Source organism: Ornithorhynchus anatinus, chromosome 19, assembly GCF_004115215.2.
Source record: "Ornithorhynchus anatinus isolate Pmale09 chromosome 19, mOrnAna1.pri.v4, whole genome shotgun sequence".
NCBI lineage: Eukaryota > Metazoa > Chordata > Mammalia > Monotremata > Ornithorhynchidae > Ornithorhynchus > Ornithorhynchus anatinus.
Genome location: NC_041746.1, coordinates 3,072,795 through 3,215,631, shown reverse-complemented (window position 1 = coordinate 3,215,631; position 142,837 = coordinate 3,072,795). Strand labels below are relative to the sequence as shown.

At 50.2% G+C, this 142,837-nt stretch overlaps 1 protein-coding gene and 1 long non-coding RNA gene across 8 annotated transcripts; one reads left to right on the top strand and one right to left on the bottom strand.

Moving 5' to 3' along the window:
• Window positions 1-19,210: 19,210 nt before the first annotated feature.
• LOC120638999 lies at window positions 19,211-20,660 on the bottom strand. The gene is made up of 2 exons (XR_005661080.1): window positions 20,277-20,660; window positions 19,211-19,399 (listed from the first exon to the last, which is right to left on the bottom strand). It is a non-coding gene; the product is annotated as an uncharacterized LOC120638999 (long non-coding RNA).
• A 38,916-nt stretch (window positions 20,661-59,576) lies between these two features.
• Window positions 59,577-130,335, top strand: PLD5 (phospholipase D family member 5). Of its 7 annotated transcripts, XM_039914820.1 has the most exons (10): window positions 59,577-59,901; window positions 80,050-80,186; window positions 89,250-89,418; window positions 91,727-91,841; window positions 101,826-101,953; window positions 119,815-120,012; window positions 122,858-122,997; window positions 123,916-124,084; window positions 128,115-128,229; window positions 129,450-130,335. In XM_039914820.1, the coding sequence occupies exons 1-10, from the start codon at window positions 59,899-59,901 to the stop codon at window positions 129,686-129,688; spliced, it is 1,413 nt and encodes a 470-aa protein (XP_039770754.1). In that variant the 5' UTR covers window positions 59,577-59,898; the 3' UTR covers window positions 129,689-130,335. The 7 variants fall into 7 exon arrangements, with proteins under 7 accessions (XP_039770754.1, XP_007670623.1, XP_028903398.1 ...); XM_007672433.4 differs by lacking the exon at window positions 59,577-59,901 and having other exon boundaries at window positions 80,056-80,193; XM_029047564.2 differs by lacking the exons at window positions 59,577-59,901; window positions 80,050-80,186 and adding an exon at window positions 87,692-87,760.
• Window positions 130,336-142,837: the final 12,502 nt, after the last annotated feature.

Sequence of the window (142,837 nt, the reverse complement as noted above, 5' to 3'; positions counted from 1 at the left end):
AGTCACTTCACTTCTCTGTGCCTCAGTTACCTCATCTGTAAAATGGGGATTAACTGTGAGCCTCACGTAGGACAACCTGACTACCCTGTATCTACCCCAGCACTTAGAACAGTGCTCTGCACATAGTAAGCGCTTAACAAATGCCAACATTATTATTATTATTATTAAAACGGGGATTAAGACTGTGAGCCCGAGGACTATTTTTTGTAATAGCATCTGGCACAGTACTAAACGCTGGTGTGAAATAAGCTGATCAGGTTGGACACAGTCCCTGTCCCACACAGGGCTCCTAGTCTTAACCCCCATTTGACAGATGAGGGAACCGAAGCCCAGAGAAGCGAAGTGACTTATCCAAGGTCACACAGCAGACAAGTGGCAGAGCCTGGATTAGAACCCAAATCCTTCTGACTCTCAGGCGCGGGCTCTATCCCCTAGGCCACACTGCTTCCTAATTTCCGATCACCTTACGCCTCGTTTTGCATAGATCCACAAGCCCAGTGTTCTCCTCATAAGCCCAAGGGGAACCTAATATGACCGACTGAAACAGCTACAAGCAAAACCACAGCCTCTAAACTCTTAAAAACTAGCCGGTGTCCAAGAAGGCCAACGGTTTGCACTTGGGCGAAAATAGAGGGAAAGAATAAACGTCTCCAAGGCAGACTAATGAACTCGACTGCCTAGGGCTTAAAGAAGTAGAGCAGAAAAGGAAGAAAGAGTAATTTATTTGATTTGATGAATACTTGCAATAAAGTTTAATGTGCACTGCGAGTAATTAGAGGCTGCCTTCATAATAAGTGATATTCATTGCCTCTGAATGAGTGATTTGAAAGTGGAAAATTCTCAGTAACACCACGAGTACGAGCTTAGGCAGCGGCCAAATTCGGGCTCAGGACGTGGCTTAAAAAATGTCAAAATGGGATGAAATGAGGGCTGGGACCTAGGGCCTGGACTCTTTTCTCCCCCCAACGGAAGTCACTAATGCGTGGTCGTTAAGCTGGTGAGAGAGGCAGGCTGGATTAATGGATGGACAGAGATCAGGGGTTGGAGGTTTGTAGAAGGCCTGTAGTCTGCCAAATCCCATGCTCCCTCACTGTGTCACCCTAGGCAAGTCTCAGCCTTTAATCCCTCCCTCTCTCTCCCTCTCCCTCTCCCTCTCTCTCTCTCTCTCTCTTGCCCTCTCTTTCTCTCTCTCCCTCTTTCCATTTTTCTCTCCATTCCTCTCCCTCTCTCTTTCCATTTCTCTCTCCCTCTCCTTCCCTCCCTTCTCTCTCTCTCTCTCTCCCCCTTCCTCCCTCCCTTAAAAATTATTAACAGTGATTATGGTACTTACTATGTGTCAAGCACTGTTCTAAACACTGGGCTAGTTACAAGCTTATCCGGTTGGACAGAGTCCCTGTCCCACATGTCGCTCACAGTGTTAATCCCCATTTAACAGATGATGTAACTGAGGCCCAGAGAAGCGAAGTGACTTGCCCAAGGTCACACAGCAGACATGTGGCGAAGCCAGGATCGAAAGCCAGGTCCCTCTGACTCCCAGGCTCTACAGAGCTGAGATTAGAACCCGGGTTCCCTGGCTCCCAGCTCTTTCCAGTGGCTCCTTAATAAATACCACCTGGGAGAACGGGAAAACTGCCATGATGTCATGCCATTGGGCAGGGAGCTGCTGAGAGAAGCTTCTGGGGATGGCAAAATCATCCATGCTATCAGTGGAGAGGAATTAGGGGCAGGCTAGAAGTTCTACTTTTCCCTTCCACCCCTTCACATGTTTTTGAAATGCAAAAAATGCATCTGACTCCATCGGGCTCTGGGCAAATGCCTGAATTTGGAGTTTTCTAAGTCTGAATGTCACCTCCAACCACCCCTACAACCCTCACGCCCCATTAAAATTTCCCTGCTTAAAAGCCCCAGCCAAATGTTCGCAGAGCACTATTTCTTGTAAATAGCACTTTCCTACAGAGCCATAAAATGAATCTGTCCTGCTGGAAAATGTTATAAATAGGTGCTGCTTGGTCTGATCAGAGCAACCCTTGGAGGAGAGGTTCACACAGGAGAGAAGAAAATTGCTAACACCGGCTCCGGTTCACCAATGGACTGTAAACTCGTCGTGGACAGGGAACATGCCTACCAAGTCTGTTGCATTGTAATAATAATGATAATGGCATTTGTTAAGCGCTTTCTATGTGCAAAACACTGTTCTTTTGTACTCTCCCAAGCCCTTAGTACAGTTCTCTTCTCACAGTGAGTGCCCAGTAAATACCACTGATGATGGATTGATATCCACTGGATGGTCTCCCCTTCTAGACTGTGACTCTCTAGACTTCTAGAGAGTGTGTCTACCATACCCACGATTTTATTCTCTCCCAAGCATCTAGTACAGTTCTCGGCTCCCAGTAATCAATCAAACATGGATTGAGTGCTTACTGTGGGCAGAGTACTGTACTAAACACTTGGGAGAGTATAATAGAATAGAGATGGTAGACAGACTCCCTGCTCACAAGGAATGTAGTAGGAGTATTTATAATAATAAAACTGGTCAATTAATCCCTGGTTCATTAAAGGAAGAAGGGCCTTAAAAAGAGAATGCTAAGGAACAAAATTATCTCCCCAAATCTGCCTCGAATCATTCACCTAAAACACCAGGGAGACTGGCAAAATGTACAACTCGTTGTCCAAGACCCCTGTCCTCAAAGAAATCCCATGATTTAGAGGTGTTTTTCTAATAATTCTCTGCTAGATTGTAAACTCCCTGAATGCAGGGATCCTATCTTCCAACCCTATTGTACTCTCCCAAGCACTCAGCACAGTGTTCTGCACACAATAGACTGTAAGCTTCTGGAGTGTAGGGCTCATGTTCTTTTTTATTATTATTATTATTACTGTACTTAAGTGCTTACTATGTGCCAAGCACTGTTCTAAGCATTGGGTTAGATATAAGTTAATGAGGTTGGACACAATACCTGATGGGGCTCACAGTCTTAATCTCCATTTTACAGATGAGGTAACTGAGGCAGAGAGAAGTGAAATGACTTGCCCAAAGTCACACAGCAGACATGGGGCAAAGCCAGGACTAGAGGTCAGGTCCTGCTGACTTCCAGGCCTGGGTTGTGGCCACGCTGCTTCTCAGTTCTATAGCTCATTTTCTTGTTTCCCCAAAGTATGGGTCATTTAGACTCTTGACTGCAGTGTACTGTGGTGGCCTCCTGACATTTCTGAAAAGAGGAACAGAGGGGAAGTTGCAGCTCATAATTGAATATTCAGATCTAAATCTTAGCCTGTCTCCACATCTGGAGAAAGAGTTTACAATACATTCCCTGAGCTACCTCCTTTTCCACTCACAAGTCAACAGAGAACTCCGGGAAAGAATCTGTTTAACTCTCCTACATTTAATATTTAATTTCATTTGCAAGATGTAAACTACTATTTATACAGAAGCCCCGCGGGGCTTGGACAATGTCTTCTTGTGTATTTTATGGAGTGCATAGCAAACTAGCATTCGGTAAATGTGAAATAGGCAAAGCTACGTTTTTTTCTACAAATTAGGTCTGAAACTCTCAAGCTTCTGAATCTCAACTGACTGATGTCTGGAGGCTGGAAGATTTCTTAATAATGTTAGTCAGGGGTTTGATTTTTCTCCTTCTATTGGATGCTCCTAAGCGCCTGGGAAAGTGCTCTGCTTCACACTAGGTGCTTGGTCAGTGTTGATGAAGAAGGTGATAATACAAAATGGTGGAGGCCCTGGTCAGCTTTTGGGAGATGATCAGATAGCAGCCTGTCGGGAAGCAGCATGGAGTAGTGGATAGAGCATGGACCTGGCAGTCAGAAGGTCATGGATTCTAATCCTGACTCTGTCACATGTCTGCTGCGTGGCCTTGGGCAAGTCACCTCACTTCTGTTTCCTCATCTGTAAATAGGGATTAAGACTATGAGCCCAGTGTGGGACAAGGGACTCTGTCCAATCCAATTTCCTTGTATGCACCCCAGCACTTAGTATAGTGCCTGGCACATAGTAAGCGCTTAACAAATACCGTAGTTATTAGGGCAGCTTCTCCCTCCATCTTCTTCTACCTTAGAGATTCCCCCCCAACCCCGCCACCCCTCTGACCCCACTTTTGAGGAGAGTAGCAACCTGTTACCCAGCAACATGCTCTGTCCTTTCCTGGCCTTTCTCATTTGCTCTTCCTGGAAAGAGAAGAAATGCAAGGTTTTGGGGTTGGGAGGAGGGTCTGGATGTGCAGGCTAGGTAATAATGTTGGTATTTGTTAAGCGCTTACTATGTGCTGAGCACTGTTCTAAATTCTGGGGTAGATTCAGGGTCATCAGGTTGTCCCACGTGAGGCTCACAGTCTTCATCCCCATTTTACAGATGAGGTCACTGGGGCACAGAGAAGTTAAGTGACTTGCCCATAGTCACACAGCTGACAAGTGGCAGATCCGGGATTCGAACCCATAACCTCTGACTCCCAAGCCCGTGCTCTTTCCACTGAGCCACGCTGCTTCTCTGTAAGAAAGAGCTGCAGACTGCTCTTTCTATTCTTTTTCACTCTCTTCCCTATCCCCCCCACCCTTTTTCCCTACTCCCTCCCCCCTCCCATTTTTTCTACTCCCTACCCCTCCCTCTGACTTTCCCTTTTTCTCTATTCTTTCCCCCTAACTCTCTCTCTCCCTTTCTCTACTCCTTCCCCTCAATCCCCGTTCTCCTTTTCTCTATCTCCCTTCCTCTCGAGCTCTCTTCTCCTTTCCACTCTCTCCCTCTCCCTTTTTCTCAACTTCCACCCTTCATTTCCTCTCTCTCATTTTCTCTACTTCTCCTCCCTCTTTTCTTTATGCCCTCCCTTAAGCTTTCTCTCCCTTTTTCTCTCCTTCCTCGCCTCCTCCCTCTCTCCCCTTTTCTCAACTTCTACCCCTCACTCCCTCTCTCCCTTTTTCTCTACTTCTCTTCCCTTCCTCCCTCCTCTTTTCTCTATGCCCTCCCCCGAGCTCTCTAACTTTTTCTCTACTCATCCATCCCCTTTTCTCAAATTCCACCCCTCATTCCCTCCCTCCCTCCCTCCCTTTTTCTCTGCTCTATCCATTCATTCCATCAATCATATTTATTAAGCTCTTACTGTGTGTGAAGCACTGTATTAAGTGCCTGGGAGAGTGCAATATAACAATGAGCAGACACATTCTCTACCCACATGGAGTTTAGAGTCTACTAGTTCCCTCCTCTGTAAAATGGGGATTAACTGTGAGCCTCACGTGGGACAACCTGATTACCCTGTATCTATCCCAGCGCTTAGAACAGTGCTCTGAACATAGTAAGCGCTTAACAAATACCCACATTATTATTACTTCTCCTCATTCCCTCCTTTTGTCTCTACATCCTCCCCCTCAAGCTCTCTCTTTACCTTTTTCTCTACTCCTTCTCCCTCCCTCCCTCCTTTCCTTTTTCTCTGCTCCTTCTCTCCCTCTGTTTTCTCCCTCTTTCTCTACTCCTTCCCCTTCCCTTCCTGTCTCCTTTTGTTCTCTACTCCCTGCCCCTCACTCCCTTCTCTTGGGCATAAAAGGTAATAGAGAATTTGGTTTTCAGCCTCCCTAAACCCTGAAATCTATTTAAAAATTACCTTGCAGCAGGCTCGAGGCTTTTAAAATGGGTGTGTCCCTCTAAATCACAGCTCTGCCACTCTACCTTCAAGCACAAACTCTCCTGGGTTCCCAAAGTGGCAGCAGGAAATGAATAAACAACAAATAAATATTCCCAGGCTGCTCAGCAAGATGGGAACTCAAAACAAATAAAAGAGCATCAGGTGGGTAGTATTTGAAATCTGTCTATTTAACCCTTTTCCCCCTAAAGTATCTGCAGAGGGGAACTTGGTAGAAACAGAAAGAGGGAGAGAAAAACATAGCCACCTCCACACCCTTGCTATCAGTGACTGGGGGGAGGAAAGATTTGCTGATGCAGAATGTGTTGTGTGGCCACCATCTTGCCTGCCCTTACCTTCCAAATTCCACCAACGGACTCAAGGTTTAATTGAATTATTTCCCCTTGAGGCTTTGGGTCATGACCCAAGTTTGGCCTGAAAACCTAGTCAGGTTTGACTTTTATCTGAAGTCTGCTCAGCTCGGCTGGTGGGCTTGGTGAGCTCGAGTCATCATTTCCCACTCTTCGCGAGCAACGGGGGTGACAGCCTCCAAAGTGGTTTTAGCTGGAATTCCAGCCTCGCTCCCCCTGGGGCTCTCAGAAGATGGAGGGGGTCCACTTGGGGCTGAAAACGTCCAAATTGGCAGCTCTCCAACCTGTTAATAATTGTGGTATTTGTTAAGCACTTACTGTGCGTCAGGCACTGTACTAAACGCTAGAGTGGATGCAAGGAAATCAGGTTGGACACATGGGGCTCACATGGGGCTCACAGTCTTAATCCTCGTTTTATAGATGAGGGAACTGGGGTACAGAGAAGTTGAGGGACTGGTCCAAGGTCACGCAGCCGACAACTGGCCGCAGGATTAGAACTCATCCCCTGAATCCCAGGCCCGTGCTCTTTTCACTAGAGAATGCTGCTTCTCTGGATTTCAGAGTGAGATTTCTTTGGAATGGGATCCTGCAGGAGCAGAAGTGGTGGACATTTTCAATTTTTTGAAATTTTCTCAGAGGAAAAATCTGAGAGCCAGACTGCGGCCAAGCCAACATCTTTCAAATTTCATCGATCATAGCTGCATACTGGGAAACTGTGGAGAACTGCCTTCATATTTCAAAAGTAATGCGATATGCTAAAATTCGATTCATCCCCCGTGCCTGCTAACTCAGAGTTATGTGCCAGTGGTCAGGGGCAAAGGTATTTTGAGGTTTGGCTTTTATGGCTGAATTGTTCATTATTTTGGATTTATTCCTTCCTTGAAATCAGGGACCCAAGGAATCCATAAGGAAGAGGAGGCCTGAGATAAAAATCCGATAAAATTTCCTCCAAGTTACTGGCCATAGGGGTCCATAGCTCTAACAAATTACCAACTCAGATCTGGGGTGAAGCTTGGGAAATGGAAACCGCACTAATCAATCAGTAGTATTTCCTGTGCTCCTATTTATTGCAGAGCACTGTACTAAGCACTTGGGAGAATGCAATAGAATTAGTAATCCTGTTCCCTTTTTTAAAAAATGGCATTTGTTAAGCGGTTACTAGGTGCCAGGCACTGTTCTAAACACTGGGGTAGATACAAGGCAGTAAGGTTGGACACAGTCCCGGTCTCACCTGGGGCTCACAGTCTTAAACCCCATTTTACAACTGAGGTAACTGAAGCCCAGAGAAGTGAAGTGACTTGCACAAGGTCACACAGCAGGCAAGTGGCGGAGCCAAGATTAGAGCCCACATCCTTCTGACTCCCAGACCCGTGCTCTATCCACTAGGCAATACCGCTTCTGCCTTCAAGGAGCACAGAGTTTTGTGAGGGTTGGGGTGGAAGGTAGACATAAAAATAATTTCCAGGTTGAAAGAAGTAGAAATGTGGTTATGTATGAATCGGTGCTTGGCAACAAATGGCAGGTTTTAAGGACAACAGACTGGGAATCCTTTGAACTCCGTCTTAGCTAAGCTACTGTTTTCTTTCCTCCACCCCCTTCTCACTCAGTCCATTATGCATTCTCCTCATTCCCTGGCCGCTAGCTGTGCAGAGGAGAGATTCTCTAGTCAAAAACTTTTCACGGCATCAAACCCACGAGAGGAATGTTTTGATTTCTCAAGGCAGGCTGATGTGACATCTGGCCCTTTCAGTCTTAGGTATTAGGTATTCTCATCACATCATGGCATAAGGAACGAGCCAGGGACCAGAGCAATGTTGTGCAAAGACAGACGTGGCAGCTAATGAGAGATGAACCTGTAGACTGTAAGCTCCATGTAGACAGGGATCAAATCTATCCACTCTGTTGCATCGTACTTGCATATTGTAAAATGTACTAAATCAACTGGCATACCTCGATCTCATCTATCTCGCAGCCGACCTCTCTCCCACGTCCTCCCGCTGGCCTGCAATGCCTTCCTTCATCAGATCTGACAGGCAATTTCTCTCCCCACCTTCAAAGCCTAATTGAGGACATATCTCCTCCAAGAGGTCTTCCTTGACTAGAGAAGCAGTGTGGCTCAGTGGATAGGCCACAGGCCTGGAAGTCAGAAAGTCATGGGTTCTAATCCCGGCTCTGCCACGTGTCTGCTGTTTAACCTTGGCCAAGTCACTTCGCTTCTGTGGGTCTCAGTTACCTCATCTGTAATAGGGGGGTTAAGAATGTGAGTCCTACGTGGGACAGGGACTGTGTCCAATCTGACTTTATCTACCTTAGTGCTTAGAACAGTGCTTGGCACATAGTAAGCACTTAACAAATATCATAATTATTTTTATTATTTCCTCTTCTCCTACTCCCTTCTGTTTCACCCTGATCTGCTATCTTTATTCACACCTCCCTCAGGCCCACAGCAGTTACGCACCTATCCGTAATATATGTATTTATATTATTGACTGTCTTCCCCTCTAGACTTTAAGCTTGTTTGGGGCAGGGAATGTGTCTACCAACTCTGTTACATTGTATTCTCCCAAATGCTTAGTACAGTGCTGCAACCAGTAAGTGCTCAGTAAATACTATTGATTGGTTGATTGATCAGCCAAAAAGCAGTGTGGTATAAACACAAAAACACACAGTTATCAGTTATGTTTTCCTTCTCTTTAGATGTTCTGCATGGTAAAGTAAAATAAGAAGCACAAGGGAAGAAATTCAATCTTCTAGAAAATTCACAGGAGAAATCCAAGCTCTGATTGTTTGCTCAAGTAAACAGCCCTGCGAGCTTATATTTTCGCGAGTGCAAGAGGAGGCAAATCTCCTGAGGAAATTAAGATCCAACACCACTGCCAAACCGTATAAGGCCATGCTTGTTTCTTGAAAATTATTTGATACTGAAAAATTCCTCTTTTGTACTTCATATTTATGGAGCAAACTTTAGTAGTGAGCAGTTCTTGGTGCAAGAAGGTAGATGGGAGAATCACTCTACAATAATGAATATTCACTACTCCAGCAGGAAGATGATGGGCAGGAGCAGAGAGTCAGAAAGGTGCTGAACAAGGCACTAACGCTATTATCAACTCCTCCGCCCGGAATTCTTGGTCCTGAAGTTTTCGTGACTGGACTGCGGCTTACCTGTTTTTTTCAGTTGGAGACTCTTTTTTCAGGGACCACAGGTTTTCTAGGAAAGAGCAATGCCTAAACACCAGTAACACAAGGCTAATTTGTCTTAGAAAAGTATCTTTAAGAAAGCGCAGATCTTAGGGAGGAAGAAGTTGGAAGTGGGTAGCTTAAAAAGAAAAAAGAAAACTATAGAAATCCTGCGTGGCTGACAAGGTTAAACAGGCCTAAACACCAGTAACACAAGGCTAATTTGTTTTAGAAAAGTATCTTTAAGAAAGCGCAGATCTTAGGGAGGAAGAAGTTGGAAGTGGGTAGCTTAAAAAGAAAAAAGAAAACTATAGAAATCCTGCGTGGCTGACAAGGTTAAACAGGCCTCCAGAAGTAAAAAAAAGAAAAGTCATTCTTGAATCAATCAGTGGCATTTATTGAGTGCTTAGTGTGTGCAGGGCATTGTACTAAGCATTTGGGTGGGTACAATACAGCCAAGTTGGTAGACAGTTTCCCTGAACACGACAATCAAGAAAAGTATGAGTAGAAAGCTCTTCTATGGGAGATCGGAAAAGCCATAAAGACTAGCATTCATTCATTCAATCGTATTTATTGAGCACTTACTGTGTGCAGAGCACTGTACTAAGTGCTTGGGAAATACAATTCAGCAATAAAGAGGGACAATCCCTGCCCACACCGGGTTTACAGTCTAGCAGGTTTGGTACCAAAGGAAAACTAGGTGGATCAACAAGGAGTTTGAAAAACACCATTCAAAAGATGCCTAAGCTAATCATAAGAGATGCCTCAATTATATCAAAAGCAGAAAGCCAACTAGGAAAATGGGCAAAACCACTCGATAAAGGGAGCTCTCACCTATGAAAAAGAAGTAGCCAAAAAGCCACTTCATTCTTTAATTCAGTCTACTGAGGCAAATTTTAGACAGATTCCCCACACCTTATATGTGCTTGGTAGAAGCCAGGTCTGGAAATACTGGAGTAAATTATAACGACTCTACATTGTAGCTTAGATTAAATTGATAAATTAATTGGCTAAGAGGGACTGGATGGGACTCACCTGAGCTGTGGAACTTTGAAGGGGGAAGTTGCAGAACTTTTGGGAGGACTATGCAGCCTATCATTACAAAAGGCCTTGGAACCAGAAGGCTGGGAGATTGCCAGGGAAACTTCCATTTATCAAAAGAATTCCACCAGCCAGCCTAGGATTTATAGACCTAGGCTTTCATTTCTTTACCTAATAAATTATTAAAATTTAGAGACTGAAAACTTCATGAAGGCAGGGAGCAAGGACACTAATTCTACTGTACTCATCCAAGTTCTTAGTGTGGTGCCCTGATCCCAGTTGACACTCAGAATATTACGGATTGATGGATTGAAAACACAACCTGCTGGAGGAAAATTTCCTGCAGCTCCGGTGGCTATGATCGTTTCAATCTCTAAAACACCCTTGTCAAAAAAGCTTCTTAAGAAAATGAGAAATCATGGAATTGGAAGGACTGATCTGTCATAGGTAGGATACTGATTTAAAGACAGGAAATGAATCAATCGTATTTGAGTGCTTACTGTGTGCAGAGCACAAGTTTAAGTGCTTGGGAGAGTACAGTATAACAGTACAACACAGTTGGGAGACACATTCCCTGCCCACAGTGAGATTACAGTCTAGAGGAAGAGGAATAAGCAGCCAGCCTTCATGATGGGAAGTTTAAGTAACGGATTCCATCAGAGACTGATGCCAAGTCTGGCTTTGCAGAACGTAAAAGCATGGACCTGGGATTCAGTCTAGAGGGGAGATAGAACTGGTATTGAATCCTCAATTTAACAGATAAGGAAACTGAGACACGAAGAAATGAAATGACTTGCCCAGTGTCACAAAGCAGACAAGTGGCAGGGTTGGAATTAGACCCCGGATCCTCCGACACCCAGGCCTGTGCTCTTTCCACTAGATCATGCTTCTCCACTAGCCCATGCTTAACAAATGTCATAATTATCATCATCATTATTATTACAATATGACAGAGTCAGTAGACATGTTTCCTGCCCATGTGGAACTCAGGTCTTCTAAAACTAAGCTCCTTGTGACAGGAAAGCCCAAAGCTATTTGCGGACAAACAGAATTTTATACCCAGTCAAATATAACAAGAAACACACTATTGCACCCCATTATTTTCACATACACAACCACTCTCCCACATGGTGATACAGTCGAAGTCACACACACACACTCAGACTCTCTCTCTCTCACAAAGTGTTAAACATATGCAAACTCAGCCCCTCCTGCTAAATCACCTTCTGCTACAACACTGAGATTCCTCGGCTCAGATATGAGAGAATTGTATGTCCTTTAGGGTTCTGAGAGGAAAATCATTCTGAGAGGAAAATCACCTCAACGGCCATATGACTGTCCTCTCGATCCCTGCTGTAATACCGGTGCCATTTAACACGCTGACCTACATAGTAAATACTCTTAGCTAGGCTGTGATTCCTTCGAGAGCTTAATCAACTAGAAGTTCAACTGTGGATTAAGAAAAACCGAAAGGGCACAAGTGACCCTCTTCATATCCAACGGACAATCACTCTCTTCCCCTCCAAAGCCTTATCGAAGGCACATCTCCTCCAAGAGGCCTTCCCTGAGTCCTCGTTTTCTCTTTTCGTTCAATTGTATTTATTGAGCACTTACTGTGTGCAGACCACTGTACTAAGCGCTTGGAAAGTAGAATTCAGCAACAAAGAGAGACAATCCCTGCCCACACCGGGCTTACAGTCTAGAATGGGCGGGGGGAGACAGACATCAAAACAAGTAAACAAGCATCAATATAAATAAATAGAATTATAGAGATATACACATCAAAGCAAGCAAACAGGCATTAATATAAATAAATAGAAATATAGAAAAGTATATATATAGATACACAAGTGCTGTGGGGCTCTTTTTCTCCCACTCTCTTCTGCTCCCTTTATTCACCCCTCCCTCAGGTCAGCAGGTTTGTCTAAATGTGTTGCAGCTTCTTAATTTTAGTTGAGATTTCCCTCCTGGGCTCAAGGCCCTTGGCATTAAAAGCTACTTAGGCATTTCACCTTGAAGAGAATTGGTAATACTGAGTTGCGAACAGATGGGTTTAGGGGGCAGAGCAGAGCTTTGGAAGAGCTCATCAAGCAGTTGGTTTGAAAATAGAGGTCACATTTATGTTCTATAAATGGTTTTCCACTTAGGTACCCTATCATGGAGATGGTGAGAACAGACAGATTGCTCGGAGGATTTAGAAACAGATTCCTCAGACCAAGCATATTAAATTAAATAAAATTTTCTCCGGTTATGGAGTGAATTAGTAACAGAAGTGAACACCTTCTGGGCTTTGTAGATATTATTAGGTCTCTGAATGGGCAGAGGCACTAACATTAAGGTTTCCATGAACTCAGAGCCCCAAGTAAAATAAGGTCTGAGAGAAGCAGCCTGGTCTAGCGCATACAACACGAGCCTGGGCATCAGAGGACCTGGGTTCTAATCTGCCTCTGCCACCTATTTGCTCTGTGACCTTGGGCAAGTCACTTACTTTCTCTGTGCCTCAGTTTCCTCATCTCTAAAATGGAGATTAATGCTGTGAGCCACCTGTGGGGCAGGGACCATGGGCAACCTCATTAGCTTCTATCTACTCCACCACTAAGAATGGTGCTTGGCACATAGTAAGTGCTTAACAAATACCGTATATGCAACAATTCTGTAGGTCAGGACTCTCCAATCACCAGGCACAGCATTTAGCTTTGTCAACCCCAGTCCCGGGTACAAAATGCAGTACTGGTAATGTCCGGGTGATTAGTCTGTGTAAGTTTAGGACAAAGTAGATCTTGCCAGAAAAAAGTTTTCACTGCCAGTTATAAACATATCACCATGTACCCAAATCATCCCTGTGTATCTAAATCACTGCTGTGTACACAAATCACTCAATGTATACAAATTATCCCTTGTACACAATTCATTCCTGTGTATCCAAATCACTCTGTGTACCCAAATCACATCCGCCTACCTAAATAACTTGAGAGAAATCATTTGTGTACACGAAGCACCCAGGGTACATAAATCATTCTATGTATCCATTTAATTTCCCCTGTTTTTAGCTCAAATTCAAACACCAGAATTCCACGGGCACGTCTGGAAGCAGAGGGAGGATTCCTGGGGAGTGTTTTATGTCGACAAATGGTGTCAGATTCCAACTCTTTCCCCAGCATTTTCAAAGTTAAGAGCAAGGTTGGGGAATTGAGCATATTAAAGCTTCCAGATGCTCTTCCATCTTGGGAGTTATCTGCAGAAGTTCCTGTGAGCCAAACTTTGGGAAAGAGGGGAAAGGATGGGGTTTGGGGTATTCCAAATTCCCTTCATTGCCAGGAATATGGGAACATAGTTTTGGAGGTTGTGGCTTGGCTTTGATTTTTACCTAGCTCTCGTAGACTAGCTGAGAGAAATGCCAGGACTAATATGCGCAGGACCCAGAGATCTATTAAAACTGACAAAATGGCAGAGAACCCATTTTGTATCTGGGGCAGAAAAAGAAGTCTCTTAGAAAAACCTCTAATTCCAAGAAGTTTCAAGTAGAGCTAGGTAAGAAAGGTCTTAGTCCGCCTTATTGTGTGCAGGGAATGTGTCTGCTTATTGTCCTATCGTACTTTCCCAAGCTCTCAGTACAGTGCTCAGCATACAGTAAGTGCTCAAGAAATACGATTGATTGAATGAATGTGCATATGAGTGTGTACCTGAGGAATTTCTTCAGAGTAGGTTTGATTTTATGCTGGATAAACAGGTTTCATATTGGTTCGCTTGATTCTCGCCTGACCTGTGCTTAATAATACAATATTTTGATTTTTAGCGGCCAGCCTCCCTCCACCTTGACTTATGCTCATGGAGATTTTGGAGGGGGGATGGGGTAGTGAGGGAGCCAGGGAGAGAGTTAACCGGATTCCTTCTGAGGACCCCTTCCAGGTTTTCCATTCATTTCAGGGGAATAAGCATTTCCCAGGAAGCGTGAAGAAATCTCGAGGAGAATTACCAATCCGTTCGTCCTGCCGGCAGTCCTGGTCAGGTGTGGGGCCGAGACCATCTCCCAGGCCTCCCTGATTCTGCTTGAAATGCCTCGTTTTATAGTCAAGTAGACACCGGGAAGATGGGATTCTGAGTTTTTTTGTGGTGACGGACCGGCAGGGTTTGGCAGTTTGAGTGATGGAGGAGCTGCTTAGAGCCGATTAGGGCAGGTGGGCTTAGCAGAATGTCTTCTCCTCAGACCCCTTGCCTCTCCCCTCCCTTCCTCCCCGACCCACAGTGTGTTCCAACAAACTCCAAAAGAACCAAAGGCAGAAAACATTCCCCGAATGACACCCCCACCCCCAACCCCGCCAAAATGACTAACGAATGGATCGTTAGTCTTTGAATTATTGAGTTAGCTGTAGTCATCATTTCCTCAGAAGAGGGAACCATGCAGGCTTTCTCTGCCTTAGGCGTTTTCTGAAATGAAAGAGAAGAAATTGGTGCATTTTAGAAACTCAGTCAATTCTTCACACCAGTAACTGGTAAAAAAGAAAAAAAAAGTTGAGCAAATAAAATGACATCGTGTTTATACAGCTAACAATATTAAGCATTTCATTTGCATGAAAGATGTGGAAATCAGAGGGGGAAAGAGCCAGGAAAATGCAAATTATTGACATTTCTAGTCTGAGATGAGATTTGAATTTGGGGGCAGCAGTGTAGATTTACTGTGGAAAAGACCATCTGAACCTCTGCCTTTTCCCCCGAGGAGGTGCTTACAATTTGTCATGCATCTTCTTGCTTCTCGAGGTTTGTCGTTCAAAATGGGTTAGCCTTCATGATCGATTTAGGCAAAAGAAATTTGCAAAGGAGGTTTTTAATGACATCAGCCAGCACTTGGTCTCCAAAGAAAGATGCATGAATTGTTCTTGGAATGATAAAGTGGATTAGCTAAATGAAGAACTGCAGTTAATCTCTGAGGCTGACACGGTCGTTCTGGCAGTTGCCGTGGAAAATAAAACAGGGAATTCTCTTCTTCACCAGTGTAGATCCTTTCCCCTCATTCCCTTCTATTAGGAATTGGCATGTGGAATGTGTGCTTTTGGTTTGGGTTTGTTTTTATGGTATTTGTTAAGCGCTTACTATGGGGGTCGAGAAGAAAGTGGAGGAGGAGGAAGGTGGTAGAAAAGAAATTAAGTGAAGACTGGAATTTGACTAATAGAACAGCTCAGTCCCCTGAGGATAATTATCTCCTATACATTGGTCTATCTCAGCGCTTCGCTAACTGGTACCGAGTCTGATTCTGTCAAGGCGATAATGAGTTTCGAGCCATTGGACTCGATTTTATTTATCTTCCTCCACATACTGATACTCTCGATGATCTGAGAATACACGTTGGAAGGTCTGAATCCACTTTGCCTCTTAACGGGGGAGAAACGTGATAAAGCCGGGGTGAGAGCGAGTTGTCATTTGTCTGCTTTTCCCATGGTTAAATAATCTAGTTGGGTAAGGGGTTGGGTAGGGGGGAGATCTTCAGAGTGGCCTAGTGGTAGAGCATGGGCCTGGGAGTCTAAAGGACTTAGGTTCTCATCCCGTGTCTGCTGTGTGACCTTAGGCAAGTCACTTCACTTCTCTGTACCTCAATTCCTTCAACCGCAAAATGGGCATTCAATCCCTGTTCTCCCTCTTACTCAGACTGTGAGCACCATGTGTGACGTGATGCTTTTGTATCTACCCCAGCTCTTAGTACAGTGCTTGGCACATAATACGCACTTAACAAATGCCGCAATTATCCCACAGTTATAGTAAGCACTTAATATACGCCCTAATAAAATGAAAATAATAGACATCCAGGTTGAGGACTCAGAAATACCCGAGTACTCCTCTGCCAGGCCCACTGAGACTGGGCCTTGGATCTGGTCTTCTGGGATCTCCTACCCAGATCAACCTTTGGCGGGAAAACAATTGGAAAAAGGAATTTGGGCGTAGTTAAATCGAGATGATTGAGTCATCTCCTCTCTAAGAATTGTGACAATTAGAGCACAGTTTGGGTCCAAGCTCCAATTAGGTTAGAAAGTATGACTACGCCTAAAAATAAGTGCCGTCGCTTGGAACTGACTCAAAAATGTCCCTACTCGTCCCCTCTCCGATCTAGGTTCGGCTCTCCGAATTCAAGCTACGAGTTTCAGTAGGATGTTTTTCTCGGGCTGTTTTCAGCAGGCGGATTAACGTCTTAGATCCTGGGGGCTCTTAGTAGCCTCCGTGGCTGCAGGATGGACAGAGTCCTGTGACGTGACAACCCAAACATGGGTCCAAGGCCCGCTTCACCGTTTTTGAGATGTCCGCTCAAGCCTGGACAAACCTACGATGGGTTTCCGAGGAGCCCCGTATAAAAATAACTGTGGTACTTGTCAAGCGCTTACTATGTGCCAGGCACTGGGGTGCCCACATTGAGCTTACACCTTAGAGGATATATATGTGTATACAGAAAATTAAATATATATATATATATATATTCATTAAACATATACACATATATTTAAATGAAAGGGAGAGGAGGCTCTTAAGGAAGCTTCATTAGGCCGTGACCTTGAGAATGATGGGTAATGTTCCTTGGGGCGTTAAATCTAGTCTTCCAGTTTAGTGCAGCCCGTCAGTATGGAGGAAGACCGAGCACGAAATTGGCAGGTCAACCGAGTTCCCCTGGATGGACCACATCTGCACTTACACAGCTACATGTGAGCTGCGCTTTCCAAAACACAGCAGAGCCCCGACGAATTCTCTATAAGGCTCTCAGTAACCCAAAGCACCGTTTAGGAGTAGCGAAAAAAGAAACGAACCCAGAGACGAGGCGATTTCTCTTCATTTCTTTCCGATTCTTTGGGGGCAAGCTGGGCTTCCGTGGGCTTCCGAGTGGGACAGGGTCTGTGAGAAGCAGCGTGGTCTAGTGGATAGAGTCAAAGAATCTCGGCTCCATCACTTGTAGACTGTGTGAACTTGGGCAAATCACTTCACTGGGCCTCAGTTACCTCATCTGTAAAATGGAGATTAATGCTGTGAACCCCATGTAGGAGATGGACAGTGTTCAACATGATTAGCTTGTATCTCCCCTAGTGCGTAGAAAAGTGCTTGACGAATGGTAAATGACAAATACTATTATTATTATTATTATTATCTGATTAGTGCATGGCCTGATGGATAGAGCTCAGGGCCTGGGAGTCAGAAGAGCCTGGGTTCTAATCCCGACTCCTCTACTCGTCTGCTGTGTGACCTAGGGCAGATCATTTCACTTCCCTGTGCCTCAGTTCCCTCATCTGTAAAATGGCGATTAGGACCGGGGATCCCATGTTGGAGAGGGACTGCATCCAACCTGATTACCTTGTATCTACCCCAGCGCTTAGAACAGGGCTCGACGCATCGAAAGCACGCAACAGGTACCACCACCATCAGTGGGAAGGCCTTAATAAACGCGGTAGACATTATTATCAGCACTCGCGGGGCGAGCAGGAGAAACAGAGAGATTCAAATGCCCTGAGCTGCCCTCACCTGTTTACGCTCACGCACCTACAACCAGGGTGGTCTTCCCTTCTGCTGGAAACCTGGCTCTTGATGTAGACTGGTTTGTCATCACGGTTACCCTTAGGGGCTGCTTAACTCTGGGGATTCCAGATTTGGGGGGTCCTGCAGGCGGTGTGGTCCCCTGAAATCTTGGAAAACAGGGAGGCAGGAGCCTCCTCACCCTGGAGCAAAGATCCTGGTTGGGACGCTGTCAACTCCCACTGCTTTTCTCTCTGTCCCCACTCCTACACTTCAGGCTTGGCGTACTTGGTATGAAGAATTCTCACTCTTCCTCCTTCTTGCCTTTCTCCCCTAGTCATTCAATCAATGGCATTTATTGAGCGCTTCCGGTAAGCTTGTTGTGGGCAGGGAATGTGTCTGTTTATTGTTATATAGTACCCTCCCAAAGGCTTAGTACAGTGCTTTGCACAGAATAAGCCCTCAATAAATACGATTGACTGACTGACTGACGTGTGCAGAGCACTCTACTATTCATTTAGTCAGTCATATTTATTGAGCGCTTACTATGTGGAAAGCACTATCCTAGGAGAGTACAGTATAACAAAATAATAGTCACATTCCCTGCCCACAACGAGCTTACGGTCTAGAGTGAGCCTACAGACTTTTTGACCAATTTCTGATTCTATTTCTCTTTCTTTTCTTTTAATGGTATTTGTTTAGCGCTTAATAGGTGCCAAGCCCTTTACTAAGCGCTGAGGTAGCTACGAGCTATTCAGGTTGGGAGTCTTGAAAACATACATGCGATGTATTCCTTTTCCCTCTTACTAGAGCTTAGGGAAAGCATAATAAAGCATCAATCACACAATCAATCAATCGATGGTATTTACTGAGCGCTTACCGTGTGCAGAGCACTGTAATAGGGGCTTGGAAAAGGAAGCTAGAATAAGAGTACAGTTCCTACCTTCAAGGAGCTTTCAGTCTTCTATGCTCTTCTCAGCTCTCCTTCCCTCTTTCATCTATGCATTCTATAAGAGAGAGCATATTCCAGGAACTTGTTTTCCCTTAGAGTCATGATTTATGCAACTATTTAAAATAGAACAATCTCTCTCTCTCTCTTTCTCTCACTCGCTCTTTCCCACCCTGGCCAGCTGTGGGTTTCAGCTCCAGCTCATTAAGATTATTAATGACGATCATTATTATTTTGTAACATTTTATTGGGCATCAAAAGCATACAGGCGCAGTGGGCCCCACGTTGGCAACCAGCAGCATGGACTAGTGGTAAGATCACGAGCTGAGGACTCAGAGGACGTGGGTTCTAATCCCGCCTCGGCCACTTGTCTGCTGCGTGACCTTGGACAAACCGCTTAATTTCTCCCTGCCTCAGTGACCTCATCTGTAAAATGGGGATTAAGACTACAAACCCCACATGGGACAACCTGATTACCTTATATCTACCCCAGCGCTTAACGATGCTTGGCACATGGTAAGCGTTTACCAAATACCAAAATTATTATTAAATGAGACCAAGAGAGATGTTGATGGTGGAGGAAGCGGTGGATGAGAGCTCACAGGAAATTTATTTCACGTCTTTACATACGGGTGGGGTCGTCATGGCTTTCTTCTAGCCTTTGTCCGTCGCTGCGGAGTCAGCCAAGAGTACAATCCTGCGTCTGCCAGGGTTGGTTCCATCATCAGAGTTCATCGTGTCCATCCCCCTGCCTCCTGCATTCAAGTTAGTCCAGAAGAACACAGTGGGTGTTGGATCGATCGTCCCATTGTTTTCATTAAAAAAAAAAATCTCCAAGGAAGGAGAATCTCACAATATCTTTTATATAATACGACCCAGTGTCACAGAGCCTTCGGGATCAGAGCACAATTTTTGCTGTAAACATCACTCTTTTGCCTCAGTTAGTTTCTCTGTAAAATGGGGATGAGGTATCCACTCTCCCTACAGCTAAGATAGTGGCATGACGTAGTGGAAAGGGCATGGACTTGGAAGTCAGCGGCCATGGGTTCTAATCCCCGTTCTGCCACTCGTCAGCTGTGCGACTTTGGGTAAGTCACTTAACTTCTCTGTGCCTCAGTTACCTCATCTGTATCATGGGGATTAAGATTGTGAACCTCACAGGGGGCAACCCGATTACCTTATATCTACTCCAGCGCTTAGAACAGTGGTCCGTGCATAGTAAGCGCTTAACAAATACCATGGTTACTATAGTGAACCCGGGATGGGACAACGATTATCTTCTATTTATCCCAGGCCTTAGTGTGGTACTTGACAAGTTCATTCAGTCATATTTATTGAGCGCTAACTGTGTTCAAAGCACCGTACTAGGCCCCTGGGAGAGTACAGAATGACAATAAACAGACACATTCCCTGCCCGCAACGAGTTCACAGTCTAGAGATGAGTTCGTAAGTGTAGAAGTTGTAAATGCTTAATAAATTCCACAGTCAATTCATTTACCAGAGAGGTAAGCAACTACCCAGTCAATTAGACTAAAGTAAGTATTATAGACTGTCAATTTGGGTATTTCAAACCCCCAGTGCCCCTGGATGTTAGTATTATCTTAACCTGAATTATCCTAACAGTTGTCTTACCATTCCATTTTCTTTAATCCGTGTAGACATTTTCTCAAAGCTTAAAGCCAATCGGTTTTTAGGTTCCAGGAGTTTGAAAATTTCCTCTCATTAGGTTGTCTTAATTAATCGATGCACCTGCTTTTGCTAAAGGAAACAGTTCAAATGTCTCCTCAGTAAATTACATGTGGTTTGCTTTGAGTCTTTCCCGTTAGCTCCACAAATAATTTACTCTCTATGCTGATCTGACTTTAATAATATTCATTTGTTTTATTTATCTCTAAAACATCTTATAGATGCCATTTACCCCCCCCCCCAAAATCTTGGGTCTCCTTTGAGCTGCTGGATTTATTTCTCAGTAATGGAGAGTACAACCATTTCCAGGGTCAATTATTCATGCTTGACGTTGTGTTTCTAAAAAAAAAAAAAATAATGTTATTTAGCTTTAAAAAGTCTTCAGCGAGCAAACGTTTGCTTGATTTTTCAATTAAGGACAGTATTTACTGAGCACTTATTCTGTGCAGGGCATTGTATGAAATGTTTGGGAGAGTTCGATAGATTTATTAGACATGCTTCCTGCCCTCAGGAGCTTACGATGGAGACCGCATCTATAACTTATCCTCTCATTCTCGTATTCCTTTCCTAGCACTTAATATGGTGCTTTACATTTAACAAGCACTTAAAAAAATACTAGTATAACTACTAATACAATCTAGTCAGAAGACAGACCCTAAAATAAACATAGGTTGGCTACCGCTGCCTAAATAGACTTTTAAAATGAAACACTTTAAGAAGGTATTCTCAGCAGTATTTATATTTGTTTTCAGATCAAAGGAAAGACAAAGTTGCTAGAATCCCTAATGTCTATGTATTATAAATGATGTTCTCCTTTTAACGTCACACGGTCTTAGTGTCCTAGACACGGGACACTACTACAGCTCCTAATAATAATGACAATAAAAATAACATCATTTAAGCGCTTACTATTTGTTAAGTGCTTACTGCGTGCCAGGCATCGCACTAAGCTCTGGGGTAGATCCAAGATAATTGGGTTGGACACATCCCTGTCCCACATGGGGTCCACAGCCTTAATCCCCGTTTTGCACCTGCAGTAGCACAGAGAAGTTAAATGACTTGCCCAAGGTAACGGAGCAGACCGCTGGTGAAGCCTGGATTAGAATCCAGGTCCCCTGACTCCAGGACCCAGGCTCTTTCCACTAGGCCGGGCGGATTCTCTTGGATGAAAGGCCTTTCGACTGAAAGCATCCTTGAACGGTTCCCAGATAAAAATGTCCAATTCACCCCCAGCAAGGTTTATCCTTCAGGAAAACATTTTTGGAGCCTGAGAAATTCTGGCAATTGAAGAGGCTGGTGCCGGTGATTCTAATATAAACTTTCTCCCTTCAGGCCCTCCGTTTTCTCCCAGGAAAAATGCGGATTTGGCTCGCTCTGGGCTCTGAGGCTTGCAAATCTTGCCCTTGAATCGTTCCTAAGGGAGTCGCTCATCAGGCAGCCTTGTGAGCAGCGTGGCATCGTGGATAGAGCCTGGTTCTGGGAGCCAGGTCATGGGTACTAGTCCAGGCTCCACCCCCTGTCTGCCGTGTGGCCTTGGGTGAGTCACTTCACTTCTCTGGGACTCAGTTACCGCATCTGGAAAATGGGGAGAAAGACTGGGAGCCCTGTGCGGGAGAGGGACGGTTTGCTTGTATTCGCCCCAACACTTAGTATAGTGCCTGGCACCTAGTAGGAGCTTAACAGATACCATAATTTATTTTTCTACCTCGAGCAAACGGCCAGTATGCGCTTGGAGGAATCACTTTTCGCCTCATCTCTCTGTATTTTGCTTCATTCTCTGACTCCCTCAGTGTAACATAGCACAAACCTTTCCCTTTAGGGGCCAGTGATCATATTTTTATGCCTAAATGCAGTTAAACACGGGTTCTAATCCCGGCTCCGCCGCTCGTCTGCCGGGCGGCCTCGGGGAGGTCACTTCTCTGGGCTTCAGTTACCTCATCTGTAAAATGGGGATTGAGACCGTGAGCCTCACGGGGGACAGGGACCGGGTCCAACCCGGTTGGCTCGTATCCGCCCAACACTCGGTACGGTGCCCGGCACGTAGTGAGCGCTGACCGAATACCATGATTATTATTATTACCCCAGTCCCTGGACACTGAGGTAGGGTTGCTGATAGAAGAGCTGATAGTGGTCAGGGCTTAGACCTTTAAGAAAAACGGGGGGAGAGGTTCTTGGGGTGGCTGAATTTTACCCAAGGAGACTTCCTCGGGAGGAGAACCTAGGGTCATTTTGGAGGAGGTTTAAAGATTCTGGTGGTAGTGGTGGGAATGGAGAATGGACTTGATTCTGTTTATTGTGATTACGTTGCCTTGTTTTGTCCATCCCCCCCGATTCGACTGTGAGCTCGTCACTGGGCAGGGACGGTCTCTATCTGCTGCCAAGTTGTCCATTCCAAGTGCTTAGTAGAGTGCTCTGCGCATAGTAAGCGCTCAATAAATACTGTTGAATGAATGAATGAATAAATGAACTGTGGAGAGACCCAGAGGTGGGAGAAGACTTAGATTCATTCATTCAGGCAGTCAGTCATTTATTGAACGCTTACCGTGTGCAAAGTACTGTACTACGTGCTTAGGAGAAGACTTAGATTCGTTCAGTCAGTCATATTTATTGAACGCTTACTGGGTGCTAACTACCCTTGGGAGAGTACGATTTAACAACATATTCCTGCCCACAACAAGCTCACAGTCGGAGGGGGAGACAGACATTAATATAAATAGTTAAATTACAGATATATGCGTGTCACCTTTGGGTCAGCAAAGACGATCAAATCCCTGAAGCATATGGGATTGGGGCTGGTCACCAGCAGATTGGTTAGGTCACATTTTAGTGACCTTTGATGGACCCTGAATCCATCTTTAAAGCGCTCAATCACTTTTCCCCCTCCCACCTCACCTTGCCGCCCCATAACAACCCAGCCCGCGTACGTCGCCCCTCTGATGCCAACGTGTCGCCCCTCTAAGGTCGCCGTGCTGTACCTCGATCTCATCTGTCTCGCCGCCGACCTCTCGCCCACATCCTGCCTCGGACCTGGAACGTCCTCCCTCCTCGTATCCGACAGGCAGTTACTCTCCCCTCTTACAAAAACTTATCGAAGGTCAATCTCCAAGAGGCTTTTCCTGCCTAAGCCCTCTCTTCCTTTTCTCCCGCTCCCTTCCGCATCGCCCTGACTTGCTCCCTTTCTTCATCTCCCCTCCCAACCCCACAGCGCTTACGTCCGTATCCATAATTTACGTATTCCTCTTAACGGCTGCCTCCCCCTCTAGACTGTGAGTCCGTTGTAGGCAGGGAGTGTCCGTTGTAATGTTGTGATATACTCTCTCCCAAGTGCTCAGTTCAGTGGTCTGCGCACAGTAAGCGCTCAGTAAATACGGTGGATCTATTGGGGTTGCGGAGAAGGCGATTGCCAGCTGTGTGACTTTGGGCAAGTCACTTAACTTCTCTGTGCCTCAGTTACCTCATCTGTAAAATGGGGATTAAAACTGTGAGCCCCACGTGGGACAACCTGATCACCTGGTTTCCCCCAGCGCTTAGAACAGTGCTTGGCACATAGTAAGCGCTTAACAAATTATTTTGTTAATGAATTGTACATCGCCTTGATTCTATTTAGTTGCCATTGTTTTTACGAGATGTTCTTCCCCTTGACGCTGTTTAGTGCCATTGTTCTCGTCTGTCCGTCTCCCCCGATTAGACTGTAAGCCCGTCAAACGGCAGGGACTGTCTCTATCTGTTGCCGACTTGTTCATCCCAAGCGCTTAGTACAGTGCTCTGCACATAGTAAGCGCTCAATAAATACTATTGAATGAATGAATGAATGAATGAACAAATACCACCATTTTATTTTTTATTTACATCCCGTGGCCTGGGGGGAGATGCTGCTCTGCCCTCTGGATCCACCTAAGGGCCTAGAGGGTTCCCCTGTGTTGGTCCCAGATATGAGGCAGGATGGGCTAAAGGTCTTCTGAGAAGCAGCCTGGCGTAATGGCTAGAACACAGGCCTGGGAGTCAGAAGGTCATGGGTTCTAATCCCGGATCCTCCACTTGTCTGCTATGGGACCCTGGGCAAGTCCCTTTACATCTCTGTGCCTGTCACCGTGATGATGTTGTCTTGTTTTTGTCCGTCTGTCTCCCCCGATTAGACTGTTGGGCAGGGATTGTCTCTATCAGTTGCCGAACTGTCCATTCCAAGTGCTTAGTACAGTGCTCTGCACATAGTAAGCGCTCAATAAATACTATTGAATAAACACAAATATCTTGCTTTAGACCTCACGTATCCCGGTCCATCCCTGGAAGTCAATTGGTGCTTAAATTTATGTTTGTATTCCAAGTCTGTTCATTTCCTTATTGACTATTGAGGAATGGACAATTCCTTGTTGAGAAGCAACGTGGTCTGGTGGAAAGAACACAGGAGTAAGCGTCAGAGGACCTGGGTTCTTGTCCCGACTCCGCCACTTGCCGGCTGTGTGACCTGGGGCAGGTCCCTTGACTTCTCCGTACTTCATCTGTCAAATGGGGATTCAATATCTGTTCTCCCTCCCGTCGGACCGTGAGCCCCACGTGGGACCGGGACTGTGTCCGATCTGATCATCCGCAGCTACCCCAGTGCTTAGCAGAGCTTCGCTTAAGAAATGCCACGATTATTAATTATTCTTGCTACCTCTCACTTTTGGTTGAGACGTGCCACAGGGCAAAGAGAACAGCAGAAAAAAAATATTTTGAGGGCACAAGGAAACAAGACCTCAGATGGTTTGGCTTAGCTGTGGACAGCTGGGCGACAGATACAGAAGACAGTTCAGCCTGATATACACCAGGCAGAAATGAGTGGTTGTCTTAGACCAAAGATTTGGAAGAGACAGAGAGAGGGAGAAATCAAACCAGCCCCGACCTGTCGAGCTAGAAAATACCACAACCCTGCAGAGACCATCTTTCCGATAGATGGGAATGTCGGTCACACATTCATCTTATCTGCCTTACCCGCCCACTCACAGATGAAAATCTCTCTGTCGGCAGTGTCATCTGCGATCCCCAAAGGACAGTTGTGCCTTTGGGGTACTCGTTGCCTCAGGAAATCCATCCCTTAGGTCTCCTTTCCCGTTGGACATCTTTGAAAACACTCCTAAGAGCCCTCTGGTTTACATGCGGTCCCTCTGGGGCGCAGGGGAATGGTCCAAATGACCTCTGGAAGGCCCTTTCACCCACCTCTGCATCCTTAGAACTGACTCCCCAAACCTCTCCACTGACCTTCAAAAGCGTCTCCTGCTCTCCAGCAGAACCTGAAATGTTTTGAGCTACAGACTACAAGAAAAGCCAAGGGAAGAGGGTGTTTGACATTTAATTATGAATGTGCCAAGTCTTGCTTATTAGTCTTTGTTCCTATTTGTCGTAGGGCGGTGTGGGGGAGAGAGCGAGGAGCTGCTGGGGAACTCCTGGGAGCGAAAGACACCTGCCTGACTGGAAAAGTCCGGGAGCAGAGGGGGAAGAGCAGGGCAGCTCGACAGCCAATCCCCACAAGACTCCTTCCCATCGTGGCTGGATGAGGTGAGTTGGGAAGAGTCAAACGTCGTCGCCCGGAGCCCCGGCTTCACACCTCGGGGAGTTCGAGGGTCAAGAAGCCTGGACAGTGGCCTTCTGAGTGCAGGGGACAGTCCGGGCCTGCCCGGTCCCGTCCGGTCCGGCCCCGTGCTTCCATCCGTGGATTACCCGGCTGTGAAATTTGCTTGGCCTGGAGAACCTAAGTGGGAGACAGACAGGCCAAGGCATGTCCAGAGACAGAGACTGACAGAGAGATGAAAAGATACAGGGGGTCTCCCAGAGACAGGGACCCCCCCAAAGACAGGGAGAGGTACATAGAGAAACAGACTCTCAGAGACAGGGAGAGGTGCACAGCGAGGCAGAGACCTCAGAGATAGGGAGAGATTGACGGAGAGATGGGGAGAGGTACTCGGCGAGACAGAGACCTCCAAAGACAGGGAGAGGTGCCCAGCGAGACAGAGACTAGAGACAGGGAGAGGTTCTCGGCGAGACAGAGACCTCCAGAGACAGGGAGAGGTGCCCAGCGAGACAGAGACCTCCAGAGACAGGGAGAGATACTCAGGAGACAGAGACCAGAGACAGGGAGAAGGGCCCGGAGAGACAGAGACCTTCAGAGACGGGGGAGCTACTCGGCGAGATAGAGAGCGGAGACAGGGGGCCCAGCGAGACAGAGACCTCCAGAGACAGGGAGAGGGGCTCAGCGAGACAGAGACATCCAGAGACAGGGGGAGATATTCCGCGAGATAGAGAGCAGAGACAGGGAGAGATACTCAGGAGACAGAGATCTCCAGAGACCGGGAGAGGTTCTCAGCGAGGTAGAGACCTCCAGAGACAGGGAGAGCTACTCTGCGAGGTAGCAGAGACAGGGAGAGGAGCCCAACGAGACAGAGATCTTCAGAGACAGGGAGACAGAGAGCTCCAGAGACAGGGAGAGGGGCCCAGCGAGATAGAGAGCAGAGACAGGGAGAGGGACACAACGAGACAGAGACATCCAGAGACAGGGAGAAGGGCCCAGCGAGATAGAGATCTTTAGAGACAGGGAGAGGGACCCAGCGAAACAGAGAGCTCTAGAGACAGGGAGAGATACTCAGGAGACAGAGAGCAGAGACAGGGAGAGGGACCCAGAGAGAAAGAGACCTCCAGAGACAGGGAGAGATAGCCTGTGAGATAGAGAGCAGAGACAGGGAGAGGGGCCCGGCGAGACAGAGACCCCCAGAGACAGGGAGAGCTACTCCGCGAGATAGAGAGCAGAGACAGGGAGAAATAAACAGGGAGACAGAGACCTCCAGAGACAGAGAGAAATACACTGCGAGACAGAGACCTCCAGAGACAGGGAGAGGGGCCCAGAGAGAGACCTCCAGAGACAGGGAGAAGGGGGCCAGAGAGACAGAGACCTCGAGAGACAGGGAGAGGTTCTCAGCGAGACAGAGACCTCCAGAGACAGGGAGAGGGGGCCAGAGAGACAGAGACCAGAGACAGGGAGAGGCGCCCGGTGAAACAGAGACCAGAGACAGGGAGAGGCGCCCAGAGAGACAGAGACCTCCAGAGACAGGGAGAGCAGAGACAGGGAGAGGGGCCCGGCGAGACAGAGACCTCCAGAGACAGGGAGAGGCGGCCAGAGAGACAGAGGCCAGAGACAGGGAGAGGGCCCCGGAGAGACGGAGACGAGAGAGCGGGAGAGACGCCCCGGGAGAGAGACCTGCCGCCCGAGGCGCTTAGTCCAGCGCTGTGCACGCAGTGAGCGCTCCCCGAAGGCCGTCGACGGGGGGAAGCGTGCAGAGGCCCCCTCCCCGGCCCCGGGCCGATCCCAAAGTTTCCAGGGGGGTGGAAGGGAGCGGTGGGGGAGCGGGGCGGTCCCGGGGCCGGGGGGTGGGCCCGGGCCGGCCCCCCGCCCCTCCCCCCGCCCCGCCCCCGCCCCCCTCCCCCCGCCCGCAGCCGGTACCGGGCCGCCGGAGCCGGAGGGAGCGCGGCGTCCCCGGGTCCCCCCTCTCCCCCCCCCCGGGGCCCCCCCCCCCCCGGGTCCCCGGCCATGTGAGGATGGAGCGGCGGGCGCAGGAGTGGCTGTGGTCAGCGGGGAGCGGCCCCGGCCCGGCCCGGGGGCTGGAGCAGCTGCGGCTGAAGGCGCGGCCCAGGGAGGGGCCAGCTCCCGGCCCCGGCTCCGGCCTCCTGGGCTCCGGGGGCCTGGGGGGCCTGGGGGGCCTGGGGGGCCTGGGGCCCCCGGGGGCCGGGGCCGGTCCCGCCCGGGGAGGCGCCAACTTCTACAGCGGCGTCAAGCAGCAGGACTACAGCGCCAGCGTCTGGCTCCGGAGGAAGGACAAGCTGGAACACGTAAGGCACGGCGCACACCCGCGGACACACGGGGGGACCCCCTCACCGCCCCCCCCGGACTCCCACGGGGCGACCCCCCCCCCTCCGGACACCCACAGTGGGGACCCCCCCGGATACCCACAACGGGGACCCCCGCCTATGGGGACCCACCGGACACTCACGGGGAGACCCTCCCCCAGACCCACAGGGGACCTTCCCACACACCCACAGGGAGACCTCCCTCGGACACCCCCAGTGGGCACCCACCCACCCACGGGGGACCCCCACCCCCCCGGACACCCAGAGGGGGAACCTTCCCAGACCCGCAGGGGGACGACCCGCCCCCCCCGGACACCCACAATGGGGACCCCTCCAGATCCACAGGGAGACCCCCCGGGGACACCCACAGTAGAGACCCCTCACACACACCGATAAGGAGACACCCCCCCCCCGGGACACCCACGGTGGAGACCCCCTAACCCCCCCAGTGGGGACCCCCCCGACGCTGCCAAGGGGACCTTCCCACACACCCACAGCAGGGACCCCCCCCGAAAAAAACTCTCAGCAAGGACCCTCTCACGCCCCCGTGGTGGGAACCCCTCAAAGCCCCCAGAGTGGGGACCCCCCAGATCCCCCCAGCAGGACACCCCCAAGACTCCCACAGCAGAGACCCCCCCCAATAATCCTCAGCGGGGGGTCTACCGGTTACTCAGCAGGGACCCCTCAGGCCCCCCCGGGGGAAAGTCCCCTAGCATCCACGGGGGGGACCCCAAATTCACCCAGCGATCCTCCCCAAGCACCCCACCGTACCCCTTTATCGGGATGGGGGGAAGACCCCGTTAATATCCAGCGGAGAGGCGATGCAGGCCAAGTTGGGGGGGGGGGGGCTGGGGATCTGGGGAGACAGAAGGGGTACGGGGGGTCGGGGGTGCACCCTAGCCGGCGCCCGGGTGTGTCTGTGTGTGGTTTCTGTTGAGGATGGGAGATCTCGGGGGGCACCGGGCCGCTGGGATGCCCGGAGCTTTTTGGAAGCGGGGTGAGGGGCCTTCCTTCTCCGCCCCCGCCTCAGAGCCCCCCGAAACTTGGGAAGCCCTCGCATCGAAAGCGAAGCCCAGCCCGATCAAGAGTAGTTCATGCCCCGGAGGGAATGATGGAGCTCAGAAGCGGATTCTGGAGTTAGCCAAAGTGGAGAGGAAGAGAGAATTGGTAGCCCAGAGGGAAAGGCACCCGGCAGAGACACGGTTTGGGGCGACCCCCCCCAAAGGGCGAGGACTTTAGAACGGGAATTTGCCTATTTGGGGTGAAAAGACCCCCTAGGATTTTCTCCTTCTCCCGGAGGTAAGAGGCCAATTGTGGATGCTCTGCATCCCCTAAGCCTGCCTGAGCCCCGAAGTGGAGATCTGGGGGAGATTTCGTTTTTCCTGTAGCTTGGGGAGACCGGTGCAGGAGTCTGCTCGGAAATATTCCACTCCCCGCCCTGACGTTTCTCCCCTCTATCCAGATGGGATAAGAGGAACTCTGAGAAATTGCTGATTTTCCAACCCGTGCAAGGACCGAATCCTTACCTGTCTTTTTCCTCTAGACTGGAAGGTCGTTGTGGGTAGGGAAGGTGTCGGTTATATTGTATAGGATTCTCCCAAGCGCTTAACGCAGTGCCCTGCGCACGGGAGACGCTCGATAAATGCCACTGATTGATTCCTAGCTCCCCGGTTTCCCGTAGCCCCAGGAGTAAGCTCGTTGTTGGGTAGGGATTGTCTCTGTTTGTGGCTGAATTGTACTTTTCAAGCGCTTAGTACAGTGCTCTGCACCCAGCAAGCGCTCAATAAATAAGATTGAATGAATGAATGAGGTGTTTTCCCATTTCCCATCGGAAAGAAAAGTCGGTGCCTTTTCTCGGTAGAGGTGATACCTTGTGAGAAGCTCTCAGTTCCAACATTCTGGGCTCGCCAGGGCTGTACTCTCTTCTCCCATTTCGAATCTATCATTAATAATTAGAAAATTAAATGTATTTCTAAGCCCCAGAGGTGTGAGTGGTAAAATCATCGATTCTCAGAGCATTCTCCCGGATTGAATATGCCTGTGCGGTCTGTTTAAAATCCACAAGGAATAATAGCATTTTCATGAAGTTTGGCTTTAGAAGAGAAAGTCTGAATCCAGACGCAGTGTGGAATAGGATCAGAGCATTGCAGTTCTGCTAGGAAAAAAAAAAAAAGCTTCATTATAGTCATTATTCCGTTCCAGATGTGTGGGTAATAATGATGGTATTGGTTAAGCGCTATGTGCCCGGCACTGATCTAAGCGCTGGGGTAGGCACAAGGTGATCAGGTTGTCCCGCGTGGGGCTCACAGTCTTAATCCCCATTTTACAGATGAGGTAAGTGAGGCACCGAGAAGTTACCCGACTCGTCCAAAGTCACCCAGCTGACAAGTGGCAGAGGCGGGATTCGAACCCACGACCCCCGACTCCCCAGCCCGGGCTCTTGCCACTAAGCCAAGCTTGCTTCCCGAAGATTCGCCCATTCAGTTTACCAGAGTCATCCTTTCAGTTTATCTTTTCCTTTCTTTTGCTGGGATCTGAGAAAGGGAAACTTTTTTGTGGCTGCTGTATTTCTTGTTGCGTTTGTCCCAAAGTCTTTGTGATTGGAATAAGAATTGTGGAATTCGTTAGGTTCTTACTGTCTACTAAGCACTGGGCGAGATCGGAGTGTACCCGATCGGATCCAGTCGCTGTCCAACGTGGGGCTCGCGGTCTGCGACTCAAGCTTCCTTTATAGCATCGTCGTCTCAATAATAATAATGCTGGTATTTGTTAAGCGCTTACTAGGTGCAGAGCATGTTGTCCTACGTGAGGCTCACAGTCTTAATCCCCATTTTACAGATGAGGGAACTGAGGCCCAGAGAAGTGAAGTGACTTGCCCACGGTCACACAGCCGACAAGTGGCAGAGCAGGGATTCGAACCCACGACCTCTGACTTCCAAGTCATGCTTTTTCCACTGAACCACGCTGCTTCTTCGTCCTCATCGTCCCCTCTTTACTTAATGTCACTTTCATTGTAAGATGACAAACTTTGAAAGTAGTCCACCTACATCATACGCATCGTGGGCAGATAATAGTGATAATAACGTTGATATTTAAGCCCTTACTCCGCGCCGAGCCCTGTTCTAAGCGCTGGGGGTAGGGGGATCCAAGGAAATCAGGTTGTCCCACTTGGGGCTCAGGCTTCATCCCCATTTTACAGACGAGGTCACTGAGGCGCAGAGAAGTTAAGTGACTTGCCCAAGGTCACACAGCTGATAAGTGGCAGAGTCTATATGGGCGTTATTTTCATGAGCTGAGAGAGCCGCATCCTTCTTGGGAAGGTTGAAGAGAAATATCGAGACTTGGTATAAAGCTTTCATCTCTCAATCAATTCATTCATTCATTCGATAGTATTTATTGAGCGCTTACTATGTGCAGAGCACTGTACCAAGCGCTTGACATGACCAAGTCGGCAACACATAAAGACAGTCCCTGCCGTTTGACGGCCTTACGGTCTAATCGGGGGAAATTAATCCATGGTGAACTCATTATGGGCAGGGAACGATGTCTGTTGATTGTCCTATTGTACCCTCCCAAACGCTTAGTACAGTAAGCACTCCAGAAATACAGTTGACGAATGAATTGATTGAGTGGTTTTCTGAACAAGAACACTGCGCTAAGTACTAGGAAGGGTTGACTGTAAGCTTCTCCTGTGCGGGGATTCTGTCTCTCAAATCTTTGGAGCTCTTTCCCCAGGGTTTAAATTCAGTGCTGTGCATACCACAAGCACTCGATAAGATAAGATAAGATGGAGTAGGTAGATAGAGTCCCGGCCCACCAGAAGTCTGCAGAGGAAAGGAGGAGCTGGACTTGAAAAGGGGTAGGTAGGTAAGTGCCGAAGGGGTAGAGTGAAAATCAAAGTGTTTAAAATGGTGGTATTTGTTAAGCGCTTACTATGTTCTAAGCGCTGGTGGATACAAGGAGATCGGGTTGTCCCACGTGGGGCTCACACTTTTAATCCCCATTTTACAGATGAGGTAACTGAGGCACAGAGAAGTTAAGTGACTTGCCCACAGTCACACAGCTGGCAAGCGGCAGAGCCGGGATTCGAACCCATAAGCTCTGACTCTCAAGCCCCGGCTCTTTGCACTGTGCCACGCTGCTTCTCTACAGGGTTCTAAAGTGCTTAAGATAGATTGATAAGATAGATAAGATAAAATAGACTGCGGGCCTGGGAGTCAGAAGGTTATGGGTTCTAATTCCGGGTCCACCACTTGGCTGCTGTGTGACCTTGAGCAAGTCACTGCACTTCCCTGTGCCTCAGTTACCTCATCTGTATATATATATATATATAAAATGGGGATTGAAAGGACGAGCCCAATGTTGGATAGGGATCGTGTGCAATCCTTTTAACGTGTATCTATGCCAGCGTTTAGAACAGTGCTTGCCACATAGTAAATGCTTGACAAATAGCGTAGTTATTATGTGATGCCGAAGGAAGGGGATATAGGGGAAGTGACAGCTGATCAGAAGAGGCTTTTCCTCATCCATCTCCAGCTCCCCTCTGCGTTTCCCCCTCCCAGCCCCACAGGACTTATGCACATATCTGTAATTTTATTTATTAGTATTGATGTCTGTCAATTATACAGTTGGTAGACAAATTCCTGCCTTCAAGGAATTTGCTATTTAGTGGGGGAGACAGTAAAATAAATTACAGATAAAGGGAAACGGGAGTCAAAGGATATGTACTTTGAAATGCTCTGGGGCTGGAGGTGAGGTAAATGCTTAAGGCAATGCAAAGGGGAGAGCAGATGAAGGATTAGGGAAGATACGATTTAAAGTATGATGAAAATGTGCTTAGAATGTTCCCTACTCGGTCGAACGTTTCATACATATTGGCTTTTTTTCTGAAAAAAAAAAAGTATCTGCTTCTTAAAATGATTTCTTTTCCAAGTGCACAACGTTGATGGACAAAACAGAATGGCGAAACCCCTCCTCGTTCAGAGCCCCGCGGAATTTCCCCTCTGCACGGTTGTATGGGACAAAAATGTTGTGAACCCACAGAAATAGCTCTGCATAGTCTTTTACAAGAATTTTGCCCCCCCACAACTCCATGAGCCTGAACATAGATAATTGAGTTAATCACATTTACAGTGTTGTATACAGCTTTAGGAAAATAGGCATAATTTATATATTTTTTTCTTCTAAAAGGCCAGGTTATCTGTTGCAGAAAATAAATGTGTGTACACACACACACTTCTATAGAAGCTAAAGCTTTCCAGTTTTCAGATTAAGTGGATTCCTAGAGCTTTTATTGGCTGTAGATAACAGTTCCTATTTGTAATGGAGATGATTGTTTACTTCATTTTTCCCCGGACTCTGCGAAGTAGCAAACTGACTAAGCGGAGACTAGAACAAATGAAAACAAATAGCAAAAGTTGCAGTGTCAAATGAGTGTTTTCAGCCGTCCCCCTAAGCACCCATTCTGAAGAGAGAAACCGCGTGACCTCGTGGGTAGAGCAAGGGCCTGGGAGGCAGAAAGACCTGAGTTCTAATCCTGGATCTCCCACTTTGCTGTTTGACCTTAGGCAAAGCATTTAACTCCTCTGTGCCTGTAATCGCATCCCTAAAATGGGGATTAAGACTGTGAGCCCCATGTGGGAAAGGACCAGTGTTCAAGCTGATTACCTTGTATCTACCCCTGCGCTTCGTATAGTGATGGGCGCGTAGTAAGCACTTAACAGATACCTTAAAAAAAAGTGAAATACCCCATGTAGGATAGCAGCTACATCTGTAATGACAAGGAAAGTGACTTGATGTAATGAGTGTAATCAGCACAAAATGCAACAAGATGTTGCTGGCAAATAAACTTTTTCTTTCCTTCCTCTGCCATATTGAGAATCCCCGACATTTTCCACAACTAGCTTCAAACCGAAGTTCGCGTTTCCAGGACTCCGATCAGACCCCCTGTTTCTGCTCAGTCAGTCAATCAGTCAGTGATATTTATTGGCCATCTACAATGTGCACAGCACTGTATTAAACGATTGAGAGAGTAAGGTAGAGTTAGTAGACACGATTCCTGCCATCAAGAGGCTTACAGTCCAGTGGGGGGACGGCGGGGGAGGGGAGGACGTTAAATTACCTGCAGGGGAATAATAATAATAATGATAATTATGGTATTCGTTAAGAACTGAATATGTGCCAGGCACTTTAGCAACTGAGTGTAAAGGATATGTGCCTAAATGCTGTGTTCATTCATTCATTCATTCAATAGTATTTATTGAGCGCTTACTATGTGCAGAGCACTGTACTAAGCGCTTGGGATGAACAAGTCGGCAACAGATAGAGACAGTCCCTGCCGTTTGACGGGCTTACAGTCTAATCGGGGGAGACGGACAGACGAGAACAATGGCACTAAACAGCGTCGAGGGGAAGAACATCTCGTAAAAACAATGGCAACTAAATAGAATCGAGGCGATGTACAATTCATTAACAAAATAAATAGGGTAACGAAAATATATACAGTTGAGCGGACGAGTACGGTGCCGTGGGGATGGGAAGGGAGAGGTGGAGGAGCAGAGGGAAAAGGGGAAAATGAGGCTTTAGCTGCGGAGAGGTAAAGGGGGGATGGCAGAGGGAGTAGAGGGGGAAGAGGAGCTCAGTCTGGGAACGCCTCTTGGAGGAGGTGATTTTTAAGTAAGGTTTTGAAGAGGAAAAGAGAATCAGTTGAGTAATCTGTGTGTGTGTGTTTGTGTGTAGGGGGTGTATGTGCGTATAAGGATTCAACTACATAGGTGACACAGTAAGGAGGGGAATAATAACTGTGGTATTTGTTAAGTGTTTGCTATGGGCCAGGCACTGCTAAGCACAGGGGTGGATACAAGCAATTCAGGTTCGACACAGGCCCTGTCCCACATGGGGCTCACAGTCTTCATCTCCATTTTCCAGATGAGGTAACTGAGGCACAGAGAAGTGAAGTGACTAGCCCAAGGTCACACAGCAGACAAGTGGTGGAACTGGGATTAGAACCCACACGGTCCTCCACCCATGGTTCAGAACGCACTGTGTAGTCCCTCTCACTTGAGATGAGAGCCCCATGAAAGGCTGGGGTTATGTCTGACGTGAGTAACTTACATCTACCCCAGGGCTCGGTATAGCGTTGGACACATAGTAAGCACTTAACAAGCACCATAACGACAATAATAATATTACGGTTTAACCTCTGGCCAGTCCCTGAAAGCTGGGTTGGATTGGGGCTGATTCCCCTCCCTCCCTCCCCCCCGACATCGCTTCTTCATTCCTGAATGATTTTCTCTGATGGCTCTCTGATGACTTCCGTAGACTACGGTAACACGGTTCAACAGTATCGGTTTTCCCTCGTCTTGAGAGGAAGGCAAAGGAAAGGGAGTGAAAACCATTAAAACCCTCATTTTCACTTGTAGTAAGTACGGCCTCTCACCATCTTTTGCAGAGAAAATTTTCCAAAGTGTGAGTCTGCATCTAATTAAGCAGGCTTCATGCTCTCGATGAATAGTAAGTAAAGGACACGTGCATAGATGCCCTTTGGAATAAATGACTCACGTTGGTGAATAAACGAATGTGAGAGATACGCTAAAAGAGAAGAGAGTTAGAAAGTCTGTATTTCTTCGGTACCGTCAGGGTGCAGAATGCCGTACCCAATATCTCGTGTATGTTTCCCAACACTAAGATCAGTGCTTGGCCCATAGTAGGCATTAATTATAATAATAATGGCATTTTTCAAGTGCTTACTGTTGGCCAATCTCTATTCAAAGTGCTGGGGTAGATATAAGGTAATCAGGTTGTCCCACGTGGGGCTCACAGTCTTAATCCCCAGTTTACAGATGAGGTAACTGAGGCACAGAGAAGTTAAGTGACTTCCCCCAAATCACTAAATAAAGGCTATCACTAACAAGAATTACTGTTACTACTAAGAAGCAGTACGGCCAGTGGATGGAGCCCGGGCCTGGGAGTCGGAAGGACCTGGATTCTAATCCCGGCTCTGCCAGTGGTTTGCCTTGTGGCCTGGGGCCAGTCACTTCACTTCTCTGTGCCCCAGTTACCACATCTGTAAAATGGGGATTAAGCCTATGAGCCCTACATGGGACAGGGACTGTGTCTAAGCTGATTAGCTTGTATCCATCCCAGCACCTTAGCACAATGCCTGGCGCGTAGTAAACGTTTAACAATTACCATGAAAAATAAAACCTATTACTATAGTTGTACCAGGCAGTGACTGAATCTCAGGAAAGGCAGAGGCAGCATGATGAAGGGAGGTCTCACCTCATTCCTTCAAACCTCAGTCTCCCATGTAGTGTTTGAGAGCTTACTGCATGCGGAGAACTGTGCTAAGCACTCTGGAGAAGACAAAAGAATTAGAAGACATGATTACTGTCCTCAAGGAGTTTTTAATCGAGCTGTGTGCTCTTTCAATTAATCGTATTTATTGAGTGCCTACTGGGTGCGGAGCACTGTACTAAGCACCTGGGGAAGTACGATGCCACGGAATACAGTAGAAGCAGCATAGCCTAGTGGCACAGGCTTGGGAGTCCGAGGTCACGGGTTCTAAGCCCATCTCCGCCACTTGTCTGCTGTGTGACCTTGGGCAAGGGACTTAATTTTTCTGTTCCTCAGTCACCTCATCTGTAAAAAAGGGATTGAGCCTGGGAGCCCCATGTGGGACAGGGACTGTGTCCAACTTGATTACCTTGTACCTACCCCAGAGCTTAGAACAGTGCTTGGCACATAGTAAGCGCTTAAATACCGTAATTATTATTATTGTTATTACAACAGAATTGGTAGACATATTCCCTGCCCACCAGAGCTTATAGACCAGAGGCTTTTAGGGGGTTTAAGACTATTTTCGGGGCCTGAAGTTTAGTAGCGCTCTCCCTTCGGGTCAGTTCCCTTGAGATCCAGTAGTATTGATGAGACTTTAAACTCTGCAGCTAAATGTTTTTGCAAGGTCTTTCACTGTTTTGGCTTGAATATTCTGAAAGAGAGCTACAGAGTGGCAGTCTCTCGGGTGTCACGCTGAGCCGGTTTATTCCCGGCATTCGTGAACAGTGGTTGAAAGCTTGCTCTGAGCAGTGGGGGCCTTAACAATATCGAGCTGAGACAACGTCAGACAGCGGACGTGAAGCCTGACGGCTACAGCTGTGAAGCTAGAGTAGCAATTCCGGGTGCCCACTGATGTTAACCGAATCTCCATTCTGGGGGAAGAATCCAAAATGGGGGCAGTTTCCAAAGACCCTCGGAGGAATCTGGAAATGGGACTTGGGAAAAGGCAGGGCAATTTAGGGGTGGGGCTAAACTAGAGGGGAAGCTCCTCGTGGGCAGGGAAAGTATCACGTACCTCTATTCTTTCCCAAGTGCCTAGTTCAATGTGTGGCACACAGTGGCTGCTCAGTAACTACCATCTAAGAGAAAATTGAATGTTTTCTTGAAAGGGAGCTATATCCTTGTGCTTTAAAAGTGTGCTTTAGCTCCAAATTTCTCCAGAGTTCATGCTAGATACTGAAATCTTGAAGGAGTTCGAATCCTGGCTCTCCCACTTGTCTGCTGTGTGACCTGGGGCAAGTCACTGCACTTCTCTCTGGTCCTCAGTTACCTCATCTGTAAAATGGAGATTAAGACTGTGACCCCAACATGGGCTGTGTCCAACTTAGCTTGTATGTACTCCGGCACTTGGCACAGTGCCTGGCACATAGTAACTACGTAACAAACACCATGAAAAAGTAAGGAATTAGGTCTCCCCAATTAAGCCCTCTTTCCCAATACTTCCTCTCTCTCCAGCATCACCTGTGCGCTTAGATCTGTACCCTTTAATCCCTTGATATTCACCCACCCTCAGCCTCTCAGCACTTATGTACGTAGCTATAGTTATGTTTTAATTTTATTTGAATTTCCGTCTCCCCTTATGGGCTGTAAGCTCCTTGTGGGCAGGGAAAATGTCCACCAACTCTGCTGTATGACACTCGCCCAAGTACTGAAATAAACACCACTGACTGATGGATTGATAGGCAAGGGGTAAGGAAGAGTCTGTCTTGATTTGAAAGCCCTTCCCGACTATCTCGAGAACCAAACTGCTCTCCCAGAGTTTAGAAGAGCGCTGGGCACCTGGCAGGTGCTTATTAAACATCACAACTAACTCACTGTCTGGAGTGTTATGTTCGGCTCATAACTTTTGAAACTTTGTTTCAATAAGCCCTGCCCACTCGGGCAAAGCAGCGATCCCGGTTTCTTCCAACCTGATTTAAACTAGCTGGCTGACACAACAGCCCTAAACTCATTCTTCAGCCCTCCGTCTCGAAGACTGACCCAGAGACACCCTCTTTCCCCTGCCCCCAAGCAGTTTATTAATGCAGTCTTTGAAAAGAGTCCTTCGGAGCCTGCGAGAGCCTCGGTGATGAAATATCAACCACCGGGATGTGTGGCTTTGAGTTTTCTCATTTTCTTTTTTTAATCCACTGAAGCTTCGTCTTAATCCCCGGAGGAAAAAGCCTATTGAAAAATGTTGACCTGGAAGAGTTCCAAGATCAGAAAATGTGAGCTGCTTCAAAGACTTCTCTCCATCACCATCTATCAGTCATTGGAATTATTTATTGAGTGCTTATTGTGTGCAGGGCATTGTACTAAGTGCTTGGGAGAGTACAATACAACAGAGTTGATAGACATGTTGCCTGCCCACAAGGAGCTCACACTCTGGAAGATCCTAACTCAGGAGAGTGAAGTGTTTACAGCGATTGGAAGGAGGTCTAAAGCCAACAGTTGCCTCTAGTCCTTTTGACTTTATTTCTACCCATTTTTGGCACTTGTGGATTGGATATAATCCATCGGGCAGCCCATTATTTCTTCTAATTAGTCTTCTCCTAAATATTTTTACATCCGCCTGCCCCATTAGGGGGTGAACTCCTTGTGGACAGAGAATCTCAGTGCTTTTGTTTCCCCAAAAGCTTATTGTGCCCTATGGGTGCTCAATAAATAGTTACTACTACTATTTTCTCCCCCGTACTTGGACTGTGAGCTCCATCCAAGATGGATTGTGTCTGACCTGATTGGCTTGTATCTACCCTGTACTGATTTTTTTTTTTTTGGATCTTTGAGCCCTTCCTGCCAAGCTCAAATGGGAGAAATCCTTGAGAGCCCTGCACCCCGGTGACTGACTGCTCAATCGATGTCTACCGATGGCGCTGACATCATTTTCGTCAGATAAGAAGCCACACAGCAACTTCTCTCTTTTTCCCCAAACTGATCATTTTCAAATATTCTTGTAACGTTCTTTCATTATCCTTTGGGCTCTTGGACGAGATCCATCCTGACAGCGAGAGCAACTCAGGCTTAATGCTTAATAGGCCAGTTCCCATGACTTGTGTCCGAATGGAATTCAGTGTGTCCTTTTATATGCCCCGTTATGCAAAGCGCCCTCCCAAGTTTCAACATCCAGGGGCACACCCCTCCAAATCTGCACTCAGCTTGTTGTCTCCGTAGGTTGGCCTTTGAGGAGAAATTCATTCAGTCATATCTATTGAGTGCTTACTGTGTGCAGAGCACTGTACTAAGCGCTTGGGAGAGTACACTATAACAATAAACAGACACATTCCCTGCCCACAACTAGTTTACGGTCTAGAGGAGGAGACAGGTATATAAGTAAATAAATTAGAGATATGGACATAAGCGTTGTGGGGCTGGAAAAAAGTGAATAAGAGTGACCCAGAAGGGAGTGGGAGAAGAGGAAAGGAGGGCTTAGTCAGGGAAGGCCAAGAGGAAGAGATGTGCCTTCAAATAAGGCTTTGAAGGAGGGGAGAGTAATGGTCTGTCGGATTTAAGGAGGGAGGGCGTTCCAGGCCGGAGGCAGGACGTGGGCGAGGGGTCGGCGGGTCGGCAGCGAGATAGTCGAGATCTCGGAGAGGGGCTGTGGAGAGGACGTTCATTAGCATTGCCCGGTGGCGTCTTAGTTCGACGGGGGATATTAGAAGCAGGAAGATCATTTTTATCCTTGCACTTACGGTTCATTTCTGAGGCTCAGTAAAGGAATTGATGGAGCCCATACAAAGGTATAAATAATTTACCATTTAATGTGAATGCTTCTGCCTCTCCCTTTAATGGATTAGCCCTGTGACGAGGATGGAGATTTCTTTTTACTGCATTTCCCACGGTGTTTCCTATTTAGACAATAGCCAAGGGTTCGTGAAGGGCAAGGAGAGGTTCATGCCATCGCCGCCAGGTTCCGAATCAATTTCTCTCCCTCCTTTAACCAGAAGCAGAGTTTGAGGGTCAATAGGTGCCATAACTAAGGATCAAAGCTTTTCTCTGGCATCGGTTTTGGGAAGCACTAAAGATGTCCTCTTTGGATCTGTTGATGGAGGAGTGGAAATAGCCTCTGAAGGTGGGCTCTAGCTAATCAATTAATCAATTTTTAAAATTGGTATTTGTTAAGTGCTTACTCTGTACCAGGCACTCTTCTAAGTGCTGGGGTAGACACAAGCTAATCAGGTTGGACACTGTCCATGACCCACATGGGGCTCACAATCTAAACCCCCATTTTATAGCTGAGGCAACTGAAGCACAGAGACATTGAGTGACTTGCCCAGGATCACACAGCAGACCAGTGGCAGAGCCGGGATTAGAGCCCAGGGCCTTCTGAATCTCAGGTCTTTGCTCTCTCCACTAGGACACGCTTGCTATGTACTAAGCATATGGGAGAGTACAATACAACAGAATTAGCAGATACGTTCCGTGCCCATAACGAGCTGACAGTCTAGAGGGGGGATGAACGTTAATATGGATACATTTTTATTATTATTGTACAGGCGATAATAAAGCTCCCCCGGGTCATGGGAGTTTTTTATTTTCAAAAATGCAAAAGAGAAAGGCTGAGGTTTTCCAGGGAAGGAACTAGTGGAATAGTCTGTGGAAAATTCAGCGTCATCTCCGCCTTTCGCGGAAGGTGCTAGTCGTGGAGGTAAAAGAGTGCAAATAGTCACAGGATATTTCTGACAGAATCAGGATTTCTAGAGATGGGAAGAGCCCTGTTGCTGTGTTTTGGTCTGCTTTCTGGGCTTCCTCTTGAGAAGCAGCGTGGCTCAGCGGAAAGAGCCCGGGCTTGGGAGTCAGAGGTCATGAGTTCGACTCCTGGCTCTGCCACTTGTCAGCTGTGTGACTGTGGGCAACTCACTTCACTTCTCTGGGCCTCAGTGACCTCATCTGTAAAATGGGGATTTTACAGTGACTGTGAGCCTCACGTGGGACAACCTGATGACCCTGTATCTCCCCCAGCGCTTAGAACAGTGCTCTGCACATAGTAAGCGCTTAACAAATACCAACATTATTGTAAACCGACACCCCTTTCCCCCTGTTCTCCATCTGCTTCCAGGATCGCGTTTTTCTCTCCGAGCCCCAAGTTCACTCGGGATGTGAAGGGGGAAAGAGGATGAAGAGGGGAGGGTCATTCTCTAAGCACCAAACTTTTTCTTTGTGAGTGGATGGAGGACTGACCGAGCAGGCGGGAATAATAATTATAATAATAGTATACTCTCCCAGGTGCTTAGTTCAGTCCCCTGCACACAGTAAGCTCTCAATAAATATGATTGACTGCTGGGCTAGATACAATACAAGGCAAAGTCCCTGTCCTATATGGGGCTCACAGTTGAAGAGGGAGGGGAAACAGGTGTTTTATTCCTATTTTGCTGGTGAGGAAATAGAGGTGCAGAGAGATTTGCCCAAGGACACCCAACTGTGTAGAACTGGGACTAGAGCTGTGTAGAACTGGAACTTTAGACTCTCAGAACCCCGTCCTTACTAGGCTCCACTGCCTCACTGCATGTAAGAATAGCCCCTCCTGTGCTGTTTCATTTACAGCTCCAGGTGTTGTTTTCCTTTCTCCCACCCAACGGCTCTCCTCAAAACCATTGCTCCTAAATGACTACCTTGCTGACTCCGTGCGCTAGCCCATCCTCTCCTCCTCTAGACTGTGAGCTTGCTGTGGGCAGGGAATCTGTCCGTTTGTTGTTCTGTTGTACTCTGCAGAGCGCTCAGAACGGTGGTCTGCGCACCGTAAGCATTCAGTATAAACGACTGAATGATGGTTCTCACATCTGCTAATGGGTCTTTTCTCCTCACCCTCTTCTTCTCCAGGACACCATCAGCTTCTCTAATCCTCTCGTCTATCTGTGGGCTTTGCTGTCGGGATGTTCATTCAGCACAAGTTGATTTCAAGAGATTATCTCAGGGAAAAACGTTGTGAAAAAGCAAAACCCAAAATAATTGGATTGCCAGGTATTGCTGCAACAAGACTATGCCACGGCCAAAGAAAGAAAGAAATTAGGGCCCCAGAAAGAAATTAGGGCCCCTTGGGGAATGAATAATTTCTCAGCCCCCAAATACACCCTGCCATGGTATTAAGTCATCAGGCATTCAGAGTATCAAACACTAATAGGCTGGCATTTTCTTGTTTGGATTTTTTTTAATGGATTTAGAAATGCATCTAAAACAACCTGTAAACTTAAGTTATGAAAACTGGTATGGAGACTTTAATATTAGGTTGGAATTGACTGATAATGGTGTTAAAAAAGAAATCCCTGCACACAAAGCCGCATATTGATGGCAAGATAATTTTCTGCTGCTAATTGCATGGGGATTACGGATTTTACATTCTTAGTCTTGAAGGAAATTTGTGAACCTTTCTTGTTTGGGTCTTTCCTCCTGAAGAAATACAGTTGTTGATTGGCCCTGTAAATTGTAAATTTCTGGCTGCTGGGTTTAATTTGCATGGGAGAGAATGTGGTATCGGGAGTAGATCAACTAGGTATTTGGGATGAGAAAGAGATTGAAGATCATTAAGATGATGAATTCTTTAGGAGATGGGTCCTGGCTTGTTTTTTGGTATAGATGAGCATGGTTCCCGATAGCACACTGAAGAATTGCAAACCTGAAGCCGTTGGGAATACCGTTGTTTGTTCCTTTTTTTCTTTCGTTTTGTGGTATTTGTTAAGCGCCGATACTGTGTCAAATGCTGTTCTAAGTGCTGAGGTCAATGCAAGTTTATCAGGTTGGACACAGTCCCTGGCCCGTATGGGGCTCCCAGTCTAAATAGGAGGGAGTAGGATTGAATCCCAATATTTTACAGTTGAGGAAACTGAGGCTCAGAGAAGAGAAATGATTTGCCCAAGGTCACACAACTGGTGAGCGGCAGATCCCGGGTCCTCCGATTCCAAGGCCTGGGATCTCTCCATTAGGCCACGCTGCTTCTCAGGGACATGAAGACGCTGAGAATTCTGCACGGTGTATATTGATGACGTCCTTTGTACCATTTTGTGGTATTTCCCTGAGGGAATCCCTGACTCTTCCACTTGTTCCAGAGTCATCGACTTCCCTTCCCAGATCTGTGGAAATAGGGTCCCGCTTCCCAGTTGTGGGATTTGGTGGCAAGAGATAAAGTGCAGTGAGGTCGGACACGGGCACTGGACATAAAGACGACCGGTGTCATAGCTGTAATGACAATAATTACCTAATTTGTTAAGCGCCTGGCACATAGTAAGTGCTTAGGTTGAACACAGTCCCGGTCCCACAGTGAGCTCAGAGTCTTAATCCCTATTTTACAGATGAGGGAATTGAGGCCCAGAGAAGTGAAGTGACTTGCCCAAGGTCACACAGCAGACAAGTGGTGGAAGCAGGATTAGAACCCAGGTCCTTCTGACTTCCAGGCGATAGTCTGATTCCCACTAGGCCACAGTACTGGTCAGGGAAAGGAGCAGTGGCAAACTGGACAGAGCAAGATGACACTCCACTGTGAAGGCCAAGCACCTAGGCCAAAGTAAGCGCTCAATAAATACGATTGAAGGAATGACTGAATATACCAAAAAAAAAAAAAAAAGTCATGTAACTAGACTGTAAGCTGAAACTCTGAGCCGTATGTGGGACAGGAACTGTGTCCCATCTGATTATCCTGATTTTTCCCCAGTGTCTAGAAGCAGCACAGCCCAGTGGAAAGAGCCTGAGCCTGGGAGTCATAGGACCTGGGTTCTAATCCCAGCTCCTCCATTTACCTTTTTGTGACCCTGGGCAAGTCGTTCAACTTCTCTGAGCCTTAGTTACTCCATCTGCAAAATAAGGATTCAATATCTGTTCTCCCTCCTGTTTAGTCTGGGAGCCCCAGGTGGGACCTGTTTATCTTGTATCTACCCCAGCAATAAGTATAGAGCTTGGCACGGAGTAAGCGCTTAACAAACATCCCTATTGTTATCATTATTGTCATAATAATTAACAGATACCACAATCATTAGTATTAGAATGGCTCCCACCCGATTTGAGTCTACTCCATGGGCAGGCAGAACTAAAGTGTCAAAAATGGGACAGTAGAAGGAATGAATTTCTGGTAAGAAGAAAATGGAATGGCCAAAGGGGAAATAGGGAGACCTTAGAGAAAGGAATGAGAATGTGTTAAGAAAGCAAAAACTATATCTTCAAGAGGAAGCAGAAAGATTATAATCTGAAAATTTCCCCCCGAACCTTGCAGAAAATTGCCCACCACAGAGAAAAGAAAGAGCTCATGAAAATTTGAAGTAAGAGCATAGACAGAGGGATGGAAGAACTAAAAGAAGGCGGCTTATGTTGCTTTGGAATGTTAATTTCATACGAATTGTGCTTTTAAAAACGTTGGATTTTCCTTTGGCTGCAGGAAAAAGTGACATCCTGGGGAAGGTCTCTAGGGAGTTGGTTTCAGGAGTAGTAGTAAGCGGAGGAAGAGGAAGAGTGCTGGGTGCAAGGCATTGTGCTGAGCCATTACCAAAGCGCAACAGATATCCAAGACACATCTCTTGCTTACAAGGAGCTAAAGACCATAAGCTCGTAGTGGGGAGGGAATGTGTCTACCGACTGTTATATTGTGCACCCCCAGCCCTCAGTTCAGAGCTCTACACACAGTAAGTCCTCAATAAATGCGATGGATTGATTTAAAAACCGAGCATGTTAAACTAGCCCTCTCCTAGGGAGAGCCCCAGAAAAACTGTGGAGGAAGAAAACTAATCATAAAAGATAAAAAGCAATCGCCGGAGGACCTCGCATGACGTCTGCTGCGACGTTAGCAGGATCTAATAAACCCTCCACCCTCCGAGGCTACTAGAGAAGAACAAACTATATTTTCTTATTGCACAAGAGGGGCCCAGAAAGCGATTCCTCTCAGAGAACTGGCTTGGGTGAGGGAAATCACACAAAATTAAATGACCTCTAAATCCACCTTGGGTATCTGAGAGAGGGGAGAAAATGGCCCAGAGCAAAGGATTTGGGGATTTGGGTTTGGGGCTGTAATAAGAAAAGAAAAGCTTATTATGTTTTTCTACTCTTTTTAATACATTACAAAATGGTGTTTGTTGGAGTGTAATCCCTAAATCGCCTGGCATTTGTCTCCGGACCCCAAAGCCAAAGCCAAAACAGGGAGTCTGAATAAGAGGCAGTATCGAGTTCATCTTTAGTGACCTCCGACTTTGTTACCCAGAAGTGAATGTGTTTTCCGGCTTTGTTTCTGACTCAATGGCACAAAATGAGCGAGCTAAATATCTCTCGGTATCATGAGTTCGGGAGTATTTTATAAGACACGGGTTTGGTTTGGCCATCAGAGTGTGAAATGGGGGTGAGTTATATTAGCTTGAGTATCCGTCAAAGAATGAAAATAATGGTGCTTTAAAGTCTTCTCCCTGCCAAGGCAACATCTGCTGAGAGAAGCAGGGTGGTCTAGTGGACAGAACACAGGCCTGGGAGTCAGAAGGACCTGGCTTCTAATCCCAACTCCACCACTAATCTGGTTTGCTCATTCATTCATTCAATAGTATTTCTTGAGCGCCTACTGTGTGTGGAACACTGTACTAAGCTCTTGGGAGAGGACAATACAAGAATAAACAGATACATCCCCTACCCCCAATGAGTTTACAGTCTAGAGGGAGCTTTTGTCAGCCACTGTTCTAAGCACTGTCGTGGACACAAGCCGATCAGGTTGGACACAGTCCCTGTCCCACATGGGGCTCCCAGCCTTAATCCCCATTTCACAGAGGAGGTGACTGAGGCCCAGAGAATTGAAGTGACTTGCTCAAGGTCACACGGCTCATTCATTCGGTTGCATTAATTGAGTGCTTACCACAGGGCACTGTACTAAGCACTTGGGAAAGTACAGTACAATAATAAACAGTGACATTCCCTGCCCACAACAAGCTTACACCAATCCTTTCTCCCATCTCTCCTCCCTCCCTCTTTTTCAGTGAGCTCGGATCCCCTGGAATTTAGCTTCTCCATCCAGGGCGGTTGGATGAATGCAGGCCGAGGTTCAGAGTGGGGCTCTATCCTGTCTGAGCACCCCCAGGGCCAGGCAAGAGTGTGAGGGAAGGGAGCGGGTTGAGGAGGGGGTGTTCCTGTACTCCCACCATGCTGCTACTCTCCCACCTGGCCCTAAAGGAGAGTTAATGCTGTGGCTTTGGTTTGGAGCCAGGAGGAGGATGGCGCCATGGTGGAAAAAAAGGAATCTCTCTGAGGCGCTTGGATCCGTGCCAAGGGCGGGATGGAGCGAAGGGTTTCCTACTGGCAGCCCCTGGGGCTGGGGGCCAGGAACGGTTTCTCCATAGCACCGGGGTGAATCCGGCCCAGACAGAAAGCGGCGGGAATCACCGGAGTTAAGGGGCTGGGCCCATTCTCGTGGGCCGTCTCCCTGACCAGGGAGATCTCAGGACTTTGTGGGGCTTGGCGCTGGTGTCTTTGGGCTGGTCACCGACTCACTCTCCCCGTTTCCCCATCTTTAAAATGGACTCCTCCAGCCCCCCCCCCCCATCTACTTAGGGGTAGAAGACAAGATGGCCACCACCCTGGTGGTTGAGGAAAGAAGTAGGTTGAGGGGAAACACTGAAGAAAGAGGCTGGAGGCGAATGAGCCGTGTAGAGATCGTGGGAATCGTGAATTGGAAGTCACAGGGGAGCTGGATATTCTTTTTGCGGGGATTCAGATACCAGGTACATTGAGTTGCATGATGTGGGGTTTATTTGGGAAGGAATGAATAAGAGGGGGACTGTTAACTGCCCTTGAGATTTTCCTATACTCTCAATAAGCATAGCCTAATGGTTAGAGCACAGGCCTGGGAGTCAGAAGGACCTGGGTTCTAATCCCGGCTCTGCCTGCTGTGACCTTGGGGAAGTCACTTGGCTTCCCTGGGCCTCATTTACCTCATCTGTAAAATGGGGATTAAGACCGTGAGCCCCATATAGGACAGGGACTGTGTCCAAAGTGATTAGCTTGTATCCACCTTAGCACTTAGTACGGTGCCTGGCACATAGTCTTAACAAATACCACAGTTATGATGATCTGGACTCTTTGAGACAAGGTTTGGTGGCAGAGACATTTCAAGTGTGGAGGGAGGGGGAGGCGGGGGCAGTGAGAAAGGAAATTCCCTTTCCTCCCGTGATCCAGGGTCAGAACAGGATCCAAGTGGAGACGGAAGGGGAGAGAGCAGGTGCCACAGCCTTTCCGCGGGGAAGATCATCATCCACAGACGGGCAGATAGAAAGGGAGAAGAAACCAACAGTGGAGCGGGAGGGGGAGGGGACGAGGAAAACCCGAAGCTGTGGGAGGAGGGCGAGACGGAGTCAGGAGCCGAGGGAGGGGTGTGGAGAGAGAGGACAACGCGTGACACAGAGCTGGACGGTCCAATTCGAGCTAACGCTGGCCCAGGAGGCCACGTTCCGGTGAGAGAGCGGGCCCGGGAGGGCGAGCGCCATGGACAGCGGCCTGGAGCAGTCAGCCTGCACCTCCCACCCGGACCCGATGAAAACAGAACAGGTAAGGGGCAGAGTGACGGGATGCTCACCGGGAAAAGGTAGCGCACAGAAAGCCGGATGTGGTCGGGCTGAGGGAAGATGAGCACAGGAGTAGCTTGATATCCACTTGGAGAGGGGTATTGATCGGGACGAGGGTGAATGACGGTAATAGGCCGGTTAAGGGGACCGATGATCGTTGATGGCGACTCTGAAGCCCGGAGGACGAGGGGAGGAACCGATGAGGCTTTTAAAGACAGAAGAGGTGGAGAACTGTCACTCTGGGCAATGAGAAGGGGACCAGATGGGCTAGAAATGAGATTTGGCGATCTCTCCGTTCCCAAAATGGCAGGAAGTGGCGCAGCTTAGTGGACTGGGAGTCAGAGGGCCTGGGTCCTAATTCTGGCTCTGCAAACTGGCCTGCTGTGTCACCAGGGACAAGTCGCTTAACTTCTCTGGGTCTCAGTTTCCTCATTTGGAGCAAGAGGATTCCATTCCTATTCTCCCTCCTACTTGGACTGTGAGCTGCGTGTGGGACAGAGACTGTGCCAGACTTGAATAATAATAATACCAATAGTAATGATATTTGTTAAGTATTTACTAAGTGCCAGGAACTGTACTAAGTGCTGGGGTGGATACGACCAAATTGGGTCTGAAGCAGTCCCTGTCCTATATGGGGCTCACAGTCTTAATCCCCATTTTATAGATGCAGTAACCTAGGCACGGAGAAGTGAAATGACTCGCCCGAGGTCACATAGCGGACGAGTGGCGGGACCGGTATTAGATTGTATCTACCCCAGCGTCTCCGTACAGTGCTTGGCGCGTAGTAAGCACTGAGCAAATATTATCCTTAATAGTATTTAATAAGCATTTACTATGTGCAGAACCCTGTGTTAAGGGCTGGGGAAAAAGGAAAAAAAATACACAGGTGAGAGTTGGCCGTGGTCCCTGGGCCCAGAGGCTCATAATAATAAGTCCAAAAAAGCTAAGCCTGTGTCCTACAGGGTGGAAAGCTATAGGTCTGTGGGTCAAAGTTCAGCCTGTCTCCCGGGACCCATTTATCCAGAATTCCTCTGGGGCTGCTTTAGCCTGGAGCAGGGAATGATTCTAAGGGATCAGGTGGGAATGTTGTCGGATGAACTAAGGTGGCTTGCTGGCCTGCACAAATCAATCAATCCATCACTCGTATTTATTGAACGCTTACTCTGTGCAGAGCACTGTACTGAGCACTTGGGCGAGTATAATACAAGAGAGTTGGTAGACCTGCCCCCTGCCCACAGTGAGCTTACAGTCTAGAGGGGGAGACGGAGATTAGTGTAAAGAAAGAAATGACGGAGATGGACGTGTGGGACCCAGTTTGACCAGTTGGTGAGAGAGAGTAACCCCTGAAAAGGAAGTGGAGGGGAAGAACTTAAACAATCGATACTCAATCAACAGTATGTATTGAGCGCTTTCTGTGCACACAGCACCTTACTAAGTGCTTGGGAGTATAGAGGGTAATAGTGTTGGTACAATCCCTGCCCCCGAGGAGCTACAAAATCACAGACCGAAAATGATACCAGCAAAAGCAGAATGTAAGTTGTTGTGGGCAGGGAATGTGTCACTTTGCATTCCGAACTTGCAAGAGTCTAATCCATCGGGTAGACGCTTAATGCGCACTACTAAAAATAATAATACTTCTAATTGTTATTTTCTTAATATGTGCCAAGGACTGAACTGAGAGCCGGGGAAGATATAAAACTAATCAGGTCAGACACGGGCCCTATCCTACGAAGGGCTCACCGTCTAAGGGGAAGGGAGAACTGGTGTTTAATCCCTATTTTATAGATGAGAAAATGGAGGCCCAGAGAATAGAAGTGCCCAAAGTCACACAGCAGGCAAGTGGCAGAATTAGAACGCAAATCCCCTGACTCCCAAGCCCACGCTCTTCCCTTCCCCTCTCTGCCCCGGACATTACTCTCACAAGCCACGGCAACAGTGGTGGTAACAGAGAAGACTGCTAGATTGGGAAGATGCCACGGTCTTACAGACAAAACTCAGGTACTCTGCAGGCAAGGCAGGCATGGAAGGAAAGCCAGCACACTGACAGTGGTTGGAAACTTTCTGGCAAGAGTGGAGATTGGGCAACAGAACAGGGAAAATCTATTGACAGGAAAGCAGCATGATTATAGATTGCTAAGTAAAGGACCGGGTTTTCTGGACTCATGTTAAAGGTGGAAATTGATTCTGGATGGCTAAGGAAGTTTGGAGTACATTTTGTTGTTCACGGAAAGAGGTGCGGATGACTACGAGTGCACAGTTAGAAGGCAGAGAGCCTTGGACCTACTAAGCAAGATTACTACTTGTCGAGCACTTACTATGTTCCAAGCATTGCGGTGAGCTATGGGGTAGATTCAAGATAATCGGTTGGGCTCCGTCTCCTCCTCGCCCAGGACTTACAGTCTACGAATTAGGGAAGGCAGGTAGGTATCTTATTCTCCCTGTACAGATGAGGCCTGGGGTGGTGAAGTGACTTGCCCAAGGTCACCCAGCATGCCAGTGACAGAGCTGGAATTAGATCCTGGGTTGTCTGACTCCTAGCCCTGAGTCCTTTCTGCTAGACTCAGGACCTCTTTCCTAGTCCCTCTTTCAGGAGAGGAATTGTTGGAAAAAAAAATACCAAGCTGTAGTAAGCGGTTGGAACGGTGCAGAGACAACTAAGTACAAATTTTCCACCTGGAAAATAGGGCTAGGGTAGCCGGGGAAGAGGGAGAAGTTAATTAAATCACCCGACTAATGAATGATATCACTAATGGTAGCTGAAGAAACGACAGAAGGAGAAAAATGAGAGAGAAGCTAAGAAGCAGAGAGACACAGAGGCAGAGACACACAGGGACAGAGAGAGAAGCCAAGAGGCAGAGAGACAGAGAAAGGCAGAGAGACCAGCCAAGAGGCAGAGACATAAAGAGACATGAAGAAATGACAGAGCAAGGCACAGAAGAAAAAGGTCCACGGCCTCTAACTGAAAAAAGAAGGGAAGGAAAGTTTCTTTGTTTGGAAGAGCAAAAGGGAGAGCGTCCCAGACTTGCCTTAAGAAACATTAATAATCTCGAGAGTTTTTAAACTCAGATTTATTTAGGGGAAAACCACGGGAGGAAGAATAGGGAAAGAGAGAGAGTAAGGTGTCATTGACCGAGGAGAAAGGAGAAATTGAAGATTTGCAGGCATAAAATCTCTTCCCAGGAGACACAATGTACTGGGCCAGTGCTGTTTACCTTCCGAATCCTCCGGCACTGAGGCAGTGGGGTCTAGTGGGAAGAGAGCAGGATTAGGACAGGAGACCCAAACTCCAATTCCAGTCCTGTTAGTGGCCTACTTGGGTGACTTTGGGCAAGTCACTTAATCTCTCTGGGCCTCAGTTTCCTCGGCTGTAAAATGGGGAGGAAATACCTTAAAGATTCCTTCTGTCTCTCCCTCTTAAACTGTGAGCCCCAAGTGGGACAGCGATTGGGTCTGATCGGATGATCTCGTAACCCCTGCCGTGCTTAGCCCAGTGTTATGGTGGTACCTAGAAAGCACTTCCAGCGGTGCTTGGCACATAGTAAATGCTTAACAAATACCATCATCGTCACTTAATATGCTACGTAAGTCTGGCGTTCTAGACTGTAAGCTCCCCCTCTAGACTGTAAACTCCTTGTGGAAGGGGAATGCGTCTACCAACTCTGCCGTATTGTGCTCTCCTAAGCTCTTAGTACACTGCTCTGCACACAGTAACTACTCAATAAATACGATTGATTGCTTTCTAGGCACACAGTAAGCACTCGCTACCACCGAATCTTCAGAGCAGTGGTTGTGCTGGTGAATAGAGTACGTAATTTACTGATTACAGAGAGTATTAGGTGACTGCTTCGAACTGAACACCGTGTTTAGCATTGGGAGAATAGAAATCACCATCTACGCCTCGATCAGTGACTCCTTAAGGGAATCTTGGGCAGAGTCTTTTGGTTCGGCTTTGGAGATGGGAGAAATGACAGAGGTAAATGACTCAGAGGCATTGAATGCCTTCAGAAAGATGAGAGGGGATATCGGGAATAGGGAATCCATAACGGTTTTGAATTCGAAGTAGCAGAGGGAGCTGGCACAGAGTTGCCCGGCGCTTCAAACCGCAGTAAAAGAACAGAAGAGAGCAGGCTACTTCGTCCTCTCAAGGGAAACAGTGAACCCTTCTAAAATGGAAACTCTCTTATCGTCATGGACTTCCTTCTCAAGCTATGGAGGGTCAGAAAAAGGCACGTAATGGAGTTTGGCGTGGTTTCTTCTATGAAACAATGCCAACATCGAAGCTGCCAACTTTTCGGGGGAAGGGATGTTGGGGTAGGATTGGGGGGCAGGCTTCAAAGAGCAGACAGGCCGGAAAGCCGCTATTTTTGTTTCTACACCGGTTGGCAACTCCTCGGTTGTGTCAGATTGCTGAGCGGGACGAGGTTGGCAGCCTCGAAGGAACAGCAGCGGGGGTGACTTGGTTCTGCACCCCTTAAACACCCCCCCACTTCCAGAGCACTTATACGCATCCCTTCTACTCCGCTGCTTCCTCTATCTGTATTTTATTTTCAGATCCACCTCCCCCTCTAGATTGCAAGCTTCTTGGGGGCGGGGATCAGGTTTACCAACCGTACTGTTCTTTTCCAAGCACTCAGTCCAGTGCTCTGCGAACTGGAAGTGCTCAATAAGTGCTACTGATTGATTGCAGTATTTATTAAGCACTTGGTATGCGCAAAGGAGAGACAAAGAGAACCTTTGGTTTCAAATCTCATGACTCTGAAAAAGCTATTTAAGCTCCCTCCATTCTGAAGGCAGTGAACCTGAGACTGGTTCAAAACTTAACTTGGTAAAATTTTAGACTTGTTGGAGAAGAACAGGAGCCAGGTTATGTTCGAAGGTGTATTCAACAATCTGAAACGTTTGGGATGGATTTCCTCAATAAAATAACTTTTTTTCCGGAAGCGTCCGCGCCTGGTGCCACGGTCGGCTGGTTATGGGAGCAATGCGGTGAATGTTTTTTAAGAACTTCTCCCAAAATGGTACCTCCGGGAAAGGTTCTAATAAAAAAATTCTGGAATGATAAATGATATAATAACTGGGATAGAATGGTGAGGTTTGGGGGGAGAAAGTGCTGTTGGATAGCGGAGTGCTTTTTCTTTCTTTTCTAAATGTTGATTTCCCGTATATTTTTTGCCCGTTTGGTTAGGCACAAGTGTCGTTGTCCTGGGAATTTAGAGGACACCTAGAGATGACTGAGTGATTCCAAATGGCTCTAAGGGAATTGCCACATTAAAAGGAATGAGAAGAGAGAAGGAGAGCGGGAAGAGAGAGGTGCTGAAATGCCAAGTGTCTAATTTTGGTTCTCGTTAAGCGCTTACTCTCTACCATCGCACACATCCAGTACAGTGCTTTGCACACGGTAAGCGCTCATAAATACGATTGAATAGCCTTCCCTAGGTAGCCTCTCCTCCCAGTCTCACCCTCAGTCCCACAGCCTCACGTCCACCTCCGTAACCGATTGATTTATATTAATGCCCGTCATCCTCTCTAGACTGTTATCTCGATGAGGGCAGGGAACGTGTCTACCGACTCTGTTGTATTGGACGCGCTCAGTTGCTTAGTACGGTGCTGTGCACACAGTAAGCGCTCGATAAATACCTCTGGTTGGAATGTGTCAACCAACTCTGTTGAATTGTACTCTCCTGAGCGCTCAGTACAGTGTTCTGCATGCAGTAAGCGCTCAATAAATACCATTGATTGATTCCAGTGCTTAGTACAGTGCCCACCACTTAGTACAGTTCCTGGCACCCAGTAAGCGCTTAATAAATACCCCAATTATTACTTTCTTCAAACCCACCCCTTGGCTGCATCTGGGAAGCTTATCTTTTGCCAAAGTTTTGATTTGGCGGCTGCAGGAAGAGATGCAGGCATGCACGATGAGAAACAAGGCTTAGTTTCGATGCGATCTGTATTCTGGACCCCTGGAACTCACGATACCTGAGCAGTCTTTGAAAAGACTCTCTGCAAGGCGGATTTTCTACATTCGTCTTTGTCTTGGAGAGGGTTTTGAGGAGAGGTGATAACCCAGGGATGATGCTGAGATTTTTTTTTTTATTAATACGGTATTCGTTGAATGCGCGGTAAACGTCGGGCTCTGTACTAAGCGCTGGGATGGTTCCAAACAAATCGGATTGGACACAGTCCCCGGCCCACGTGGGGCTCACAGTCTCAATCCCCATTTTCCAGACGAGGGAACTGAGGCCCAGTGAAGTGACTTGCCCAAGGTCACGCAGCGGACAAGTGGCCGAGGCGGAATTAGAACCCACGACCTTCTGACTCCCAGGCCCTTGCTCTACCCGCTACACCATGCTGCTTCTCCAAGATATAAGATAACCGGGTTTGGAGACAGTCCCTGTCCCACATAGGGCTCAAAGTCTTAATCTCCATTTTACAGAGGAAGGAATTGAAGCACAGAGAAGTTAGACTTCCCCAGGGTCACACGGCGGCCAAGCGGCGGAGCCGGCATTAGAACCCAGGTCCCCGACCCTCGGGGCCCGGGCTCTTTCCGTGAGGCTACGCTGCTGCTTGTGTGTTGTTTTTCTGAGCTGCGTTTGCATTCTGCCATTTGAGGGAGGGCATTTTTTCAAGCTCTCCACTAGATACTCAGCTCTACTTGGCACATGGGCTGATAAGACTTTCAATTTCCTGCCTGGGACTGGAGGTCGAGAAGGCCGCCCTTTTCCCTCTGTTGGAGGGACCCCGGGGAAAGGAGACATTCCCAGCCACGAGATGAACTGGCTGCTTTTGCCATCTGCTGTACGCTGGAGGTAAAGCCAATTTAAACCCCATTTCCTCCTGCCCCGTGTTGGATTCTTCCCCGTACGATGGTTATTGAAAACCCCTCGATCCATCAATGGAGGAAGCAGCATCCCTGGCGGATAGATCCCAGTCCTGGGGCTCAGAAGGACCCGGATTCTAATCACTCCCGGCTCTGCCACCTGTCTGCTGTGTGACCTCGGACAAGTCACTTCCCTGGGCCTCAGTTCCCTCCTCCGGAAAACGGGGATTGAAACTGTGAGCCCCGTGCGGGACAGGGGCCGTGTCCAACCTGATTAGCTTGTATCTACCCGAGCGCTTAGAACAGACTCTGGCATTGGGTAAGTGCTTAACAAATACCATTTAAAAAAGGGATGGTGGGGAAGTGATACTTATGTAGGAGTTTGGGTAAAGGGGAAGTACTGAAATATCAGCAGAGTGAGGGGAGAATAAGGTGGGAAATTGAGAGATTAGTCAGGGAAGGCCTCCTGGAGGAGATGCGATTCTAGAAGGAATTTGAAGCTGGGGAGAGCGGTGGTGTGCCAGATGTTTTCTGTGTGACCTCGAACAAATCACTTCTCTGTGCCTCAGTTGCCTCATCTGTAAAATGGGGGTTAAGACTGAGCGCCCTGTGGGACGGGGACTGTGTCCAACCTCGTTTGCTTGTATCCACCACGGTGCTTGGCACATAATAAGCACATGGCAAATGCCACAATCATTATAATTACAATTATTATTAGGGTGTGAAGGGGGAGGGAGTTCCAGGCAGGAGGGAGAGGGTGAGCGGAAGTTTGACTGCCAGGGATTCGAGAAGGCACAGCAGACGCGTGGGATTTCGATCGATCGATCGTATTTACTGAGCGTTTATCAGGTGCAGAGCGCTGTACTATGCACTTGGGAGAGTACAGTACCGGTAGAATTGGCAGACATGTTCCCCACCCACAAGGAGTTTATAATCTAGAGGCGGAGGAGCAGAATGAGGAAGTTGGGCCGTAGTCGGGGGGTGAGGGGAGCAAGGAGAAGCTCCTTCGTCGAGCTACTTCCTTTCCTTTCAAAATCCCCCGGCCATTTGTCACCACCTCAGGGTGATCTCCCCGCCTACCTCGGTGATCTTTTCTACTTCCGGGGCCCGGATTCTTGCTAATTAAGGAAGCGAAGATAAATCACAGATCACATTTACCCCATAGAAAAGATCAATCCTCTAAGTTCTGCACGATCAACACCATCGAGCGTCTCAAATCTGTTCAAAATGATTTTCTGCAGGATCCTCCTGTCCGACTTGCACTTCTTTTAATAACACTTCGCGATGATTTCCCTCCTCTCGGGCTCGAGAGCCCTCTCTAGGAAGGAAAGTCGGTCGGAACCGTGGGTCTAGTTTGGCTGATCCTGGAGCCCAGCAAAAATGCAGGATTCCTTTGGAGAAGCTGGCGGGGCGGGGCCCTTCTGCCAGCCTTGAATTTGCAAATGTAAATCAGTTGCTCCCAGGTTACCCACCTGGTGACGTCGATGTGTCGGCTGACGACAGAGGTGACCAGCAGGGCCCTGCTAGTCCAGCAGCGCCCTCCCGTCTGAACACCCGAGGACCACGTTTCCTAGTTTGGCAGAAAGCCGCGGCCTGCAGGAGAGCTGTTCATTCAGCGGATCGTATTTATTCATCGTCAGGTTGGACAGAGTCCATGTCCCACTTGGGGCTCACGGCCCAAGGAGAAGTCGGTCAGTCGGTTGCGCTGACTGAGCGTTTCCTGTGTCCAGAGCGCTGTACTAAGCGCTTGGCGGAGTACAATAGAAGAGGCCGCGTGGCCTGGCGAAAGGGGCGCGGGCTTGGGAGTCAGAGGTCGTGGGTTCTGATCCCGGCTCCGCCATCCATTCGTTCATTCAGTCGTATTTATTGAGCGCTTACTTTGTGCAGGGCACTGTACTAAACGCTTGGAAAGTACAATTCGGCAAGAGAGACGATCCCTACCCAGCGGGCTCACGGTCTAGAGGGGTAGGATCGCCACGTATCAGCCGTGTGACTTGGGGCAAGTCCCTTACCTTCTCTGGGCCTCAGTTACTTCATCTGTAAAATGGGGATGAAGCCTGTGAGCCCCACGTGGGACAACCTGATCTCCATGTATCCACCCCAGTGCTTAGAATAGTGCTGGGCACCTAGTAAGCGCTTAACAAATGCCATAATTAATTAATTGCTAAGCAGATGTATTCCCTGCCCACAGTGAGCTTGCAGTCTAGAGGATGAAGATAAGCCAGTTCCAGGACCCAGCCTCTACACATCGATCGATCAGTCACTGGCATTTATTGAGCGCTTTCTATGTACAGAGCACTGCTCTCAGTGACCCCCGATTTTTAAATACGACCTCCGTCTCCCTCTTAGACCAAGGGGGACGGGGACCGGGTCCGATCTGCTGGTCTTCAATCTACTCCGACGTTTATCGCAGAGTTTTAGCACCCAGTAAACAAAAAATCGTCATCGGTTGTATTTATTGAGCGTTTACTGTGTGCAGAGCACTGTACTAAGTGTTTGGGAGAGTGACAATATAACAACATAACAGATGCATTCCCTGCCCACAACAACCTCACAGTCTAGAGGGGGAGACAGACCTGAATATGAATAAATAAATTAGAGATATGGACGTAAGTACTGTGGTGCTGGGAGCGGGTGATGAAGAAAGGGAGCAAGTCAGGGGGACGCAGAAGGGAGCGGGAGAAGAGCAAAGGAGGGCTTAGTCAGGGAAGGCCTCTTGGAAGAGACGGGCCTTCAATAAGGCTTTGAAGGAGAGGAAGATTGGAAGAGCACAATACAACAGAGTTGGTAAATAAATGCCTTTTGAAATAGGGTGCTTAGCTGCTCGCTAGAGCTTCCCAGAAAAAGAACTTTCTTGTGTACTGTTAGTCATTTTTATCATATTGGAATTTAAGCAAGGATGAAATACGATTTCACGCATGATTCCGAAGGGGATATGAATTTCCATTCCTTTATTGTTGACCTTCCTAGCAGCTGGGAAAATGTCAGACCCGTAGAGGGTTCCCTATATGATTGACGAGAATTCTCTGATAACAGAAATGATCTTCAATATTTAATACCCTGACGTGTCAATCTGAAAGCGTACACTTTGAGGAAGAGAGCAGACTTTTTCTCTGAGCCCTTAGCCAGTGGTTGAGTTCTGGGGCCAGCTTTGATTTCGTGCAGGCCAATAGTCATCTCTGCCAAACTGGTGGGGCAAAGTCTACGTGCAGTGAAGTCGAATGGATGTTTATTTCTTGAAAACAAATAGGGAAACGTCTTCCTCCCCTAAATGGCCGTCCCTTCATTCTCAATTTTAAAACATCGTGATTATTTTTGCCGCTCCGGAGACTGGATACCGGCTGAAAAACCAGACATCGTTCTGTGTCCACAAGTTTTACCCAAGTCGATAATAACTGTGCCTCAGTTCTCTCAACTGTAAAGTGAGGATTCAATACCTGTTCTCCCTCCTACGTAGACTGTGAGCCCTATGTAGGGCCTGATAATATTATATCTTACCCCAGAGGTTATTTCAGTGCTTGGCACATAGAAAGGGCTTAACAGATACCACAGTTACTATTATCATAATTGCTGATAATAATAAAACGGTTATTTTTCATTCTAAAAGAGACATTGTTATGTTTTGGGCCTGTCAGTCTCACCCTGTAAACTCCCTATGGATTGGAATCATGTCTCTCAATTCGATTACACTACACTCTCCCTCTCTAGACTGTAAGCTCACTCTGGGCAGGAAATGTGTCTACCAACTCGTTTACACGATACTTTCCAAGCACTTAGTACAGTGCTCTGCACACAGAAAGCACTCAATAAATACCATTGACTGATTACTTTCCCAAGCGCTTAGTTTAGTGTTCTGCTCACAGGAAACACTCAAATATCGTTGAGCGACCGATTGATTACTGTTGTGGTTGTTATTAAGCACTTTCTCTTTGCTAAGTGGTGGAGCAAATAAAGGTAATCGTAATGGTACTTGGTAAGCGCTTACTTTGTGCCAAGCACTGCTCTGAGCACTGGGGTAGGTACAAGTTAATCAGGTTGGACACAATCCCTGTCCCACATGGAGCTCATACTCTCAATCCCCATTTTACAGATGCGGTAGCTGAGGCTCAGAGAAGTGAAGTGACTTGCCTAAGGTCACACAGCAGATAAGCGGTGGAGCCGGGATTAGAACCCAGGTCCTGCTGACTCCCTGGCCCGGGCTGTATCCACTGGGCCATGCTTCTTCCCTCTCTGCTTGTTTGTTTTTCGTAGTTTAATCCTTCAAATTAAAAGGTTCAGCATTAGCTGCGCCTTAATCCAGGGAGGCAGGGCGGTCCAGTGGAAAGAGCCTGGGTCTGGGAGTTGTGTCGGTGCGCCGCCGGGTCACCTCGGACAAGTCATTCACCCTCTCTGGTCCTCAGTTTGCTCCTCTGTAAAATGGGGGTGACAATACCAGCTGCATTCTATTTCGCAGGGAGGAAAAAACACAGTCGATGTTGGGGACAAGCTCGATAAATCCGAGGATTTGACTTCGGAACTTGTCACGAAACCCACCTCGCCCCCAGACGGCTAGGTCCTGTCGCCCCTTCCGTTTGCTGCCCGTCTTCAGACCCTGTCGTTCTTTTCCCGCGATGAAAATAGCAGTGGTGTAACAGGTCAGAAGGGAGGTGTTTTTGGTGGGTGTGGAAATTGGCACCGGGTAGCTCACACCCAGGCTCCGGGCTCCGATTTTCCTCGCCCAGCCACCTCGGGGTCCCAGTTGGAGAAGAGGAGAAGGGGAAGAGAGGTGGGATGGAGAAGACCGGCTGAAGCAGGGGCGCCCGGGATTCGCGACCGAGTGGCGTGAAAATTCTCAAATCGCTCCCCGCCGCTCCTCTTTGTGCTGGGTTTGGCTGTTCTCCAAAACATCAAGGCTAGCAATCGAGGGACTGAAACATAATCGGTGGAGATATGTTTTCGCCCCGTGAAACGTTCTCCGAGCGGCTCTGAAAGGCAGCGGCTCGTGACAGCGACGCCCCCCCCCCGCCCCCGGCCGCAGGACCCCAGCGGGAACGGAAACCGGATCGGGATGGTAAGAGACGCTTCAGTTCTCAGCGGACCCCGGGACTGTTGCTCTGAAAGGAGAACTGAGGAGGGGAAAGTGAAAATGGCAGGTTGGAAGGTTGGAGCCGTGCGTTAGATGGACCAGAGGCTCGGGAGAATCCGATGACACTATCGAAATATTCCATTCGAAGCCACCGGAACATTTGGTAGGGAGACTCGGGCGGGCTTTGAACGACGCCTCTGAAATCAGGGAACGGCGTTGACTAGAATCTGATATAGCCTGTCATCTGCCGCTGCTGCTTTAGCTCCTGAAGGGCAGCATACCAGGTGACCTTTTATGCGAGAGGCTTGACAGTTGCAATCTTGAAGTCTAATTTCTTAGAGGACACTGTAAACTCGAGATAATCTCTTGCCTGAGTGTCTGCTTCTGGAAGAAGGGCTTTGGCAGTTCGGAAGGGTTGCCCGTCATTATTTTAAAGCCAGAGTTCTTGTCTCAGTCGATGGATCACTCAGTGGTATTTACGGAGCGCTTTGTGCGGATCACTGTGCTAAGCACTTGGGAGAGCACTATATAGCGGAGTTGGGAGACACGTTCCCTGCCCACAACGAGCTTAAAGTTTAGAGGGGAAGACAGGCATTAATTCAGTCATTCGATCGTATTCGTCGAGCGCTTAGTTTGTGCAGAGCTCTGTAAGTAAATAAATTACGGTTCTGGACAGAAGTGCCGCGGGGCTGAAGGAGGGGTGAATAAAGGACGCAACTCTAAGTGCAAACCTGTCTGAACTAATTTTTCAAGATCCTGTAAGCTTCGTATTATGTGTGCGTAGGACTGAGACTTTAAGGCCTTAAACTTCTGGGTGACTTTTTTTTCAGTTGGGGCAGCTCTCATGCAGAATTCATTGTTCCCCGGCTGGTGCGAAATTGCAAAATAAGTTTATGAAATACCAGAGCCTTTTGTCTAGTTTTTTAAAAAAATATATAAGGGAAAGCTGAATTTACGACTTAAAAGTTACGCAGTTGATGGAGGAGGTGGGATGACCATGCATTTATTATGGAGGGTGGCCATAATAAATCTCTCTGAGAGAGAGACTTTCTTTGAAAGAATAAATAATCATTGACTTTAAAGATCAGCATCACCTCTATTGTCAGGAGATCAAACTTGAGCTTTTCACAGAGGTCTATAAAGAATGTAGACTGTAAGATCCTTGTGTAGAGGGAATGTATCTACCAACGCGGTTATACCGTGCTCTCCCAAGCACTTAACACAGTGTTCCGCATATAGTAAGCACTCAATAAATACCATTGACTGATTGATTGGAAAAATAGATATGATATTCATCACAGTCGGGAATAAACTTAATTCTTAGGGTATTAGCAGAAGCCTAGAGGAAAGAGCACATAACTGGGAGTCAGAGGACCTGAGTTCCAATTCCGGCTCTGCCACTCATCTGCTGTGTGTCCTTGTGCAAGTCACCTAACTTCTCTATGCCTCAGTTCCCTCATCTGCGAAATGGGGACCTGTTCACCCTCCTACTTCGACTGTGAGCCCGGGGTGGGACCTGATCATCTTGTATCTACCCCGGCACTTAGTATAGTCTTGACACGTAGCGTGGGCTTAACAAATACCTCGGTTGTTCTTATCAAGGTATTTACGTAGCACTTATAAGTGCCAAGAACTGTATTAGATACTGGATAATCAGGTGCTCTCACCTTATCGTGCTTGGCTCACAACTAGGAGGGAGGGAGGGTAAGTATCTGAACCCCACCTCAAGGACGAGAAGCTGGAGCCCAGAGAGTCTATGTGAAATGTCCAAGGTCACACAGCAGCCAGTGGCAGTTTAGGGACCAGAACTCAGGTCTCTTGACTCCTGCCCCTAGGCCACATTACCTCCTTGTATATTTACTCCTTGTATCATCCCCCAGAGGAAGAGATTGGCTTCCTGCAAGAGTGTGAACTGCTTTAGGACAGGGATTGTCTCTGCGAACTCTCTCATATTCTCCCAAACACACAGTAAGGTGCTGTCTAATCGGTAGGTGCTCAATAAACACCACAGCTTGAAATATGTTCCCTTGATTTCACAGCCAACATGCCATTCCCTTTCCTTGTCCAAATTTAGTGAAGACGGTACCAGTGGAAGCATCCCGGCTCTGCCACTTGTCAGCTGTGTGACTGCGGGCAAGTCACTTCACTTCTCTGGGCCTCAGTTCCCTCATCTGTCAAATGGGGATTCACTGTGAGCCTCGCATGGGACAACCTGATTACCCTGTATCTCCCCCAGCGCTTAGAACAGTGCTCTGCCCATCGTAAGCGCTTAACAAATACCAACATTATTATTATTATGTAGAAAGTTCAGATGCGGCAGATTTCCAATCAATCTGCAGGATTTACTGAGTGCTTACTCGTCGTCGCTGAGTGTCGCTGAGCACTGTACTAAGCTTTTGGGAGGGCACAACATAACTGACTTGGGCTGTGAGTCCCATGGGGAGAGGGATTGTGTCCGACTGAATTAATCTGCATCGGGTCCCAGTGCTTAGAAGTGTTTGACCCGTCCTTAAGCACTTAAGTACTCCCCAACCCAAAAAACAAAAAACAGAGTCGGAATAGACATTTCCTGCCAACAAGGAGCTTACTGTCTTGAGGGGGGTTGGATGGGAAGTAGCAAGGTGTAGTGGATAGGGCCTGGGAGTCAGAAGGTCATGGGTTCTAATCCCGGCTCTGCCTCTTGTCTGCTGTGCCTCCTTGGGCAAATCACGTCACTTTTCTGTGCCACAGTTGCCTCATCTGTAAAATGGGGATCGAGACCATATGCCCTACCTGAGGGAATGTATCCAACCTTATTTGCCTGTATACACCCCGGTGCTTAGAACACCGCCTGGCATAGAGTAAGTGCTTAACAAATGCCACCATTAACCTTACAACACAAAGAAAGAAACGGAGCAAGAATGTGGTTTAACGTGGGGCAGTTTTGATTTGCTTTGCATTTCCCCCCCCGTTTCTTTCTTCCCAGCAAATGGGATCGCTCGGTAGAAAACAAGATGGAGGAACGCAAACATCTTTCCTTACTGGAATCTTTTGTGGGTCTCCTTTGAGTCACTCAGGCACAGTTAGACCCTTTTCCAGGCTGGATTCAGAAATCCACATTAAAATCCAGACATTCCTCTCGGACAGCCGTGTAGACGGCAAAGTCAATGGATATGGATTAAATCGGGCTTCTTCGCCTTCTCCTCCTCCTTAGCCAGGGCATATTCCTTTGGAGATGAAAAACAATCCCATGGGAATGAAGGGAATTTCCATCAGAGCAGCATAACGGCACAGCTGAACAGTGCATGCGGAGAAAATAATATCCTTGTTAGAGACTGCAGGAACGGGTAGTAGTTCTGTTCAGTAAGAGAAAACAGAATATTTTTTGGCGGGGAGGGGAGCGTAGGAGGGAAAGCACAGCATCCAGCACAGTGTCGGATCAGAATTAAAAAAAATTCAGATTCAGTACCTCTTGGCTGGAAAATTGTCCCGACACTTGGTTGTTTTTCTTTGATGCGTAATTCACGGGGTGGTGAAATAGCCGGGCCTAAATCAATAGGCGTGATGGATAGACTGGCCTTAAATCCAAATGAGCTTCAATTGACTCTACCATTAAAGAGTAACACTTTCTTCAGGAAAAAACAAGTCAGAAGTGTCGGGCTTTAGAGAGTGAGACTATTTTCTCCCCTCCATGCCAAGAGAAATCTCCGAGCAATCAATGGGCTGAGAAACGGGTCTCGGATTGCAGAGGGAGAGAGGGTGCGGGGAACGTGATTATTTTCTCTTCTGGGGAGGAGACTTAATCTTTGCGGCTCTCCCGTCGTGACTGGTGGAGCAGTCCCGTTTTATGCCAAGCCGGCAGCCCTGAGATTAGAGAGGTCCTTGGATTAATTTATTTGTTTGGTTTCAGGCGTGAGATTGAAATGTTAAGGATAGGGAAGCGGCGTGGCCTGATGAAAAGAGCTCGGGCCTGGGAGTTAAAAGAGCAGGGCTCTGATCCCGGCTCTGCCACGTGTCTGCAGTGTGACCTTGGGCGAGTTACAAGCTCAATGTGGGCAGGGAATGTGTCTATTGTTCTATTGTACTTTCCCAAGCGCTTAGTACAGTGCCCTGTACCCAGGGAGCGCTCAATGAAGACGACATCGCTTGGTTGGATATGATCCCTGCTGTCAAGAATCTCTTAGTCCGAGAGTCCCGTGTGTGACGGGGACTTGGCTGACCTTGTTTGTATCTATTGCAGTGCTTAGTACAGTCCTTGGCACACAGTAAGGACTTTAACACATTCTGCTCTTATTCTTATCATTAATAAGGCATTTACAGCGCAGTCAGACTGTTTATCTTGAAGGCTTAGGATCTGTTGTAGAAGAGATTAGTATTAAGGCTGGTGCGTGATACCGCTCTGGAGAAGGCTTTGGAGGAAAAGTTAACTTGAATTTGCCAAATTATCCTTCCTCCCCCCAAAGTTGGCATCCTATGAGAACTGAAGTCGATAAACCCCGGGCTCCTGCACGGTGATATTTATAGGGTTTTTGACTGGTGTCACTTTATCTTTCCTCCTTCCTTGGTTAAAGAGCTTTCTGGGGGCCTTACACTGCCGCTATTATTTTAATAATTAACCAAAACTCTTGGGGGATGAGAATACCCTGTTGGGAAAGGAGGTCCTTTAAGTAGGAATAGCAGCAGGACATTCCAAAGCGAAATGGACTGCTAATGGGTTTTGGAGTGGAATGACCCTTACCAGTAATGCCTTTAAGGCAGTCGCATGGGTTCTGATGCAAGTGGAATAAAGCGGGGGTAGACAGGATGGGGGCTTGCTCCTGGGGAGAAGAGGGGAGAGAACAGAGGAGAGGATCGTCAAGTTCCGTTGTGGGCAGAGACTATGCCTACCAATTCTCTTGTATCGTGCCCTTCCAAGTTCGGCACACAGTAAGAGCTCAGTAAATACCACTGATTAATAATTATGGTACTTGTTAGGTGCTTACTCTGTACCAAGCACTGTTCTAAGTGCTGGGGTAGTTACAAGTTAATCAGGTTGGACACTCTCCCTGTCTCACACGGGACTCACGCTCTTAAACCCCATCTTCCAGTCAATGGATATGGATTAAATCGGGCTTCTTCGCCTTCTCCTCCTCCTTAGCCAGGGCATATTCCTTTGGAGATGAAAAACAATCCCATGGGAATGAAGGGAATTTCCATCAGAGCAGCATAACGGCACAGCTGAACAGTGCATGCGGAGAAGATAACATCCTCTTCCAGATGAGGGAACTGAGGACCGGAGAAGTGAAGCGACTTACCCAAGGTCACACAGCAGACAAGTGGAAGAGCCGGGATTAGAACCCAGGTCTGACTCCCAGGCCCGGGCTCTATCCACTAAGGCACGCTGTTTGATCCCAGAGAGCGGGCGGCTTGTCTACCGAGTCTATTGAACCCTCCCTAACGTTCAGTCCGGTGCTCCACGCACCATCGGGGCTCAGTCAAGGCGTTTGATCGTCGATTGTCGATGTTGGCGCCCTCGTAAAACCGAGGACTCGGGAGAAACGGGGCCAGTGTGGCTGGGAAGGAAAAAGTAGCAGGAATGCATTTTAGGGGTGAATCCGGGCCACCCGTTTAGGGGTGCTTTGCTGTTTATCATCTGGCGGGGCCGACTGAAAGGGCTCCGCGTGAGGATCTGGCAGGCTTTGACTGGGAGCCTGTCTGTGAATATGTGGCATCCCAATTCCCTTCGCAGAAGAATTCTGACATTCCAGAGGGTTCTTTGTCGGGACAAAGAGGCGGAGCAGGCATCAACTGAGCCTTGTGTTCTGTAAACCGTGGGTCGCCAGCGCTGGAATGAAAATATGCAAAATTGGTTCAGGATTCTATGAGGAAAATCCCCAGAGGAGTGCAGAAGTCCCCAACACTTGATTTCCCCTCGAAGCCGAATCTGGCCTCCAAATTTGAATCTATCCTTCCTGGTCCACGGTGATCAGTCAATGGTATTTATTGAGCACTTACTATGTGCAGAGTACTGTACTAAGCGCTTGGGAGAGTATAATACATCAGAGTTGGCAGACTCGTTCCCTGCCCATAAGAAGGTTGCTGGCACTTTCTGAGCATCATCACCACCACCACCAATGGCATTTATTAAGCACTTCCTTTGTGCAGAGCAGCAGACTAGCAGACAAGCGCTTAGTACAGTGCTCTGCACATAGTAAGCGCTCAATCAAGACTATTGAATAAATGACTGAGCACTTGGGAGAGTCCAATACAACAGAATTAGCCGTCACGTCCCCTGCCCATAATGAGCTTAGAGGGGGAGACGGACTTTAGCCTGAATGCCCCTGTTGTGAATAAAGGGGAGCGTGAGGAGTGGGTTTCCCCTAAAGGTAAGCCCTCCCTTACCCCTCTTGCATTCTCCTTGTTGAATTCTATTTAGAGATTTCAAGGCACGGTAAAACAGAGTCTCAAATAGTGCTACCTCCCAGGTGAAAACCAGGATAACGAGGATAAACCAGGATGACACCCCGCAAGCAAGAAAGGAGTGGCTCCTCAATGCTCTCTGCACAAAGCTAGCGCTCAGTATATACCCCTCGATTGATTTTTGAGCAGAAGCTCTCTAAAGTTCATGAGATAAAGAGTCAGAAGTAAAAACAGCACCAGGAGCTGCCAAAGTCAGAGGACAGGACAAGGGTCTCTTCAGCCACACAGCTCCCATGCATTAATTCTCTATTTGTCGCCGAATTATACTTCCCAAGAGCTTACTACAGTGCTCTGCACACAGTAAGTGCTCAATAAATACGATCGAATGAATGACCGAATGATCATTATTATTATCACCATCATCATAAGGCTGGCAACTGGGTTTTGGAAATATGAGTAAAGAGCCAGACACAAAATAGAGGTTTCCCCCTCTCTTTGCCTCCACTGGTACTGTCACTGTCAGGCATTTGACAGTGAGATTTTTGTACCCAAAGACAAATATACCTGAAACCTGTAGCTCAGGGAATTTGTGCTATTACTGCATTTTCTTTTCTCAGAGCGTTCCGGTCTTTATACACTATAATGATATGGTTCTAGGCCAAGAAGAGGAGATAAATTATTATAATTACTATTTCTACTAACTAGAAATATTGGGACAGTGTTCTACTATTTGACAAACTTGCTAAAACAGTGGAACGGTTGATCACGTTCCCCCAGTTAGCAATTCTCTAGGACCGACGCAGAGAAGGAAAGGAATAAAAAATAGTAGGTGTTGAAAGCAAATGTGGAGATTGAAGGCTGTCAACGTAGATTCACTTATCACCTTGGTAAATAATAGCGATGATGGTATTGGTTAAGCACTTACTACGTGCCAAGCAATATGGTGTTTCCCCCCCCCAAGAAAGCTAAATTCCTTCAGGAACTGAGCGTCCACGATAGTACTGTGGATACCGGAGGTGTAACCCTGAGATTTTTATCCCAGCAATATCGATTAATCAGATCATTACCCATGATACCAATTTGTAGATTAATCAAGTTCTCGGGATGGTCTAGCGGAAAGAACATGGGCCTGGAAGTCAGAAGACCTGGGTTCTAATCCCCGTTTCACCGTTTGCCCGCTGCGTGACCTTGAGCAAGTCACAGCTTCTCTGCCTCTCGGTTTCCTCAGCTGTAAAATGAGATTCAACACCTATTCACCACAGGGACTGTGTCTGACCTGATTAACTTGGATCTACCCCAGCGCTTAGAACAGTGCTTGACATCACTGAAGGAGTGGAGGTGTATTGGACACCCTTTGTGTGTGGCTTTGCCTTGGCATATTAGGGGGGCTCAACAGAATCTGATGAAACATGAGTCAGTGGTGTCAGTCGTATTTATTGAGCGCTTACTGTGTGCAGAGTACAATATGAGACACATTGAGGCTTTCCTAACCCCATTTCCTGTGATTTAATGAAGCGGGACCCCTCCAAATCAGAGCCGAGTCTGCCTCGGTTTCCTTCTCCTCACCCCTCCGGGACAACGATTGAATCGTTTTGAAGAGTTGAGGCCAAGTCTGGCCATCGGGGTTGATCGATCTGAATAGTCAACTGGAGAAAAAAATTGGCCCCCGCCCAGGAAATGAAAGGGAATGTGTTCTGACAGGAACGGCTTCAAGACCGATTCCTCTCCATGTTTCCCAGGTATTAATAGCCGTAAAGCCGAGAGGGAGACTTACTGCCAAGCCGGTGCGCGTTCTGATTTTTATTTTTGACGGTATTTAAGCGCTTACTATGTGCCAGGAGTTGTACTAAATACAAGCTAATCAGTTTGGGATACGGTCCCTGTCGCACACGGGGCTGACAGTCTTAACCCCCATTTTACAGATGAGGGAAATGAGGCACAGAGAAGTGAAGCGACTCGCCCAAGGTCACACAGCAGACAAGTGGAGGAACCGGAATTGGAACTCGGGTCCTCTGTGACTGCAGGGTCTGTGCTCTTTTCACTGGGCCATGCCGCTCCCAGTTGTGGTGAGGTGCCAGGCTCCTTTGGAACACGAGGTCCTCTCAGAAGCTGTGAAGGTCACATGCCTGTCCTAGGTATCTGTACCAGCAAGGTTATAAGAATAATAATGTTGGTATTAAGCGCTTACTATGTGCAGAGCACCGTTCTAAGCGCTGGGGTAGATACAGGGTAATCGGGTTGTCCCACGTGAGGCCCACAGTTAATCCCCATTTTACAGATGAGGTCACTGAGGCACAGAGAAGTGAAGTGACTTGCCCAAAGTCACACAGCTGACAAGTGGCAGAGCCGGGATTCGAACTCATGACCTCCGACTCCCAAACCCGGGCTCTTTCTGCTGAGCCACGCTGCTTCTTTATCTGGTTAGCAAGTGAGCAGGGAAGCCGTGTGGCTTAGTGGACAGAGCACGGGCCTGGGAGTTGGAAGGCCTGGGTTCTAATCCCAGATTTGCCACTTTAGAGTTGGTTTTTTCACTCTGCGTGTCTCTGTCTTTCTCTTTCTCTCCCCAGGTCCCTGGTTGGCACGGACTGTTTATCTAACCAGAATTCCGTTGCTTGTGTCCTTTGTCTCTTATCACCTTAGGCTAAATAGCTGGAAGGGTACTACTCCAGCTTCTGTGAACTGCCTGGAGTTTCTGGAGGTGAAGAGGAGGCTTTATTAAAACTCACCACTCTTGAAACAGGGTTCAAATCCCGCTAAGGAAAAGAACGACAATGTGCTGCTTTTTTTTAATGATTCGTTCCTTTGCAGAGTCTAATAATATCTTGGACCCCTTTGCATTTTTCTGTTTCTCTTAAAAGAATTTACCTCCAATGCTAATGAAAGATTTGCCGTTTGAGCTTAGACAATGGGGTGTGCACTCACCAGCCGCCCCCCCCCCCGTTAGCTCACCGCCTACCCTCATCCCACCTCTAATTTGGGGAAAGGTTACTCTGGAACATTCCGACCCTGAACGGTTGAGCTTGGGAATGCGTAGGTCGGATGGAAAAGACTCAAGCACGGGTCGCAGTGAGGTCTTTGTGGACAGGGAATGTTTCCGCCAACTTTTTTTTACATCTTACTCTCCCAGGCACTCAGTACAGTGCTCCGCACGCGGTAGGTGCTCAATAAATACCATCGACTGATTTCCAGGAGACCTTGGCTCTAGTCACTGCTCTGTGTAAGCTCGTTGTGGGCAGGGAGTGTGCCTATTTACTGATCTACCGTACGCTCCCCAGGGCTTAGCACGGTGCTCCGCACACAGTAAGCGCTGCTTAAGTACGAATGAATGAATGCTGGATGGTCTTGATTTAGTCACCTCTGGCTGCCTGAGGGGCTGAGGACCAGGGGACCGTTTTTTGTTACAGGGAGAAAGCGGATTTGGTGGTCGGAGATAGAAATACCCAGAACACTAAAGTAACTTCACAATATCTCCTAGTTTCCTTTGATATTATGCACAGTCAGATCAATAATAAAACAGCACAGGCATCTGAGAAATCCATTTTCTTTGAACAGTTCACTTCAGAAGTTCTCCGTCGAATGTGCTCACGATATGTTATGAGACTTCTGGGAAGCTAAAAAGGTCTGATTTTTGTTTGGGTTTGGTTTGTTTTCGTCTTTTTAACCCACAAAAACTACATGGGTTCGCAAAGCAGACCTTGACCTCGGTTTGGTCTATGCAGAAAAGGAGGACTGGTGGAGGAAAGAAATTTAGTGAAATGGTGAAAGAGATATTCTTTTGCCAAGTCTGGGAATCAGGAGGCCTGCGTTTGATTCTTAGCGCTGACCCTTTTTTTTATGGTATTTAAGCGCTTACCATGTGCCAGGCTAATCAGGTTGGACACAATCCATGTCCCACGTGGGGCTCACAGTCTTAATCCCCATTTTATGGATGCGGAAGCTGAGGCCCATAGAAGTTAAGTGACCTGCCCAAGGTCACCCAGCAGACAAGTGGCAGAGCTGGGATTAGAACCCTTGCCTGGTGTGTGATCTCGCCCGAGTCGCTTGACTTCTTTGGGCCTCCATTTCCTCATCTGTAAAATAGGGATAAGACGTGATCTTTCCCTTCCTCTTAGACTGTGAACCCCATGTGGTTAAGGGACTGTGTCCAATCTCACAGTTTTGTACTTAGCCTGGGATTTAGCGTATGTCAATTAATCAATAGTATTTCGTGAGTTCTTACTGTGTGCAGAGCACTGTAATAAGCGCTGGGGAGAGTACAATATAACATGGTTGGTAGGTTTCCTTGCCTACAGAGAGCTTACAGTCTAGCGGGGAAGACAGACGTTAATATCAAAAAATAAATTACGGATATGTTCCGAAGTGCTGAGGGAAGGAGTACTTTATAAGTACTGTGTAGTTAATAGATGTCAATTATTATTAATTAAATAATAATTATCGTTATTATTGTAGTAGGCCTCTGGCTCACCCATAATACAGAAGGGTGGAGAATAATTGTAATTTTTAAGCGCTTACTACCAGTACTACTACTAATAATATCGATGGCATTTGTTAAGCACTTACCACGTGCCGAGCACTGTTCTAAGCACTAGGGTAGATAAAGATCAGATTGGACACAGTCCCTGCCCCACGGGGGGCTCACAGTCTTAACCTCCATTTTACAGAGGAGGTAACTGAGGCTCAGAAAAGTGAAGCGTCTCGCCCAAGGTCATACAGCGGAATTAGAACCCAGGACCTTCTGGCTCCCGGGCCCGGACTCTAGCCGCTGAGCCACTCGCTAGGGTAGATACAAAGCGTCAGATCAGACCCAGGCCCCGTCTCACCTGGGACTTAAGCATTCCCATTTCCCTGCCTAGAGACACGGGTCAATTTGCTAGGGTTTTCCTCCGATGAACGGATAAATCAGTAGTCCCGATTCTTTTCCCTTCTTCCTGATGGTTTCCAGTTCAAAGCACTGTAATCAGGGATTTCCCCCCCGCCCTCCCCTTTCCTGAACTTCCAGTTGGGAAGACAGGGCCAGAAGAGATGGCACCTTCTGTCTCCCCGTCTGCTTCCCTCCTCTTCTCACTGCCCTCCTGGGCAGACTGCGGGCTGTACGATCCGCCTGCCCTGATTATACGGTTTGTGCGGTGGGAAGCTCTCTCCGTGGGTATTACCCGTGTGGAGCAGATAGAGTTAAGAAACTTTGGGTTCAGAGGGCAACTGTGCCCTGCCGGGGGGTTGGGGAGACACGGATTTTGCAGAGCCAACGGACCAGAGAGCCGCCATTTGGGACTTTTTCAGCCCCAGATGGCGTCTCTCGGAACCTGGCAAAATCCAGGGATAGGTTAAGCCGAATCCGGCTCTGCCCGCTGCCCGCTCGGGTTGGCATCCCTGCCTTGGCTCAGGTGACATCTCCCTCCCCAGAGCCCCCTCCATCTTACGGTGAATTTATGGACCATCTCTGGGAGAGGTCAGCGGCACCTCCACTTTACACCCGAGGAAACTGAGGCCGCAGGAATCATGAATTACCATTTTGTTGGCGGAGCTCAGGACGGCATCCGATTCCTATCCACCCTGTAGACCCTAAAGCCTCGGCTTATGTGGCCTACATTGTAAAACGGTTATAAAATCGTAACGGTGGAGGTTAGACTGTGAGCTCCTCGGGGCAGGAATCAGAGAAGCGGCGCGGCTCGGCGGATAGAGTACGGGCCTGGGAGTCCGAAGTCATGGGTTCTGATCCCGGCTCCGCCACTTGTCTGCCGTGTAACCTTGGGCAAGCCATTTAGCTTCTCGGGGCCTCAGTTACCTCACCTGTAAAATGGGGATTAAGGCTGTGAGGCCCACGTGGGAGAGGGGCCGTGTCCAGGCCGATTAGCTTGTATCTACCCCAGCGCTTAGTACGGTGCCTGGCGCATGGTAAGCGCATAACAAATACCGTTAAGAAAAGAGCACCCTCCCCACTCGTGCTTCTGGAGACCGGCAGTGGCTTCAACATGCACTATGCTGTTTTACCCCAGCGTGAACTGAGCCGCATTTCGATGGTAATAATAATAACAGTAATAATGGTACTTGTTAAGCGCTTACTATATGCCAAGCACTGTCCTAAGCGCCGGGGCAGATACAAGTTAATCGGGTTGGACGCAGTCTCTAGAGACGCAGCATGGCTCAGTGGAAAGAGCCCGGGCTTTGGAGTCAGAGGTCATGAGTTCGAATCCCGCCTCTGCCACTTGTCAGCTGGGTGACTGTGGGCGAGTCGCTTCACTTCTCTGTGCCTCAGTTCCCTCATCTGTAAAATGGGAATTAACTGTGAGCCTCATGTGGGACAACCCGATTTCCCTGTATCTACCCCAGCGCTTAGAACGGTGCTCGGCACGTAGTAAGCGCTCAACAAATGCCAGCATTATTATTATTACCCATACGTGGCGCTCGCAGTCTTAATCGCGTTATACAGATGAGGTGACTGAGGCCCGGAGAAGTGAAGTGACTCGGTCAGCGTCCCACAACAGACAGGTAGTGATCCCGGAATTAGAACCCAGTCCTTCTGACTCCCAGGCCCGGGCTCTACCCGCTAAGCCAGGCAGCTTCTCAAAGGTGTGGCTTTGCTATCGCGCGATCTAGACTGGAAGCTCCTTGTGGGCAGGGAACGCTTCTACCTTTTCTGTTAAACTGTAGTCTTCCGAGCGCTTAGATCGGTGATCCGCACACAGTAAAGCCCCCGATGTAGACCACTGATTGAGACTTTGTGCTCTCTATGGTCTGCTAATTCTCTTGTACTCTCCCAACCCCTGCTGCGCGTGGTAAACACTCAGTTATTCAGTATCCAATTTGATAAGCTCCTGTCGACCCCAGTGCTTAGTACAGTGTTAGGTGCATAGCAGGCACTTAACAAATATCATTTAAAAAGAACAAAAAAAATACCAAGCGCTCTGGAAGTAACGTGGCGTGGTCGAAAGAGCGGGACCTGAATTCCAACTCCGTCTCCACCCTTCCTGTTGTGCGTGACCTTGGCCAAGTTACTTAACTTCTCTGGGCCTCAGTTTCCTCCTCTGTAACTATGATGATGAGATACTTGTGCTCCCTCTCCCTCAGACCGTGAACCCCATGTAGGACAGGGACTGTGTCTGATCTGACTCTGTTTAATCTATCCCGGTGCTTTACGCAGCACTTGGCCAGAATACGCACTTGGCGAATACTCCAAATATTATTATTCCAAGACACGCTCCCTGCCCGCCGAAGCGTTCAGTATTCCGGTTGTCGGGTCAGAACCACAGTTGGGACTTGGGATAGTCTTAGGTGAAGTTTCTCTGTCGCTAATAGAGCAGGAAGGAGAACCGAATGGAAAGGGCCAAAGTGCCTATTTAGTTTTCCTATACCCCCGTTGGGGTAAATCCTGAAATCTGAAATAGCTATTTGCCTTTCCTCAGAGCATATTTAATTAGGAGTGACTTTTTTTCTCTTCTCCTGGCACGGTGAGCAATCCCCTGTGCTGTCACGCAGGGCTGCATTAAACGTAATGCACTGCTATTCTGGGATCATAAATTATAGACGAACGTAGCGTTTCGAAAGAGACGGACAGACTTCGGAAATGGGCGGACTTAACTCTTGCGGTCTGCTCGTGTCCTTTTTGTTGATCATTGTGTTGTCCTCTCCCAAGCGCTTAGCCAAGTGCTCTGCGCACGGTAAGAGCTCAGTAAATGCCGCCGATTGACCGTTGATCGATTGCAGTGGGTTCCGTGCAGTTGTTATTTTTTTAACGGAATTTGTTAAGCTCCGACTGTGTGCCAGGCACTGTACTAAGCGCTGGGGTAGATGCGAGCTAGTCAGTTTGGGGCTCACTGTCTTTATCTCCATTTTACAGATGAGGAAACTGAGGCCCAGGGAAGTGAAATGACTTGTCCACTGCAGACGGGTGGCGGAGCCAGGGGTTAGAACCCAGATCCACGGACTCCCGGGGCCGTGCTCTACCACTGAGAAGCACGGCTTCTCACTATTTACTGAGCACCTCCTGGGTGTCGAGCACCGAACTAAGCACTCGGGAGCGTACAGTGCTCTAGAGATGACCCCTGGCCTGTAGGAGGTCACTTCCAGTGTGGGAAAGTAAGCTGGAAACTGTGGAGGAGGTTGGATATCGAAATCACCTCGGAGTGCCTCAGTACAAGGCATCTCAGCGACTTTGCACCAAATTATTGCTGAATTGTACTTTCCAAGCGTTTAGTACGGTGCTCTGCACACAGTAAGCGTTCAATAAATATGATCAGATGAATGAATGAAATCGGGAGACGGGGGAAGTCCCAGAAAGCAGAAGGATGGGTAGAAGCGAGGCTAATGGCACCAGCCGGTCAGTCCGTCGATGGTATTTGTTGAGCGCTTACTGTGTGCGGAGGACTGTACTAAGCGCTGACCACACCTCTCCTTGGGGGAGAAGCAGGAGGAGGTTGGATCGCCGCACGGGCCTGGGAGTCAGAAGGACCCGCGTTCCGATCCCGGCCCCGCCACTTGTCTGCTGTGAGACGTTGGGCAGGTCGCTCTTCTGTGCTTCAGTTCCCTCTCTGTAAAATGGGGCTTAAGACCTCGAACCCCATGTGGGATATGGACTGCGTCCAACCTGATTAGCTTCTACCTATCTCCGTGTTTAGTACAGTGCCTGGCGTGTAATAAGCGCTTAACAAATACCGTTAAATAACAACAGCACGGCAGGACACCTTCCCAGCTGTGACTGACTGAGCGGTAACGGGGCAGACAGAAGAGATCCCTGGAAAGCACAACTAAGCGGGGCATAGTAGCATGGCCTACTGGCTAGAACACGGGCCTGGGAGGCAGAGGACCCGGGTTCTAATCCTGGTTGCTGCGTGACCTTGGTCAAGTCACTTAGCTTCTCTGTGCCTAGGTCTCCTCAGCTGTAAAAATGGGTATTAAGTGCCTGTTCTCCCTCTTAAGTAGACGGCGAGCGCCCTGCGGCACGGGGACCGTGTCCGACCTGATTGACCCGTACCCACCCCAGCGCTTAGAACGATGCTTGACACGCAGTAAGCCCTAAATGGATACGATTAAAATTAAAGAGAGGGGAGAGCGCTATAGCGGAAAAGGATGACTCTCACTCCTCGTTGACCTCGCTGGTTGGCGGAGATGGAAGAAATAGGAGAACCTCGCCTGGGGAACAGCGTTTCCCAGAAGACTAAAGGCCTACAGTTCCCAAAAGGCTCTGGGGAATGGAGCCAGCGAGGCAGGCGGGGCGGAGGGAGGCGCTTTTTAAATAAAGTAGGCACACTGCCTCTGGATTCCCTGCTTCTGGGCTTTTTGGATTCCTGAGGTTTGTACCCGCCGCCTGTCTCTTGGGGAAGAGCTCGCCATGTGCTGGCTGAACGTAAGTTCGCTGGTGTCAGAACCCGGGTTAACTTAGAAACTGAGTTTGTCTAAAGGAACGAATGCATGCGTTGAGCGAGACCGAACGGTAGCGGCGCATTGGAGAAACAGCACGGCGAAGTGGGCCTGAGAGTCAGGAGGTCAGGGGTTCTAATCCCGCTCCTCCATTCGGCTGCCGTGTGACCTCGGGCAAGTCACTTCGCTTCTCTGGGCCTTAGTTCCCTTATCTGGAAAATGGGGATCGAGACTGCGAGCCCCACGTGGCACAGGGACTGTTTCCACCCCAGCGCTTACTGCGGTGCCCGGCACATAGTAAGCGCTTAAAGAAATACTATAATTATTATTATTACTCTTATGTGCATGGGGCTATTGGTGTTCGTTCGGATTTGGCTTTAAGCCCCCCCCCCCCCCGCCTTTGAAATTTCGCCCCTCTGCATCCTTCGGCTCTGGGGATTGGGGAGGGGAGAGTGAGGCTGTGAATCTCTCCGAGTTTGCCCTCCCGAGGTCAGCCGCAAGCTCGTTGGCGGCTCCGGACGGTGACCGTCTTCCAGACATTTTAAAGGCTCTCTTAGAGCCGAGGCTTTGAGAAAGTCACGACCCAAACAGGGAGCAGAGAAAACTGCGCAGGGCGTCGAAGGTAGCCAAGGCAGCGGGGCAGGGGATGGGCAACTTGTCCTGGCACCTTGTGCGCTTGGATCTGAGACCTTCGGGCATTCGGTACTCACCCCCTCCTCTCAGCCCCACGGGACTTTTATGCTCGTATCTCAAAATCATTTATATTCAGGCCTGTCTTCCCTTCTTAAAGGTAAGCTTGTTGTGGGCAGGGAAAGTGTCTGCCAATTCTGTTGTGGTGAGCTCTCCCAAACGTCTAGTACAGTGCTCCACACACAGTCAGCGCTCAATATGGACCTTTGACTGGAAACCTGTCTGCCAAGTCTGTTACACCGTACTCTCCCAAGTGCTTAGTACAGTGCTCCGCACCCAGTAAGCACTCGATTTATATCTTTGATTGGAAACGTGCCTATTAGCTCTGTTATCTTGTACTCTCTCAAGTGCTCAGTGCAGTCTCTGCACCTAGTAGGTGCTCCCTAAATACGGTTGCTTGATTCCCTGCCCATAATGAGCTTACAATCTAGAGGGGGAGACGGGCGTTAATAGAAATAAATGAATTCCAGCCATGCATAAGAGCTTTGGGGCTGGGAGGGGGAGATGAGTGAAGGGAGCCGGTCAGGACGATCCAAAAGGGAGAGGAGGGAGAAGAAGAAAGGAGGACTCAGTCAGGGAAGCCCTTTGGAGGAGACGTGTTTTCAGTGATCTTGCAGGATTTGGGCATCGTGGGGGAGGAGATTCGGGGTGGAGAAAGAGCAGGGACCAGGATTAATTTTCACTCAGTTCATTGAACTCATCAAACTTTTCGATTTTAATCATTGCTTTAAATTTTCCTGCAAAAATTTTACCCCACCTCGGTTCAGTCGAAAACCACGTCTGGAGTGGTGGTGGTTAAAATTGATCTTTTTGAATCGTCTGAAAGAGTGTTAGGGGGTGGAAAATGAACGAAGGATCCCTTCGCAGCCAGGGGCTTCGTCGGCTTTAATGGGCTCTTTTGCTTTCACTGGAGGAGGATATTTTTATTCCCGGTGAAAAAGGAAAATAATAGCCGCTGATGAGAAACAGCTCGAGTGCCCTGTGCTGCGTTAGTGCTGTTTCCATGGAGTGATTTGAGAGTCATTCTCATTCATTAGCTTTAAAGATTGACCTGCAGAGTGATTTCTCCCACCCTATCATGTTTGAAGGAAAAAGAAAGAGAATTAATTGCTCTTTGAAGAACTTGAATTTCGCTAGTTCAAATCTGAGCACCTTCCCCCGTGGCCCAGCGGATAGAGCACAGACCTGGGAGTCAGAAGGACCTGGGCTCTAATCCCGGCTCTGCCACTTGGCTGCTGGGTGACCTCGGGCAAGGCACTTCACTTCTCGGTGCCTCAGTTACTTCATCTGTAAAATGAGGATTAAGACCGTGAGCCCCATATGGGACAGGGATTGTATCCAACCCGATTGTATCTCTATCTCTATCTGTTGCCGACTTGTTCATTCCAAGCGCTTAGTACAGTGCTCTGCACATAGTAAGCGCTCAATAAATACTATTGAATGAATGACTGTATCCACCCCAGCGCTCAGTACAGTGCCTAGAACAGTGCCTACCTCTGAGAGGTTTACAGTCTACTAGAAAGTGTTCTGTGTGGACGGATCCATTAATCTGGATCGGTCCAGTACTAAGAAAAGCTTCGACGATTGCTCCGTCTCCCCATCGAGACCGGAAGCTCGTTCTGGGCAGAGAACATGTCTAGCAGCTCTTTTATATTGTGCTCTCCCAAGCGCTTAGTACATGCCCTGCCCACAGTAAGTGCTCAGTAAATATGACTGATAGATTGATTGACTAATTCAGAGGGAAGGATTTTGGACACGACTTAGCACCAATTACAGTCTTTTAGCACCCTGAGGCTTGGACATTCCTAGGATCAAGTTCTCTAGGCAATCTGTTGGCCTGGCATAACTGATCTGAGATCACTCTCCTTGTTGAATTCTGAAGAAATAGAATAGTAATAACGAGAACAATAACAGAGTTGAACTTGTGAGGTATTTGTATTTTTCTTTCCCATTTATCACCGCGTTAATCCTCACCATTCTCCTGAGAGGCAAACATTGTCGTTCCCGTGTTATAGATGAGGAAACTGAGGCCCAGGGATGTTAAGGGATTTATCCAAGGTCACACAGAAGGCCACCCACAGAGCTGGAACTAGAAGGGTCTCCAGCCTCCCACATCCCAAGCTCTTTCCACTTGGCAACACGGCTCCCATCGTAATCGTGGTAACCGTGGTGTTTACTAAGCGCTAACTATGTGTCGAGCACTGTACTGAGCTCTGGGGTAGGTAGAAGAGAATCAGGTTGGAAACGGTCCCTGTCTCCAGTGGGACTCGAACCTTAAGAGGTATTAAGTTGTCGAGTCACCCCTATGGGGACGGCGGAGAAAGAAGAAATCAGAGCAAGGGCCTAAAGTTGTTTGGGGAGCAGATTTCAAGTATTCATCCTAGCTGTGATTCATTTTTAATGGGAAGCCGTGGATTTTGCAATGATCGCTTCGGGGTGGCTGAGACTGGGGGGGAGCACAGGGAACTGCTTTGAAAAGCCCAGCACTGCGGTGTGAATTATTTAACAGTATCTGACACATCGCGTGTAAACCCGAAGGCCACCCTGAAGAATTGGTTTGGCCTTGCGCGTCTTCAGCCGGAGACAAGTTCTGAGCTGGCAGGACTGAAAGGACAGAAAGTCATAAATTCCAAAGTCATTTCTAGCCAGTTTTGAAAAGTTGTCCAATTGGGAGCCAGAAGAAGGGAGTCGATCGATCAGTGGTCTCTGGTTTTTTTTATGGCATTTGATAAGTGCTTACTATGTGCCCGGCACTATACTAAGCACAGGGGTAGACACAAGTTAATCAAGTGGGATACAGTCCGGGTCCCGTGTGGGGCTCCCCGTTTTAATTCCCATTTTACAGAAGAGGGAACTGAAGTGCGGAGTAGTTAAGTGACTTCTCTGTAATTTATTCATATTTGTGTCCGCCCCCCTCTGTAGATTGTAAGCTTGTTGTGGGCAGGGAATATGTCCACCAACTCTGTAACATTGTACTCTCCCAAGCGTTACTTCAGCTCTGCACATACTAAGCGCTCAATAAATATAATTGATTGATTCTTATACTATTAGTTAAGCACTTACTATCTGTCGAGCACCGTTCTAACCGCTGGGGTAGATACAAGTTAATCAGGTTGGACACAGTGCCTGTCCCACATGAGGCTCACAGTCCAAGTAAGACAGAGAAAAGGTACTGAATCCTCATTTTACAGTTGAGGAAACGGAGGCACGGAGCAGTGAAGTGATTCACCCGAGGTCATACACAGCGGACAAGTGGTGGAGTTCGTTCATTCGTTCAGCCGTATTTCTTGAGCGCTTACTCTGTGCGGAGCATTGTATTAAGGGCTTGGAAAGTACAATTGGGCAACAGAGAGAGTCCCTACCCAACAGCGGGCTCACCGTCTAAAAGGGGGAGACACAAAACGGAACAAGTAGTCAGGCATCAATAGCAGTCAGAATTAGAACACAGGTCCTCTGACCCCCAGGCCCGTGCTCTTTCCGACTGGCCACAGTGCTTCTCACCGCTGTATGGAGTACTTTATACCAAGTGCTTGGGAAGGTCTAAAAGAAGAGAATTGGGAGATGTGATCCCAGCCCTCAGGGAACTTACAATATAGTGGAAATTATAATTATTAATCATGATGGTATTTAAGGACTTACTATTGTCCATTACTGTCCTTAGCGCTTATTGGCAGCTTTACTTCCCTTGACGTCTTTGATCTCTTTCAGTCCCAGCAAAAGTGCATCGTGATCTTCGCGCTGGTCTGTTGCTTTGCCATCCTGGTGGCGTTGATCTTTTCGGCAGTGGATATCATGGGAGAGGATGAGGATGGGCTCTCAGAGAAGAACTGCGAAAATAACTGTCGGTAAGAGGTAACAAACAGAAATTCTCTTTTGGCGGGATCTGCGGGGGGGCGGCGGGGGATGAGGGCACGAAAAGCCAGGGAGATGCCGGCAGAGGCCGAGTCTTGAGCAACAGGAGAAGGGGCATTGGCTCAAAATGGTGGCCAGTGAGACTGGCTCCAGTCAGTTAATCATATTTATTCATTCGATAGTATTTATTGAGCGCTTACTATGTGCAGAGCACCGTACTAAGCGCATGGAATGTACAAATCGGTAACAGATAGAGACAGTCCCTGCCCTTTGACGGGCTTACGGTCTAATCGAGGGTTACAGTCTAATTTATTGAGCGCCTACTGTGTGCAGAGCACTGTACTAAGTGCTTGGGAGAGTACAATGAAGCAGGAAACAGTTACGTTCACTGCCCACAGCAAGCTTATCGCCTAGAGGGGGAGACAGACATTAGTATAAATAAATAAATAAATAAATGAGAGATATTCATTCAATCGTATTTATTAAAATCTTTGGGTTTTTTCCTCTGGACTGTAAGCTCAATGTGGGCAGGGAATGTGACTGTTAGATTGTTGTGTTGTACCCTCCCATGCACTTAGTACAGTGCTTTGCACCCTGGTAACTGCTCAGTAGATGCAATTGATCGATTCCCACGCAGTTTTGCAACGCTGTAAACTGGAGACAGGCATTCCCAAAGGCACAGCTGGGCTTATTTTTTGTAATTTAGCTTTTCCTGGACAGGCACGGAGGGTCAATTATGGCCCTTCGGGTGTTTCTTATCCTTCCCTGGAGATATCGACATTCAAACTTGCCAATCACCGGCCGTGCCATTGGCCACTGATGTCTTTCTACACGAAATCGGTCCGTTCTGTTAAATTTCAGTAAAATCACGCACCACGTCTGAAATTGCTTTTTGGAGAAAGCCCACGTTGTATAAGTGATCGAGGCAATAGGAAATAGTGGGTTAATCTCAGCTTTTTCATAATTCAAAACATATGTGTTTTACAGAGAAGTAGTCAAGGACAATCTTGAAAATTGTGCATAAGAAAGGGGAGGGTTTGAGATCTTTTTGACGCTTTTCCCCTATTCTGACTTTTCAGTTGTATTTACTGAGTGTTTACTGTGTACCAAGCCCTGTACTAAGCACTTGGGAGAGTACGATGTAACGATAAACAGACGCATTCCTTTTTCTTCTTGTTCCTCTCACCTGGGATTCCCTGCCCCGTCTTCCTCCCTCGCTTCCCTTTTAGCTTTTGTTATCCTCCAGCCCCGTCAAGCTACGCTGCTGCTGGAATGACAGAAATGCGATGTGGGATTTCTTGTATTGCCCTCTTGGGATCGTCAGTTAGCTGGGTATTTAGTGCAGAGCACTGTCCAAGCCCTCGGTAGAGTCCAGTAGAGTAAGAAATCAACCACCAATGGTATTTGAGCATTTCGGTGTGCAGAACGCTGTACTAAGCGCTTGGGAGAGTGGAGTTCGATAAAGGAGCTAAGACATGATCCCTGCTCTTGAGGAGATTCCCGTCTACCGAGGGAGACGAGCACTAAAAGAAATTACAGGAAAGGGAAATAATAATAATGATGGCATTTGTTAAGCGCTGACTCTGTGCCAGGCACTGTTCTAAACGCTGGGGGAGATACTCGGCAATCAGGTTGTCTCACGTGGGGCTCACAGTCTCAATCCCCATTTTCCAGATGAGGTCACTGAGGCACAGAGAAGTGAAGTGGCTTGCCCAAGCTCACACAGCAGACAAGTGGCGGAGCCGGGATTAGAACCCACGTCCTCTGACTCCCGAGCCTGTGCTCTTTCCACTAACCCACGCTGGAAAGCAACAGAGTTTAGAGATGCGCTTGCGTGGACTATGGAAGGGGGCGTTGGGATGATTAGCTGAGTCCTAGGGAGTCTTGGAAGTGCTAAATGGACAGAAGTGGGGGAAATCAAACAATGGTATTTACTGAGCGCTTACTGTGTGCAGAGCACTGTACTAAGCTCGTCGCGGGCAGGGAATGTGCCCGTTATATTGGGAGAGCATACTACGACAGAGTTTAGTGGACATGTTCCCCGCATAAAAGGAGCTTTCAGTCAAGGAAGCATTTGGCTTTTCGTTGCAATACCGTTTAATGCTCAGGATGTTTTCAGAGGAAGAGTCTTTAGGGATCACTAGCCGTCACAGAAATTGACTCCCGAAAGTAAGACTTTAAGCTCCTCACCTTTATTTTTTCACATTAGCATTCCCTGTCGCCCCTGGTTGCTTTTTTTCCTGAAGCCCGGGCAGATCTCTAGTAGGATGCAGGCAGGATGGTCTAGTGGAAAGAGCAGAGACTGAGACCCTACTCCTTGCTCTGCCACTGAACTTTTGTGTGACCTTGGGTAAGTCATTTAACCTCTCTGAGCCTCCCTTTCCTCATCTGCCAAATGGAGCTTAACACCTACCCTGCGTACATCTTGGACTCTGTGTATTTGTGTGTGTGTCTGTGTTCGCACAGGCATGGGACTGTCAGAGGATCCACCTAAAATGGAAGAAATTCAGTTTTTCTTCATTCAGCTCAGGAGGTAAAAAGAATTTCGAAGGAACCGCAAGAGTCAAAAGATCTAGAGAATCCAGGATCAACATGCTGGGATAAATTGACTGGTCTAAAGTCCAAATCTTTTCCGCCCCCGCAGCCCTCTGCACCCCGATTCCGGCCCCCGCTAGTCCTAAGCTCGTCGAGGGCCGAAACCGTCTGCTAATTCTGTTGTGTTGTACTTTCCCAAGCGCTTAGTACAGGGCTCTGCACACATAGTAAGCGCTCAGTAAATACCACCGATTGATCGCGGCCCCACCGCCGTGAGAATCGCAAAGCAATTGTTCTCGCCTTTGCCTTTCAACGACTTGCAGTTTCAAACGTGCCCTATTTTTAGAGACTTCTTTTTATGGATGAAACATATTGAGGTTGGTTCTGCCATATTCCGAAGAGTGTGAAAATTTACCCCTCCCGCTTTGCAAGGGAAGCACAGAGGGCCAACACACACATCACCAGGTTGGAGTTGACAGCTTGGAGACTCTCCATCCCTGGACGCTCATATCAGCCGCCTTTCCAAATTTAGGAATGGGGGATTTTTCCATTCTCTGGATTGGTCGGAGAGCTGACGCGGGCCTGCTCACCGACATGGAGTGGTGGGGAGGGCCCGGGCCTGGGGGTTAGAAGGTCATGGGTTCTAAGCCAGGCTCCGCCATTGTCTGCTGGGTGACCTTGGGCAAGTAACTTCACTCCTCTGGACCTCCGTTACCTCATCTCTAAAATGAGGGTGAAGAATGTAAGCCCCGTGTGGGTCGGGCACTGGGTCCCACCCGATTTGCTTGCATCACTCCGGTGCTCGGTATAGTGCCGGGCACGTAGTAAGTGCTTAACAGATGTCAGAGTTATTATTGTTACCGTTTTTATTACAAGCACCATATTTTCAAACCGCCTCCAGACTTGAAGTTTGTTTTTTGATCCACCCCATGAAGCCTTGTCCCTAACTAAGGCACCTGTTTTGGCCAATGACTTCCTTTCCTAAAATGTGATATCCTCCCGTCGGGTTATTTTTTTTCCCCTTGCTTTCCATCCCCTAGCACGAGTACTAAATTTAATTGTGTCGTGAACCTTTTAGAGCAGCAAACATAAAGAAATCCCTCAGTCTACAAAATCTCACCACCAACCTCTCTTTCCCAAGAGACACGCTCTGTCGGTGAAAAATGAATAACGTCAGTCGGTCGATCTTCACTTTTCCCGTTATGTAAATAGTTTCTCACCTCATCCAAGAGACTGTTGGGATCTTGCATTCAGTATATTTGTTCTCGGAGGGTTCCGTTTCCAAATGGGGTCGGAGGTTGACGGGCGTTTATGTAACGTAAACTACTTTGAAGTATTTTTTAGTGCTATATTTTAAGTGCTTACGTGCCAGTCACTGTACTAAGCGCTGGGTTAGATGCAAGATAGTCAGGTGGGACACAGTCCCATTTCCACATAGAACTCACAATCTGTATCTCCATTTTACAAGTGAGGTGACTGAGGGACAGAGAAGTTAAGTGGTTTACCCGAGGCCATACGGCAGAGAGGTGATGGAGCCCTGGATTAGAACCCAGGGCCTCTGACTCCCGGGCTTATGCTCTTTCCATCAGGCTCTGCTGCTCCTCTGTGTATTCTACGTATTTGTTCGTCTGACCCTGCTGGTGCAGTAGATCATCATCATCATCAATGGTATTTGTTGAGTACTTACTGTGTGCAGAGCACTGCAATAAGTGCTTGGGAGAGTACAAAGCAACGGAATTGGAAGGCACGTTCTCAGCCCTTAACAAGCTGCCAAAGTTTTACAAATGCAGATTGGCGACTCCTACTGTTTTTTTAATTTATTTGATATCATTTCCGTTCTCCTCGTACTATCAGATTTTTTGATTTGCTCTCCTACTCCCAGATCTGGTTATCTGCAACACAACCACTTGGATGTTATTTTCCAGAAACTGCATATTCATAATGAATTCCATCCAGCCTCTTGACGTATTTTAATGATTTTGTCCAAATCCAGTTCATCCACTTCCAGTAATGTTTGCGCTGTGACTGTATTTCTTATTCCATTCACAGTATGGTCTCTAATGACAGATTCTGCTAGAGTCCTGAAATTACTGCTTCAACCTAAATTATTTAGCAGTCTGCAAAAGTTTCCTCTCCTGCCTGTTTTATTTGAAACCTAGATTTCTCAACTGTGTCATGGTTCCTAAGTAGACAGTAACCCTGAGATCTGGATGAGAAGGCTACGGTCCCCTCTGTTCAAATTCTGAGAGATTGAAGAAATTGCCCGGTGGAAAGAACACGAATCTGGGGATCGGAAGACTTAGATTCTAGTTGCAGCTCCGCCGCTGTCTTGGAGCGAGACCTTGGGCAAATCACTTAACCTCTTTGGCTCTCGGTTTCCCGTCCTGTTAAATAGGAATAAAATCCCTGCTCTCCTTACTCAGAGATCAGCAGCCCCATCTGGGCCAGGGACCGTCCAATCCGGTGATCCTAACCCCAGCGCCCCGAGCACGTAGTAAGCCCGTGATATCACCAGAATTGTCTCTCCCCTGCTATATTTAGGGAGACGTACATTTATGAGGATCTCATTTTAGATTTAGCCCACTTGCTCCCAAAAGAAGCCAAACTTCCGTATAAAGTGTCTTCAGTCGGGAACATTCTCGTCTGTTTTTATCTTTTAGTCATCGTGGGGGCTTTTAGTTATTTCTCCTTTGGCTTGCTCTCTTTCTCTATACAGCCATCTGAGAGTTCACCCCTAATGCTGTCGGAGTGTTGCTGTTCTGAGACTGAAGCCGAGTCAAGCAGATTTTAGATAATGGCAAATGATTCGTTTACTGACGTATTTGTAAATATTTGCTAGTCAGCTTCTGCCCCTGCACTCTGTGTGCTCTTTACTTCCTCTTGCTCGCTCTCCTCTCTCCTCTGGCACTTTGTGTTTGTTGTTGGAATTATCCTAATTCTTAAAAAAAAAAAAAAATACCAAGCACACATTTCCATATATTCAGGAAAGCGTTCGTAAGTGCTGCAAATTTTGAAGAAAATGCTTAGCTCAAACCGATTTTGAAGACTATCAGTAACACCTTGTATGATTTATTCTACCCAGCCTTTTCTTGGCAGGAGAATGCCCAGTTCGTCCTTCATCTTACCTTTTAATCCATCCATCCATCCATCCGACAGTCAATCAACAGTGTTTGCTGAGCGTTTTCTTTGACGCAGAGCACTGCGCTAAATACTCGGTGGATGCAATAGAGTTGGTAGGCGTGATCTTTAAATTTGCCTCAGAAGCAGCACGGCCTAGTGGAAAGTCTACGAGTTTGGGAATCAGAGGACCTGGGTTCTGATCTCAGCTCCGCCACTTGCCTGCCGTGGGGCCTTGCGCAAGTCTTTTTTGCAGCTTCCTCAGCTGCAAAAGGGGGATTAAATTCCAGGTTTTCCTTCTACTTCTGTGAGCCCCGTGTGGGATGGGGACTACTTCTCACCTGATTATCTTATATCTACCCCAGCACTTAGTACAGTGCTTGGCACATAGTAAGCGCTCAGTAAATGCCATGATGATTATCTAATAACCAAGTAATTAAGACTTTTGTAAGTTCTCCCTCCTACTCCCTCCAACTTAGACTGTAAGCCCTATGTGGGCCCTGATTATCTTGTATCTACCTCAGCAGATAGTCCGGGCGTGACACACAGTAAATGCACACCATAATTATCATTACTCTTCTCCCTGGTACTGCATTTATTCCAGAGACCCACTCACAAAAATTGCCGAGAAAGATCGCTCTCGACTGCATTCTCTGGTGGATCCAAGTCCAATTTTCAGCCAGCTTCCTATTTTTTATGGTATTTTTTGAGCACTTACTGCATGCCAGGCGCTGTACAAATGCACTGGGGTAGATGCTTCATTGAAAGGATACGAGTCAGATACTTTCTGCATCCTTCCTTCTCCTAGTGGGATTAGGGATTCAGTGTTACTTTGCCATACCACCAAATGGGAAGGACCACTGAAGTGGATGGTCCATCTTAAGGGAAGACAGGGGTTAGTGGGAAGGGAGAATTCCATAACCCTCAGCCCCTCTGCCACATGGGGTTCACAGTCTAAGAAGTCGCTTCACTTCTCTGTGCCTCAGTTCCCTCATCTGTAAAATGGGAATTAAGACTGTGAGCCTCACGTGGGACAGGCACTGTGTCCAACCTGATTAGCTCGTACGTACCCCAACACTTAGTACAGTGCCTGGCACTTAGTAAGCGCTTAACAAATACCATTTTTTTTTAAAAAGGGAGGGAACAGTTATCTTTATCATCTTATAGAGGAAACTGAGGCCCAGGGAGGATAGATAAATGACTTGTCCCGGGTCAGTGGTGGAGCGGGGATTAGAACCCAGGTCTTCTGATTCCCAAGCCTGGATTTGTTTTTCCACTAGACCACGCACTTTCCATTCGGATCAATCAATCAATCAATCGGTGTTATTTATAGACACAGTGTGCAGAGCACTGTATTAAGCACTTGGGAGAGTTCGATACCCACAGACTTGATAGGCACATTCCCTGCCCGCAGCGAGCTCACGGTCTAGAGGGTGAGACGGACATTCATATAAATCAAGAAATAACGGACGCGGACATAAGTGCTGTGGAGCCGAGGGTGGAGTGAATACCAACGGCCCAAAGGTCACAGATCCAGGGTATCCACCACTGTGGTACTTTAAATCACCCGGAAAGGAATAAATAAATGATTGAACTCAACTGTGCCTTCCCTGGGGGTAGCTCACCCCACCAAACGAATCTCTTCACTGCCTTTTATTTCCTCTGGGAAGCTGAATGTGATCTCGTTATCAAAAATTGATGCCAAATTCCACTTCCTGCCCAGAAACGAGGGAGAAGCAATCCAGCTAGGTTTCCTGGGAGAGATCAACCTTTTCTGTTCATTTTTGTTTTTCAGTCAGGACCTAATCAGAGCGGCTTTACAAACCCTATATTTCACCCGCCACATTGGAAGAGACGAACACATCCCTAGCCTCAGCTGGTCAGGAGTTCTTGAGGGAAATCAGAACTTTATTCGGTAGCTTTTTTTTTTTTTTAATCTTTGGTTTAGTGTGAGGTCAATATGCCTCTCTGGTCGGGCAGCCGGTACTAAAGAATACGATCGTCCTTGCCCTTGGGTCCAGTGTGCTATCGCTCGGTTGTTACGGAGAAAATTGTTCCCAACGGGTCAGTTCTGCTTTCTGCTGACTCCTGAGCCGGCCAGCCGAATAATCAATTCGTCGATCCATCCTATTTCCAAGCATCACCTGTTTAGCCAGAGCACTGTTCTCAGCTTACAACAGAGCCCTTCTGAAATTACGTCTCCAGGAGGCTTTCTCCGATTAATTTAGACTCTCGTTCAATCGATCAATCATATTTACTGAGTGCTTACTCTGGGCGGGTCGCTGTACTGAGCGCTCGGGAGATTATAATGCAACAGAGTTGGTAGATGCGTTCCCTGCTCCCAGTGAGCTCACAGTCTAGACGGCGACACGGACATTAAAATCGATTATGGGTCTGGGCGTAAGTGCTGTGGGCCGAGAGTGTGGTGAATGAAGGGCTCAGATCCAAGTGTTAAGTCTCTCCCCACGTTTTCTTCCAACTCCCACGTTAAATTTTCACAGTTCTTTAGTACTTAAGTACTCACAACCTAAAAATAATCATTATGGTGTTTGTTAAGCACTTACTATGTGCCAAGCACTGTTCTAAGCACTGAGGTAGATAGAGGGTGAGCAGGTTGGCCCACTTGGGGCTCCCAGTCTTCATCCCCATTTTACAGATGAGGTAACTGAGGCTCAGAGAAGTTAAGTGGCTTGCCCAAGGCTGCACAGCAGACAGGTGGCGGAGCCGGGATTAGAACCCACGACCTCTGACTCCCAAGCCCGGGCTCTTCCCACTAAGTCACGCTGCTTCTCCGTAGTATCTAGTACCTCGTACCTGAAATACTCCGGTATTTCTTCTTGACTGTACCTTCTTTGAGTGCCTGCCTCCCCGGCCAGACCTCGAGCTCCTTGAGGGCAGAGATCGTGTCTATTACGGCCGTTATACTCACCAAGCTCTCAGTACAGTGCTCCGCACCCAGTAAGCGCTCCGGGAATTTGAGGTAAGAGACACGCCGTCCCTGTCCTCGAGAAGTGAACGATCTAACTGGTTCAAGTCACTTTTTGGACAAAGGATTGACCTGTGAGAGGTTTGGTAAACTAGCAGACAACCGCACAGCCTAGTGGAGACTACGGGTCCGGGAGTCAGCGGGACCTGGGTTCTAATCCCGGCTCTGCCACTTATCCGCCGTGTGACCTTAGCTTCTCCGGTGCTCGGTTTCCTCTTCTGTAAAATAAGGATTAACTGTGTGAGCCCCACGTGGGACAGGGACTGTGTCCAACCTGCTTAACGTGTACCTACCCCAGCTCTCAGAACAGGGCTTGGCACATAGTAAGCGCTTACCTAGTACCATGATTATTCATCTCCTGAAGCCCTACCTTTTACCGCATTCTCAAAATGTCTTCTCTTGAAAAATCTCATCCAAGGATCACGCTGGTGGAAAACATTCCCGAAGGCCTTAATTATTCAGAAAGTGCCCTGTTCCATCTCCCGCTCTTCCAAGGCTGGTGGAATTTGCTCAACATGGCCAAGAAGTCTGTCGACATTGTCTCCTCCCATTTTAATCTCAACAGCAGTTACCCACTGGCGCGTCAGGTAAGGTGCATTCTGGGCTGCCCCGACTGTTCCAGAGAAGCGGCGTGGCTCGGTGGCAGGAGCCCGGGCTCGGGAGTCAGAGGTCGTGGGTTCTAATCCCGGCTCTGCCACTTGTCAGCTGTGTGACCTTGGGCAAGTCACTCACTTCTCTGTGCCTCAGTTACCTCATCTGTAAAATGAGGATTGAGACCGTGAGCCCCACGTGGGACAACCTGATCACCTCGTATTCCCCGCCCCCCAGCGCTTAGAACAGTGTTTTGCATATAGTAAGCGCTCAACAAATGCCATTATTATTATTCCAGGCTTTTGTTCTTCAATTATTCATTCATTTATTCAGTCAACCGTATTTACTGAGCGCTTACTATGTGCAGAGCGCCGTACTAAATGCAACATAGCAATATCGCAGACACATTCCCTGCCCACTGCGAGCTTACAGTCCAGAGGGGAAGATAGGCGTTAATAGAAATAAATAATTTAGAGATATAGACATAAGTGCCGTGGGGCTGAGAGCGGGGGATGAAGAAAGGGAGCAAGTCAGGGCGACGCAGAAGGGAACGGGAGAGGGGAAAGGAGGGGTTAGTCAGGGAAGGCCTCTTGGAGGAGATGGGCCTTCAATAAGGCTTTGACGTAGGGAGAGTCATTGCCTGTCGGATGGTTTGGCGTCTCTCTCCCTTCCTGTTTCCGGCACTTCCTTGCCCTGCTCCATCCTCTGCAGTTCTGAGACTGTAGAATTGAGCGGATTTGGGCATCTACAGCTTTCTCTGTTGATGGAGTGCGAGTTTTAGCTCCATCATCAGACTGTAACCCTCCCAGAAAGGGCGACAGTAAGATCTAGTGGAAATAGCACAGGAATAGGAATCAGATTTGATGCCCAGCTCTATCATTGGTGACCCTGGGGGTGTCACTTAACCCCTCTGGCCCCCACTTTTCTCACAACTTGCTGGGCACGCGAATTCCGTCTGATGCAAACTCGCACGGACAATTCTGACAACCAGAAATTGTACCCGGGAACATGTAGACCCAACCTTTCCCTTGGCATTTGGGATGTTAATTTGATTTCTACACCCAAACCTTAAAGCAATGGTGCCAGATTATTTGTGTAATCCTCAGAACAATGGTTCCGTGGACCTGGACCACATCCCGGCTCCGCCACTTGTCTGCTGGGTGACCTTGAGCAAGTCACTTCACTTCTCTGGGCCTCGGTTCCCTCCTCCGTAAAATGGGGAATAAGACTGTGAGCCCCGCGTGGGACGTGGACTGGGTCCACAGTGATTAGCTTGTATCTACACCGGTGCTTAGTACGAGGCCTGGCACATAGTAAGCACTTAAAAAATGAAAATAACAATAATTGTTGTTATGGTATTTGTTAAGAGCTAGCTATGTGCCAAGCACTGTACTAAGAGTGGGGGAATATTCCAGATAAGAAGATTAGACACACAATCCCTGTGCCACATAAGACTCGCAATTTAAGTCGCAATCTAAGTTGGAAGACAACAGTCCAGTGATTTCCCCCCCATACAAAAATGGGAAGGAAAGTTTTCACATCTCTATTCTTCCTGCAAATGTAACTGAAAGTTCTGGAAGACATTTCAGCCCCGAACACTTTCATTCCCAAAGCTGGATGGTAGCAGAAGATGGCGTCAAAATTCACAGCTCTCACTCCATGAATACATTAAGAAGCCTCTTCCCTGTGTGCGCGTGTGTGTGTGTGAGAGAGAGAGAGAGAGAGAGGCAGATACGTCGTCGTCATTTGTTTCTGATGCAGCCGAGCCCAGCAGATCCTTAAATGGAGATTGCAAATAGCAGACTGATAAATAGGACCCGATCAGGAAAGCAGACTGCCTTTTCATCATGGCGGCTTCCCGGAGGAGAGGGGGTAGGCAAATTAAATCGTTGCTCTCGGCCAGAGAAGAAAAGCCATTCGCCACTTTCTCAGTTGCCCGTTAAATAGCTTTTCGTCCGTAAATCCTACGTGTAGACAGAAGTCTGTAACGCTCGTTGCGGGCGGGGAACGTGTCCGTCTACTGCTCTGTTGTACTCCCCCAAACGCTTAGTACGGTGCTCTGCACACAGTAAGCGCTCAGTAAGTACGGCCGATCGATGATCTTGCCTTTCCTCAAGTGCTTAGCAGACGGTCCGGCACCTAGTGAGTGCCTGTCGCTATTAATCTTGTCGGTAATTTTTTACCGATATCATCGTAAGCTGGAGGCAGTTTGAAATCTAATTGTAAAATGGTCTTGATTTTCATCTGTGAGAGAGCATGGGGTCTAGTGGACTGGTCACCTCTGGGTCTTAATTTTCTTCCTAGGGTCGGCGTCTCTTGGAAAAACTGTTCCAGCTGGCTGCCCGAGACATTGAGATCAAATTAGTGAGCGATGTGCTAACTGCTGATTCAAAGGTATTAGAAGACTTGAAGTTAAAGGGTAAGACCAAGGTTGATACGTTACTTTATTAGGAAGTGGTCATCATCTTTCAAAGTCTAAAGTTGCTACAGATGTGGGCAGGGAACGTGACTGTTATATTGTCATTCTCTACTCTCCCAAGCGCTTAATACAGCGTTTTGCACACAGTAAACACCCAAGTACCAGATTTAAAATGACTGGCGGGTATCAGATTTATAGCATCCGGCCTCCCTGATGTTTGCCGGGAGGAAGAGGTGAGAGGACGTGAATGAATTAGAGATAGTAGGCTGGATAATGATGATAATGATAATTACGGAATTTATTAAGCGCTTACTATATGCCAAGCGCCATTCATTCATTCAGTAGTATTTATTGAGCGCTTACTATGTGCAGAGCACTGTACTAAGTGCTTGGAGTGTACGGTTCGGCAACAGATGGAGACAATTCCTGCCCAGCGACGGGCTGTTCTAAGTGCTGGGGTAGATATAAGGTAATCAGGTTGCCCCTCGTGGGGCTCACGGTCCTAACTCCCATTTTACAGATGAGGTAACTGAAGCCCAGAGAAGTTAAGTGGCTTGCCCAGGGTCACACAGCAGACAAGTGGTGGAGCAGGGTTAGAACCCGCGTCCTCTGACTCCCAAGCCCGGGCTCTTTCCACTAAGCCTCATCCGATTGATGGTATCAATTGAACGCTTACTGTGTGCAGAGCACCGCACTAAGCAATACAACAGCGTTGGTAGACTCATTCCCCGCCTAGAAGGAAGTTACAGTCTAGAGAGGGAGGTAGACATTAAAATAAATTACAGACAGGGACAAAAGTGCTCTGGGGCCGAGGGGGGAGTAAATACCAAGTACTCAAAGGAAACCGAGTCAAGGAACTGGCTCTCCTCTCCCCTGGAACACCATCCTTTCCCTTGTCCAACGCAAACCGGAATCAGATCTAGGAACTGTTTGTTTCAGGATTCGGTTTATGTTGAGAGAAAGAGAGAGGGGCGGGGACGAGAAAGTGAGAGAAGGTGGGAGGAGGGAAAGAGAGAGCGAGACAGGGCGTAGACACGTACGCAGATTGACCTGTGGTTGCCAAGTGGGCTCTGTCCACTAGACTCTGCTGCTTCTCCCCCTCTCCCTCCTTCTCCTTTTCCCTGTCTTCCTCTCTCTTTTTCCATCCCTCCATCCCGCCGCACTGCCCCAGCTCCACGGGCCCCTAATTCGGCTTTCCTCTTCTCCCGCTCCCTTCTGCGTCGCCCTGACTCGCTCTCCGTACTCATCCCCGTAGCGCGTACGTCCCGATCTGTCATTTCTTTATTTCTGTCGATGCCTATCTCCCCCTCTAGGCCCCAGGGTTGTTGTGAGCAGGAAATGCGTCTACCGTCATGTCATGCTCTCCTGTTCCGCACGCAGTAAGCGCTCCGTAAATAGGATGGATTGACTGGGTCGGCCATTCCCAGCAGGGGCCGGACCGTGGTTCTCTTCTGGAAGTTCGGGAAGAGGGAGCGACTTTCCCGAAATCCCGGAGAGCTGGGACTGCGGCTGTTGATAGCAACTGTGTAGACCTTCGGCTCAAAGCAAAAGCAAGGGACTGGACTGATGATAATAATAATGTTGGTATTTGTTAAGCGCCTACTGTGTGCCGAGCACCGTTCTAAGCGCTGGGGTAGGTACAGGGTCATCGGGTCGTCCCGCGTGAGGCTCGCAGTGAATCCCCATTTTACAGATGAGGTAACTGAGGCACATAGAAGTCAAGTGACTTGCCCACAGTCACACAGCTGACGAGTGGCAGAGCCGGGATTCGAACTCATGACCTCTGACTACCAGTAGAGCGCTGGGAGCGGAGAGTTCAGTACGTCTCCCTCTTCCCACTGTCTTACTGTCGGAGGTGCTCGGAGACCGCAGAGAGCATATCGGAAGCTACAGGCTGGCACCGGGCTCGGTTTAGATTTTGGGCGCACCCACGGGGAATCTCTCTTATTCTATAGTCGTTGTGGTCCTAATAGTCCTGGGAGTCAGAAGGATCTGAGTTCTAATCCCGGCTCCGCCACTTGTCGGCTGCGTGACCTTGGGTTAGTCGCTTCTCTGGGCCTCGGTCACCCCGTCTGTAAAATGGGGATTAATGCTGTGAGCCCCAGGGGGGGATCAACCTGATTAGCTTGAATCTCCCCCAGAGTTTAGGACAGCGCTTGCCACGTAGTAAGCGCTTAACGAATAGCGTCATAGTCACACCTAGTGGATAGAACACACGCCGGGGAGTCAGAAGGACCGGTGTTCTAGTCCTGGCTCCGCCATTTGTCCGCTATGTGACCTTGGGCAAGTCGCTTCACGTCTCTCGGCCTCAGTTCCCTCGCCTGTAAAATGGGGATTGAAAGCGTGGGCCCCGTGTGGGACAGGAACTGTGTCCAACCTGATTAGCTTGTATCCGCCCCAGTGCTTAGAATAGTGCCTGGCACACAGAAAGCGTTTAACAAATACCACAATTGTTATTAGAAACAGTGGTATATTAATAATAATAACGTTGGTATTTGTTAAGCGCTTACTGTGTGCCGAGCACTGTCCTAAGCGCCGGGGGAGATACGGGGTCAGCAGGTTGCGCCGTGCGGGGCTCACATTTTTAATCCCCATTTTACAGATGAGGTCACCGAGGCACCGAGAAGTGAAGTGACTGGCCCGAAGTCGCACGGCTGACGGGTGGCGGGGCCGGGATTAGAACCCATGATCTCTGACTCCTAAACCCGGGCTCTTTCCACTGAGCCACGCTGCTTCTCTGGATTAAGCGCTCACTCGGTTCAGAGCACCGTACTAAGTGCGGGGAGAAGAACGTATAGACGGGAATTAGACCCAGCTCCTGTCCCTCCAGGGACTTACAAACTACTCTGCTCCCCCAAGGGCTTAGTATAGTGTTCTGCCCACAGTAGGTGCTCGGTAAACACCGTCGACTGATTCAACGTGGATGATCCCAGGCTGATATTCCGCCTCCAGGAATTTTTCAGAGATCCCGGCAGACGGTGGTTCTGTATCGTACCCGTGGGTTCCGGAAACTTTTTTTCTTCTTTTGGCTGGGACACTGACCATACGTTACCCCGGGTTTGATTTGTGTTGCTGTGATTTCAGGTTGAAATCTCTTATAATCATAATGATAATGTTGGTATTTGTTAAGCGCTTACTATGTGCAGGGCACCGTTCTGAGCGCTGAGGGAGATACGGGGTCATCGGGTCGTCCCGCGTGAGGCTCACGGTTAATCCCCATTTTACAGATGAGGTCACTGAGGCCCAGGGAAGTGAAGTGACTCGCCCACGGTCACGCGGCTGACAGGCGGCGGAGCCGGGAGTCGAACCCGTGACCTCGGACTCCCGAGCCCGGGCTCTTTCCACTGAGCCGCGCCGCTCCCCCTGAGAAATGGCCTAGATTTTGCACCTGCAGCAGAAACGCACACTGAGTAATCGGTAGTATTTCTTGAGCCCCCACTCTGTGCCGAGCACTGTACTGAGCACCTGGGAGAGTCCAATCGAGGTAGTAGGCATGATCCCTGACCTTAAGGAGCTTCCGGTCTATTGGGTGCGGAGCACTGTACTGAGCACTTGGGAGAGTACTACAGAGACAGTAGACATGATCTCCTAGAAGCTCGCAGTCCAACCTTGGATCCGCTGGATGAGTCGGGAAACCCCATGAGCTTTCTACAATTCAGCTCCGACCCGGCTCACGCCGAGGTAGAAATCTTCCAGCCGACGGCCGGGCAGGCCGGCTCATCTGTTCCCTTTCTCATTTCCCTCCTCCGGAGCGTGGAGAGACTCACGGGGCGGGAAGGGTTCTCGACCGACTGCCGCTTACGCCTCCGCCCGCCTGCACGTTGACTGATGAGTCTGCTCTCCGGTTAGTAGGAGAAAGTCTGCGTTGTAATGTTGTCTTGTACCTCGCTTTGTCACGTCGCGAGCGATGACGGCTGCGGTTCAGTGATTCTTTGGAAATTTCACGCTCGAAAGCGATCTTCCTATCATGAGGTCGACGTTCACCCGGCGTGTCTGTTTTCTATCTCCCCTGGGTTCTCCCCCTGCAGAAAACAAGCGCGCTGTAAAATCGGAGAGGAGGCTCGAGCAGCTGTCAGAGTCAAAGGGGGTTCTTTCTCCGTGGAAAGGAGCCTGTATTTTCTCTGGTCCTCCCCCGCCCCCCCCCCCCGCCCCCGTCAACCACACCTCGGCAAACCTGGCTTCTCAGAGCAACTTGGAATCTCTTGTCAGAACGCACAGGCCGAGGGTGTCAGTGGGTCTGTTGTCTCTCTTTGGCCGACATGAGTCTGCCGCGCCGTGTAACTGGAGTTTCTCTCTCCCCCTCTCCTTGAAAAACTCTCCCGGCCCCTTCAGGGAATCAATCCGTCCGTTAATTGCATTTATTGAGCGCTCGCTGAGGGCCCTAGACTAACCCCTTGGGACAGCACAATAGAGTCGGAATCCCCTCCCCTGTCCTTCCTCCCTCCGGCCCTCTGCCGCCTGAAGCTCGACCCCATCTCGTTTTCAGCTGCAAACGGCTGGTCCTGCAACACAGATCTAGCTTATCCTAAATTTCCGTCTCTCAGTCGATCACCCAGTCGTATTTATTGAGCGCTTGCTCTGTGCAGAGCACCGTGCTAAGTGCTTGGGCGAGTGCGGTATAGGAGAGTTGGTAGATACGTTCCCCGACCCCAAGGAGATTACGGTCTAAAGGGGAACGGCCCCTCCAGCTGACTGTACCCCCAAACCCCCTCCCCCGGATCCTTCCTTGGTGACACCCCCCCCCCCACAACACCCCATCCCCGCCCCCCCCCATCCACCTCCCCGTCTCCCCAAGTTTCAGAGAGAAATCAATCCATCGATCATATTTGTCGAGTGCTTACCACGTGCGGAGCGCCGTACTAAGCGCTTGGGAGAACACAATAAAAGAGAGTTGGCAGACGCATTCCATCCATTCATTTATTCATTCGATCGTTTTTATCGAGCGCTCACTGGGTGCAAAACACCGTACCGAACGCTTGGGAGAATACAGTACGACAACAAACGGACATACTCCCTGCCCAAAATGAGTTCCCAGTCTAGAGGAGGAGCCGGACATTAATACACATAAATAAATTACAGATATATGTACCGTGGAATACATATGGTATTCATACCCCTACACTATTTGGGTCCCGATTCTGGAGAAAGACCAACTTTGGGTCAAGGCAGCCTGAGTTTCACCCCGATTGTGTAATTCGGCAAATCTCTTGATTCACGGGGGAATTGGAGGAGAATGGAAATTTGGTCCCGCTCGTTGGAGATCTTTACGTTGTTATTCCAGGATACTTGACGGTGTCAGGTGAGGATGTTCGCTCCTTTCTATTCCCGTGAAATGTTTCTCAGTGGAAAATCTGTTCACTTCTTAGATCTCTGTGTTGGGGTTGGAGGGGTGACGTGTGTGTTGCGGGGGGAGATGGGCTCTTCAGGCCTGGAGAATTATGCTAATTAGTAAACGACGATGCAGGAACATTGAAAATATGAAATGCCATATAAATGCTAATTCTTTTAGATTTACATAGGGCTTTTCATCCAACGGAAATGGATGTAATAACGTTTCTGGAGTTAGAATAATTTAAACTGCTGTACTTTTAACGTGCCCCTCTAGAGATCAGAGAGGCTTACCTTGCAAGGAACTTTTTAACTCAAACCTTTTTACATTACTAAGCAGCAGGAGTACAGAGGTGGGATACCAGGAGTGCGTTGAATTTGAACTTTCCTTCTCCTCTAAAAAGTCCACGTCACCTCACCCAGGTAATGTGGCTCAGCCTCAGACTGTTCCTCCAACGGAAAAAGGCCTCATATTGGCTTCTTGCTCAATGGGTGGGATTTATTGAGCACCTCCTGAGTGCTGTGCACTGTTCTGAGCTCCGAGAGGAGCAAGATGTACGTTCTCTGCTCTCGAGGAGCTTAGAGTTGCATGCAAGAGACTAACAAAATCTACTTGCCGACGGTGAAAGCAGAAGGAAGAAGGACGTAGCAGGAAGTAGAACTAATGCAACAGGATGGGATCGCCGAATGTACAAAATGTACAAATAAAAAACGTGCACGTGCGCACGAGGGCCGATGATGGGGATAAGATAAATAAGTGCTAAGGGTAGGTGAAGTTGCTTCTGGGGCACTCTCCCAAGCATTCCGCACAGTGTTTCCCACTCAGAGGGAGCTCAATCAACACCACTGGTGAATATCTATTAGGTAAATATTCCTATTCTCTACTATTTCCCCTACCCCAATCTACTTTAACGTCTCTCTCTCTCCCCGTAAACTATACCCAGGCATCGTGTCTACACCCCGTTGTACTTTCCCAAGCGCTCAGTACAGCTCTCTGTCCGTAGTAAGCACTCAATGAATACCATCGATCGATCGATGGAGGCGGACCCGTGAATCTGGAGATTACCGAGGCCAAGTTCACAGTCAGTCAGTGGCATTTATTGAGCGCTTACTGTGCGGAGCACTGTACTGAGGGCTTTGGAGAGGGCGATATAACAATAAAGAGACACGTGCCCTGCCCACAGTGAGCTAATCTTTTGTGCGTTCTCACTGAATGGGTACAGATGGTCCCCTTCTCGGCTTTGGGAAATCATCCGCGTTCGAAGTTCGGCTCTCCCAACCTCATATTTGATAGCAAGCGCGTCATCAAATTCCGTTTGCAACAGATCGGGGCCGGTTTGGAATGAACCGGGCGTCTCCATTATCCTATTTTCCCGAACCTTCGCAGACTGGCTACGGGGCGTCCTAAAGGATGGCTTCGTCCTGCCTCGCTACGGGAACAGCCGCATGGAAAATTCCAGCCCGCCCTCCGGCCTAGTTAGCGAGGGACTCGGAATTATCTGAACAGACGAGTTTTGGCCGTGGACCGAGGAACGGTGGAGGTGATTGTAAAGCTACCCAGAAGCAGGCGGGGAGTAAAATGAGATATTCGGAGGGTGTCCTACCCTGCGCGCAATTGAATTTGCAAGCACTAAGTTAATTTCAGCCGCTCGATTGCTTGGGAATTTTCGGCCCCGGGGAGGACTTCTAATGGCCTGTCGAGGAGGCCGGGCCAGGTCACATTTACTCGCTGAGGGAACGTGAATGCAGATTGGAAAGAGAAGCAGTGTGGTCTAGTGGATAGAGTACGGGCCTGGGAGACCGAAGACCTGGGTTCTAATCCTGGTTCTGGCAATTGCTTGCCGTGTGACCTTGGATGAGTCACTCCACTTCTCTTTGCCTTGGATTCCTCCAAAGAAAAATGAGGTTTCAGTCCTCCTCCTTTCTACTTAGACCGCGAGGCCCACGCGCGACAGCGACTGTGGTCCAGCGTGTTAAACTCGAATTTACCCCAGTGCTTAGAACAGCGCTCGACACATAATAAACGCTTAACAAATACCGTGGAAAAAAAAAAAGTCCTGGGCTTTCCCTTCAGCGGGGAGGCTCCTCGAACCAGCGTGGCCTAGTGGAAAGAGCGTGGTACCAGGGCAAGAGAGTCGGGTGGTAGTCGACCGGGTTGCTGTGTGATCAAAGTACCGTGGCCTAGTGGATGGAGATGGGCCTGGGAGTCGGGAGGACCCGGGTTCTATTCCCAGCTCCACCACTTTTCTGCTGCGTGACCTTGGGCAAGTCACTGTACTTCTCTGGACTTTGGTTACCTCATCTGTAAAAATGGGGATTAAGACTGTGAGCCCCGTGTGGGGAAAGGAACCGGGTCCAATCTGATTAGCGTGTATTCATTCATTCAATTGTATTTATTGAGCACTTACTATGTGCAGAGCCCTGTTCTAAACACTCGGGTAAGCACCATACAACAATAAACAGACTCATTGCCTGCCCACAGTGAACTTAGAGTCTAGAGGGGGGAGTCAGACGGTGCTTGACACATAGTAAGCGCTCAACCAATACCACAAAAAAGAGAATAACAGTGATGCTCTGCCCGCCCAGTCTGAAGTTGGTAATAATAACCATGAAATTTTTTAAGCTCCTACTACGTGCCACGCACAGGAGTAGATTTGTCTTATGCTGTCGAGTCGTCTCCGACCCATAGCGACTCCACGGACACGTGTCTCCCGGAACGCCCCGCTCTCCATCTGCCGTCGTTCCGGTAGTGGATCCATGGAGTTTTCTTGGTAAAAATCTGGAAGCGGTTTACCATCGCCGCCTTCCACACAGTAAACTGGAATTGCCACTCTCGACTCTCTCCCGTGCCTCTACCGCCCGGCACAGGTGAGTTTTGACTTGTAGCCGATTGCCCTCCGCTCCCTAGCCGCCGAGCGAGCCAGGAATGGGACGCGTAGGACTCTGCTTGACTCTCCCTCCCGTAGTAGAGGACTGAAAACTCTCCAGGTGCCATCCTGAGAGGAGGCTGGAGTAGATACAAAATCATGAAGTTGGACACCAATCCTGTCCCACGTGGGCCAGGTATTGAATCCCCATTTTGCAGGTGAGGAAACTGAGGCGCAGAGAAGTGGAGTGACTTGCCCAAGGTCCCACAGCAGGCCAAGTGGCAGAGCCGGGATTGGACTCCCAGGCCTGCTCTCTTTCCGCTGGGCCGCACCGAGACGCTTCGACCTGCCCTCTCCCTGACGGGGATGTGATCTGTGGACGGGTTCTCGCGTCGGGGGGGGTCCGTCCTCTCCTTAGGTCAGTTAGTTGATCGTATTTCTGGAGAAGTTACTGCGCAGACCACTGTTCTAAGCGCTTGGGAGAACACGATACAACAATAAACAGTCACATTCCCTGCCCACAACGAGCTTACAAGCCAGGTGGCGAGCTGTGGCGAGAGGGACAGCCCGGCCTGTTTGATCGGCCATCTGAAAGACCCAGGAGAGGAAATGGGGAGATCCGTGAGAGGAAAGGAGAGCAGAGCAGAACGTTTGTATGACACTGAATTTGCGGTGCCCACCCTCTTGCTGGGCTTGCCTATTTTTAGTAGTTCCATCGTGTCTCTCGGGCACGTGCTGGACCGTGGCGACAAGAGCGATTTCTGAAGCGCCTTTTCATCTCCGCTCAAAGACACTTTTGATTCTGGAACGAAAGGTCCCGCTGGGGAATGGCGAAGCTCTCCCACCTTCTCCCTCTTCTCCACCCCCCCGACTTTGGGATTTTGTTTTTTAAATATAAATGTCACCCGAGTAAAGGAAAGATTCCTCGGGGATGGAAAATGGGAGTGGGTAGAGATGAAAGGGCATGGCCTCTGAGGGAAAGCCCACTGCTGAGAAGCAGCGAGGCCTCGTGGATAAAGCCAGGCCCGGGAGGCAGAAGGACCTGGGTTTGAATCCTGGCTGTGCCGTGCGACCTTGGACGGGTCACTTCACTTTTCTGGGCCTCAGCTACCTCATCTGTACAGTGGGGATTAAGAGTGTGAGCCCAACGTGGCACAGGAACCGCGTCCACCCTGGTTAACTTTATTATTAAGTCCTCTTGAGAAGGGAGATGGGGGAGGTAATTCCTGTAACTAGACTGCGTCTTCATCTCTTCAAAGGCGGTGGTGCTGTCGATCGATCAAGATTGTAAGCTCGCTGTGGGCAGGGAGGGTGTCTGCTAATTCCGTTCTCTTGTACTCTCCCCAGTGCTTACTACAGTGCTCCGCACATAGTAAGGGCTCAATAAATACCGTCGACGGATCGATAGAGTGCTTACTCTGCGGAGTCCAGCACGCTGTCTTCTGACCGATTTCGCCCAGCCGCCGCTTACCGGACGGCAACGTGTCCTGCCGCGTGTCTGTCGTCGGCACTCGGCTCCCGGTTTTCACCGGGGACGTGGCGTGACCTTCGGATAGAACCGCCCGAGGAACGGCTCCCGGGTGGCGAGGAAAGACGGGGGTGAGGACGGATCTCTGCCGGCACGGCGCCTCCCCGGAGAGCCCGGGGACGTCGGTGCCGAAGAGCAGAGCTTCCCGAGGCCTCCAGGGATGCGAGAATGACAACCGGCGCTGGGTGTGCAAGACGTCGGGCCGTTCCTGAGGTCGGCGAGGGAGCGGGCGCCTTGACCCTCCTCTCTTTGACCTTCCAGGGGCGGAGGTGACGTACATGAACATGACGGCTTATAACAGGGGGCGGCTTCAGTCTTCCTTCTGGATCGTCGACAAGCAGCACGTCTACCTTGGCAGCGCCAGCTTGGACTGGAGGTCCCTCGGACAGGTAATGGATCCGTTCGGGCCCGCCGCGTGACCTTGGGCAAGTCACTTATCTGTGCCTCGGTGTCCTCATCTGCGAAGTGGGGCTCGAGACCGAGTCTAACCTGATCAGCTTCTGTCTACCCCAGTGTTTAGTACAGTACCTGGCACGTAGTAAGTGCTGCTTGGCCCAGTTTCTGGCACGTAGTAAGCGCTTAACAAATACCACAATTACTACTGTTACTGTTATTACTGATTATGCGTTTACCGTGTGCCGAGGACCGCGCTGAGGGCTCGATAACTGAACTCTACCAGTCCAACCCTACACCTCCCGGGACCACAGTGGAAGAGGTAACCCCAAACCTACCACCTCCCGATATTATTATTACTGTTATTATTATTACTCGATAAGGCTTTGACGGTGGGACGAGTGATGATCTAGTGACTGCCTCACATAGGGATGACCTGCTTTGTAAGAAGCCTTGCAGGGAACCAGTAGAAATCACTTCACTTCTCTCTGCCTCAGTTATCTCATCTGTAAAATGGGGATTGAGACTGTGAGCCCTACGTGGGACAGGGACCGTGTCCAACGCGATCTGCTCGTATCTACCCCGGCTCTCAGTACAGTGCCTGGCACATAATTAATTACTTATTATTATGGTATCTGTTAAGTGCTTACTATGTGCCAGCACTGTTCGAAGCACTGGGGTAGATACAAGGCAAGCAGATTGTCCCTCGTGGGGCTCACGGTCTTCATCCCCTTGTTAAGCACTTACTTTGTTCCAGGCGCCGTTCTAAGCTCTGGAGTGGATACAGACAAACGAAGTTGGACACGGTCCCTGTCCCGTGTGGGGCTCACAGTCTCGATTCCCATTTTACGGATGAGGTAACTGAGGCCCCGAGAGGTTAAGTGGCTTGCCCAAGGTCACACAACAGACAAGTGGCAGAGCCGGGGTTGGAACCCACGACCTCTGACTCCCAAGCCCGGGCTCTTGCCACTAAGCCGCGCCGCTTTTTTTTATATTACCTAGCGAGCGCTTCAGAAATACCATAACAACAATAATAATAATAACCACGATCTCCTGGCTTAGCCTGTTTGCTTGGCCTCCTCCTCTCTCAGACCGACATTTACTTCATCACTTATGGTTCCGAAACCCGCTTCCTCTCCACTGTACAAGCGGCGGAACGGCCCCGTGCTTCGTCCGGAGGCAGCCGGACGGCCCCAGAATCGAAAATCAGGCCCGGTTCGCGGGAAAGAAAAGAAATCGACTGCCAATGCAAGGAAGAACATCCGTGGTTGTCGGGGAGCCCCTGATGCAGGAGATCGACGGATGGCCTAGATCGATTCTGAAGATTACGATCAGCGTGGCCTATTGGAAAGAGCACGGGCCTGACGGTCGGGGTTTCTGGGTTCTGTTCTCAGCTCCACCACTTGCATGTCGGGCGACCCCGGGCGAGTCGCAACCTCTCTGGGCCTCGGTTTCCTCATCTGTAAAATGAGGCTTCGGTGCCCGTTCTCCCTCCCTCCTAGATCGTGAGCCCTATGTGGGATAGGGATTGTGTCCGAATGGACTATCCTGAACCTATCCCGTTGCTCGGCGCAAAATAAGCACTTAAATACTATCGTTATTGCGTCGCTATTTTAAAAATAACAATGATATAATGATGATATCGGCCGGTTCTGAATAATGGTGATGATATGATAATGATGAGCACCTGGACTGTTTGGAAAGGAGAGCTGTAAAAAATCAAAATGCGATGAGATGGAATTCTTTCGGTAGAGCTCTGAGCTACGTGAGATTGCACATTCAGCTCAGCTTTGAATGAGAGCCAAGGCATCTGAGAAGTAGGCAACTAGAGCCTGGGAGTCAGAAGGACCTGGGTTCTAATCCCAGCTCCGCCCCTCGTCTGCTGTGGGACCTTAGGCGAGTCACTTCGCCTCTCTGTGTCTCAGTTGCCTCATCTGTAAAAATGGAAATTCCGACTGTGACCCCCACGTAGGGCAGGGACTGTTTCCAACCCGATTTTTGCATCCACCCCAGCGCTTAGTTCAGTGCCTGGCACGTAGTAGGCTCTTAACGAACCCCGTTCAAGGAAAAAAAAGCAACAAATGGAGGCACGGAAGGGATAACATTGCAGGTTAGAGCCCAGATTAGAACCCAGGTCTCCTGACTCCCTCTTGCATGTTTCCATCTTGGTTTAGCATTTTTAACATTTTTATTCCCTCACAGACAACATTTCATTGCACTGGCCTAGAAAATCTTCTCGGTGAAGCATCTGAAACATTCCCACTTGGTCCTTTAAAGGATGAACTGCTTTTTGTGGGAAGTTATGCGAATATCTCACGGCCTTTCTTTGATGACATCTGCTCTGACCGCGGCAGATTGTTGACGGCTCTATTAAGGAAGATTTATTTAGGCGGATTTCACTTGCCCATTTCTTCGTGTTTTACGGCTTTCGTGTTTTAACGGAGAACACCGTAATATATTAATACAATGAACTGCAAGAATTCTTCCATCCTGGCCCACGTAAATCACGCCGTGGGCCTCCAGTGATAGAGCACACACATCTATTACCGTAATTAGCTGTCGCTTTATTCCTCTGTCGTCGGGCTTGTTAAAATCACCTCTCGGAAAGCAGCGTGGCATAGTGGGAGTCGGAGGACCTGGGTTCTAATCCTAGCTCTGCCGCTCTGCTGCGTGACCGTGGGCGAGTCTCTTCGCTTCTCTGTGCCTCAGTGACCTCATCTTGCAAATGGGGATGAAGACTGTGAGCCTCACGTGGGACAACCCGATTCCCCTGTATCTCCCCCACCGCTTGGAAGAGTGCTCTGCACGTAGTGAGCGCTTAACAAATGCCGACATTATTGTCAAGTGCTTATTATGTGCCAGACACGCTACTAGGTTCCGGGGTAGATACGAGCAGATCAGTTTGGACGCGATCCATGCTCCACATGGGGCTCACGGTCATAATCCCCATTTTACAGATGAGGGGACTGAGGCCCAGAGAAGTGAAGTGGCTTACCCAAGGTCACGCAGCAGACAGGTGGCAGAGCCGGAATTAGAACCCCGGGCTCTAGCCACTAGACCACGCTGCTTCTCTTGGGGGCTAGCAGAGGAATATTTTCTCCCAGTTTAACCTAGGAGACTCTCCTCAGGAAAAGGTGCAATCGTTCAAAGCTACTTTCCCAGAGGGAAAATGCCCTCAATAAAAGCGTTAGCAAATTATGGAGTCATTGGCATAGCAGGGTTCGGATTGCAAAGGGAAGCATGAGATGCTTTTAATGGCATTTCTTCCCCAACTAGGGATCGCATACCGTTGGAAAGGCTCTTGAGAAATCTCTACCTGCCTCATCGTGAAAAGCTGTGGTGGTCTGGGACACAAGAATCCCTGCCCACAAGGAGCTTTATTCAAGTTCCGATGAGCGCTAAACTACTGGCAAATATAATAATGATAATAATGTTGGTATTTGTTAAGCGCTTACTATGTGCGGAGCACCGTTCTAAGGTCTGGGGTAGATACAGGGTCATCAGGTTGTCCCACGTGAGACAACCAGTCTTAATCCCCATTTTACAGATGAGGTAACCGAGGCACAGCGAAGTGAAGCGACTTGCCCACAGTCACACAGCTGACAAGGGGCAGAGCTGGGATTCGAACCCATGACCTCCGACTCCCAAGCCCGGGCTCTTTCCACCGAGCCACGCTGCTTCTCTGAGCTATGCCGCTTCTGATATGCAGCAGTTGGGAAGAAATGATGGTGCACAGATTATCTTTGGCTCTAAATCTCTTTCAAGGGCTTAAACCTTTAAACCATTCTAGTGAGGGGTGAGGCCGGCAGGCTCATAAACACCTTTTTGTAATAATAAGTGGTCAATTCAGACATTGATTCATTCGGGAGTATTTACTGAGTGCTCACTGTGTGCAAAGCGCTGTACTAAGTGCTTGGGAGAGGACGATATCACAACAGACACATTCCCCGCCCACGACGTCAATGAAGGAAAGGTAGATAGAGTGTGGGTCTGAGCGTCAGAAGGACCTGGGTTCTATTCCTAGCTCTGCCACTTGTCTGCTGTGTGACCTTGGACAAGTCACTCAACTTCTTTGGGCCTCAGCTACCTCATCCGTAAAATGGGGATTAAGGCCGTGAGCCCCGTATGGGGCACGGTCTCTGTCCGAACGGATTTTCTTGTATTCATTCATTCATTCAATAGTATTTATTGAGCGCTTACTATGTGCAGAGCACTGTACTAAGCGCTTGGGATGAACAAGTCGGCAACAGATAGAGACAGTCCCTGCCGTTTGACGGGCTTACAGTCTAATCGGGGGAGACGGACAGACGAGAACAATGGCACTAAACAGCGTCGAGGGGAAGAACATCTCGTAAAAACCGATGGCAACTAAATAGAATCGAGGCGATGTACAATTCATTAACAAAATAAATAGGGTAACGAAAATATATACAGTTGAGCGGACGAGTACAGTGCTGTGGGGATGGGAAGGGAGAGGTGGAGGAGCAGAGGGAAAAGGGGAAAATGAGGCTTTAGCTGTGGAGAGGTAAAGGGGGGATGGCAGAGGGAGTAGAGGGGGAAGAGGAGCTCAGTCTGGGAAGGCCTCTTGGAGGAGGTGATTTTTAAGTAAGGTTTTGAAGAGGGAAAGAGAATCAGTTTGGCGGAGGTGAGGAGGGAGGGCGTTCCGGGACCGCGGGAGGACGTGACCCAGGGGTCGACGGCGGGATAGGCGAGACCGAGGGACGGCGAGGAGGTGGGCGGCAGAGGAGCGGAGCGTGCGGGGTGGGCGGTAGAAAGAGAGAAGGGAGGAGAGGTAGGAAGGGGCAAGGTGATGGAGAGCCTCGAAGCCTAGAGTGAGGAGTTTTTGTTTGGAGCGGAGGTCGATAGGCAACCACTGGAGTTGTTTAAGAAGGGGAGTGACATGCCCAGATCGTTTCTGCGGGAAGATGAGCCGGGCAGCGGAGTGAAGAATAGACCGGAGCGGGGCGAGAGAGGAGGAAGGGAGGTCAGAGAGAAGGCTGACACAGTAGTCTAGCCGGGATATAACGAGAGCCCGTAATAGTAAGGTAGCCGTTTGGGTGGAGAGGAAAGGGCGGATCTTGGCGATATTGTAGAGGTGAAACCGGCAGGTCTTGGTAACGGATAGGATGTGTGGGGTGAACGAGAGGGACGAGTCAAGGATGACACCGAGATTGCGGGCCTGCGGGACGGGAAGGATGGTCGTGCCATCCACGGTGACGGAGAAGTCTGGGAGCGGACCGGGCTTGGGAGGGAAGATGAGGAGCTCAGTCTTGCTCATGTTGAGTTTTAGGCGGCGGGCCGACATCCAGGTGGAGACGTCCCGGAGGCAGGAGGAGATGCGAGCCTGAAGGGAGGGGGAGAGGACAGGGGCGGAGATGTAGATCTGCGTGTCATCTGCGTAGAGATGGTAGTCAAAGCCGTGAGAGCGGATGAGTTCACCGAGGGAGTGAGTGTAAATGGAGAACAGAAGAGGGCCGAGAACTGACCCTTGAGGAACTCCAACAGTTAAAGGATGGGAGGGGGAGGAGGCTCCAGCGTAGGAGACCGAGAATGATCGGCCAGAGAGGTAAGAGGAGAACCGGGAGAGGACAGAGTCCGTGAAGCCAAGGTGAGATAAGGTATGGAGGAGGAGGGGATGGTCGACAGTGTCAAAGGCAGCAGAGAGGTCAAGGAGGATCAGAATGGAGTAGGAGCCATTGGATTTGGCAAGAAGGAGGTCACGGGTGACCTTAGAGAGAGCAGTCTCGGTAGAGTGGAGGGGACGGAAGCCAGATTGGAGGGGGTCTAGGAGAGAATGGGAGTTAAGGAATTCTAGGCATCGATTGTAGACGACTCGTTCTAAGATTTTGGAAAGGAAGGGTAGTAGGGAGATAGGACGATAACTGGAGGGGGAAGTGGGGTCAAGAGCGGGTTTTTTTAGGATGGGGGAGACGTGGGCGTGTTTGAAGACAGAGGGGAAGGAGCCCTTGGAGATCGAGTGGTTAAAAATAGAAGTTAAGGAAGGGAGGAGGGCAGGGGCGATGGTTTTAAGAAGGTGAGAGGGAATGGGGTCCGAGGCGCAGGTGGAGGGGGTGGCACTTGCGAGGAGGGAGATCTCCTCTGAGGATACTGCAGGGAAGGATGGGAAAGTAGGGGGGGGGGTTGTTGGGGGGGAGGGGAGAGGCAGAGGGGTGACTTTGGGGAGCTCAGACCTGATCGTGTTGATTTTCGTGAGGAAATAGGTGGCCAGATCATTAGGGGTGAGAGATGGGGGAGGGGGAGGAACAGGGGGCCTAAGGAGAGAGTTAAAGGTCCGGAACAATCGGCGGGGGTGACGGGCATGGGTGTCGATGAGGGAGGAGAAGAAGCTTTGCCTGGCGGAGGAGAGGGCAGAGTTAAGGCAGGAAAGGATAAATTTGAAGTGTGTGAGGTCGGCTCGGTGCTTGGACTTTCGCCAGCGGCGCTCAGCAGCTCGAGCATAGGAGCGTAGGAGGCGGACGGAGGAGGTGATCCAGGGCTGTGGGTTAGTGGCGCGAGAGCGGCGGAGGGAAAGGGGGCGAGAGAGTCGAGATGAGTAGAGAGGGTGGAGTTGAGAGCGGAGACCTGATCGTCGAGAGTGGGAAGAGAGGACAGGGCGGCAAGGTGAGGAGAGATGCTATCGGAAAGACGGATGGGATCGAAAGAGCGGAGGTCTCTGTGGGGCAGTAGCGAAGATTTGCAGGGGGAGGGAGTGTGAGAGATGAGGCAGGTGAGAAGGTTATGGTCCGAGAGAGGGATTTCAGAGTTGGTGAGTGAGGAGATAGTGCAGCGGTAGGAGATGACGAGATCGAGGGTGTGACCGAGTCGGTGAGTGGGCGCGGTATGGTGGAGGAGGAGGTCGGCAGAGTCGAGGAGGGATAGCAGGCGGGCGGCAGAGGAGTCGTCGGGTACGTCCGTATGGATGTTGAAGTCTCCAAGGATCAGAGTGGGCAGAGAGAAGGAGAGAAGGAAGGTGAGAAAGGGGTCAAGGTGGTTGAAGAAGTCGGAGGTGGGACCGGGAGGGCGGTAGATGACGGCGACAAGTAACTGGAGTGGGTGGTAGAGGCGAATGATATGGGCTTCGAAGGAGGGGAAGGAGAGGGAGGGGGGAGGAGGGATAGTGCGGAAGCGGCATCGGGGCGAGAGGAGGAAGCCGACGCCTCCTCCCTTACCGGTGAGTCTGGGGGAGTGGGAGAAGGAGAGGCCTCCGCCGGAGAGAGCGGCGGCGGAGACCGTGTCTTCGGGAGAGAGCCACGTTTCCGAAAGGGCGAGGAGGAGGAGAGAGCGGGAGAGGAAAAGGTCATGGATGAAAGGTAGCTTGCCTGTAACAGAGCGGGGGTTCCAGAGGCCACACTTGAAAGTAGCTGTGGGTGCAAGGGGAGGAGGGGGGGAAGGGCGGGGGGAGGGGAGGGTTTGGATGGGAAGGAGGTGGCGGGGCCCTGGACGAGGAGAGGGGGATGAGGGGTGGCGGTGGGACAAGAGGACTGGGATGGGGCGTGGGTGGGGAAGAGAGAAGGGGGGAGGGGGTGAAGAGGGGGTTTGGTGGGGGGAAGAGTAGGGGGAGGGGGAAGAGGGGTAGCGCTGGTAAAGTGGGGTTCTAGGGCGGGAGAGAGGAGGGGGGGAGGAGACAGAGGAGAGAGCGGGAAAGAGCTGAGCGAGAGAGGGGAAGGGAAGGGGAAGGGGAGGATAGGAAGGGGCGGGAGGGGGGAGGGGGGAGGAGGGACATGGCGAGGCCAGAGAGGTGGGTGGCAGCACTGACAACAATAAACAGTAATAAACGAAATCGGTAATATAGCAACATGATACAATATGATACAATACAGTGGTGCTAATATAGCAACATGATACAGTATGATACAATATAGTCGTGTTAATAAAAGGGGTGATGACCAGGGTCGGGGGTAGACTCGATTAAGGGGCGACCTGATCAAATTCAAAATCTGACGACAATAAACAATAAAAAGCGAGATCGCAAATATAGCAACATGCTACAGTAAGGCACACTACAATAGTGTTAATAAGCAGGCGATGACCAGGGTCGGGGGACGAGCCGACCCTACCCGATCAGACTCCAAGTCAAGCGGCCAGCGGCCGAGAGAGTCCCAGAGCTCATGACCAAATAACCCTGTGGCGGCGGGGGGCCCTGAGGTTGTCCGGGGTGGGTGGCGGCCGTAGGCGGCGGCTAAGGTAAGGTAACATGGTGAGAACAAGTACCTCGTCGCCTGGGGTGGGGGCGGGAGAGATGAATCACCTCAAGAGGGAAGAGGGAGTGAGGCCTTCCCAAAATGGCCGCCTCAGGCAGAGTGGGGGCTTCCTAAAATGGCCGCCTCGGGCGGAGTGGGGGAGCGGTTGGGGAGCACAATGTCCCCGGGCCCGAGCAGGGGGACACAATGTCCCCCGAGGACACAATGTCCTTGGGGCCGAGAAGGGGAGCACAATGTCCCCAGGATCGAGAAGGGGAGCGCAATGTCCCCGGGCCCGAGCGGGGGGGGGCGGGTGGACTGGAAGCTGGTGGCTGGGGGTCTGTGGGGGCGAAGATCCGTAGTGTCGGAGTTCCCGAGCGGGGGTGCGGAGATCCAGGTTGTGAAAGGCTGAGGCGGGCGTGGGTCCGGACGGTCCGAGGCTCAGCACCCCGGTGGAGGCGGAGGAAGCGCAGATGAGTCAGCGAGCGGTAGGCGAAGGGGGGCTTGTCGGGAATCGGGGCAGGGGCCGGGTGGGCCGAGGCTGCGCCTCAGGGGAGCAGAGATCCCGAGCCCACGAGGTAATGGCTCCAAGGGTCTGGGCGATGACAAGGCTCAGCTTCCCGGGAGAGGGGGGGTGGTCTCGGCGTGGATGAGTCGGCGGTCGGCGGCCAAAAAGCCGCTAAAGTCGGCGGTCGGTGGCCAAAAGGCTGCTAAAGAGCTAGGCTGGAAACGGGGGGCAGGCAGCCCAAGGAACCACCGCCTGGGAGGAGAGCTCCATCGAGTGTAGTGCCCGGCACATAGTAAGTGCTTAAAGAATACCATTTTTAAAAAAATGGAGGCAGGGAAGAGGCTGAGTGATAGACTTGGAGTCAGACAAGCTGCTGGCCGAGCTGAGCTCCGCCAGGACTCTTCATCCTCATCATCATCATAACAGACTAATTGTGGTATCTGTAAAGCGCTTATCACGTGCCAGGCACCGTACTAATCGCTGGGGTGGGTACAAGCAATTCGGGTCGGAAACGGTCCCCGCCCCACATGGGGCTCACGGTCTTAATCCCCATTTTCCAGATGAGGTAACTGAGGCGCAGAGAAGAGCGATGACTTGCCCAGGGTCACACAGCGGACGAGTGGCGGAGCCGAGATTAGAACCCAAGTCCTCCTGAGGCCCATGCTCTATCCGTTAGGCCACACTGCTTCTCTTGAGTCCTAACCCCGTGCCTTACCCCCCTGCTGTGACATCCCCATGTGGAAAGAGGTTCTTTTTGGGGGGCGAAGGGGAAGTAGAAGCTGGCCCGGGTTCCTCTCTGAGCCGCGCCGTCACCTGCTACGCAGATTCAGCAGTCGCAGCTGGCTTTCTCTTTTGAAAGTCAGCCTTAAAATGTTTTCTTTTTTTTTATCTTTAGCTTTCATCTGTTCTCCCGGCACAGCCACGGAGTCCTGAGAGAGGGAAGGGGTGGCGGGAGGGAGAGGGAATATCGTAGAAACGGGACTTTTTTATAGGTGACAACATGATACTCGGCCTGAAATCAAGATGGAAAGGCAAGACAGCGAGATCTCAGGAGCAGGTGGGAATTGCCCGGTGTTTGGAAAGGTTTTCTGGTTAGGCGAGGCTTGTTTTGGGGGTTGGCCGGGGAAGTCCGGGGGGGCTGTCTGCAGTCTTTTTTCTTTATAGTATCTGTTAAGCGCTTACTATGCGTCGGAAACTGTCCCGAGCGCTTGGTCTCTCAGCAGGAGGGTGGTGAAGGTGCCTGAGCCAAACACGCTGTTGGAAGACGCTGAAGGAAATCGCGGACGTTTCCGTTGTGGGCCTGTGGCCCCTGTTGATGGGTGATATTTATTAAGTGCTGATTACGCGAAGGGCACTGGACTAAGCACTTGGGAGAGTACAATACAGTCGCTAGACGCGATCCCTGCCCTCCAGGAGCTTCCAGTCTAAGATATCCTAGGCCAAAGTGTTTCGTTCTTGGGTCCGGCGAGGCAGAATCGATCGATCAGACGTTATTCCCCTCTTGAACGACAGTTGGATGAGAGACAACTGGTGCGACCTGCTTAAATTAGAAAATGGAAAGGAAAATCTGTTTTGAGCACCTCTTCTACTCAGGGGAGGGGTAAGAATAATCAGATCTGAAATCCTGAGACTAACTGTGACTCCCGTCATCCTCTGGGATGTCGAGAGGCGGCGGGCTTCTCTTTGCTAATTGTATTCGTTGAGCGCTTACTCTGCGCCGAGCGGTATACTCAGCGCGGAGGTAGATATGACAAGATCATCATGTTGGACACACCCCGTGGCCCACGTAGGGCTCACAGTCTTAATCTCCGTTTTACAGCTGAGGGAACCGAACTGCTTCAGCCCCAAGCCTTGTCTCTGGCAGCGGGCGAATCCGCACCGTCCCGGACCCGTTCAGAAAGTTGTCCGTGCTGCTTTCCGGACCCCCCCCTCCTTCCCAGTAGCCCTGGGGACCGGAAAACCCTCCTCCACTCCTGACCGAAATACCTCCCCGCAACCCCCGTTGGCCCTCTGGACTGCTCACTTCTCCCCGGTCCCCGGCTTCATTTTCGGCTCCCCTCGGCTGGACGTTCCTCAAACCCCCAGACGGATTCTGCTGTACGTGGCGGGAGAGACTGTCCTCGGGAGCGGGTTGATGCTAGGTTGCTTTAACTACATAGGGCTGGCAGGGCCTCAGACTCCGTCCTTTAGCTCCCGCCGTTTCCCCCACATGGCAGAAACACACCTAATAATTCATTCAATAGTATTTATTGAGCGCTGACTGTGTGCAGAGCACTGTACTAAGCGCTTGGAACGGACAAATCGGTAACAGATACGGTCCCTGCCCTTTACAGTCTAATCGTAATAATATTAGTATTTGTTAAGCGCTTACTATGTGCAGAGCACTGTTCCAAGCGCTGGGGTAGATACAGGGTCATCAGGTTGTCCCACGTGAGGCTCCCAATCGTCATCCCCGTTTTACAGATGGGGGAACTGAGGCCGAGAGAAGTGAAGTGACTTGCCCGCGGTCACACAGCTGCCAAGTGGCAGAGCTGGGATTCGAACCCATGACCTCCGACTCCCAAGCCCGGACTGAGCCATGCTGCTTCCCCTGAGTAATAATGATTTCCGGGATACTCGTTAACTGCTTACTGTGCGCCAAACACTGAACTAAGCATCGGAGTAGATGCAAGACAAGCAGATTGGACGCAGTCCCTGTCCCACAAGGGGCTCACAGTCTAATCAATCAGTCAGCGGTGTTTACTGAGCACTTACTGCGTGCAAGAGCCCTGTACTAAGCGCTTGGGAGAGTACAACAGAATTAGCAGTCACGTTCCCTTTTTTTCTAGTGATGTTAAGCGCTCCCTATGTGCCAGGCACCGTTCGAAGCGCTGGGGTAGATGCAAGATAATCAGATTGGACACAGTCCACGGCCCACAAGGGGCTCACAGCGGTAATCCCCATTTTAAAGATGAGGTGACTTGGGGCTCACCGTAACAATGGGAAGGAGAATATGTATTTTATCTGAATTTTACCGAGGAGGAAACCGTTGAGGTTAAATGACTTTTGCGAGGTCAATTGACAGGTTATGCCTGCGGTAGGATTAGGACTCGTGTTTCCTCCGATGGAGGAAAGTGACCACTCCAAGCTCGGCCTCCCTTTCGCGGATATCAGTCAATCAGTGGTATGTATTGAGCGCTTACTGTGTGCGGAGCACTGTACTAAGTGCTTGGGGGGGAGAGTACAATAGAACGGAGTGGGTAGACACGTTTCCTGCCCGCAAGGAGCTTCTAGTCTAGAAGAACGGTCAGCCGTGAGCTGGACTGCCTCCAAAGCCTCTCAAGAACCTACGGTTTGCCCCGCGGGTGGATTTAGCTTTGAAGTCGTCGGAGATATCTGATGCCCGAGGCATCTGGATTCAGAGATTTCGGGGGGTCATCCACAAAAATCTGGCTTTCGTATTCGAAAAAGACACCACTTAGGGTGAAGTTTACCTGCGAGAGAGTGTGCGTGTGACTAAAACGCACGCCATGGGATCCACAACGCTGGCCACGTTGGGCACGCAAAACGTCCCTTCTTGTGTTGTTGTGTTTAATGCTTGCAGCACAGGGCCCTGTTCTCTTATGCCTCCGTCTCTCTTTCCCTGCAAAGATTTTGTTCAAAGAGAGCCGTTCCCTTTTTTAATTATTTTTATATACCAGTCAATCATCATTACTGAGCACTTACCGTGCGCAGAGTACTTTGCTTAGCACTTGGGAGAGCACGATACCGCAGAATTAGCAGACACGTTCCCTGCCCACAACGATGCACGGTACTTGCTAAGCATTTGCTGCGCGGCGGACGCTGTTCTAAGCGCTGGGGTAGGCGCGAGCTAATCAGGCTGGGCACAGGCCATGCCCTTCACGGGGCTCGCAGTAGTAATCCTCATTTTACAGATGGGGTAACTGAGACCCAGGGAAGTTAAGCGACTTGCCCAGGGTCACGCAGCGAAGAAGTGGGGGGCCGGAATTAGAACCCAGGTCCTTCCGATCTCTACTTGATGGCAGCGCACCGTGCCGGTCTGCAACTGACCCCCAGTTATCAGCTGCAGAGCAGCATGATCCGAGGCTCTGTGTGTATCCGGTAATAATGATAACGTTGGTATTTGTTAAGCGCTTGCTATGTGCCGAGCACTGTTCTAAGCGCTGGGGTAGACACGGGGTCATCAGGTTGCCCCACGTGAGGCTCAGAGTCTTAATCCCCATCTTACAGATGAGGGAACCGAGGCCCGGAGAAGTGAAGTGACTCGCCCACAGTCACACAGCTGACAAGTGGCAGATCCGGAATCCGAACCCATGACCTCTGACTCCCAAGCCCGGAGTCTGGCCATGGAATGGCGGTAGGCCATTCGTGGTTGAAAACTCACATGCCCAGTGATGAAAAAGGGCCTAAAATATTCCGCTCGTCGGAGGAGAGAAGACGTGATCCGAGGATCGGGGCATTTGATGGTTCGAAAAGCTCCCGTTGGCATCTCGGCCGGGCAGTTGAATACGACCTCCAGTCGGAGCTTCCAGCAGCGTATTCTGTTTCATTTCCATAAAGGAGAAACGTGAAATGAACTTTCCCGCTCACTTCCCCCCTGCTCTCTTGGGTTTCTGACGCCTAAAAGAGATAAAGCGGAGTGCGTTTCCAGAAGCGGACACCCCGCGACAGCTCGGATTCCTTCTGCCTGATTCCAATCAATCATATTCATTGAGGGCTTACTGCGTGCAGAGTACTGTACTGAGCGCTTGGGGAGGCTGCGATATACAGCAGGACGAATTGGAGCCGTCCTGTCGGTGTGGGTTGTAGAGCTGGCCAAGGGTCGAGTTTCGTGGCTGCTGATTTTAATAAGACTTTGAAGGTGAGAAGGATGATTGTCTGTTGCCTGGGAAAGGAGGGGGGGCTCCGGGCCGGAGGCGGGATGTGGGCGAGGGGCCGGCGGCGAGATGGACGATACGGAGATAGAGCGGGTAGGTTGGCATTAGAGGAGCGGAGTTGTAGAAGGAAGGCAGGAAGGTGAGGTGGGAGAGGGCGAGGTGATTGAGTGCTTTCAAACTGACGGCGAGGAGTTGGAGGAGCAGGTGGGTGGGCTCATCGGATTGCATCGTATCTACCCCGGCGCGTTAAGCGCAGGGATGGCACTTCACTTCTCTGGGCCTTCCGTAAAATGGGGATTTGGACTGCGAGCCCGATGTGGGTCACGGCTCGGACAGCTTGTGTCTACCCCGGCGCTTAGAACGGTGCCTGGCGCCAAGGAAGCTCTTGACTGGAAACAAACAACAAACTGACACTATTATTATTATTTCCTGATTTAAGACGTGAATTCGCCCCTGCCAACTTCGAGTTCATCGACCTCGTCTCTCCCCACCCTTCAAGAAAAGAAAAAAACGTATCGGGGCTGAAATTCCGAAGCTTAAATCCCAGCCGCCGGCGTTAACGTTAGCAGCTGTTTTCCACGTAGCTTTTCTGACATCCAGGAGGGCGGGCTCTGTTTTTATTTTAAATGCGGCTGAGAAAAGATGTATTAAGAAGAAAATTAAGGCTCTCCGTTCCCAACGGATCCGTCGCCGGAGCGCGCCGGAGATGGCGAGACCGTCTCCTAATTGCGTTTTCCGTAACTGGTCATTAGAGCCCCGCTCCTGGTAGGTCGGATCTTCCTCGGGCCTCGTCTGAAGACAACCGTCGGGCCTAACGGACTCAGCCACTGAGCAGGTGTCCCCTCCTTTCCCCGGCCTGCCCCTCGCTCCTCTTGCCTTTCATCCGATCTCCGCTCCGCGAAGGGACGGCGGTCGCGCTGACCTACTTTCCAGAGCCGCGGCGGCTGGAATCGTTAATTAACGATGGGAAGGCGAGCGGCGAGAGGGGAGCGACACGCGGGAACAGCCCAGGGCTGCCTTGCCGCCGGAGGCGGAGCTGGGAATCGATTCGACGACGTCTCGCCCCGGACCGCCTAACCGGTGGGCCGGAGAGAGCCGAGCGAAACGCGATCCTCGGCGGCTGGCCTCCGCTCGGCCCCTCGCCTCGCCTCGGAAACCCGCTGGTCGCCTCGGGGTGGTCAGTTCTGCCCGAAACAAAACTGCCAGGCGGTTTAACCTCTAGTTTCGCTTCCCCCGCTGTATCGATCCATCGATTGATGGTATCTATTGGGCGCTTGCTGTGTGCCCAGCACCGTACTAAGCGCTTGGGGGAGTACAATAGAACAATAAAGCAGACACGTTCCCTGACCACAACGAGCTCACAACGCAATGCTCCAGACTGCAACGTCCTTGTGGGCGGGGAATGTGGCTGTTTATTGTTGTCCTCTCCCAAGCGCTCAGTACAGTGCTCTGCACCCAGTAAGCGCTCAATAAATGTGACTGATTGCCAGGACCTCCCCTCTGACTCTGCTTCCTGGCAACACTGGGAAATCTTTTCTGCTGCCTCTTCCTGAATGGGTTTGAATCCCCGTTCGACAGAGTTGTCGAATCCCCATTTTGCAGTTGAGGAAACGGAAAAGAGCGATTGCGGAACTAACACGTAAAGACGACGTCTCAGCTGTTGCCGAGTGTTTGCTTTTTTTCCAAATCCTTTCACGCGCATTATTTCTCTTTAGTTGTGATTCTTTCGTCATCATCTCCCGAAGGGGAATAGCCGGCGTTTGCCCACTAAAAACCGTGTGTTTGATAGGGCGGGTGCAGGAGCGCCGCGGGGATGGAGAAAATCAGGAACAAATAATCCCGAGTGCCTTGGAACGTGTTTGTTGCCTTCCTCGGTGACGTGAGAGAACGGGTATCGCGTGGGTGTCGACCCCAGCTCGGTGGACCGATTCCTAGCCCGGGTGCTCGGGCTCAGACGACCGACCGGCTGAGCGTGTCGACTTCAGCCGGGGCTCTGGGGGAAATCAGGAGAGTGGGGAAGGGGGGCTGAAGAGAGCAGGAGTCGCTTCCCCGACTGACTGATAAAGGGGAGGGAGGAGAGGTGGGAGTCAGGGGACAATGGAGAAGGGAGGGAGAGAGAGAGAAAGAGAAGGAGGAGAGGAGAAAGGAAGGGAGAGAGGGAGGGGAGAAAGGTAGGGAGATGGGAAAAGAGAGAGGGAGAGGGTGAAGGAAGGGAAGAAAGAGAGTGGGAGAGAGGAATAATGTTTTCATGTCTCCTCTAAGCTCTAAACTTCTTGTGGGCAGGGAACGCGTCCACCAGTTCCGTCGTATTGGACTCCCCCGACTGCTCAGTACAGCGCTCTGCACACGGAAAGCCCTCAGTAAATACCGGTGATTGAAGAGAGGGATTCAGTCCTAGTGTCCGCATGTGAAATGTGGACAACGTCAAGGATCCCTCTCTAGAGATGAAGAAGATGAGGGTCGCCTCGTAGGCTGAAGGAAGGCAGGAAGGGGAACTGATTCAACACACTAGAGAGTAATTTCTCTCCGGCGTTTCTAAGGCCTTCAGAATTGAGTCTCTTTTTTTTTAATCTGTCCCAGGTAACTAAACCTCACCTCAAGGACATAAACAGAATCAAGTTAGAGCTCCCGGTAATTAGATTTCCGGTGCTAATACAGAGCATAAATCACTTCTAAACTTGATGAAATTAAGCCAATTGCGGGTGTTTTTTTTTTCCCCCTCTCTGTCAAGGAAATGAAAGCAATACTTGTTCACACTCCTCTAGACTTACCAGAAAATAAACCGGAGCCCCATTTATAAATGATAAATTGAGCTGTGATTATGCTAACTGGTATTAATTAGGAAGGAGTGAAGCCAATTTGGTTTTCCCTTCCATGCTACACTGACGGTCACAAAGGCTCACACTCTCGTGCTCATTATTCTCCAGCAACAATAGCCCTCAGATCCAGGTTGATTTCCTGATGCTTGGCACCTAATATGAATATCAATGCAGCTCGTCTCTCCCGTCTGGGTTGAGAGCGGTTCCATTTTATCGCTTTTGTGCGCTGCGAATTCTTCCAATGCTGGGCTCAGTGGGTGAAGGGGATAAGTGAGAGTTTTGAACACTGTGCCGATAGATGCCTTGTGTAGATCTCTAGCTATTTTTGGATTTCATTAGTGAAATTAATCAGTGATATTTATCGGGCATTTACTGTGCAAAACACTGCCCAAAGCCCTTGGGAGAGTACAGTGTATCAGAGTTGGCAGACACATTCCCCGCCCACAACAAACTCAGAGTCTGGTGATAGAGCAGATGTCATTTCCACCCCAGGACGCTGTCACGTTGGACGCTAAGATAAGATTCTCTGTCCTCATGGGGCTCCCAGGCTAAGTAGGAGGGAGGACAGGTTTTTACTCCCCACTTTACAGGCGAGGAAATAGAGGCACGGAGCAGTTCGGCCAATTACCCAAGGTCACCCAGCAGGCAAGGGGCAGAGTCGGGGTTAGAACCCAGGTCTTCTGAACTCCCGGGCCCCGCGCTCTTTCCGCTAGGTCACGTTGCTTCCGACATGAGACAGGGAGGCAGGAGACTCAGATTCTAATCCACCTCTGCCGCTGCTCCGTTACGTGACCTGGAGAAAAGTCATTCAGCCTCTCTGGACTGCCATAGTTTCCCCCCTCTAGACTTGAAGCGCGTTATGGGCAAGGAATGTGTCCATTAAATCTGTTGAGTTGTACTTTCTCCAGCACTTAGTACACTGTTCTGCACGAACCACTGAACTAGGTACTTAATAATAATAAAGGTATCTGTTAAGCACTTACTATGTGCCAGTCACTGTTATTGATAATAATAATGATGGCATTTGTTAAGCGCTTACTATGTGCCAAACACTATTCTAAGCACTGGAGTAGATACAGAGTAGTCGGGTTGCCCCACGTGGGCTTACGGTCTTAATCCCCATTTTACAGATGAGCTGAGGCCCAGAGAAGTGAAGTGACTTACCCAAGGTCACACAGACAAGTGGCAAAGTCGGGATCAGAACCCATGACCTTCTGACTCCCAGGCCCGGGCTCTATCCGCTAGGCCAAGCTGTTGCTTGGGAGAGTACACAGTAACAGCATAACAGACGCTTTCCCTGCCCACAACACTCACGAGCCTCGTGTGAGGCCAACTCCGAGGCGTTGGATCGGCTTAGTCCCCCGGCACGGGGGGGGGCCGTGCTAAATAAATCCCACGGTGATGATTTATACTCTCCAGGATGGATCGGTGTCTTTCTACGCCGTTAAAAGGTTTTGCATTTTCATTTCACAGATGAAGGAGCTCGGCGTCATCTTCTATAACTGCAGCTGCCTGGTCTTAGACATTCAGAGGATATTCGCCTTGTACAGCTCGCTCAAATACAAGACCAAAGTACCACAGTCCTGGTCCAAGAGATTGTATGGGGTCTATGACAACCAAAAAAAACTGCAGCTCCAGTTGAACGGAACCAAATCGGAAGCCTTTGTCTCGGTGAGCGGGCGGGGACTCGACCGTAATGATGATGTAATAATTACAGTATTTGTTCAGCCCTTACAACGTGCCGAGCACTGTTCATTCTGCAGGCCTTTGGAGAACAGTGCTCGGCACACGGTAGGCGCTTAAAAAATACCGCGGTTATCGTATGCTTCGGTCGGCGGACCTCTGGCCGGAGCCGACGATTCTCGTTCGGATCATGGCAGTGATTGCGGTGTTTAAGAGCTTACTGTGTGCCGAGCATCGGACTAAGTCCTCGGGTAGATACAAGATACGGGTCAGACACAGTTCCGTCCCTCATGGGGTTCCCAGTCTAAGTAGGGAGAAGGGGGAATCCCCATTTTACAGATGAGGAAACTGAGGCACAGAGCAGGGTCCCGCCCAGGGTCACGCAGAGGGCGAGAGGGAGAGCCGGGATCAGAAGAGGGTCGTTTCCGCTGTCCGCTGGTCTGACGAGTTCGTCCTGTAAGTTCCGAGACACCCGGGTCACCAGCGGACGACCGGAACGGGACCCGGAGCGGCTGGCAAGCCTCCTGGCAAGGGCCGACGTCGAGCGCCAGAGGCGGCCAACTCGTGAGGGTGAAGACGGGGTAGAGATTTTAGAGGTTTGGAGACCAGGAGGGAACAGGCACCAGAGAACTTTAAAGAGCACCTCGCTGCTCTCCTACTCATCTCGCTGCTCCCAAGCAATCGATCGTTCTTATTTACTGAGCACTTACTGTGTCCAGGGCACCGTGCTGAGCCCTCGAGAGAGTACGGCCTAACAGCCGCATTCCCTGCTCACAACGAGCTTACATTCTTACTCTTATTAATAATAATAATAATAATAATGATGGCATCTGTTAAGCGCTTACTATGTGCGAAGCACTATTACAACCCAGCCTGCACAATTCGCTCCTCTAATGCCAACCTGCTCTCACCGTACCTCCCTCTCATCTGTGTCGCCGCTCACCTTGCACTCACATCTTGACTCCGGTCTGGAACACCCTACCTCTTCATAACCGACCGACCACCTCCGAAGCCTTACCGAGGGCCCGGCTCCTCCGGGAGGCCTTCCCCGATTCGGCCCTCGTTTCCTCTTCTCCCCCTCCCCTCCACCTTGATTTGCCCCCTTAATTCACCTCTCCCTCAGCCCCACGGGGCTTGAGTGCCTCTCCGTAATTTCTGGATTTATATTAATCTCCGTCTCCCCCTCTAGACCGTAAGCTCGTGGTGGGCGGGGAGCGTGTCTACCAACTCCGTGGCGTCGTACCCTCCCGGGGGCTTAGTACGGTGCTCTGCCCGCGGTTAAGCGCTCGATAAATGCCACGGATTGATCGACTGAAACCGGCAAAACCCGAGTTTCCGGTCAGAGCTGAAGAGAACCAAAATGGGGACGTTCCAGTCTATGAGGCTCCCAGCTCCCAATCCCCATTCAAATCCCCGTCCGCCTCCACGCTCCAGACGAAACCTCTAGACCGTAAGCTCGTTGCGGGCGGGGAATGTGGCCGTTACATCGTTCTATTATACTCTCCCACGCGCTCAGGACAGTGGCAAGTCCAAGCCGATACAGATTTAACGACCGTCAGCAATACTCTGGTTCACCAAAATCTCATCAGGAATCTATTTATAACCCTACTTTTCGGTGGCGAAAAGTCGCGAAAGGGTTAACTCCTTTTTAAAGATATCGGCGCCTCCGAGACTGTGTCCAGTACAAATGTACAAACAACTTCCATCGGAAGTCGCAGAGAATAATGTGCCTGGCTGATACGGAATATAAATTTTCATAAAAATTATATAAGGAACAGAGTGGAGTTGTTTTGCTTCTGGCATAAATAGCTTACTGGCTAAATTTAACTCTTGGAGGCGAGAGGATTATATTTTCATTTGATTTAAAAAAATTTTTTTTTTTATCAGTTCAAGAAGCCAAGAATAATGGTAGACTGAATTCTTCCCTGCTTGGGAAGACTAAGAATAGTTCAAGGTCTATTTTAATTGAGTCACAGAGGAGAAAGCTTCCAACTCTACTTGCTTGTGCCCCTGTCCGATCTCATCAATCGTCCGAGGCTGACGTGAGGTGTATCGGAGCGGGTGGGCCCCGAGGAGGATCGAACTAGGAGAATTAGCCAAGCCGGGTCGCCATTTTGAAGTGGTCGCCGTAGAGGATGTTTAGGTTAAAGCTGGCGGGGGGGGCAGAACTGGGGGTCTCTACCCCCCTGGCTTGGTGTGCAGGGTTAGAGGGACCCTCTCTGCTTCCTTTCACTACTTTTCCAGAAGAACCCCACGCTGAGGAAAATTCCCACCCCTTGAGCAGCACTATGGGGTCAGACTCCTTACCCAAGGGGAGATTGTGTTCTAACAGGGAGGAAGACTGGAAGCAGCATGGCATAATGATGCTGATGATGGTATTTGTTAAACGCTAACTATGTGCCAAGCACTGTTCTAAGCGCCGGGACAGATGCACGGTAATCAGGTTGTCCCACGTGGGGTTCACGGTCTTGATCGCCGTTTTACAGATGGGGTAACTGAGGCCCAGAGGAGTGAAGTGACTTGCCCAAAGTCACACAGCTGGCAAGCGGCGGGGCCGGGATTAGAACCCCACGACCTCGACTCTCGGGGCCCAACACACAAGGAGCTAACGTCTGTAATTTATTTATTTCTATTAATGCTTCCAGTCTAGAGGGAGAGACAGACATTAATAGAAATAAATAACCTTGAGGTCCAGCCGTGGGTAGCCTCGTGGTGGAGACGGGGGCAGGGACCAGTCGCCCTCCCCAGATGGGCTCGCCGAGCGGTTTTGGGGGGCAAGAGAAAATCAAATAGCAACGTCAGGTGACGTTCCGGTCTGCTCTTCCCTCCTCAGAATTCCCCCAAACTCTTCTGCCCCAAAAACAGAAGCTTCGATCTGGACGCCATCTACAGCGTTATCGACGACGCCCGGAAGTTCGTCTATATCGCGGTGACGGATTACCTGCCTCTCATCTCCAACGTCAACGCTCAAAGGTCGGTGGAGGGCGGGGCCCCGGGGCCCGTTTCCCGGAGGGCAGGCACGGTCTGAGGAGAGGCCTTTTGCCGGGATACCGAGGCCTCCGAGGAAGGAGGCAGAGCAGCCTGCCCTTGGGCAGTTACGACGGGGGTCGTTTTGCCCATCGCTCACCGGGTCACGATGATGATGAAGTCTCAGAAGAATCCTTTTGCCGTGAGAGAGAACTAGGAGAAGGAGGAAGAGGAGTGTTTTACTGGGGTGCATCATGGCCACCAGGCACAGAGAAGTGAAAGTAAACTTGCCCAAGGCCACACGGCAGACACGTGGTGGAGACGGGATTAAAACCCAGGTCCATCTGACTCCCAGGCCCCTGCTCTATCCACCTAGCCACGTTGCTTCGCTAAGCCATCTCTTTTAAGCTGACCTCTAAGGCCAGTTAATACAAGATAGAATAATAATGATAACGATGATGGTGTTTGTTAAGCGCTTACTGTGTGCCAAACACTGTTCTAAGCGCTGGGATAGATACAAGGTTATCGGGTTGTCCCACGTGGACTTCACAGTTTTAATCCCCATTTTCCAGATGAGGTCACTGAGGCCCAGAGAAGTGAAGTGACTTGCCGAAAGTCACGCAGCTGGCAAGCGGCGGGGCCGGGATTAGAACCCGTGACTCCCAAGCCCGGCCTCTTTGTTTTTTGCTAGCTAAAGTTACACCTACTTTCCCGCTGAGGTAATGTTTCTTTGACTTTCCGACTTACTTTTCCACTCCCCCCTCTAGGCGATAAGCTCGTTTTGGGCGGGGAATGTGTCCGTTTATTGTTCCGTCGTCCTCTCCCAAGTGCTCAGTACGGTCCTCCGCACCCCGTGAGCGCTCAAAAACTACGACCGACCGACTGACTTTTTCAACTCGGCTTTTTTCCCGCCCCCCCCCGCAGGATTTACTGGCCCGATTTGGATGGGAAGATAAGAGAGGCCCTCATTTTGCGAAGCGTCAAAGTTCGACTGCTCATAAGTTTCTGGAGGAACACCGACCCTCTCACGTTCAACTTTGTTTCATCCCTTAAAGCGATTTGCACTGAGATCCCCTCCTGCAGTTTGAAAGTGGTAAGCCCTGCACGGGCGGGATTCATTCGTTCATTCAGTCGTATTTACTGAGCGCTTACTGGGTGCGGAGCACCGTACTGAGGGCTTGGAAAGTACAATGCGCCAATAAAGAGAGACGATCCCCGCCCACGACTGTCTGAGGGGGAGCGGTGTTTTTACTGAGCTCTTCCTCTTTGCGTGCCCAAGCACTCTGCTGAAGGCCGGGGACGATGAAGGAGAGTCAGACGGGGGCTGGGAGACAAAATGGGGGAAGACAGTCACGTCTCAAAGACTCTTTTCACCCTTTCACTGATCTGGGGATTCGGTTTCTCCCTCGGCGCTTAATAAGTCTTAATCCCCATTTGACAGACGAGGTGACTGAGGCCCAGAGACGTAAAGTGACTTGCCCGAGGTCTCACGACCGTCAAGTGGCGGAGCCAGGATTTGAACCCAGGTCCTTCCGACTCCCAGGCCCGGGGCTTTATCCACCGGGCCGCGCTGCTTTGTGTCCTTCATTTCGCCATTTTTCAGCACCGAAGGCAACACCGATTAATTAGTCGAAAGCATTCATTGAGCGCTTCCAGTGTAGAGCGCCCCGTACCGAGCGCTTGGGAGAGTCCGGTACGGTGGAGTCGGTAGTTTCGATCCCAACGCCGAAGGACCTTACGGTCCGGTAGCACTGTGACACGGCCAGCCCGCGTCGGAGGCTCGCGGCCCGGTGTAATCTCCTCCCGGCGGTTCCGGTTTCAGGGCCGAGCGTCCGGAGCAGGCGGGTGGGGATGCCGTCGCCTCGAGAGGTCAGTTCCCCGCGGGGTCTGAGACGTGCGGGTGACGGAAAAACGGCAGAATCCCCGGCCCCCTCCCCACACTGAGCTGCGGCGTTGGTTCCTTCGCTCCTCGTTCGATTCATTCGATGGTATTTGGTGAGCGCCTTCTGCGTGCAGAGCACCGGACCTTCACGTGGGAGAGATCACCGTCACGAGAGTCAGACGCGCCCCCTGCCCGTGACGAGCTTAGAGTCTAGAGGGGGAGACGGTCATTGATATCAATAAATGAATGAAAGATAGGGACACAGGCGCTGGGAGAGGGGGGATGAATAAAGAGAGCGGCAAGTCAGAGTGAGGCAGGAGGGAGGGGGAGAAGAGGAAGGGAGAGCTCAGTCGGGGAAGGCCTCTTGGAGGAGATGCGCCTTCAGTAAGATTTTGAAGTCGGGGAGAGGGAAGTACCACCACCCCCTCCGGCAGCCCGGATTTTAATTAAACAAACACATCACCCTTGAAATGTCTCCATTCCTGTCGCTTCCACCTGGGCCCCTGCCGTATATCAGCCAACAATAATCCCGAACCCTCATAACGCGCGATCTCTGGGATAGTTTCGTTCATCCGGGTAACGATATTTTCCCTCTCACCTATAGACGTCTTGCAAGGCCCAGTGGATCCTCCCTGAAATCCCATTTTGTCACTCCACGGTTGACGTTCGTTGAGACGCACGGGTCGATTTTGTCCAACTGTCGGCTGATCTCTTAATAAAACCGCCCGGCGATGCGAAATGAGTCAGACGAGCCGACGCCTACGTCTTGAATTTGGTCGCCGAACGGGCCGTCTTTCCACCGTTAACTGGCTACGGTGTGAGAGATCAGGTCCTCAGAGAGGGCTAATCCCTAAAAAAGAGAGAGGAAGCTAAAATGGTAATGAGAAACAATCTAGGATTTTGTTGGGCTTGAAGTCACCTGATGGCTGACCTGATCTTTGTAATCCAGAGAAGCCACATTTGCCCTGGCTAAATTTAATGCCCGTAGTAATAATCATGACTCTGGTACTTGATAAATTAAGCGCTTAATATGGGCCGAGCTCTCTTCCAAGTACTGAGCTAGATACAAGTTAATCGGGTTGGACGCCGTCCTTGTCCAAACAGGGGAGAGGAGGATTTGATCCCCGGTCGACAGATGAGGTAACCGAGGCACAGCTAGGTAAATGACTTGCCCGAGGTCACAGAGCGGACACGGGACCCACGCTTTTTCCACTAGGTGCGGGAAAGAGGTTGAAGACTGAGGAGAGACCAAAAAAGCAGAGTTGTCCACTCCACAGCCCGGCTCCTCGGGGGGCTCTGGCAAGATCTGAGAAAGAGTTGCCTGTCGGGGCTTCAGGGACCCAAAATGGTGGCTTTCAATCTCGTCAGTCTGTCGATGATATTAATTGAGCGCTTACAGTGTGCAGAGCACCGTATTAAGCGTTTGGGAGAGTACGACACGAGCGGCGTGGCGAGGTGGATAGAGCGCAGGCAGGCCTGGGAGTCAGAAGGTCACGGGTTCTGGTCCCGGCTCCGCCGCTCGTCTACTATGTGGCCTTGAGCGAGTCACTTCACTTCTCTCATCCTCTATTACCTCATCTGTCAAATGGGGATTGAGAGTGTGAGCCTCACGTGGGACCCGATTTGCTTATATCCATGCCCAGCGCTTAGCACAGTACCCGGCACGTAGTAAATGCTTAGCAAATAGCACAATTATTTTGATGATTATCTAAGCAGGGCAGAAACGGTCCCTGTCCCGAAACGGGTCTCACCATCTAAGGTGGAAGAAGAACAGTTATCTCGTCCCCCATTTTACAGAGGTAGAAACTGAGGCACGGAGAGATTTTTTTTTTTTTTTTTTTAAGTGACTTGTCTAAGGTCTCCCAGCGGGCAATATGGCAGTTCCAGGACTAGAACCCTGGTCTCTTCACTCCCAGCCCCGTGCTCTTTCCCCTAAGGCACGCCGTTTCTCCAGAGCATCTGGGGGCAGCTGCTCTTCCCCACCGCTCTCAAGACCCTCGGCGTCACCCAGAAGTTCGGACTCCCCCAGACCGGGAGGACAAATGCTTGGCTGATCGGGAAATGGAAGGGTTTTTAATGGCCACTCTCTCTCTCCCTCTCCCAGAATGTGCTTTCAATCCGAAGCCAGTAAAAATCTAATTATCCCAAGAGCACAAGCCAGAAATGAGCCCGTTCTGGATAATTTTTTATTTTGATTGAAATCTGGGCCCGTCGTGGGGTCACGGCGGCCAATAAAAGATGACAGTCAGCATTCGGGGACCGGAGGATACCTCGTAAAGGATTTAACAACTAGCCACCTACCTCGCTTGGGGACGAAGAGCTGGTCTTAATGCAATGTCCGCTTTGTGTCGTCGGGAAATCTTGCAGCGGAACAGAGTTTTCCCCTTTCCCTCAGGTTGCCGTTTTCCCCGTCGGCTTGCTCGTCGCCAGCAGATCTTGTGTTTCCCCACTCTCTGACATCGTTGACTAATCGGGTGCCTCAGCTCGGTTTGTAATGGTCCGAACGATAATCCTAATGATGACGGTGGTACTTGCCGAGCGCTTCCCGTGTACCAAGTGCTGTATCGAGCGCCGAGGTAGGTACAAGATGGTCAGGTCCGGTGCCGTCCCTGTCCCACGTGAGGCTCCCCGGCCTCAACGGGAGGAAGGAGAGCTATTGAATCCCCACCGGATGGGCGAGAAAACTGAGGCCCAGAGAAATGAAGCGGCCTGCCTGAGCTCACACAGCAGGCACAAGGCGGAGCGGGATTAGCGAAGCCGCGCGGCCGAGTGGCTAGAGCCCGGGCCTGGGAGGCAGAAGGACCCGGGTTCTAATCCTGGCTCTGCCGCTCGTCTGCTGTGTGACCTTGGGCAAGTTACTCCGTTCCTCAGTTCCCTCATCTGGAAAACGGGGATTGAGATCGAGAGCCCCCACGTGGGACTAGGACCGCGTCCGACCCCGTTTGCTCGTACGCACCCCGGCGCTTAGAACGGGGCCTGGCAAATAGGAAGTGCTTAACAAATGCCATCGTTGTTATTATTATTTTTAGAACCCGGGTGCCCCGACGCCCGGGCTCTTTCCACAAGGCCGCACATCGTGGAAAGCCGAGATGAGTCCAGATGGCTTTTCCGGCTGAGCGAGATCTGGACGCCATTTGTTCTTCTGCCCCGGGCTCATCGGCACGCCCTCGTCCCCCAGGGAAAGGGACCGAGACGGGCTCTGTCTTCTCCTCCCCCGGCCTCACTTTTCTTTTCTTTGCAGAAATTCTTTGACCTGGAGAAAGAGAGCGCTTGCTCTTCCAAAGAACAGAAGGATAACTCCTTCCTGAAGTTAAACCGCAACAAATACGTGGTGACCGACAGGGAGGTTTACATTGGTAAGTGACCCATGGGCCAACTGATGAGGCAGGGATGTGAAGGGACCCTGGAGGAAAAGCCCCCACTTTTACCCCCAGCCACCGCCCCCCGGCCCCCAACTGAGGGGTCCCCTGCTAGCATCTGTCCTCCCCTGGACTGTCCCCCCAGTAATAATAATAATAATAATAATGATGATGATGACGGTGTTGTGTGTCAAGCGCTATTCTAAGCGCTGGGGTGGATTCAAAGTAATTGAGTAGCACAGGGGATCCCAGGGGGCTCACGGTCTTAATCCCCATTTTACAGATGAGATGACTGAGGAGCTGAGAAGTTGAGTGACTTGCCCAAGGTCACACAGCAGATACGTGTTAGAACTCTTTCAGCTAAGCCACTCTGCTTCTAATTAATAATAGTAATAATAGCGGTATTTGTTAAGCGCCTACTATGTGCAGAGCACTGTTCTAAGCGCCGGGGGAGATACAGGGTCATCGGGTCGTCCCACGTGAGGCTCACGGTTAATCCCCATTTTCCAGATGAGGTCACCGAGGCACAGAGAAGTGAAGGGACTCGCCCACAGTCACACAGCTGACGAGTGGCAGAGCCGGGAGTCGAACCCGTGACCTCTGACTCCGAAGCCCAGGCTCTTTCCACTGAGCCACGCTGCTTCCAAACAATCGATCAGTCATTCGGAGTTATTTATTACCAGGTGCAGAACACTGTACTAAGCGCTTGAGAGAGGACAAGACGACAGAGTAGGGAAGCACGTTCCCTGTCCTCATTGAGCTTCCAGTCTAGAGGGAGGGGGGACAGATATTGATCTTCCAGATCTTGGAGCAGAGGAGTCCCAGACCAGACCTCCTCGCTCGTGCCACTGGAGAGTCTGTTTCCGTTGGAAGGTGACTCTTCCCCGTGGGTTTTTTTTGGCGTATTCCTATGGATTTCAAATGTTGCCGTATTTAGCGCGCCTTGCGAACGTCAATAAGAGATAACATTTACAAAAAGAACAGCAGAGAACTCGTTTGGGGTTTCAAATTGAGCAAAGCTGACAAAAATGCCAAAATAATATGCAAATATTAACGCGCCCATATGGGCCGCTTACCCGGCCGCTATTTTTCTCTTGGCTGGCGCCGCGCGCCGCTCTCCCTGCCGTCGTTCCGGAAAACCGGGCAGCATCTCCCGATCCGCCCGCTAATCCGCGTATTCATTTCTCTTTTCGCGCGCCTTCTCGTTTCTTCTGTAGGGAATTTCGATTGGGTGGGGAACGATTTCACCCAGAACGCCGGAGCCGGCCTGGTCATCGGCCAGGCGGATGCGGGGAACGAGACGAGCGTCATCAAGCAACTGAAGGACGTGTTCGAGAGGGACTGGTATTCGCCCTACGCCCAAAACCTCCAGCTGACCAAAATCCCCAACTGCCTCAGCCACAGACCCATCGCGTCGGCACCGGACGAGACCGCGGCCACGCCGAACGTAAACTGAGAGCGCCTGTCGAGGTCGACCCGGCGGGACGAGTCAGATCTAGGTAGAAGGACTAAGGGGGAAACGGCAAAAAATTGAATACGTCTGTTTTGGGATTTATTTTATTTTATTTTTTTTAAGAGAAAAGCACACTTATCTAAAAGAATCTCTGAAGCGCATAAGGTCATAGCCGACTCCAAGCTCCACCTGGACTGGATTTAAGACTCCTACGTCGGTTACTTCAGACTTGGGATGTTCATTTCCCTCTAGAGGCTGGATGGGAAATCTTACGACGTCGGAATCGAGAGCCTCCGTTCCTCCGGCTTCTGGGACATCTCCTCGCTCCCTGTCCGTTCGGGGCGAAATCCGAAGGGAGGGATCTATTTATGGGAAACGTGAGATGGGTGCTTCACGTCGGCAGAGGCGACTGCCAAAAATCTCCATTTCGGATCCTCTCTCACCTGCCTGGTCCTCCCGGGGATACTGACTCCATCCCGAGACGGACTCTCGGCTCACGTGTCCCCTTCTTTCTCGTACGACCGGTTTTACTTTGTTCGGTCTCCGCCCTTTTCAAACGTTTTCCTTCCTCCCATCTGTCGGGCCTCTCTTCAAAGCTCACTGGAAAAAGAGACACCCCCAGGCGTACGGGTTCTGGGGAGAAACTGACACATTCTGGGAGGGCTAGATTATTCTGTAGATTCACTAGCGGTCGCTCGTTTTAGGTTCCGTGGGAGGCGATTGATTATGAACCAGGAGGGATGCCGGTCTGTCCGGTCCGAATCCGTACCCGCCGGCGAGGATTTATCGGATTCGAATTCTGCCCCGACTCCCGCTACGGTTCGGATAATTCGCTCGCCTTTATTTCCCGGTGGGCCGCGGGGTGCTATCCCCACCTACCTCACGGCCGATCTTAAACGCTAAGCGTTCTCACCTTAACAGCGTCCTTACCTTAGCGTCTCCGCTCCTGGGATCGTGGCGCCGTTGCCCTCCTGGACCCCGACGTCCTTCCTCGGGAGCGGGTGGAGAAACCGAGCTCCAACCCCCGGGGGCGGGGTCTGGTGGAAGCGATGCGGGCGTGGGAGCGGAGGCTGGTTTTATGAGAACGTGCGATGTTGTCGTGGATTCTGGGCATCCCCACGCTAGTGAACCCTCGGCAGGACGCGAGATGGAGCGGAATAATAGCCCGTGCCGTTTCAGGCCAACCTGGGGTTCTTGGTTTCCGGGATTAGGTTAAGCGATCTCACTGAGGCCCGATGCTGCGTGGCGCCCCGTTGACCCAAAGAGGGTGGGCCAGTGTGCTCTGAGTCTTATTGCCGGTGGAACGGTCATTTCCCTTTGGTCTCCCCGTAGGGGCAACGCTGCTGGAGAATTCAGCCTTTCTGGCACGGAGGCTTGGTCCGAAGCCGTCTTTTGCAACGAAGCAGCTTGGCCTAGCAGAGAGAGCGCGGGCCTGGGAGTCAGCGGACCTGGGTTCTGATCCCGGCTCCGCCGCGTACCTGCTGCGTGACCTCGGGCAAGTCGCTTAACTTCTCCGTGTCTCAGTTCCCTCATCTGCAAAATGGGGATCCGGTATACCTGTTCTACTTCCCGTATTTAGACCGTGAGCCCCACGTGGGACCCGATTATCTTGTATCTACCCCAGCGCTTGGCATATAGTAAGCGCTTCACCGATACTGTTACCATCGACCGATCGATTCCCGCCGGGGGGGCTGCACTTCAAAGAGACGGGGAAACGGTTCGCTCCGTGAAGGGCTCACGCGCCTCTGGTAGCCGATGGCCGGGGTCACAATCTGACTGCTGGACGCGTTTTGGAGATTGGCTCAATCGATCAGTTGTCTTTATCGAACGCTCACTGCGTGCGGAGCTCTGTACTAAGCGCTTGGGGAGAGTGCAGTGTAATTTATGAGAGTTGGTTGCCCACAGAGGCCTTCCAGGCTAGAGGGAAGTCTAAATCGGATGTTATTTTGGCGGGGGAAATGAGTCCAGATAGAGCAACACCCAGCGCGCCTCGAGGCCGGACTGAAAAGCCTACCAAAGCCGAGGGCCTCTTGGGATCGGGCGTTGAAAAAGCCGGCGGGGGAGCAGTCGGTCCCTCCGGGGTCCCGCCGTCCGAGGCCCCGGATCCACGGCGACGCCACCCGATTCCCTCCGTGCGGGCCTGAGATCGCTGGAGATGAGATCCACCGTAGCCTCCCCCAGCGGAGGAACGGGGTCTCCACGGTGGGAGCGGCTGGTTTCCCCGGCGGCCGCAGACTCGGCGTGGGGAGGGGAGAGGAGGGGGCGGGAAGAGGAGAGGACCGGAGGGAGAGCGATGGTCAATCCCGGTGTTCCCGGCACCAGAAACGGCGGGAGCCACCTTCTTGCATGGTTGAACCCACCGGGGAGGGGGCTGTGATTTCCCTTTCCGGAGAGGTCCTGTTTGGTTCGTACCTCTATTCCCCTCCAGCGCCCCAGGTTAGAAGCATGGGCTTCTCTCGACCCTGCGTCCCTATCCGTCGTGGATTCCTCCCGGGAAACTGACCCTAACTTGTTCCGGTATCCCCGTTCCGATCTAAAAAGAGCTCCGCTTACGGGGCCGGGCCTCTGGTTCCCTAGCGGAGCGACGCGTCTGAGGAATTCTCCTTTATTCTAAGGGAAGAGATGTTGGCTTTGTGTGCCGAGACATTATTAGTGCCTTATTCGTTCCTACGCTCTGAGTTTAAACAGAGGCTTCCCATTCGCGGGCCATCCTGCTTCCCGAGCGATTAGTACAGTGCTCTGCACACAGTAAGCGCTCCGTAAATATGAGAGCGAATGAATGAGTGATGCGGGAGGCGTTCAGCTGAGGACGAGGTAGACGGTGACTCCCACCTTCGCGGGAAACGAGAAGCAGGGTGGCTTAGTGGATAGAGAACAGGCCTGGAAGTAAGGACCTGGGTTTGAATCCCGGCTCGGCCACTCGTCCGCTGTGTGACTTCAACTTAACGTCCCTGGGCCTCGGTTCCCTCATCTGTCAAATGGGGGATTAAGAGTGGGGATTAAATGTGTCCAACCTGATTAGCTTGTATCTACCCCGGTGCTTAGTACAGTACCCGGCCCATAGTAAGCGCTTCACAAAAAACATGTTGTTTTTTTAAAATAATGTTGGTATCTGTTAAGCGCTTACTATGTGCCGAGCACTGTTGTGAGCGCTGGGGTAGACGCGGGGGAATCGGGATGTCCCACGTGGGGCTCACGGTCTTCATCCCCATTTTACAGATGAGGGAACTGAGGCACAGAGAAGTTAAGTGACTCGCCCACAGTCACACAGCTGACAAGTGGCAGCGCTGGGATTCGAACTCATGACCTCGGACTCCAAAGCCCGTGCTCTCTCCACTGAGCCACGCCGGTTCTCAAAATCATCCCCCTTCCACCTGCCTCCGCCAGTTTTCCCGGCCACCCTCCCCAGTCCTGGCCAGAGAGTGAGATAAACGCCATCCACGTTGTCAGTCAGTCGTATTTATTGAGCGCTCACTGCGTGCAGGACACTGTACTGAGCGCTGTTGGCCCGCCGCAGCAGGGAATCCACCCGCCGGGGTCATCTAACGCGGATGTGACGGGTCACCAAAACCGATGGCGGCGGGGGGGAAGTTGGCAGCTTCAACAACTCCAAAAAACCTTCTTCTCCCTTCTGTACTTTGAGCCCGTTTTGGGGTAGGGATTGTTTCTATTTGTGCTGAATTGTACTTTCCAAGCGCTTAGTACAGCGCTCTGCACACAGTAAGCGCTCAATAAATATGACTGAATGAAGGAAGGAAGGAAGGGAACCTTGAGAGGGGGTTGGGGGCCAGTGACTGTTTTCTCCAAGTGTTTCCTCTAGAGCAGTTTATTGTTCGACTTTCACTCTGGTTCCCATCGAGGCAGGTTAGCGCAGCCTCTCGGATCTTCCCGATTAAGGGGCCTGTTATTCCTTTGAGGAAAACTAGTAGGAAAGTAGCTCCCTGAGCCCCGAAATCCGAATCAAAAACCGCCCCCCATCAGATGGGGGCCCTTCTCAAGAGAATCAGCCGGCTCGTCGAATCTCTTGTTCGTCTTCTACTGTATGGAATCGCAAGGGGATCCAGGAGTGGATTCAGACTTTCCAAAACCCCCCTATAAGATAGTTCCTGGAGCTTTTCCTAGCCATTCCTTCCCTGCCCCAACAACAACAGCGAAAACCAATTTCAGCCTGTCATTTCTGAAAATTCTCCAACCAGAAGAGTCACACAAAAAGCTAGCTCTAACCCAATTATTTAATTCACGGCTCTGTCTGCCCCTCATTTCCCACGTGCGGCCTCGAGGAGGGGACGTGCTTTATCTTAAACCTTTCGGAGGGCAAAACTAATGCAGCTATTTTATTTTCCTACAGCGGAGCTGATTAAATGCGTGCGTTTTCCGGTCTTTGTTCTTTAAGCACTGGGGTTTTACTTCTCATCTACTTTGCTTTCCCCCCTATCTCCCGGAAGCCAAATCGGGTTTCGTCAATCCTGCCCTACCCAAACGAATCAGTACAACAGACTGATCCATCGGTGGTTTTTAATGAGCGCTTCCTGTGTGCGGAGTTCCGCTACTTAGCGGTGGAACCTTGAATTCATTTGCAACTCCTTGCCCGGGTTTCCCATCTGGGAAAATTCTTTCACTGATTAAAGTTGGTACGAACCGAGAACTCTCAGGGAACCAAACTCTTTCCGACGTTCTTGGGGGACAGATTAGAAAAATTACAGCTCCCGCTGTCGATATGCTTTTAGTGGGACAGGGGCGTCTTATCAATCTATGGTTTTTATTGAGCGCTCGCTCTGTGCAGAGGAGTGTACGAAACACCCCATTTGCAGGCTGTAAATTCCTTCTGTGGACTGAAAGCTCTCTGTGGTTAGGGAATGTGTCTCTGTTGAACTGAGCATTTAGTAGAGTGCTCTGCTCTCAGTAAGTGCTCAGTAAATACGATCAATAGAGTCCACTGCAATAGAGTGCGACTGTGAGCCCGTCGTAGGGTAGGGATCGCCTCTATTTGTTGCCGAGTTAGACTTTCCAATCGCTGAGTACGGTGCTCTGCACTCAGGAAGCGCTCAATAAATACGATGGAATGAATGGAGTTGAGTCTTCACGTAAGCAGAAACTGCACTTCACGTAGATGGTGGTTAGCTTGGAGTATTAAACAATTTTTAAGTAGTTCGTTGTTATTAAAGACTCGCTTAAAGCATTTTCTTTTTTTACAAAAACCCTCCCAGGAGAGATTTGCTGCCCCTCTTTTGCAGACACAGCTACCTTGCGTAAAATGAATCTATGCTGTGTGTTGCTACTCTGGGCAAGTCACTTAACTTCTCTGGGCCTCAGTTACCTCATCCGTAAAATGGGGATTAAGACCGTGAGCCCCACGTGGGACGACCCGATTCCCCCGTGTCCACCCCGGCGCTTAGAACAGCGCACTGCACATCGTAAGCGCTTAACAAATACCAGCATTATTATTATTATTACTCGGCTAGCAGTTTGGTTGGTAAAAACCATCCGCTCGATGGGTCGAAAGGGTGGGAACGTGCAGATTTACAAAACCTCGGGAAAGGGGGAGGGAAAGGGGTCGTCCCTGGGAGTCCAAGGATGTTTTCTCGGGGTGTCTGGGAGCCCATCTCATCCCCTTTCGGGGGCTCGAGAAGCTCTGGAGGCTTTTGACTTTTGGTTCCGGCGGGTCACCGGAGCTTAAGGCAGGAGGGTGTCCCGACGCTAGACGAGGGTGGCATTCTGTTTAAACCGGAGCCTCTCCCGTGGGGCGCTGTCCCAAACGGGCAATCAAGTCCACTCGCCACCCCACCCCGCTCCTTCCTCTTCTCTCTGTAATATCTCCTCCCTCTTCTTTCCCCCTTCTCCTCCTAAGAGCCTTCTAGTTTGTTAGTCCCGCGCCCCAAGGATTAATCCCTCAGTGGCTTCTCTCTCTTCAATTGGACCAGGTTAACCCAGGGATCTGAGGGGCCGCGGTTGGGGGAAACCCTTAAAATCGAATACATTATTATACACAGGAACACACGTTTCTAATATATGGTGTGGTATTCCACTTTGGTCCCTGTTTGGGACACATATATATATATATATAAAAGAGCTCTTCTGGGGTTAGAAGTAGACCGCTTTGAATGAAAAGGCTGTGGTAGATGATGATGACGGTATTGTTAGGCGCTTACTATGTGTCAAGCACTGTTCTGAGGGCTGGGGTAGATACAAGCTAATCAGGTTGGACAGCTTCCCTGTTCCACCTGGGCTCACCGTCTTAATCCCCATTTTATAGATGGGGAGACTGAGGGGTCGCGGGTGTTATACAACTGAGAGAGAGCCACACTGATAGCTTTATATCAAACTTGCCTTTTAATTAACAGAGCGTTAAGAGTCTTGATGATGATGGCATTTGTTAAGCACTTACTACGCGCCAGGCACCGTTCTCGGCGCCGCACGGAATTCGGTCGTATTTATTGAGCGCTTACTGTGTGCAAAGCACTGCACTATCCGCTTGGGAGGGTACAGTACGAGGGACGCGTTCCCTGCCCCCGGCGAGCTGCCGGTCTAGACGACGGTCTCGTACGATGACGGTATTTCTCAAGCACCTGCCATGTGCCAGGCACTGTTCTAAGCACTGGGAAAGATACCATCCCATTTTGCGGATGAGGGAACCGAGGCACAGAGAAGTTAGGTGACTCGCCCAAAGTCACACGGCTGGTATCTACCCCCAGTTCTTAAGCGCTCGGCAGAGTAAGCCCTTACGGGCGCCATCGTATTCGTGATTCTTCTTCTTCTGCCAGAGAGTTTCTGCTCGGTTCCCACCCGTCGCCCTCCCTCCCTCCTTCCCCCAACACCCCCGCGATCCCGGCAAGGAGCACGGGCGGCCGCGCCGTTGTCCGCTTACCCTCACCGTGGCCACTCTTCCGCGCGGGGGCCGGGGGGAGACCGTAGGCCCGATGAGTTTTGACACCTCCGCCGTGTGGGCGACCGGGACGGGATGTGAGAAATGAAATGTGATTTTTTTTCTCATTACGAAGGGGGGAACTAAGGGAGGACCTCCTGGAGCTCAGCGGGAAGCAGATCTACGGCGGTAGGGCCGAGTCACCGCTGAGGTCCTCTTCCCTTCACCCGACAGAGGCTGCTTCTGTGCTTGTCTGGAAATAAGAAAACGAGCAGCGAACGCACTCATCCGCACTGCGCAAGGGCTTTTCTCTCGTTTAAGTTCCCAAAAAGCGATCCTAAACCAAAACCGTTGACGTGCGAAAAGGGCAGAGAGCCTAGTACGGTGATCTGCCCGCAGTTAAGCGCTCAGCAAATATCGTTGGTTGAACGATTGACTCTCTGAGCTGGTGTTTTGTGTTTTTTTTTAAAAAAATTCCTAGGTGGAAATCTGAGGCAGGTACGTTTGCTTGCTTAGGAGCGGATCTGTGTCATATCACGTGTGCCGGGTTTATGATTGTTAGTGCGGAGTGGGTGATAGGCTCACAGGTCAGCGGATCAGTCTGTCTCATTTGTTGAGCACTTACTGCGTGCCGAGCACTGTACTAAGCGCTTGGGCGAGTACGACACAACAGAGCTGGTAGACCGCCGGCCGGAACCAAGTGGCAGAGATCACGAGGCGAAAGGGTAACCGGGGTTAATTCAGATGCCTGAGGTTCCGGTGTCGCTGAGGTGACCGGCTACTGAGCCGTCCCCGACCGAACGTGGGAGGGAAGAGGGGTCTTGAAAGTCGGGCGTATTTACTGAGCGCTTACCGTGGGCAGAGAGAGCACCCACGGGAAGCAGCGGGGCTTAGTGGCTGGAGCGCAGGCCCGGGAGTCACAAGGACCCGGGTTTTAATCCCGGCTCTGTCTTGCGACTGCTGCGTCACCTCGGGCAGATCGCTTGGCTTCTCTGCGCCTGATACCACGTCGGTAAAATGGAGATGAGAGCGTGAGCCTCAGGTGGGCCAAGGACCGCGTTCAACCCGCTTAATTCCTATCTACCCCCGTGCTTAGAATAGCGCAGAGTAAGTCCTTAACGAGTACCATGATAATAATAATCATTATCAGTAAAGCCTTCCAGACCGGTAGATTGCCAGCCGAAGTCATCCGTGGGACCACGGGGGTGTTCCGTGACTTTGCCGACGAGACCCGGCCGTTGCCGGGCAGTTAGGTCTGCCGTGCAGCTTCTGCGGACAATCTTGTTGCTCCGCGTAGCCGCCCTCCATCTCCTCCCCTCTTCCCCCAACCCAGTGTGTTCTCCACCGAGAGGGGCGAGCCTGAGGTCAGGTCGGGACCGGCCGGCGGGTGTTTCCGGACTTCCGGTTCTGGCACCGGCCCCCCCCTGGGGCTCCCACCCGTCCGATGATAGATGTCTTCCGGCCCAGCGAACGGGGCTAGATCCCGGGAGCGGAGTCGGCCCTCCCCTCCCGCCGGAGGGGAAGATCCTTCCGAGAAGCAGCAGGGAGGCCCTCCGGGGTCACCCCCTGCCGGCGCCAACGAGCCCCGGGCGCTCCCCGGGCCCGGAACGGGAGCTCGTTGCTCTGGGACTCCGCCTCGGGACGACGACCGTCTCTCTCGGAGCCGAATGTCCGCGGGTTTTTGCCTCGGCCGGTCCGAGGGTCCCGTCGGGATGTCCCGCAGAAACCCAAGCGCCCCTGGTCCCGAGGCGAGGGGGAAGAGCCGGCTTTCTCGTCGCCTCGGCTGGAAGGGGCAGGCGCGCGGCGGGTGGGTCCCGGGGCGCTCCTTCTCGCCCGCGGGTCTCGGGGCGCAGGGGGCGGGACCCGCCGCCCAACTACCCGGGGGCGACCCCGGCCCACGGTCCCCTTCCGTCGCCTCGGCTTTCCCGTGGGCGCCCTCCCGGCCGCCCGCCTCTCCGCATCCGGCTCGCTGCTTCCCGGAGACCCACGAGCTGGGCTAGCCGGAGCACCCCCCCCCGCCCGGTGACCGAGTCGAGGGCCGCCCGGCGCTCGGCCCGGTGCCCGGCACAAAACGGGCGCTGAACAGATACCACGGCTCTTAGCGTCATTTCCCTGGACTGACCTTCCGGGGGCGTGGGGGGCTTCTCCAGCATACTCAGAGAACGATACCTCCCCCCCCCCCCTTAGAGTGTTGTCGTAAAGTCTATTTTATACTCCACTATTTCTACTAGTCGATTTTAGAGAGTTTCCACATCTAGGGCCCACACCCGCACGTTCACCCTGTATCTCCCCTCCGACTTCTTAACGATATATCCTCCTCGATCATACTCTACCCCGATACGGACGCCCAGGTCACCTAAGATTTTCGACCACTTCTCTTCCACTCCGCTCTCCGAGGAATGTTGGATTATTATGCGCGGTCAACTGTCCTTCCATTTTTACGCCCGGGTAGAAACGGAGCCGATGTGATCGGGCTTGATTTTAATATCCTACTCTGCGATACTTGCTGAACTATCTAATGGCATCTGTTCTTATGTCGACTTTTTTTAGGTATCCAGGAAAAGAATTTCTATTTTACTTCTCTGAGCAAACTGGCTTGGGTCAGAGCAATACTTGTGTAATAAAAGGACCGAAGCCTTGGCGGAATCTCCCGGGCTGCGCTCCGTCTGTCCGTCCGGTCACGCGGCGGGGATGGGTGGGAGGAGAGGGGAAATGAGGTTCGTATTCCGGGTCCAGAGGGGCATCGATTGAAATCCCTGCTCTCCCGGACCCGGGAGCATCCTGACCTCGCCGGCTTTGGCCTGGGTTTCCCCTCCCCGCGCAAACTGTCGGCGTTTCAGGGGGGTTTGGCGTTCCTGTGGTTTTTCGGCGCTGGGATTTGGGAAGAAACATCATCGGGGATTGGGGCGGACTGTCAGATTCCCCCCCCGCGCCCCCCCCGGATGTAATCTCCTCGGCGGCAGGAATCAGTTTCACCGACTCCGTCGTACGGTCCTCTCCCAAGGGCTTAGTACAGCGCTCTCAATCGATGCTACTGATCGGTCGGTTGGGACTCCTTGCCGAAAGGGCCCCCGGGTGATGATAATCACGGCATTTGGTAAGCGCTTACTGTGCGCCCGGCCCGGTACTCAGCGCCGCCCCGGGTAAATCTGTGTCCCGCGGTCAGCTTGGGATCAAATCCCACCCCTTCCGAAACGGCCTGTTGGGGACGGCGAAATGCGTCTGTTCTATTGTACTCTCCCAAGCGCTTAGGACCGTGCTCAGCACTTGGTAAGCACTCAATAAATACCGCCGATTGATCATGGCTTCCTTTGAGCTTGGCGCGGGCGGGATACGTGTCTGTTGATTAAGCTACTGTACATTCCCAAGCGCTTGGCACAGTGCTCCGTAAGCGCTCAATAAATAGTCGACTGGCTCTAGAGGATGCTCCCAGGAGCTTATACAGCCTACAGGTACCGAGTAAATACCGACGCCCAGCAAACGGTCGGCCCACAGCGCTTAAGGCGAGCACTGGAGTGCAGCTTCAGTAATGACGAGGATGAGGGGAATTTAAGAACTTGCTCCGTACCGGGCACCGTACTGAACGCCGGGGTAGATGTGAGATGATCAAGCCCCACACTGGGCTCACTGAGCAGGAGGGAGGACAGGTAACGAATCCCCATTTGGCAGATGAGGCACGGAGGGGGTAAGTGACTTGCCCGAGGTCATCCGGCAGGTAAGCGGAAGAGCTGGGAGAACCTGGCTTTCACTAGCCTTAATAAGAGCTTTATTACTTATGAATGGGCTTTTAATAGCCTCCTTAAAAGCGCACCTCCTCCGGGAGGCCCTCCCCGACGAAGCCCCCGCGTCCTTCTCTCCCTCTCCCCTCTGCGTCGCCCTCGCGGTTGAATTCGCACCTGGCCCACGGCCCTTATGTACAGGTCTGCGATTTATTCACTTAGATTAATGTCCGTCTCCCCCCCCCCCAGACTGCAGACCGGTTGTGGGCCAGGCCCGCGTCTACCACCTCTGATATATCCTACTCTCCCCAGCACTTAGTACGGTGCTCTGCCCACAGTAAGTATTCGGTAAGTACGGTCGGTCGAGAAACGGTCGGTCACCGTTGGCACTGTGGCGCTTAAAACACGCCCGCGCCGTCTCTGCTCCCCACGCGGGGCTCGAGGTCGAAGGGGGAGAATGGGGATTTTCTCCCCATTTTACAGATGAGGAAACCGAGGTTCCCGGAGCGGTCGACCTACCCGGAGTCACCCGCGGGCCCGTGACAGAACTGGGACTAGAGCCCGGGTCTTCCGACTCCCCGCGCTCCTTCTCCTAAAGCCAAGGTATCGTCCTCTCCCAGCCGCTTAGGACGGCGCTCCGCACCCATTCATTCAGCCGGTCGTATTTAGTGAGCGCTCGCCGCGTGCGGAGCACTGCAGCGCGGCTCAGTGGAAAGAGCCCGGGCTTGGCAGTCCGAGGTCCCGGGTTCGAATCCCGGCCCTGCCCCTCGGCAGCTGCGCGTGACTGTGGGCGAGTCACCTTTCTTCTCTGCGCTTCGGTTCCCTCATCTGGAAAATGGGGATGAAGACCGTGAGCCCCACGTGGGACGGCCCGATCACCTTGTATCCCCCAGCGGTTAGAACAGTGCTTCGCACGTAGGAAGCGCTTAACAGATGCCAGCGACATTATCACTAAGAGCCCGGGAGAGTCCAGCGACGAGCTTCCGTGAGCGCTCGGTAGATGCCGGTGACGGATCGGCCGACTTTTCCGGTAGGCCGCGTTGCCTCCTTAAGGAATTCCCGTGAGCGGCCGAGGTTGGACCCGGACGCGGTCCCCGACCCCCACGTGGCCAGCCTTTAGAACGGGGCTCGGCGCGTAGCGAATCCCGTGGTCCTTCGTCCCGGGGCATCTCTCCCACGGTCCGAGGGTATCAGACAGTCCGTTGTCATCGGCCTAGCCTCACGGGCCGGGCCGTCCGGCACGTGGCTAGTGAGGTCTGCCATCCGGTGGCAAACCCCGGCGGAATGGAAGCCCTTCCAGAACGCTACCGCTAACCCAATCCGAAGGAGTAGAATATCTGGTTATCGCGACGGTCGGGCCTCGGATGTTTTGGGGGATTTTTTTTTTTTTTTTTGGCCCGGTGTTAGTTGAGTGCTTACTAGGTGTCAGGCCCCGTACTAAGCGCTGGGCTAGATGTGAGCCGATCGGGTCGGACGCGGTCCGTCGGTCTTAATCCCCCGTTTTTCAGGTAACTGAGGCCCGGAGGAGGGACTCGCCCAAGGTCGCACAGCAGACGCCCGGCAGGGCCCTAAGTAGAATCCGGGTCCTCTGACTCCCAAGCCCGTGCTCCGTCCCCTAGGCCGCACCGCTTCTTATCGTCACCGGTATTTATTGAGCGCTTACCAGGTGCGGAGTCCGCCGCTGAGCGCTGGCGCGCGTCCAGTGCGAGAGAGATGGCGGACGACGTGTCCCGCCCACGAGGAGTCCGACGGTGTCCAGGGCCCCGCGGCGGAGGCCTCGGAAGGCCGTGGGCCGGGCGGATTCTGCTCCCGCTCTAGCCCGTCGCCACGCCGACGCGGTCACCCCCTTACGGAAGCGGGGAGGGAGAGCGGTGTGGCCCAGTGGAAAGAGCCCGGGCCTGGGAGTTAGAGGACTCGAGCGCTAACCCTGGCTCTACCGCTCGCCCGCTGTGCGACCTCGGGGAAGTCGCTTCGCTTCTCGGTCACCTCGGTTTCCTCCTCTGTGAAATGCAGACGAGACGCAATAGGGAAGCAGCGGCCGCTGGGAGGCAGAGGGACCCGGGTTCTGATCCCGGCTCGGCCGGGTGTCCGCCGTGTGATCTCCGGCACGTCGCTTCACTTCTCTGGGCCTCGGTTACCTCGGCTGGAACACGGGGATTAAGACTGTGAGCGGAACGTGGACCGCGGCCGACTCCTTTAGCTCGGCTCTACCCCGGCGCTTAGTACGGTGCCTGGCACGTGGTAAGGGCTGAACAAATATCCTCTGCGAACTAAGGAGAGTAACAACATTAATTATGTACAAGAAGTCGATCAGAGGCATCGACGGAGGCCGATTACCTGCTCGACCTCCGACTGGGAGCACCACGGAGGACGGGGACCGGGTCCGATCGGATCATCCCGTGTGCGCTCTGGCGTCAAGCACGGCGTTTGGCCCGTAGCGAGTGCTTAACAAATACCAGTTACCTGGGATTACCGAAGACATCAGGGGACTCCAGAGAGGGATCAGATGGAGGCGGAAAAGAGGGAGAGTAAGATGGGATCTCTAGTAGCCCCGCCTCAGGGATCCTCCCC

What these genes read in the sequence shown, in the direction of transcription:
- PLD5 (XM_039914820.1), top strand. An exon ending in CCTCCTGCAGTTTGAAAGTG is followed by an intron (nt 124,085 to 128,114) that starts GTAAGCCCTGCA and finishes TTTTCTTTGCAG; the next exon opens with AAATTCTTTGACCTGGAGAA. An exon ending in CGACAGGGAGGTTTACATTG is followed by an intron (nt 128,230 to 129,449) that starts GTAAGTGACCCA and finishes TTTCTTCTGTAG; the next exon opens with GGAATTTCGATTGGGTGGGG.